This window comes from Staurois parvus, unplaced genomic scaffold (assembly GCF_062004578.1).
Source record: "Staurois parvus isolate SC_StPar_1 unplaced genomic scaffold, SC_StPar_1.0 ptg000440l, whole genome shotgun sequence".
Classification (NCBI taxonomy): Eukaryota; Metazoa; Chordata; class Amphibia; order Anura; family Ranidae; genus Staurois; species Staurois parvus.
The window spans coordinates 3,047,976-3,192,154 of NW_028318236.1; the positions used below are offsets into that span (position 1 = coordinate 3,047,976).

A 144,179-nucleotide genomic window follows, 5' to 3' on the forward strand; every position below is an offset into this window, starting at 1 on the left:
GTGTTTTTGTATGCCTTGTCTTTTGTAGTGACAGCAGTGAAACCATCTGTGAGTCTTATGAAGGATCTTGGACACATGAAGCACACTTTAGAATTTAGTTTAGTAATGAAAAGTTCGATGTGATTGTAGCTGTATTAGTGCACTCGCGACAGAAACAATCGAGTACTGTCCGTGATCATTTTTTCATTTGCACTAACATACAGTTTTCAGGACAAGCTTTTGGGGTATGTTCCCCTTTTGAAAGTCTGAGTAGTACTGCTTGGACCTTGAAGAAATGGGACATACCCCGAAAGCTTGTCCTGAAAACTGTGTGTTAGTGCAAATAAAAAATGTGTCATAGACAGTACTCAATTGTCTCTGATGAAAGGTTCATATTGCTTAAAAGTGAGACTATATATGTATATAATATGTAAGTATGCTGTGTATACGTGCACATTTTTGGCAAGATCCCCCACCCAGCTGGAGTAAAGTTTTTCCTTTACACGTTTGTAAGTTAAAAAACCTATTCCGTTATTCCTGTATTGTTTTGAATTCACAGAATTAAACCTTTTTGGGGCCACCAAGCATTAATGCTGAACTCCAGGGAAAGGACTAAATCCAGATGAAAAACCTGTACCTCAAAAAGATTTGTATTTCTGTCCTTGCATTATTTATTTGCATTAGAAAAAGGACAGATCTAAATCTTAGGAATTAAACTAGGGTTTGTTACTGTTACCAACCTGTGACTGGACTGCGAAAGAGAAGTAGTAGACTGATGAGCTCACCTGTCACTCTGCTCTCTCCTTATATCAGCATGTCACTTGCTACTACATGAGCACTGTAGATCAGCTGATTGGCTCCTTGTGCCACTTCTCCCTCACTGTGCTGTTGTGTAAGAGATTTCAAAAGGCTGATTCAGATACATTCACTAGTCACTTTTAAAAATATACTTTTTTATGAACACAGACCTAAATGCCTTGGTGTTTTCTTCTGCCTGGAGTTCAGCTTCATCTTTCATTGTTAGAATACCCAAATGTGTGCGAATTCACAGTCTTTACAGCTGCTTAAAAGACAAAAATGTAATAGGCTTTTCACCATGCTAGAGAACACTGAGGGTTTATGTAATATGTTTTGAGACAAAGTGATCCTTTCCTCTGAACTAACCCATCTTCCCCTGATACAGAAGCATATATACTTGGATCCAGTTGTTGGTGTGTGAATACATCCTGGCCACACCTGCATGTTACTGTCCCATAAACGTCCTCAGGGCTGTCTCCTTCCATCTCCCTTCATCTCTGGCCTCAGGACACAGTCCTATAGAATTCAATGGGACTGTAATGTGAGGCCAGGGCTCTGAAGACTTGCAGCGTTGGTTTAAATCAGTGGTCTCCAAACTGCAGCTGTGCGCCAGATGTGGCCCTTTTCTTGCCTTTATTTGACCTTTAGGGCACTATTTATCCTACTAACACCATAGATGGGGCACTATTCCTTCCACTGACTCCATAGATGGGGCACTATTTCCTCCAATGACACCATAGATGAGGCAGTATTCCCTCCAATTATACCATAGATGAGGCACTCTTCTTTTCACTGACACCATAGATGGGGCACTATTTGTTCAACTAACACCATAGATGAGGCACTATTCCTTCTACTGACACCATAGATGGGATACTATTCCCTCCAATTACACCATAGATGGGGCACTCTTCCTTCCACTGACACCGTAGATGGGGCATTATTCGTTCCACTGATACCAACGATGTGGCACTATTCCTACTACTAACACCAATGATGGGGCACCATTCCTCCCACTGACACCAACAATGGAAATTATTTTTTCCACTAATACCAATACTGCCTACAGGCATTATATAATTATTTTACCCCTGCTGACCACTAAGTCTGAGGCATTTTCTACTCCCACTGGCCACAATCCGGCTCTCCTACAATCTGAAAAACAGTAACCTGGCCCTTTTGCTTAGAAAGTTTGGAGACCCCTGGTTTAAACAAACAGCAGACCTATGGCCAGGTAAGCGTGTATCTTTGGATGTGGAGGATGGGTTAGTTTTGGTCAGGAAAACAAGGATAAATGCACTTTGTATTAACATGTACTTATCCTTTACTGTTCGATGTCCTATAATTGGCAGTATGTACATCAGTATGGTGTGTATGAAATGAGTACCCTTTATAGGCCTTATCAGTGTATAAAAGAATATCTCTTAGTGTTGGGCTAAACAACAAATACGATTCCGTTCACATCTACATTTGTCAGAAAAGTTGGAAGCTGATTTGTTGTTTAGGGGCTTAACAGCTCTTTTAGAATGTAAATGCCGTATAGGAAGTATGAGCTGTGTTCCGTTCCTGCTCACACTTCACTGTCAGAGGGTGGTGGGACGTTCTTCAAAACTGATTAAAAGAAAATATAGAAGCTGCATGTTTTTGTTTTTTCTTTTTGCCCTATGTGCCTTACACTGCAGGAAACATAACGGTTATAATAGGGATGGAACAGGGAAGTGTTGACCCTCTGTCGGGTCTTTATTGCTGTGTGCCCCCATTGTGACTGGAACTAAACATGATGGAAAATTCAGAATATTGAGTGTCACATAAGGGGGAACATTTCCAAAGCAGACAGTTTGTTCGAGTACAACTGTCTGACATTTGTCACACACCGCAATAAAAGAAAAATGGGTTTACAACCCTTCCCTACTCTATCCAAAACTTAAAAACAGTTTGTCTATAAATACGCCTAAATTCCCTATTGAACACCTATGATTTATCACTGTAATGCAGCCAACATGCATGTACAGTCATTTTTCACCTTTTTGTTATTGTCTTTTTTTTTTTAACTCTTCATTTAATTGGTAAGTGCAGCTATGTGGAGAGTCAGAGAGTCATGCCATGGTGCTCTCACACAAAGCAGCAGCCTGGCTTTCCTGCAATCTGTGGTTACCACCGCAATAAACCTCTCTGGGTTACCTGAGAGTGCTGTTATAGTGCAATGTTCAAGAAGGGAAGGGGGTCCACACTAGACAAGAGAGCCGGCCAGCAGCTTTGTATGAGACTTGCACAGTCTGACTCTCCAGATTCCTGCAGCACTTACCCATTAAGAGGCCGTATTTGCAGCCTGCCTGTATTACAGTAATAAATCTTGGGAGTTTAATGAGACTTTAAGGCAAGTGTTCTGTATTTACAAAAGCACTAAAATGAATATTTTGAGGTAACACTGTACAAACTAGTAATTATATTAACTGAAATACTGTGATTACTGTTATGATGTACACAATAATTAATAATCTGTTGATTTCTAAAATGGAAAAACAACAAGAATAAAACCATTCATAATTGACTATTATAAGTGTATTCTTACTGTGTTGGCGGGTCATTCTTACGTGTCGGTTTACAAAAATAATCATCATGAAACTAGCGCTTCCCCAGGAAGCAATGCAGTGCAATCTGTGAACCTGGCAATACACTTATTTTTGATTTTGTTTTTCTTTTGGGGGTTTGGGTTGTTCGTCAGCCAAAAACTTCTCCATCCGCACAAATGAGGTGGATGGAGAAATCTCCCCCCACTGAGGCATTGTATTCTGATAGCTGCAGAATCCGAATTGACATGGCTGGGACTGAAGGCAGGGGGATGCACGGAACACAACACCTGTGCATCCCCGAGCAGGCAAACACGGCCCTCGCACACGTGTGTATACCTGTGTGAAGGAGGCCTTACTGGTTTTCTCTAAAAATGATCCATATAATTTAGTGAATTAATCAAATCTTTAACAGACTGTCCCACAAAATTCTCATGTCGTCACTTTCACACCTGCAAATCATGTAGTGCTTCCATTCTTTTGTCTAACCCGGTTGTACTATATAGGTCTCTCAACATAGTATCAGTGAATGACACAATTAAAAAAAAAAAATGAAATTTTACTTAACCACTTCCAGTCCGAAAACACTTTTACCCTCTTCCTGTCCAGGCCAATTTTCAGCTTTCAGTGCTATCACACTTTGAATGCCAATTGCGGGCATGCAACACTGTACCCATATGAATTTTTTAAAAAAATTTTGGGACAGATAAAGCTTTATTTTGGTGGTATTTATTCACTGCTGGGATTTTTATTTTTTTTGCTATGTAAATTAAAATGTCCAAAATTTTTTTTAAAAAAAGTGTTTTTCTTATAAACTTTTGCAAATAAATAGTATTTCATCATAAATCTTGGCCAAATTTTATTCCATTATATTTTTAGTAAAAAAAACAAATAACGCAAATTAGTTTATAACCAAAAATTATCATTTTTAAACATTTTGTTTAAATTTTTTTATATTTTATCTTTATTATTTTTTCTACATACTGTCACCCTAGCAGTACAGTGTCACCATGGTGACACTGTACTACTTGTGGGGGGTGATGAAGATTTTTTTTTTTTTTTTTTTTTTTTTTTACACTGATTGCTTTTACATTCTTTATGGGTGTAAAAGCAATAATTTCTCCTTCTCTCTAGCTGCATTCTTGCAGCCATTGAGAACTACTGAGTGAGCTGTGATTGGTCACAGCTTGTCACATGGTACAAGGCTGTTGTGAATAGCCTTGTACCATGTGACCTCTGTGATCATTCACAGACTTCACACGTAGTAAGCAATGATGTCACAAGTGACATCTTGCTTACTACTCTGCATGTGATCACTAATTGGCCAATCAGTGATCACATGATCGGACCTCGCACAGAGTTCCCACCGACAATCGGTGTTCCACTGTGGCCGAAGGCACAGTGGGCACCAGATCGCGGTGCTGCGCACTAGCAGGGTGCGGGGAGGCCATTTATAAACGCCCACCCGACCCTGCACTGCCACCGTCCGGCCGTTGTATGTTGGTTAAAGTGGAACTGAATACAAAGAATAAAAAAAAAATGTACAGTCAGGTTCTTTAATTGCAGAAGAGACATGCAGTGTTTTTTCAGCAATAAAATACATTTACCTGTCTGTTCGCAATCTTCCCCAGAATGTAAGCGGAGCTACACGTGCATGGGTCTGTTTTCGTTCCTGGTACAGTACCAGTGTGCCAGGATAAATGACTTTGGACACATGCATGGGAGTGATACCATCACACACCGGCCAATCAAAACAGTGGAAGACCGGCATCCAGAAGTTGGGGGAGAACCTCATGGGCGGCGGACCATTGGCGCATAGGTGAGTAGTTGTCACTTTACTTCCACTTTAACAGATAAAATATTACAGAAAATAGCCTTCTCCGGCCTTGTCCATTCACCAGCGGGAGCCCTGACTTGCGTACATCTTGCTCTGCAGGCTGCTGAGTTTAGATGGCCTTAATAGCATTTCTCTCATAAAAGAGCCCCTAACCAGGCAGAGTGGGAATTGCTTATTTAGGCCTCATGCACATGGACACTCACTTTTGGGCATACAACAGAAACTGTGGACACATTTTTGCACCTGGGATACAGTTACTGTGTATAGCCCGTACAGGCATACAATTTGTGTCCATGGGTTTATGGGTTTACACGTGTATGGGTTTACTAAGTAACAGCATAAACCCAAACGCAGCCATTCATTACTATGGGTGGCTGTACACAGCAGCTGTGTATACCAAACATGGAAATATGCCTGCCTGTGATACACTGTATTCCCAAAAGTGCTCATGTACTTGCCTCATGTTACACAGCAAGCATTCAGTGTGCTGTACTTCCACTTTTGGGCCTCCAGCAGCAGCTCCTCCAGAAGATTCATAACACTGAGCACTTACTGTTACTTTTGCTTCTGTTTAGTAGGCAAGATTTCACTAAACCCAGGAACAGAATTCACAGAGCAACAATCCAAATTGAGGCACAATAGCATTTTTTTTTTTTTAACTCAAAAAGCGCTGGCAGTGGGTTTTTTTTTTTATAGAAGCGTTAGCATTTTATTAGTGTTTTTACAGTACATGGGGGGGGGGGGGGACTGTTAGGAGCGTTTTACAACACTTAGCAGGTTTTTCTTTCTGCCAGAAAAACAATCCAAAAACAATTTTTTTTTCTGCTCCTAAATGCTGAAGCTTGAAAAACGCTACTAGCCTAAAATAGTGTGCATAGACACATAGGATATCACTATTTGCTTGTAGGAACAGACAAAAAAAGCTTACAAATGACTGTGCATGGAGCCTGAAGAGTAGATATTTATCTAGAATTACACCATCACTTACGTCTCCCTGAAAATACTAGTTACCTGGCTACCATTCTAATTCCGAATTACTTCAGAACAACTTTCTAATGTGGAAGCCTTTACTCCTATTTATTTATTAGATTTATAAAATGAGTTGAGAATATTTGCAAAATGAATTGTGTGAGTACTCTACTTATTTCATCTGTACATGATTAGATAGAAATTAGCTTTTTGCCTGACTGGATAATTAAGATGAATATTCATATAATTTTTGTGATGGTTCTCAACTTTTTTTAATGTAATGTTTATTTCAAGATGGGTTTTCCATACAAAAAAAATAAAATGAACCATAACAAACAATGACATTAGTAAACATGTCTGCAGTCTCTGACGTCACCATGTGCAAGCCTAGTACAATACAAGTGTTGAGAAATCCAAGAAGTGTAACAGTGAGCTGCAGCATCCTACGGTACAGCAAAATGTACTAAAACAAGAAAAGGGCCCATCTGCTGGTGAACGCCAACGCCCTCCAGTGAGGGTGTAACATTATAGAGGCCTAGGGCAGCAAAACTGCGAGCCCTAGGATCAAATAAAGTGCTGAAAAACCCCTCCACAAAACCAGGGAGAGGGGATGGTTCTCAACTCTTTAAAGTGTTCATCTTTACGGAAGAACAAACACCATACATGCTTCTTGCCCCTGTGGTTGTGTATTTACCTCCAGAAATGATGAGCTATCAGGGCCCACCCAGCCAGTCCAGCAATTTGAAATCCCTGCTCTTCTCCCTCTTATTTTATTTATTTATTACAGGTACTTATATAGCGCTGTCAATTACACAGTGCTTTACATATATTGTGCTCATTGTACATTCACATCAGTCCCTGCCCTCAAGGAGCTTAGTCTAAGGTTCCTAACTCACATTCATACATATACATACTAGGGCCAATTTAGACAGGAACCAATTCACCTCCCAGCATGCCTTTGGAGTACCTTTTCTGGTTCTTCCTGAAAGTGCAGCACAGAGAAGAGGGAGAACAGCAGGGATTTCAAATCCTTGGAGAGGAACTGACAGCTCATCACCCACAGAGGTAAGTACAACAGGGAATGGGGAGGTAATATGGTGTTAGTTCACGGTTTCATTTGACCTGAAAAGGTGAACTAACACTTTAAGTAAATCAGCCTCCACATCGGTATAGTTGTTCCAGTCCAACGTAACTGCCAGAACACTAGCATTTTTTTTAAAAGAGGGATCAACAATTAAAGTCTCTATATATTAATGCCAGGTTTCTTTTAAAACTCTTTAACACGTAGTTTAGCACTAAATGGAGAAAATCATGAACATTTATTAGGAAAGTAAGATGGGGGTAAGAATAGGGATCTAATGTCTATAAAATAGGAGTCATCTTTACACAATAGGTGCCAGCAAAAAGTATAACTTTTTACATTTTATAACCAAGCAACTTGCACAATAGAAGCAAAAGACCTAAATAAATAAATAGCAATATATTAACAATGTCTGTTAAACAGTGAGAAAATATATCTCATATACACAAAGACTTTAACAATGTACAGAGCAAGAAACTGCAGTAACCCAATAATGGTGACTAAATATACATTATATTCATTTTACTCTGTCTTACTATTGTACAAATTCATTCATTTCATTGCTAAAATAAGAGTTGCTCTTCACAACGTATACATGATATATCTCATAAGACTGGAAGGCATATAAATATGTAAACCTTAACACAGGAAAATGCAGCAATATCACAGAATATCTGAATAAGGCAAAAATTGGACTTGTGTGCCCAGGTAGGTGTACGTTGATATGTATCTGAATGACAATCCTTAAGTCATCCGTCTAATGATGCCCCGTCTTTTGAGATGCATTCATTTTTACATCACCGTGGATGTCCTTTTCAGCAGTGTTCCAAGGTTTCTGCACATACCTGCTATGCTTCATTACAAAATTGCTTCTGTGTCTCCAGTGAGCTTGGAATGTGGGGAAGAATTACATATAAATCCTGGTTTTCAGTGTAAAGCACTCTATCTTGCTCCCACTGTTGAAAGACCATTCCTTTCGAAGCACTTTAAATTGCACGTGCAGGCACCCTGCTGAGCTCATTTGTGAAACTGAAAAGATTAGTAATGGATAGAAGGCAACAAATAGCACCTATGCACACCATTTGTTGAGTTCTAGGATCCCCAAATATTAGGAGACCTGTTCCTGAAAGTAATTCCAAAGCCTAAATATTTTTTACCTTAATGCATTCCTTGCATTGAGTTAAAAAAAATATTTAGACATTGGCCCCTTATACTTACCTGAGCCCTCATTAAATCCAGCGCTGTGCACGTCTGCAGCTCTTCTCTCCCCTCACTTCCAAGTCTCACTGACTTTCCTGAGGCAGCATAAATAAGGATAGACATGTTTGCTAATTTTTTTTTTTCCATTTCCTTTACAACCATTTCAAGTCAACTCTGTCCAGCTGCCTCCTGTTCCTCATTGTTGGCCCTATACTGTTACTAGAGGCATTACTAACTAATGCTATGATATAGGAGGTGGGTCAGAGCCACCGAGTACAGGAGCTGATCATCATTTGTATATCAGGGTACTCTGCTGTGAAGAAACTGAAAGTAGCAATACCAGCAATAAATAAATAAAAAAAACATTATCCACTTGACCCCTGGAAGGTTTGACCCCCTTCACAACTAGGGCATTTCTATTCAGAACTGTGCTATTTTAACTGGTAATTGAGTAGTCATGCAATGCTGTAAAGTGTGGTGCTTTTATTCACAGTAGGTCTGATTTTTCCCAAAAAGGGCTCCAGAAGAGAAGATTGCATCATTTCCAATGTTCTACCAAATCACAGATCAGCCTGTGTTTACAGAACCAATCAACAGATCCAGACCAAAAATCATTGACCTGGACCTGTTGACTGATCAGTGCTGTACTGAATCAAGGCACCGCCAGGCACACGGATCACATACTAGGTACATGATCCAGCAAAGGAGAGCCCCTCTGCTGCCGTATAACTATGTGGTACAGTCGGCAAGCGGTTATACCCAACCTTTCTAGTGGCCAGTGTGTTGAACCACCAGTGCAATGCTGCTCCTCATCTACTGCAAGTATTTGACCCATCAGGTGTGCCAAAAAACTGCTCCCCATACAAACCGGCACACACTTGGAAATGTGTAATATCCGCTGTGGTTGGGGGGAGAAGCTGCAGCAGTTCAACACAGGCCCCCAGAGAGGTCAATATATTGCCTCTTCTTTTACAGGCATTGCTACTTTCAATTTTAACCCCTTAGTGACAGGTTTAAATCTTGAGCCCAGTCACATGGACAGGCTGCCAGCAGAGAAACCATTCCCATGCACACAGTATGGACCAAGGTAATTATGTATAAAATATCCATACCTTTAATGATGTATTGATGATACAGAGCTGCATTAGTTCAGCTTTAAAGAATAACTTTACTAAAATAGTATGTTAACAGCAATACTGGGATGGATAAAAAGTAAATCGAAGAATCAAAATTAATACTTTTATTGGGGAAAATGCTGCTCCTTGTTCCCTTAGGTGTTGAATCAAAGGATCACTGTGTTTAGACACAGCTTACACAAGGTTTGGACTCCCAGGTAAGGGAAGAGTATCCTCCCAAGGAAACGAGTATAAATTATTATAATACAGGATTTATATAGTGCCAACAGTTTGCTCAGCGCTTTACAATATAACAGGAGACAATACAGTAACAATACAGTTCAATACAAGAGGGATAGGAGGGCCTGATCCTGGGAGCTTACAATCTAGGAGATGAAGAGATCTTTCCAACACTATTTTTGAAACCTATATTGAGGTGCCTACATAAACTGCCACTGCTGACCTTTCCCCAGAAAATGCCCCTTTCTTTCCGATCATCCTGATTCTCTGGAATCAGTTCTTTTAGAGTCACTGACTTAGAACAAGTATGCACATTAGGTGGTCTGAATTCACTTGCTACATGCTCGTCTTGGGTCAGTGACTGAAAATGTTGAAATCCGAGAGCAAAGCAGCTTGTATTTTCAGAAGGAGGTCAGGATTAGCAGCTAATATACTTTACTTTCTACAGGTGTCCTTTAAAGCAACCATAAAGAACCTTATTTAAAAAAAAAAAGATGCTAAATACATAAAGTATAACTAAAGGAATTTTTTAAAGGATTTCTATAGTGCCAAGGGGACATGACTACTGTCAAGTGCTTACTGCCATCTATGTCCCCTTTAGGCATGGGCTACCCTAACAATAATGCACCCCAATGCGCACCATTAAATGCAACACAAGTGTGTGACCCCAGACTACTTCTCCTGATCACCAATGTCACAAGGAGTGAATGTGATGGTCGATCCAAAATTCAGAGTTGCCACCAGAACAGGAATAGAGAGAAAATCTTCTAAGAGGGCACCTGCTCTAAGAAAGGGTTTCCCGCACATTAGAAAGATATCCTCACTTCCTGCCTTCAGTGCAGGAAATGAAGGCAAATCTCCGTAATCAGACACGTAAAAAAAAAGTTATATATATATATATATACACATACATACATATATATATATATATATATATATACATACATATATATATATATACACACACACACACACACATATACATACATACACACATTAAATGTTTTGTCTACTCCCTTTAAATTTAAGTTTTAGCTGAGGATACACTTTTAGGACTTATGCACCCATGATGCCCAATAGACACAGTTGCAGGCTATATTGTAAAGTGCTGAGCAAACTGTTGGCCCTATATAAATCCTGTATAATAATAATAATAATAATAATAATAATAATACAGCCATCCACAGGTTCAAAAAAAAAAAAAAGAAACAAACAACAACAAGCCAGAAGAGCCCTATAAAAGATCATAAAAATGAAATCTTCACTGCGGAGAGCATCTGCTATGCGATGTTTCCAGGTGTGTCGGTGAGCATATCTACCAGTGCTGTGGTTCCTGTACATGGACACATAAGGCCATAAAACATAAAATGCGGGCGTATTTCCAAGCCTTGGACATGATCACTTATAGTAATCAATGACTATACATTAGCTGTAGGTAGGTATGCACTGCACAAGAGTAAAACCCACGCATGGGCGTAAATCCCTTGTGTGCAATTATGGCATATACCTGCATACAGCTAGTGTACAGCCATTCATTACTATGGGCATTGATATGCTACAAGTGTATCTCTCAGGTGCAGAGATACGTCCGTTGTTTGGCCTCGCATGCCCATGTGTATGAGGTACATGTCATAGAAGCGACATAGCGGCCAGCAAGAGCAACCACAGCACCAAATGGCAGATATGCTCATTGACACACCAGGAAACACTGGAACAGTGAAGAGTTCCCTTTTACAGGGCTCTGGCGGATTTTGTTTTTCCTTAGAAGCACAAGGCACCACAATTTGCCACCCAAATCTTTGCATTTAGTCTCCATAGTCCCTCTGTTGTTGCAGGATATGGCTGTATCACAAGCCATGTGTTAGATTGAATTCACTGCACAGTAGTATTATAAACAGAATTGCTGAATTGTGTCAGCACACGCATTGATTTTCCGCCCCCCTCCCAATTGTTGAGTTATGCTTCTTCTTCCTCCAGACACTAATTTATGGACACTTTCAGTCTCCAATACTTCTCAAATGATGGGCAGATAAAGTACTATATAATGAATTCTGTATTTGTATGCAAAAGTAACAATACATTCATAGATATCTGTGCTTGGTGGTTGTCTCCCTAAAACTCAGACAAAATGGCCAAGCAGGCGCTTGGTGAGCTGCGCCCTCACATCCATCAGCCATATGTGGTATAGCAAGGGGCATATTATGGAAGAAAACGGTCCCTGAGATGTACCAGGCTGGCAGTAAGTCTGTTAGCTCCAGTGCAGGTCCTCCCGTTGCAGGGAACTCTGTAAAGTCTGCATGTCTCGTAATAACTGGAGGTTCTTCTTGCTCTTCTCTCCTGGGCTGCCTCTGCCCTGACGGAACTTTGCTGGAGGTTTATCCTTCCCCCGTTGGTGGGACTTCAAGGCCTGAGTCGAGGGCTCCTTTTTCCATCTTGATTCCCTCAGTAATTTTGCAAGCTGTGTAGAGGTAAGGTTGTATGAGTGAACAGAGTTTCCAATGACTAATATTTGTTTTGTAATGAGGTGACAGCTGATTCCAATTCCACATTATAAATCCCCCAAATGCTCCAGACGGGTGAGAGATCGTTGGGGAGCACACAGAATGTAAAGGCTGCTATCTGACAACCATTTTCCAATTTCTCTAGCAGGATTTTGTACGTGGCCTTAACCACTTGTCTACCGGGCACTTTTACCCCCTTCCTGCCCAGGACAATTTTCAGCTTTCAGTGCTGTTGCACTTTGAATGAAAACTGTGCGATCATGCAACACTGTACCCAGATTAAATTTTTATCATTTTTTTCACACAAATAGAGCTTTCTTTTGGTGCTATTTAATCACCACTGGGTGTTTTATTATTTGCAATATAAACACAAATAAAAAAAAAGCAAAATAAAAAAATTTTAAAAAAAAAGTTTTTCTTTGTTTCTAATATAAAATTTTGCAAACAGATAATTTTTCTCCTTCCTTGATGTGCGTTGAGGCAGCACTGATAGGTAGCACTGATAAGGAGGTACTGATGATGCTGCACTGATGGGCACTAATGGCGGGCACTAATGGGTGACACTGCTGGGCGGCACTTAATCAGTGCCCTGATTATCAGTGCAGATCTCCTCTGTCACATTTGCCAATTATCGGCAGTTCTTTCCTTATGCAGTGACAGTGTGAGGAAAGTATATATAGCAATAGTGGTGTGAACCTCCTGCGCTCACAATAATATTAAACAATAATATTAAAAGCAAAAAGCTGCCAACATTAAATCATATATCCAATGATCCTCAAAACTAAAATGTGAAAAAAATGTAGCGCTAATCACTAAAAGAAAAATCAAAATAAAGCAATGTGCAAATAGGTCCCCCCAATTATAAGTGAATAAACGTGTCTACTAAAATAGCCTCGTGCTTATAAACACACAAAAAACAAACTCCTATAGTGATGGTGGAAGAAACAGTCCTATTGACTGATAACAGTGCGTGTTTTAACAAATATACATAGACACACAAAGTGCACTTAATATATATATATATATATATATATATATATATATATATATATATATATATATATATATATACATACACACACACCTACACAGATCTCATAAAGTGAATAAAAACAACCTCATGTGCAAATGTGAACTCAGATTAGTGCAATAATATACACACAATCTATTTTCATGCGTTTTTTAAAGTCCAGCTTTCAATAATCATACTCCAGTGAACAAAATAACTCGTGCTGATATCCGTGTGAAAACGTGGGTTGATAGCTGTATAAAAAATCATCCGATCACCGGCTGAATTAGCCTCTCACCTTACAGACTCGACCCTTGCGAGTCAAAGCGTTTTTATAGGATCCCTCTCACAGATCCTCCAGGTTAGTATCACTCCAAACGACAGCTCCCAATATGTGCAGATCTCCCTCTAGGGATCAGGACTCCAATAATAGCTCCTTCTCCAGGCAGGAGCTTTTGTCAAAACTTAATTAAACAAGCTGAAGTTAGAAACTTCTAACTTCAGCTTTTTTAATTAAGCTTTGACAAAAAAGTGCTGCTGATAACCAGCAACTGTATTTACTTTGTGATGTGCTGTGTCATTGGACACAACTGATCACGTGGTAAAAGGCCGCTGTGATTGGCCTTTTACCTTGTCATGTGATCAGCTGTGTTCATAGGACACAGCAGTCACTGACAGCGCCGGGTGTGCGCTGCTGGGGGCACGTTCTGGGAGGACGTCCATGTACGCCCTCCCAGAACTGGAGTACCGCATTGTAGCTGTCTTTCGCTTACAGTGCGGTTGGCAAGCCGTTAAAGTAGTGAACCTGTGATGTGCCCATGTAAAAGAAAACAAAAGGGTCCTTTCACACAGGCGTTCCGTATGTCCATTTTTCATCTGTCCGTTTAGGGATGAAAAACGGACCCCCATGTATTTCTATGGACTAGCGGATGTAAACAGATTATCATCTGTTTACTTCCGTCAATGTCCGTATCCGTTAACATCCGTTTTTTTAAACGGAATAAAACCCTATTTTTCTTCTATAAAAAAAAAAACAGAACGGACGAAAAACAGATGTAAATGAACATACGGGCCATTTTTGCATTGGTAAAGGCTGTATAAAAGTGATGTAAAAACTGACAAGAAACTGATCTAAACTGATCAAGAAAAAATGTGACTGAACTGATGAAAAAACAGAATGCCCGTGTGAAAGGACCCAAAAAATTCACTCTAATACTGGCCATACATGGGTCGAATTCTGAAGGAATTTTCTTTAGAAAATCAGAAATTTTGTGCGTTTTGTAACGTGGGCCACCATTGATTTTGAAATTCGACCTACTAAGTCTTTAATTTCACCTCATGTTGCTACAGAAAAGAATATTCGTGGCCAAGAATTTTTTCTTTTCAGGTCACAGCTCATGCTTGTTTATTTTTCAATTACATTTCCTGCACGATTCTTCCATCATTGATTAGAAATTTGTTTTCGTTTTTCAGAACATTTCCAACATGCCCAATCACTCAAATTTGATGTTCGTTTGTAAATCGGCCGTTGCTGTGGCCCCACTAATCGTGCAAAATTTTGAACCCAACTTCTTAGAAAAGATTTTCAAAAGAAAATTATTATTTCGGAATTCAACCCGTGTATGGCGGGCTTAACGTTCTTCCTCTCACCTTTTCCTTCCTCCACCGCTGCTTTATTTAGAGCAGTATTAAACCCAAACAAAGACATAAAATGAATGCGGCCACCACATTTAAGGATTAGTAAGCTGTCATATATCACATTTTTGTTTTTTTTCCCTTATCTTTAACTTGTAATACGGCCAGTAACACACTGTCTTAGCTGTCTTCGCTGATCCCCTGCTGATTGGAGCAGAATGCGCGGATGACAGGTTCGTGTCCGCTCAGTTTATGTAGAGTGGACACAGAGTCCACTCTACATCCATCTAGTCCACAAGCCTGCTCTGCTCTATGGGTGGTTGGAAGTAAATGGACTCTGCTGTTCATCTACAGCCAGCAGCCTCCAATCCAGTCCACCCAAATAGAAAAGGACGCAGTCCTCCTAAATTGTTTTAGTGAGCCTGATCAGACCTGGAGGTAGGCGGGTGTAAACAGACAAGTCCAGTCACACCCGCCAGTCCATAGGAATGCATGGACCTTCTGACTGGGTCCGCCTCAAAAACTGAAAAGCAGACCATGTGAAAGAGCCATAAGGCTTTAAAGCACACATCAGTGTTTTGCAACTTTGGTGCTGTTGGACAGCTCTAGTAAAGTGCAGGAGCCATTCAGTTCAGCGGTCATTTCAGATTGCCCTAGTGCAGTGATGGCGAACCTTTTTGAGCCCGAGTGCCCAAACTGCAACCCAAAACCAACTTATTTCTTTCAAAGTGCCAACACTGCAATGAAACCTGAATATCGAGCTTTTGGTTTAGAAAAAACAACTCGTACAGTAGTGCAAACTAATTAACAGTACAGGGATGACCAGAGACTGCGGACACAGTACAGGGATGACCAGAGACTGCGGACACAGTACAGGGGATGACCAGAGACTGCGGACACAGTACAGGGGATGACCAGAGACTGCGGACACAGTACAGGGAATGACCAGAGACTGCGGACACAGTACAGGAGATGACCAGAGACTGCGGACACAGTACAGGAGATGACCAGAGACTGCGGACACAGTACAGGAGATGACCAGAGACTGCGGACACAGTACAGGAGATGACCAGAGACTGCAGACAGTACAGGGATGACCAGAGACTGCGGACACAGTACAGGGATGACCAGAGACTGCAGACACAGTACAGGGATGACCAGAGACTGCGGACACAGTACAGGGATGACCAGAGACTGCAGACACAGTACAGGGATGACCAGAGACTGCGGACAGCACAGGGATGACCAGAGACTGCGGACACAGTACAGGAGATGACCAGAGACTGCGGACACAGTACAGGGATGACCAGAGACTGCGGACACAGTACAGGGGATGACCAGAGACTGCGGACACAGTACAGGGAATGACCAGAGACTGCGGACACAGTACAGGGAATGACCAGAGACTGCGGACACAGTACAGGAGATGACCAGAGACTGCGGACACAGTACAGGAGATGACCAGAGACTGCGGACACAGTACAGGAGATGACCAGAGACTGCGGACACAGTACAGGAGATGACCAGAGACTGCAGACAGTACAGGGATGACCAGAGACTGCAGACAGTACAGGAGATGACCAGAGACTGCAGACACAGTACAGGGATGACCAGAGACTGCAGACACAGTACAGGGATGACCAGAGACTGCAGACACAGTACAGGGATGACCAGAGACTGCAGACACAGTACAGGGATGACCAGAGACTGCAGACACAGTACAGGGATGACCAGAGACTGCAGACACAGTACAGGGATGACCAGAGACTGCAGACACAGTACAGGAGATGACCAGAGACTGCGAACAGTACAGAAGATGACCAGAGACTGCGAACAGTACAGAAGATGACCAGAGACTGCGGACAGTACAGGAGATGACCAGAGACTGCAGACACAGTACAGGGATGACCAGAGACTGCGGACACAGTACAGGGATGACCAGAGACTGCGGACAGTACAGGAGATGACCAGAGACTGCAGACACAGTACAGGAGATGACCAGAGACTGCGGACAGTACAGGAGATGACCAGAGACTGCGGACAGTACAGGAGATGACCAGAGACTGCGGACAGTACAGGAGATGACCAGAGACTGCGGACAGTACAGGAGATGACCAGAGACTGCGGACAGTACAGGAGATGACCAGAGACTGCGGACAGTACAGGAGATGACCAGAGACTGCGGACAGTACAGGAGATGACCAGAGACTGCGGACAGTACAGGAGATGACCAGAGACTGCGGACAGTACAGGAGATGACCAGAGACTGCGGACAGTACAGGAGATGACCAGAGACTGCGGACAGTACAGGAGATGACCAGAGACTGCGGACAGTACAGGAGATGACCAGAGACTGCGGACAGTACAGGAGATGACCAGAGACTGCGGACAGTACAGGAGATGACCAGAGACTGCGGACAGTACAGGAGATGACCAGAGACTGCGGACAGTACAGGAGATGACCAGAGACTGCGGACACAGTACAGGAGATGACCAGAGACTGCGGACACAGCACAGGAGATGACCAGAGACTGCAGACAGCACAGGAGATGACCAGAGACTGCAGACAGCACAGGGATGACCAGAGACTGCGGACAGCACAGGGATGACCAGAGACTGCGGACAGCACAGGGATGACCAGAGACTGCGGACAGCACAGGGATGACCAGAGACTGCGGACAGCACAGGGATGACCAGAGACTGCGGACAGCACAGGGATGACCAGAGACTGCGGACAGCACAGGGATGACCAGAGACTGCGGACAGCACAGGGATGACCAGAGACTGCGGACAGCACAGGGATGACCAGAGACTGCGGACAGCACAGGGATGACTGCTGACCTTTGGGGAGGGAGGGGGAGCGGGTACCTGAATTTGACAGGTACCCGCTCTTACTTCCGCAGAGTTTTTTTTTTTATCTTACCTGTTCCTTTATCCAGCCGCGCGTTGTCTTCCCGGCTTCTGTAGTGTGGGCGGACAGCCGGATGCCCAGTGCGCATGCGCGAGAAGCGCTGCGCTTTGTGATTGGTCCGGCGGCTTCTGGGATCTTTCATGTGTCCCAGGTACCGCCTTACCATTCACAAAGAGCACTGCTTCTTGTGCATGCGCACTTGGGACCCGGCTGTCACGCACACTACAGCCGGGAAGACAGTGCGCCGCTGGATTCTCCTGGCGTGCCCACAGATAAGGCTCGGCGTGCCGGCTGTGGCACGCGTGCCATGGGTTCGCCATCACTGCCCTAGTGAATCATACACAGAATGCACTCTAGGGAAGGAATCAGCCACTTTAAAATTCTCCTTGAAACGTTTTTTAAAATCAGCTTATTTACATATGCAGACCATAGACAAGTCGAAAACCAAACTAAATTCACGTTGATCGTCAAATCGTTTGTTTTTCGCATCATTAGTGTGCCAGTTGCAACATTTTCGTGCTGCAATTGAAAGCGCCTGATCCAACATGCTGGGTTTTTCTTTTAGAATAACAAAACAACTGATAGCACAACAGTATGTTTTCCGATCGACAGAACTTTCAGTTTTCGATGGACCTTAGGCCCATCCTGAACAGGTATGATTATACTTGGTTACTGTACAAAGTGTGTGACCCACCCTTGCTTGGTGTTTGCGTACTTTGGTTATCTGATCAGCTTTGGCTTCCATTCTCCTCACTAGAGCTGCCAATTCATATTCAAGATCCATTTTCAGGCGGTCGGAATGTGCTTTGTGAACCTGCTTCAGCAGCTCCTGATGATCGCTAGGAGAAAAAAAAAAAAGTAAAAACAAATGCCATTTGTGTTCTAGAACAGAGCTGGTTCTTATATGCTACATTTACTCAAAGAATAAAAACAATCCTAATGTAAATAACCAGCAGCACATCAACACTATAAAAATGGACACAGCAAAAAAAAAAAAAAAAAAGACCAAACAACAAAAAAAAACACACAATGAAAAAACACAACGAAAAAAATCACACAACGACAAAAAACACACACGCACACACACACTGAGATGAACAGCAGAAACCTAGAAGTGCACATAAAACGTGGAACCTGCGGGCAGGTATCAATAATCTTAATGACACCCTGCCCCCACTGGAAATCACACCCGCACTGGGAAGCACACTGTAGTGTGGTTCCCAGTGTGGGCTGCTATTTCTGGAAAGGTGCAGGGACCTTTTCCCTGTCTTTTGTGAGGCACGGCTGCCCTGGGATTCCCTCTCCTCATTAGCTGAGACATAAAAGGAAGCCATTGGCTCTCACTGCTGTCAATAAAAGCCAGTGAGCCAATGAGGAGAGCAAAGGGCAGGGCCAAGCAGTGGCTCTGTCTTATGGAGGTGTAGAGTCAGGCTCGAGAGCGAGCATGCACCAGTGCCCCCATAGCAACCAGATTGCTATTGGGGGCACTGGTCAAGGGGGAGGAGCCAGGAGTGCCAGCGGTGGACTCGAGAAGAAGAGGATCAGGGCTGCTCTGTGCACAACCACTGCACGGAGCAGGTAAGCATGACATTTCATTGTTTAAATCCGAACAAGTGTGTTATATGGAGTGGTAAAGAGTTAAAAACCCATGTCAAATTTTTATTTCTGTTAGAATCTCTGCTGGGGGAATTCACTATTCTGCAGAGAGTGCGATGAAAAAGGGGAAGCACGTGTTGAAGCACAAGTTGTTTTTTTTTTTTTTCTCATCACTCACAGCGCACTGAAGCACAAGAAATGTGCCCTCTGGGCTAAATTTGTTTTACACACGGATAATTTAACTGGACATTATTATTGTATATTGTTTATTAATCACTTGCATTTGTGCACACTAACATATCTTTTGGGGGAGGTGCACTATAGTACCATATTTAGGTACGCGTACTCAGGCGGGAGGTAATAGTTATTCACTTCTCATTTTGTAAAGGAGGAACGTGGTTTGATTTCACTTTCATTCTCATTGTGGAATAAGTTGAGGAGGTTTCTGTAGTTCCCGCTTGACTCACTTGGTCCATCTCTAAATACAGGAAGGTGCTCCGTAGGATGGAGGGATTCTCCACAACATTTTATTTTAGCACGCATTATCATATTTCCTCTAATTGACACGTTATGAGAATAGGAAGGGGGGAGGTGTCTTGTAGCAAGGAGTGGATTTCCAATGTCAAAAAAATTTAGATTCATCCCATTGAGCACTTATATCAACTTCCATGGGGGGGGGGGCATCTTTTTCAAATTTTTTACATGTTATGAGCAGTGCTACACCCTTATGTTTACATTTACTTTACACATTTTAGTTAAAGTATGGTAGGTGTTAGTAGCATCCTACACCACTGCGCAGTATCAATCCATATATTTTTCACATCTATATTGTTACCTTTTTTTTTTCAGTGGACACCATTCCTTTATGTATCAATAGAACAATACCATTCTTTTAAATGCCTAACGAGGCAGGGAGACCATGGATGGGTCTTTATATGTGCCTCCGGGGATTCACACAAAAATTTATAAATAACTCATTTTTTTTTTTTAAATGTCTGCCTGGATTCAGTTGTTAATCAGAAACATCTATAATCCAATCTATAATGAATATCAACTTTAACTCACAAGCTCATCTGGCCAAACTCATCTTCTAGAGTGTGTAAAAGTTCAGAAAGGTCCTGATAGGTTTTAGAATCTGTATCGTTCTTCCATCTTACTCCGTACATTTTCCTGTCTATAGGCTGGTCACTGACCACACGATCATTACACAGGACCTTATTGTGCTGTTTCATGAGATGTAGAACATGTTGCACATTGGCCCCCACTGAATGGCTTGGAGCTGTTGACTGAAAAAACACAAAAACACACAAAATGAACAAACATAAGCCTTTACGTTTTGGAAATAGGTGGTCAAGTTTTCATTGTTGTCCCTATTGAACCCCTCACATCTTGTGTGTGTCAATGATGCAGGCAGTGAGGGGAAATCTAAGCTAAGCTAACATTTTTACTTTGCATAACACATCCTCTGCCAAGATAACAATTTTACCTGACCATTACCCTTACTGTATATAGGAGATTGTTGGAACATCCCAATCCAAAACTTTGGGCAATTATAAGGAGCTGGCTCTACCAATGTTGGATGAAAGACCTGACTTGCAACCAGCATTTCAATTCAGCCCAAAGCTGTTCAGTAGGGTTGAGGTCTGGGCTTTGTGTAGGCCACTCCAGTTCCTCCACAACAATCTCATCATCACATGTCTTTATAGATTTGGCACTGTGCACAGGTTCACAGTCATGCTAGAACAAATAATAACCTTCCCCAAACTGTTGTTGGAAGGATGGCTTTGTATGCTGTAACATTACCAGGAGAGGGAGAGGGAGAGGGAGAGGGAGAGGGAGAGGGAGAGGGAGAGGGAGAGGGAGAGGGAGAGGGAGAGGGAGAGGGAGAGGGAGAGGGAGAGGGAGAGGGAGAGGGAGAGGGAGAGGGAGAGAGAGAGAGAGAGAGAGAGAGAGAGAGAGAGAGAGAGAGAGAGAGAGAGAGAGAGAGGGAGAGAGGGAGAGAGGGAGAGAGGGAGAGAGGGAGAGAGGGAGAGAGAGAGAGAGAGAGAGAGAGAGAGAGAGAGAGAGAGAGAGAGAGAGAACACATACACTTGTTCCCCAATTTACAATGGAACCTATTCTGGAGTTACAGCTTACCTTGCCTGCCACAAATGGAACATCTCCAAGGCTTAGCCTGTAGTGGGGTTGTGTCTGTCTGCTATGGCTTAATGAGCTGGCCTTCTATAATAAAAGACAAAGTGACAGCACTTATTACCACTAGCAGTCATAACAGATCTATCAATACATACTGAACTTTTGCCAGATTTTCTAACCTTCACATCATGGCCATTTACACTGTTATATGCTGAAAACCCAGAAGTTGCTGTGTGCACTTCTAAAGTGTACCTATTAAGAGCACCAGAAAAATAAAAAAAGAGAACTGTAGGTGTGATTAAGGCCCAGTTCACACAAGTGCAGGCCATGCGGCCTGAATGGGCTGCTGTGCCCATGTTTCATGCAAGGAAAAGGTGCATGCACCTTTTCCAAAACACAGCCGCACAGAAACCGCATGGTCTTTTTGATCACGCTGCAGGAGGAGGTGCGTGGGGGAGCCATTCAGAATGAATGACACATCCGTGCATCTGGGAAGAGAAACGCGTTGCGGCTGCAAGAATCTCATCCATTCCCGCACCCACAACATGTGGGCTAGTGTGAAGCCAAGTGATGCTAGTGAGTGTATACAGCAAGATTAAGAGTGTATATAAAAAGGCTTCTGCAGGCATTTTTTAAAAAATGATTTTGCATTTAATGTTTGACGGCTGGAATAAGCATTGCCCAGAGAGAGGCTTTTATCACCTCGTACAATCAGCTTAATTTAAGGGAAAGTGGTTCCAAAGTTCCACTTGTCACTCCCCTCGTATAGTAAGTATTAGATTGTACAGGATTTCCTAAATATTCTCTACTGTTTAAAAGAAAACAACCTCTTGCAGCGTGGATATATGTATATTACCTGCTCAGTATAAGATGTGGGCTTTGCGCTCTTTGCATCTTTTGTGACGGAGGTTAAAGATTTGAAAAGAATTCTGTTGGTTTCCAGACTTGACTGCAACTGCAAAATACACAAATAGGCCACTTTAATGAGTCAATACAAAAAGAATGATGATCAAAAAAGTGTGATAGCCAATACCAACAAATCAGATTTTACTTTATTATATTCGCATCAGCTGGAGTTAAGCTCCATTTCTACTGAACGTAAAAGACCTTCCTAAATCAGACAAGAGGACTTCCATTGCCTCTGCTCCTCTTTGATTTAATTTCCTAATATTACTGCAGCGTGGATTTCCCTGACTAGATGGTGAAACCTCCGTCCCCTTCCAATATAATATGGCTTTGTTGACATTAAAGTGATATTAGAGGCAATAAAAAAAAAAAAAAAAACATGTTATTACTTACATGCTCTGTGCAATGGTTTTGCATAGAGCAGCCCCGATCCTCCTCTTCTCAGGTCCCCTGTTGGCACCCCTGACCTGTCCCTCCTGCCACGTACCCCTTGAGCGAGCAGCTTGCTACGGGGGCACCCAAGCAGACTCACTTGCAAGCCGCAGCTCTGTGTGTCCATTCACACACAGAGGTGTGACTTGGCCCTGCACCCTCTTTCTCATTGGCTCAATGGGTGTGATTAACAGCAGCGGGAGCCAATGGCTCCCACTGCTGTCTCAGCCAATGGGAAGGGAAAGACTTGGGAGAGCCGAGATTCTTATGCATATGGCTGGATTGCGATGGTGCGACAGGGTTATGACAGTTTGGAAATACAGGGGTAGACAAAAATATGGAAACACTACATGATTTGTAAGTGTGAAAGTGACCACCAACATGTTTCGTGTTGAAAGGTGAAGTGATGTAACAGTCTTTTGCTTCCACTGCGTGATAAGACACCTAATTAACAGGTGGGAAGTCTCACATTTGTCATTCATTGCATGCGCTGCAAATAATACAGAGTCATGTCAGAGCTTACTGAGCACCAATGAGGGCAAATTGTTGGTGCCACTTACCTGGTGCCTGTGTGATTGAAGTTGACAATTTATTTGCAAGGTACAGTACCAAAGGTTATGACGGCATATACAGTTTCCGGAAAAAACGTCGTCTGCATAAGCACGGTCATCATGGTCAATTGACCAAGAGACAAAAAGGACATTGTGCAGGATTGTGACCGGAAATAAGAAAACAACTGCTGCAAAAGTGACTGCAGGGCTCAATCTCAGTCTTCCAAAGCCAGTGTCCACAAAAACTGTGCAAAGGGAACTCCATAAGAAAAACATTCATGGGCGAGCTGCAATTGCCAAACCAAAAGTGACCCATATTAATGCTCTGCAAAGGAGAGAGTGGTGCAACACCCATACATCATGGACTGTTAATCAATGGAAGACTAATATGGTCCAATGATTCGAGTTTCACACTGTTCCCAACCACCTGACGTGTTTATGTGTGGCAAGCACTGTCCCAAGCTTGTGACCAGGACTGCCAACACTAAAAGCATGGAGGCGGTGCAATCATGGTTTGGACAGCCAAATCTTGGCATTCTGCAGGCCCCATCATCACCTTGAGAGGTAGAGTCACTGCCAGCAACTATGTACAAATATTGGCTGACCATGTGCACCTCATGGTGCAGACATTGTTTCCCGAAGAAAGTGCCATTTACCAAGACGACAAAGCTCTGATTAACACAGCTGGTGTCAAATCGTGGTTTGATGAGCATGCAGATGAAGTCTTGCACCTTACTGTCTTGCTGCAGTCGCCGGACCTCAATATCATAGAGCCACTATGGTCAATTTGGGATTCAAGGTTTGGGCTCATTTTCCGCCTCTGGCATCTCTGCGAGAACTGGCACAATTTTTGCATAAAGAGTGGTATCAGATTCCATTATCTACCATCCAAGACTTACAGTATATTTGTCAATTCCCAGGAGAATTCAGGCCATCCTGGATGCCAAAAGGTGGTCCAACACCATATTAGGTAACGATTTTGTTCTTTCACCTGGTGTTTCCATAATGTTATATATATATATAGGCAAACTGCAGTAACCAAGAACCAACTATTTATAATCTTATTTATACCCACATTAGGCTGGTGAAAGCATGTTATGGTTGCCACGGGTTACTGCAAATCACCGAGCTTTGTGCGGTTCTTAAAACAACAGCCCACAAATCCAGAGAGGGGTCAAATGACAAGATCATGACACAACAGAACATTGCAATCATTTGGCAGATCTGTAGGTTTTGCTGAACATACCTGAGTTGCTTTCTCTTCAATCCGTTTCCGGTGTCGTTCTTCTTCCCTTAGCTTCTGTTCAATGTCCCGGATTTTATTCTTGGGGAAAATAAGTGCATTATATTTTTATTTTCTTTATTAAAACAACGTAGAACTATATAGTGTTTTGTGATGCCCCCGACACTGCACATATTGTGTATACCAGTACATCACTATTATCATGACCAATGTCATGTCCAAGTAACACATAAAAAGATGATGTTCTCAAATCAGAAAAATGTATTGAGCTAGCTCAAGTGTCCTATATACCGGGACAGCTGTACCAGATGACACTGCTCTTTGAATACCAGCTCTCAGGACTTCTACTGCAAATCATGTACATCCTGTATTCCACAAATTGAGTATCTAATTAAGACATTACTCTCTACAAAATAGCCCGACAACATGGAAGCAGAAATGTATGATCCTTATTTACACTATCTATCTTACTGTTGCTAATGGTTGAAAAAAATGTTCAAGTGAGAATTTTAGTTAAGTGAGAACAGCTAACCTGAAGTACTTTCTGCAGGGTCATGTGGTATCCGAAAATATAGAAGATGAGATGGAATGGGAAGCTCGGACAATAGACCCTCATCCTCTGGGAGAAAGAATGTGGGCATTCCCAAAGCACAGGTCATGTACAATGAATACTCAGAGCACTTTCAAACCCTAGCGTGGGGCTGAAACAACTAATCGACAGAGATGCTATCCTATGGCTGACCAGAGAGAAAGGCAATATCCCCTTACAGCAACATAATAATATCGGTGTTTCCCAACTACTCGTCCGAAGTCGAAAAGCAACGATCCCGTTTCATGGATGTCAAGCAGCACCTTCACACTAAACACCTGAAGTATGCCATGCTTTTCCCTGCCTGCCTTCGGGTGGTGGGCGAAGATCAGGTGCATTATTTCAAAGATCCGGAGACAGCTTTGACCTGGCTCGACCAACATGATGGGCATCATAGCCGCCTTGCTTGAACCAGTCACCACCTCACGGGGGTTGTGGATATCTTTTTCCCCACGCCAAGGGGCCGGAAGGAGACTCTGATTCTCCCCCTTAAAGCTGGATATAAATTTTCCTCCCCGGACCTTCTTCCCAGCATCCTTCTGAATCTTTTACAGCCCCCCCCCCCCATTTATTTAATTTTATTTCTACCTGCCTCCCCCCATTATCTTCCTTGTCCTTCCCCTCCCCCCCTTTCTTCTTTCTGTGTCTCCCATTTTGGCCCCGGTATTATTATATCCTGCTCCACTGACAACCCAGCATTTTTTGCCCCCTCCACCATTTTCTTATTTCCACCTCAAGCTATCCGAGACTGGAAGACAGGGGGAGAACCTCCTTTTTCTCCATGTGGGGGGCCTGCCACACTGGAACTTTCACCATTGAGCAGATGTTCCCAGATCCAGCCAGATTATCTATAACCCACTTTAAGCTGACAGTTGCACCTTGTGCTCTACCGTCCAATCATCCCTCCAGCAAGTGTTTGTCCCCTTAGGACTGTGTTTTATGATTATATGTTATGGGATATATGCTCCCACCAGGTTGGGGAGGTGGAGGGCAAGGTGGGGGTTTGGGGAAATGCTCAGGCTTTTCTACATGTTTGTTATAGTTGGTATTTATCAGAACCATTGGTACATTGTTTTGTGCCACACATTTGCACTATTTATACTCACTTATGCTCAGGATGTTCTCTATAATGTCTCTGCCATGGGGGCTCTGCCAAGTTCTGAGTAGCACCAACACCAGAGCAAAAATTTTTGTAAAAACTCTGAAAGTCGTGGCCAACCCAAATAATAGTGCTATGAACTAGAAATGCTGAGCGCCTACTGAAAACCTCAGAAATATTTGGTGAGGAATGAATATCGGTACATGCAGATATGCGTCCTTGATGTCTATGGATGCCAAAAAAATCTCACAAAACAACTGTCAATCTCCCTAGGTCTGGTGCACCATGCAAGATCTCACGTCGTGAAGTGTCAATGATCATGAGAACAGTGAGGAATCATCCCAGAACTACACGTGAGGATCTTGTCAATGATCTCCAGGCAGCTGGGACCACAGTCACCAAGAAAACAATTGGTAACACACTATGCTGACAAGGATTGAAATCCTGCAGTGCCCGCAAGGTCCCTCTGCTCAAGAAAGCACATGTCCAGGCCCATCTGAAGTTTGGCACTGAACATCTGAATGATGCAGAGGAGGACTGGTTGAAAGTGTTGTGGTCAGATGAGACCAAAATCGAGCTCTTTGGCATCAACTCAACTGGCCGTGTTTGGAGGAGGAGGAATGCTGCCTATGACCCCAAGAACACCATCCCAACTGTCAAACATGATGGTGGAAACATTCTGCTTTGGGGGTGTTTTTCTGCTAAGGGGACAGGACAACTGCACTGCATCAAAGGGACGATGGACGGGCAATGTACCGTCAATTCTTGGGTGAGAACCTTTTTCCCTCAGCCATGGTATTGAAAATGGGTCGTGGATGGGTGTTCCTGCATGACAATGACCCAAAACACACGGCCAAGGCAACAAAGGAGTGGCTCAAGAAGCACATTAAGGTCCAGGAGTGGCCTAGCCAGTCTCCAGACCTAATTCGATTGAAAATCTGTGGAGGGAGCTGAAAGTTCGAATTGCCAAATGTCAGCCACCAAACCTTAATGACTTGGAGAGGATCTGCCAAGAGGAGTGGGCCAAAATCCCTCCAGAGCTGTGTGCAAACCTGGTGGCCAACTACAGGAAATGTCTGACCTCTGTGATTGCCAACAAGGGATTTGCCGCCAAGTACTAAGTCATGTGAAGGGGATTAAATACTTTTTTCCCTCATGACCATGCAAATCAGTGCATCATTTGTTAGACATGCATTTCTTTTGATTTTTTTGTTGCTATTCTGTCTCTCAGTGATACAATACACCTACCATTCGATTTTTAGACTGATCATTTCTGAGTGAGTGGGCAAACATTAAAAATCAGCAGGGGGTCAAATACTTATTTCCTTCACTGTAAGTGATTTTGCAGTTTCAGGTAGGACCACCATTCGTGGCCTTGGCTGTCAATCACCGGGTCCCGTCCGGTGATAACTCGCAGGCACCTGGTGATTGCCGAGTACTACCAATGAGGGAGAAAACTGTATGTAAACAATAACAGAGCTCTGCATAACAGAGCCATACAAAGCAGTGTGCTTACAGTTGAAAGCACACACAGTACATAATGTGAAACAACACACAGTTAACCCTTTGATCGCCCCATGTTAATCCCTTCCTGCCCAGTGCCATTAGTACAGTGTCAGTGCTTTTCATTAGCACTGATCACTGTATTGGTGTCACTGGGGATGTCAGTGACACCAAGTCAGTTCCCCCAGTGTCAGAATGCCTGTCACAGTCCCGCTAGATGTCGCTGATCACCGCCATTACTAGTAAAAAAAAATTAAAAAATTCCAGTATATATACCGCCATTTGTAAACGCTATAACATTCACGAAAAACAATTAATTTACACATATTGGGATTTTTTTTAGCAAAGACATGTAGCAGCATACATTTTGGCCTAAATTTATGAAATTTAATTTTTTAAACTTTTTTATTGGACGTTTAATAGCAAAAAGTCAAAAATATTGTTTTTTACTCAAAATTATCCGTCTTTTTTTGTTTATAGCACAAAAAATAAAAAACGTTGAGGCGATCAAATACCACCGAAAGAAAGCTCTATTTATGGGAAAAAAAGAACGTAAATTTAATTTGGGTTCAGCGTTGCATGATTGCGCAACTGTCAGTTAAAATAACACAGCACCGTAACACAAAAAATGGCCTGGCCAGGAAGGAGGGTAAATCCTCTGGAGGGCAAGTGGTTAAAGTAGCACAATGCCTTATAGAAAAAAATGGCCTGGTCATGATGGGGGTTAAACCTTAAAGAGATTATGTGGGCAACAATTTAAAATATTTCCACTAGCAAGATCTAATAAGTTGCCATGGACAACATACTTTTCTTACTTCCAGGTTTCATAGCCAACAGTGTTCAGACACGACTTACCTCTGATACAACTTGTATTGTAGTTAGTTTTAAGTATTCTTGTTCCAGTTTATCTAGCTTCTCTTGCAAATTAATTTTCTCTAGTGCTTTGTCACTTTCAAGGGTCACCTGCAGAAAGAACAATGACAACCATATTGTAGGTTAACATTATGAAGCTAAGAAATATTGTATGCAGGGGCGGACTGACAACTCATGGGGCCCCAAGGCAATAGGGGATCATGGGGCCCCTGTGTCCTTGCCCAAACTCAAAAAAGCCTATGAAAATGGTACCAGGGGCATCTCATGGGGCCCCCTACTGACCCCGGGCCCTCGGGCAGTGCCTGAGTTTTCAAATGGTCAGTCTGCCCCTGATTGTATGTTGAAGGTTCTTTTGGATGGAAATGGAATAATCAGTATACTGTGTTTGAACAGTTGGATCGAACATAAGCAATTGGAAAAAACCCAGCCAAGCATGGAGAAACAAACAAATCACATGCAAAAAGTGTCCCATATTTACAACACACATTTTGAAAGCTATTCAAAAAGATATTTAAAGATTGCAAATTAGAGGTAAGAAGAAGTAAAAGCTATCAGAGTTGTCTTTATGCTATTCAGGATTCAGGTAGGGAAGGAGGAGGAACAGGGATATTTATTACTTTGATACCTGTGTCTGCAGCACAGATTTCCTTTCACTCTCTGCATTCTGTACCGTCTTTTTCATGTATTCCAGCTGTCTTTCCAAAAGGCTGCATCGGGACTGAGCTGCCAACAGCTGTCTAGTGAGGTCTATGAGGAGCAAAAACAAAAAACAGAGAAATCACTATCATGTATAGAACCAGACAACAAAGCATGAAAACTAGAGGATTCTGGGGGAGCTTTGCTTGGCCAAGGTAATCTGTTATATTACAGTAATTGTGTATACAAACTGCAGAGCTTACACAGCATTTACTGGTTTAACCAGTTGCCGCCAGGCCTATGGCCATGTGACGTCCTTTCCGGAACGCGCATTGCGCATGCCCTCAGAGGCCACGCTGTGGCGAGATCTGTTACCGGCCGTGTACCTCGGACACGGCCGATGACAGATCTGTGTACCATCCCCGTTGCCAGTACCATGTGACCTGCTGTGAGCAATCACAGCAGGTCACATGACAGTTATATACAATGAATGGCTTCTTTTCATGCCATCCATTGCATGTTTCTAGCTGTGAATGGTCACAGAGATCATATGCACAGGCTTGGCCAATCACAGCCCATCTGTGTCATGTGATTAGCTGTGGTCAATCACAGCTAATCACAACAAAAAAACCCTGAATGAATCGATGTAATTCAATTAAATGCTTGCTTATAGCAAAGAAATTCTTTGCTATAATCAGAAATTGTGTAAAAAAAAAAATACTGATCACTTCCCCAAAGTAGTACAATGTTACTATGGTAACATTATACTACTTTGGTAATAGTGCAATATGAAAAAAATGTAATAAAAGATAATTGAAAAAACTGAAAAAAAATGATTTATTTATTTTGTACGGTCACCCGTCAGTGTCCCTGATCATCGCCACACCACTTATATACTGACGCTGTACTGCTCTGGTGACAGCATGTAAAAAAAAAAAAAAAATTTGTGAAATTTTTTTATTTTCTTCATTTTCCGAAAAATTATGACAAAAAAATTACAACTTCAAAAAACTCGCCATGCCTCTTATGAAATACGTCGGACTGTCTACTTTGCAAAAAGGGGTCATTTGGGGAATATCTGTACTGTTCTGACATTTGGGGGATATCTGTACTGTTCTGACATTTGGGGGATATCTGTACTGTTCTGACATTTTTGCGCCTCAGGAAATTAGATTGGCTGTCAGTACTTCAGGATTGATCAATTTTCAGATCTATACCATAGTTTGTGAACTCTAAAACTTTCCTACAGACTAAATAATAAATACTGACATGGGTTATTTTCACCAAAGACATGTAGCAGAGTACATCTCGGCCTAAATTTATGAAGAACAATTATATATTTGTAAACTTTTATAACAGAAACAAAGAAAAGAAACGTGGGTTTTTTTTCAAAATTTTCGGTCTTTTTTTGTTAATTTAGCAATAAATAAAAACCCCAGTGGTGATTAAATACCACCAAAAGAAAGCTCTAGTTGTGTGAAGAAAATGATAAAAAAAATTTAGTTTGGGTACAGTGTTGCATGACCGCGCAATTGTCATTCAAAGTGTGAGAGCACTGAAACCTGAAAATTGGCCTGGGCAGGAAGGGGGTAAAAGTGCCCGGTATTGAAGTGGTTAGTAAGTTAAAAAGTATAGAATAAGAAAAGGTAACGGTATTAAATTATAATATGAGCCTATAAAATTACATTTTATCCAGGACCGAAACCTTTTTATTAAATTTTGGGTAGAGTAAGGAAAGGTTGAAACCCGTCAGATTTTTTCACAGTCTGTGTCCCATTGGGAACATTTCCCTTTAAAGCGAAACTAGAAAGGTAAAAATACCTGTTACCAAGTCGCTCACCGGCATCTTCTCCCTGGCTTCTTATGGGTGTTGGTCTCCAGCTATCTGGATTAGTCAGCATGGGATGACGCATGATGCATGTGCAGCAGTGCAGTCACACCACAACTCAGGCAGTATGTCAAAATATAAACTGAGCTGCACATGAGCAGCTCAATGTACATTCACAAGGGGAATGCAAACAGGCAGGTCAGTGTGTTTTATTGCAGAAGAGACATTTACTAGAGTGTGCGCTATGCTCTCCTTTTCCCCACAACTTCATGAGTGTGCTGAAGCTTCAACCGGTATTAAACCCAAAACCAACAATATAATATATTGCAGCTTACCAATCCTTAGAGGTGGTGGCTGCATTAGGATTTTTCAGGCTTCTTTTCCCCTCTGTTTTCACCAGGTGATCTGCCTAGTAACACACCTCCTGTATTAGAGTGCCCCCACTCTGGATTAAGGAGCACAGGGGGAACATATGGACATCAGCATAGTCAGTCTGGGGGAAGGGACGTGTTAGGTGCACTAGAAGATTTAGATACACTAACAAATTGAAGCCAAACTCAAGCTCACACTGAAGTTACTCAAGCAGTTACAGCAAACAGCTTTATTCATTTTGGGGATAAAGGTTTTATACGAATAAACTAAAGCTGATCCTTCTAAGCACCCCTGCCAGTAGTAAATGGTTTGTCGCAAGCCTCTAACTACAGGGTAGCTTGTTCTGTTGAGAAACAACACACTTACTAGCAGGATCCCCAGGTGAAAATAAAGGGAAAAAAGCATAAAAAAGAAAAATAATGTAGCCATCACATCTAAGAATTGGTAAACTGCATTATAATAAATGTTTGCTTTTGGGTTTAAAACTGTTTTCACCAATCAGGTGCAAGGAAAGACCAGCATTTGTGCTTGCACATGATTGGATGAAGGAAATTAGCAGAGCTTCACCACATTCACCAAGCTCTGGGGAAAATGATTGCAACTGCACATACAAAGTACACAGGGTTGTTTTTTTACTAAAGCTGAAAAGTGCAAAATCAGTCTTACTTATCCATAGAAACCAATCTGCCTCAGTTCAATTAAGCTTTGGTGATACAACCTGCAAGCTGATTGGTTTCTATGCAAACCTGAGCCTGATTTTGCACTCTCCAGCTTTAGTAAATAAACCCCCCAGTCTATTTTATTCTCCTTTAATAAATAAACCCCACTGAATGCCTCTGGGGGAGAAAATCCCCCAAACTGAGGGGAGGATTCACTTCACAGACTGTTATCTTCATTGAAAAACATCTTTTTATTCCCGTTGTAATGACAATTTAGAATTTTCCCCTCACGTTCAGGTCCAAAGATCACTAAAACTGATCAAGAGAGTGATCCTCCTTAACAGGGACAATCAATGTGCAATTAAATGACCTACCTATATATTATTATTAAAGCATTATTATTATTATACAGGATTTATATGGCGCCAACAGTTTGCTCAGCGCTTTACAATATAAAGGGAGACAATACAGCAACAATACAGTTCAATACAAGAGGGTTAGGAGGGCCCTGCTCCTTGGAGCTTACAATCTAGGACCATCATCCAACTAACTTATTCTACCTGCCCAAGAAGGAACCTAAAGGGAATTGGGTATACAGGGGGAATGTACAGTGCCTTGAGAAAGTATTCATACCCCTTCAAATTTTCCACATTTTGTCATGTTACAACCAAAACCGTAAATGTATTTTATTAGGATTCTGTGATGGACCAACAAGAAGTGGCACATAATTGGGAAATGGAAGAACAATGATAAATGGTTTTCAAGATTTTGTACAAATAAACTGAAAAGTGTGGCGGCATTTGTATTCAGTGCCCTGAGTCAATACTTTGTAGGACCACCTGTAATTACAGCTGCAAGACTTTTTGGGGATGTCTCCACCAGCTTTGCACATCTAGAGAGTGAAATTTTTGCCCATTCCCCTTTGCAAAATAGCTCAAGATCTGTCAGACTGGATGGAGAACATCTGTGAACAGCAATTATCAAGTCTTGCCACAGATTCTCAATTGGATTTAGGTCTGGCCTTTGACTGGGCCATTCTAACACATGAATATGCTTTGACCTAAACCATTCCATTGTAGCTCTGGCTGTATGTTTAGAGTTGTTGTCCTGCTGGAAGGTGAATGTCCACCCCAGTCTCATGTCTTTTGCAGACTCTAACAGGTTTTCTTCTAAGATTGCCCTGTATTTGGCTCCATCCATCTTCCCATCAACTCTGACCAGCTTCCCTGTCCCTGCTGATGAAAAGCATCCCCAACATGATACTGCCACCACCAAGTTTTACGGTGTGTTCAGGGTGATGTGCAGGGTTACTTTTCCGCCACACATAGCATTTTGCTTTTAGGCCAAGAAGTTAAATTTTGGTCTCACCTGACCAGAGCTCCTTCTTCCACATGTCTGCTGTGTCCCCCACATGGCTTCTCACAAACTGTAAACTGGACTTAAGGCTTTCTTTCAACAATGGCTTTCTTCTCGCCACACTTCCATAAAGGCCGGATTTGTGGAGTGCACGACTAATAGTTGTCCTGTGGACAGATTCTCCCACCTGGGCTGTCCAGAGCTTGTCCAGAGTTACCATGGGCCTCTTAGCTGCTTCTCTGATGAATGCTCTCCTTGCCCAGCTGGTCAGTTTAGGTGGACGGCCATGTCTTGGTAGGTTTGCAGTTGTGTCATACTCTTCTCATTTTCGGATGATGGATTGAACAGCGCTCAAAGAGATGTTCAAAGCTTGGGATATTTTTTTTATAACCTAACCCTGCTTTAAACTTTTCCACAACTTTATCCCTGACCTGTCTGGTGTGTTCCTTGGCCTTTATGATGCTGTTTGTTCTCTAACAAACCTCTGAGGGTTTCACATAACAGCTGCATTTATACCGAGATTAAATTACACAGGTGGACTATTTACCTATTAGGTAACTTCTGAAGGCAATTGGTTCCACTAGATTTTAGTTAGGGGTATCAGATTAAAGTGTGCTGAATACAAATGCACGCCACACTTTTCTGATATATTAATTGTAAAAAAAATTGAAAACCAAATTATCATTTTTCTTCCACTTCACAGATATGTGCCACTTTGTGTTGGTCTATCACATAAAATCCCAATAAAATACATTTATGTTTTTGGCAGTAACATGACAAAATGTGGAACATGTGGAAGCTGCTGTGCAGAGAGAAGAGTGCTTTGATATCCTCAGGCAGCCTTTCAGAAAGCCTTGACGACGCAATGTGTGAGGCTAGCGGTGAGGCCATCATGGTGAGCGGAGTCCGGATGCCATATTGGAATATGGATGTGACATGCCATGTTTTATCTACTCAAATGTGAGCGTTGTTTTTACCATTTTCAATAAAAACTGTGAGAACAATCTGCACCATCAGAGAGGAGTTATGTTTGTACATAAACTGCGGTTGGCCTCCTTTTATCAGTGGGGGTCCAAAAATTAAGGAGAGCTGATACCCATAAGGTGGGGTGAAGGACACTCTGGTGTGTATCGTGTGGAAACTGGAGCTTCCTTGCACTATCTGAAAATCGATTTAATTGTAATAGGAGATTGCACGAAAATTGAATGGTGCATGAGACTCACTTTATGTACGATTTTTTTTTTCTACCACTATTGCACTTTATATCGACTTTGGGATAGATATATTTAACATCTGGGGTGATCAAAGGGTTAAACAGTGTGCTGGGTATGTTTTACATGCGTGTAAACATGTGTGTGTAAACATGCTGCTTGTATTGCTCTGCTGTGCAAAGCAATACAAAGCAGCATACTCGTGCTGACAGGGGAGACATCTGTGTTTACACACAGATGTCTCCCCTGTCCGCTCGGCCACGATCACCAAGTGCCTGGCCAAGAATCGGTGGACGGGACACGGTGATATGCCGTGGAGAAAATAGCGGTGTGGGTAGAAGCACGCGCACGCCCCCTACCTGGAAATGCAAATCACGCATATATACACACTTGATTTTGAACATTCCTGCCACTCAATAATTTATCACATCTTAACAGATTTTTATATTAAAAAGAAAAAAAAAAAGGAGTACACACAAACACACACACCCTTCAGAAAAAGTGAAGAAACACTTTTTAATCAGAGTATAGCATCAAGTCAATTAAACTCCTGGGATATTGATCTGTTCTGTTACGTAGCAGAGGGGGTTGTTCATTTCATTAACACCAAAGCAGCTGAAACTAATTCAACAACAGGTGCACTAGATGGGCAACAATGAGATGACCCCCAAAACAGGAATGGTTTTACAGGTGGAAGCCACTGACATTTTTCCCTACTCATCTTTTCTGACTGTTTTCACTAGTCTTGCATTTGGCTAGGGTCAGTGTCACTACTGGTAGCATGAGGCGATACCTGGATCCTCCAGAGATTGCAAAGGCAGTCCAACTCCTCCAGGATGGCACATCAATACGTGCCATTGCCAGAAGGTTTGCTATGTCTCCCAGCACAGTCTCAAGAGCATGGAGGAGATTCCAGGAGACAGCCAGTTACTCTAGGAGAGCTGGACAGGGCCGTAGAAGGTCCTTAACCCATTAGCAGGACCAGTGTCTGCTGCTTTGTGCAAGGAGGAACAGGATGAACACTGCCAGAGCCCTACAAAATGACCTCCAGCAGGCCACTGGTGTGAATGTCTCTGACCAATCAGAAACAGACTTCATGAGGGTGGCCTGAGGGCCCTCTAGTGGGCCCTGTACTCACTGCCCAGCACCATAGAGCTCGATTTTCATTTGCCATTGAACACTAGAATTGGTAGGTCCACCACTGGCGCCCTGTGCTTTTCACAGATGAGAGCAGGTTCACCCTGAGCACATGTGACAGACGTGAAAGGGTCTGGAGAACCCGTAGAGAACATTGTGCTGCCTGTCACATGGTTCAGCATGACCGTTTTGGTGGTGGGTCAGTGATGGTCTGGGGAGGCATATCCATGGAAGGACGCACAGACCTCTACAGGATAGACAATGGCACCCTGACTACCATTAGGTATCAGGATTAAATCCTTGGACCCTACACTGGTGCAGTGGGTCCTAGGTTGCTCCAGGTGCATGACAATGCCCGGCCTCATGTAGTGAGAGTATGCAGGCAGTTCTTGGAGGATGAAGGAAATGATACCAGTGAATGGTCCCCACGCTCACCTGATTTAAATACAAGAGAACACCTCTAGGATATCATGTTTTGGTCCATCCGACGCCGCCAGGTTGCACCTCAGACTGTCCAGGAGCTCAGCGATGCCCTGGTCCAGATCTGGGAGGAAATCCCCCAGGACACCATCCGTCGTCTCATTAGGAGCATGCCCCGATGTTGTCAGGCATGTGTACAAACACGTTGGGGTCATACAAACTACTGAGGACCATTTTAAGTTGCTGCCATAACATTTCAGCAAATTGGACTAGCCTGCTGCATAATTTTATCACTTTGATTTTTGGGGTGTCTTTGAATTAAGTCCTCTGTAGGTTGATAATTTTCATTTCCATCAAACGATGGGACATCCTTACTTACCCTAACACATTAACAAGTCCATATCAGTATAGATATCCATCATGAGATTTTTCCCCATTGAGATCTGATGTGTTTTCACTGTAAGCTAAAATAGAAGAGCATAACTGGGAACTGACTGATTGTTATGTGTCCATGGCAGAAGAACCTGTACTCTACCTTTATTCTTTCTAGACACATCATCCACCATGTTGTCCTTAGACTGTCTTTGCTCATCCAGCTGCTCCCTATAATCCAAAGACTCCTTTGCCAGCCGCTTTATGTTCTCCTCGGCCTTCTGCCGATCCAGTTCCAGCTGGCGGAGCTTTTCCTGAAGATTCTTTAAAGCTGAGATTATTGCTGTAGAAATGAAAAAAAAAAAAAAAAAAGAAAGAAAAAAAAACACATAAGAAAAAGGGAAGGTCTTGGATAATAGAATAACACTGGATAACCCTCACTGAAAAAGATTTGCAGATGTTTTACTTTTTTTTTTTTTTTTACATTATGACCATACAGGACCAGAGGACTAAAGCAATTAAATAGCCCTCCAGCCAAATCAGTGTGCAGCGCAGTAAAGTCATCCTAGAAAAGAAGAAAGTCACATGTCTCATTCCATCACATATCCCAAAAATAGGATTATTCCTCATTTCAGGATAGTGGGTGGAGTCATGCAAATGCTTTCTGCCCCTTTGACCTGATTAACAACTCCTGGATTATAGTACAAATATAGCCTAATATTATAGAGCCATTACAGTTTGGAATAAAAAGCTTTATAATATTAGGCATTATTTGTTCTGGATGCGCATCTGGCCAATGGGGCGCAAAGCAATAATTTACTTGGCTCCACCCACTGTCCCAAAAATGAGGAATAATCCTCCTATTTTTGGGATGTGTGTTAAAATGAGACACATATCACAGTTATTGAACGCTTTTTTCTTTTTTTTTTTTAAAGGTCTTTTTTTACACCATACAGCGTATAATGCGTAGCACATAGTGCTTGTACCATGGTTTGCAATGTTAACACATGCTGCAATTTGTTGTTAAAATGTATTGCAGCTAAATACAAAGTTAACTGTGTCCCACAGCACATTATGATGTGTTAGGTCTCATTCCCATGGCCAGTACACATCCATAAAAACTTTACTGATCATTAGGCAAGGAACAAAAGTTCTTGCATAGCGTTCAGTAAATAGATTTGTTTTTTAACCTCCCTGGCGGTATGATTATTTCACATTTTTGGTGCTGAAAGCGGTACCATTTTTTTGCATGGAAATATGTATTTTTTTATTGTAGGCCTGTAATTTAGGAATAACTCACTGAAATTTGTCTGAACAAGAGTCTAGTAAACATCCCGGATATGATAAAACTTGAAACACGAAATCATAAATTATAATTTAATAAATACTCATAAAAAATAATAATATAATAATAATAAATTTAATTCAATAATATAATCAAACCAAAAACACTGAAATTTGAAATAGCGCCAAGTTTGCACATCACTGAGCAAAGTCGCAAAATCGTTTTCAGTGTCTGATGACGAATTTCCCCCACAAATCATTATCACTCAATTCTGCAAGTGGTTCTGATTTACTATCGCTGTTCTCTAACCGGTCTAAAACCAATTTTGACCTAAAGGGACGCTTTTTGGAAGTTTCCAGGCAGAAAGAACAGTCAAAATGCAGGCAGAGCACAGGACAAAGCAGTAGGGCCAAAATGTATGTGAAATGCTTTGATACAGGAATGTTTTGCTATGAAATAATCATTTTAAAAAAAATTAAATTTTTTTTAAATTTTCAAATTTGCTGCCGGTTCCGGCGCCCGTACGTCCCGACGTCACAGGGACCGGACCACGGAAGCCAGATGCCGGCATCGGCCGGAGGAGATGGCCGGGGACGCTGCAGGGGACGCATCGCAGGAGCGAAGGACAAGGTAAGCGCTGTAGGGAATCCCTATGCAACGCCGCATGGTAAGCCTGAGTGTAGCTCGGGGTTACCGCTTTTGGTGCTAAAACTTTACCCCGAGCTACACTCGGGAATACCACCAGGGAGGTTAATGTGCAAAATTTGTCCTGTTCCTTTTTTGCAATGACATACATGTATACGCATGTGCTCAGATGCAAATGTTTGGATTTTGTGTTCCGGATACGCAGTACTGAAAACAATGCAGCTGTATTCAGATCTGTAAATAAAAACGGTTGTAAATGCGTTTTACGGCCAAAGAATGAGACTTTAGGCTGCATTCACACACATGAAGTGCGAGAACACGTGCAAAATTGGATGATTTTTCTGGATTTCACGAAACATGCATCATGCCTGGGCTGCCATTAACAATGGGCAAGCAAGGCGCACAGTTTTCCATGTGAAAAGTGCATGGATCATGCGGCAAATGACGCAAAGCTCACATATCTAAGCTGCCAAGTTTGTTGCGTGTAGGGCAGGCCACTGAAGTGAACTGACGCATCCCTGTTGAGTTAGTGCAATAGTTCTTAAATAGGCAAGGAGAGTGAGCTTTGCTGATTGCAGAGTTATAGGTCTTACTCAGACAAGGGCATGATGGACCTCGGCATTGAGGCCACTGCTTCCACAGCAGAGCAAGGCTCCCACTCTGTAACATGCTTTCCTACTCATCCTGTGACTGCTTCCCAAAGACAGTGAACTGTAAGACTTTAAAAGCCTTTTGTTTTGATGCATGTGAAATGTATTTATTATGGCTTTAACAACTTCCCGTCTGGCCCATGTATATAAATGGCCGGATGGGAGCATTGCAGGAGCGGGTGGCCGTTTATAAACATCCTCCCCGTGCTCCCTGGGAGTGCGCGGCACCGCGATACGGAGGACACAGTGGAACACCGATTGCTGTACGGGACCTCTGTGTTGGCCAATCGGTAATCACATGAATAGTAGTAAGCAAGATGTCACTTCTGACATCATTTCTTACTACTAGTAAAATCTGTGAATGATCACAGAGGTCACATGGTACAAGGTTATTCACAACAGCCTTGTACCATGTGACAAGCTGTGACCAATCACAACTCACACAGTATTTCTCAATGGCTGCAAGAATGCAGCCAGAGAGAAGGAGAAATGATTGCTTTTACAGCCTTTATGGGTGTAAATGCAATCAGTGTAAAAAAAATCATCACCTCCCACAAGTAGTACAGTGTCATTATGGTGACACTGTACTGCTAGGGTGACAGTATGTTAACCACTTCCAGTCCGGACACTTTCACCCCCTTCCTGTCCAGGCCAATTTTCAGCTTTCAGCGCTATCACACTTTGAATGACGATTGCTTGGTCATGCAACACTGTACCCATATGAATTTTTTAGCATTTTTTAAAACAGATAAAGCTTTATTTTGGTGGTATTTATTCACCGCTAGGATTTTAATTTTTTTTTTGCTATGTAAATGAAAGTCCAAAAATTTTGAAAAAAAGTGTTTTTCTTATAAAATTTTGCAAATAAATAGTATTTCATCAGAAATCTTGGCCAAAATTTATTCTGTTATCTTTTTAGTAAAAAAAAAAAAAATAACCCAATTAGTTTATAACCAAAAATTATAATTTCTAAACATTTTTTTTTATATTATGTTTTTTTTTTTTTTTACATACTGTCACCCTAGCAGTACAGTGTCCCCATTGTGACACTGTACTACTTGTGGGGGGTGATGAAGGTTTTTTTTTTTTACACTGATTGCTTTTACACCCATAAAGGCTGTAAAAGCAATCATTTCTCCTTCTCTCTAGCTGCATTCTTGCAGCCACTGAGAACTATTGTGTGAGCTGTGATTGGTCACAGCTTGTCACACGGTACAAGGCTGTTGTGAATAGTCTTGTACCATGTGACCTCAGTGATCATTCACAGATTTCACAAGTAGTAAGCAATGATGTCAGAAGTGACATCTTGCTTACTACTCTGCATGTGATCACTGATTGGCCAATCAGTGATCACATGATCGGGACCTCGCACAGAGGTCCCGTCCAATGATCGGTGTTCCACTGTGTCCGGAGGACACAGCGGGCACCGAATCGCGGTGCTGCTCGCTCAAGCAGGGTGCAGGGAGGCCTTTATAAACAGCCACCCGACCCTGCACTGCCACCGTTCCTGCCGTTTATATACTTGGGCCGGACGTGAAGTGGTTAAAGGAAAAACAAACAAACAAATAATATAAAAAAATAAAATAAAAATGTCAACAAAACGTTTTGGTTATAAACTAATTTGGATTATTTTTCTAAAAAGATAGATGAATACATTTTGGCTAAGATTTATGAAGAAAGATTATTTGCAAAATGTTATAAGAAAAACACTTTTTTTCAAAATGTTTGGACTTTTTCAATTATATAGCAAAAAAATTAAAATCCCAGTGGTGAATAAATACCACCAAAAAATAAGTTTTATCTGTCTCAAAAAAATGCTAAAAAATCATATAGGTACAGTGTTGCATGACTGCGCAATTGTCATTCAAAGTGTGACAGCACTGAAAGCTGAAAATTGGCCTGGGCAGGAAGGGGGTGAAAGTGTCCGGACTTGAAGTGGTTAACAATCAAACAATTGAAAACGACAACGTAATGTGCATGCTGTAAATTATCTGAGCAATTGGGTAATGCCCTTAGTGAAAATTTAATTTAAAAAATAAAGCACGGCTCAGAAAATACTGCCTCTGTTATGCTTTAGGGAAGTGAGGCTAAGCTTGTATTCCTATAAATAGTTTGTAATTCTCTATGTACACCCAGGCAGACAGATTTGCATACATCTTTTATGCATTATAGCTCCTTCTCACATATCTCTGATTGTGCCAACCCACTGAATAAAAAAAAAAAAAAATCATTACCCATGAGGGCAATTGTAGCAGTGGATGGAATAGAAGTTTATGGTGTAGGTAATCATGAACATTTAATTCATTGCTTTGTGTGCGCTAATTGCATAGGTCTCGGTGGTTGAGAATTACATCTATGGAAACCTTGACAGGATCTCCCAATAATCCTTACATATTCTACAGCTCACCGATGTAGGACAGTAGGCAGGCCAGGGATATCCGTTTCAATAAACACAGGTTACTTCTGACACCGCACAGATGTTACCAACAAGGCAACTCATACATAATTCAATCAGTACTATCAATATCCACCCTCTGAAATTATTTATACTCTTCAAGATCAAATGTAAAGTTGACTAATAATTATTAGTCAATCTAATGGTATATAAAAACTGGGAGCAAACCAGATGCATAAAAAAACTTTATTATTTAAAAGGATCATAATATGCTCGAAAGAGCAGGGCCCTCGAACCCCTCGTGTATTGTATTGTTACTGTATTGTCTCATGTTCTGTCCCCCCACTTTAATGTACAGCGCTGAGCAAACCCTTTGGCGCTATATTATTATTATTATACAGTGTTTATATAGCACCAATGGGTTTGCTCAGCGCTGTACATTAGCGAGGGGGACAGAACATGAGACAATACAGTACAATACACGAGGGGTTCAAGGGCCCTGCTCTTTCAAGCTTACAATCTAGGAGGGAGGGGATAGTGGTACAGGAGAAAGTAGCTGGAGTGGTACGAGGAGATCGGTTGTTAGGTGAGGGTGGGGTAGGCTTTCCTGAAGAGATGGGTTTCCAGGGTGCGCCTGAAGGTGAGGAGGGTAGGTGACAGTCTGATGGATTGGGGTAGGGAGTTCCAGAGGATGGGGGAAGTCCTGGAGAAGTCCTGCAGTCGGGCGTGGGAGGAGGAGACCAGGGAGCTAGAGAGTAGGAAGTCTTGTGAGGAGCGAAGGGCACGGGTAGGGTGCTATTTGGGTATCAGGTCAGTGAGGTAGTTAGGGGCAGTGTTGTGAATGGCTTTGTATGTCAGAGTTAGTAATTTGAATTTGATGCGCTGGGCAATCGGGAGCCAGTGAAGAGATTGGAAGAGGAGGGTGGCAGATGTGGAGCGGTTGGTGAGGTGGATGAGTGTAGCCGCTGAGTTCAGGATAGACTGGAGTGGGGATAGCGTTTGTTTGGGTAGGCCAGTGAGAATTGAGTTGCAGTAGTCCAGACGTGAGATGATGAGGGAGTGTACGAGTTGTTTAGTAGTGTCTGGGGTGAGGAACGTACGTATCTTGGAGATGTTGCAGAGGTGGAGCCTGCATGACTTTGATAGTGATTGGACATGAGGTTGGAAGGAAAGGTTTGATTCCAGGGTGCCACCCAGGACTTTGGCGTGTGGGGTGGGATTGATGGTGGCGTTGCTAGTCGTGATGGAGAGGATGGGGGCACGGGCTAGGGGGAAAACTAGGAGCTCGGTTTTGGACAGTTTTAACTTGAGGAAATGGAGCGACATCCAGTCTGATATGTCGTTCAGGAGGTGGGCGATGCGGGCGGAGAGAGAGTGGGTGAGAGGTAAATTTGTGTGTCGTCGGCATAGAGCTGATAGTTGAAGCCGTGGGAGTGTATCAGTATACAAGGGAGGAGGTGTAGATGGAGAAGAGGAGGGGTCCGAGGACAGAGCCTTGGGGGACTCCAACAGAGAGGGGTAGGTGGCAGCGTTATAGGTAACGCTGAAGGAGCGTTGGGATAGGTAGGAGAGCCAGGAGAGAGCAGCGTCCCTGATGCCAAAGGAGTGCAGTTTAGTAAGGAGGAGGGGGTGATCGACGGTGTCGAAGGCTGCGGAGAGGTCGGGGAGCAGGAGGACTGAGTAGTGGCCATTAGCTTTGGCGGTTAGCAGGTCGTTAGTGATTTTAAGTAGGGCGGTTTTGGTGGAGTGTAGGGGACGGAAGCCAGACTGTAGTGGATCAAGGAGGTTGTTATCAGTGAGGTGGGCGCTTAGGCGATTGTAGGCTAAGCGCTCAAGGAGCTTGGAAGCGAGTGGCAGCAGGGAGATGGGTCTAAGGTTGTTTAGGTCAGTGAGGTCAAGGGAGGGTTCTTTGAGTATGGGGGTGATGTGTGCGTGCTTTAGGGGGGAGGGGAATGCGCCAGTAGAGAGGGAGAGATTGAAGATGTGGGTGAGGGAGAGAATGATGGAGGAGGGGGGTGACTGGAGGAGTTGTGAGGGAATAGGGTCCAGGGGGCAAGTGGTGAGGCGGGCTACAGTGAAGACCTTAGTGACCTCCTCAGTGGTAGCAGGGCTGAAGGAGCGGAGTGTTGGGGAGGTTATAGTGTGCGAGGCGTTAGGTATGGTGGGGGGTAGTGCAGTTGCGAGGTCAGAGGAGGGGAGAGTTGAGGGGGTGATGGAGGGAGGGAGGCTAGGTGGAGAGGTAGATTGCGAATTGACAATGTCCTTACGGCTTGCGTCAGTCTTGTTTTGGAAATGGTTGGCAATCTCGTGGGCGGTGAGTGAGGTACTGAGCGGAGGTGGGGGGGAGAGAGCAGGGATTTGAAAGTGGAGAAGAGCCGGCGAGGACAGGTGGAGAGGGTGTAGATGAGGGTTACGAAATATGCTTGCTTGGTGGCGTGGAGGGAGGTGGTGTAGTTGAGGAAGGCGGATTTGTAGAGGGAGAACACTCGAGGGGATCTGGTTTTGCGCCATAATCGCTCCAGCGCGCGACTGCGTCGTTTGAGTAATTTTGTATGTTCGTTCTGCCAGGGTTGACGCAGTCGGGGTCTGATGTTACGTGTGGTTAGGGGTGCCAGGGAGTCTAGGGCAGCTGACAGTGAGTCGTTGTACGCAGTAGTGGCCAGGTCAGGGCATGTCAGTGGAAGGATACTGTCGTACAGACGGTCAGCTGCCGAGTGGAGATGGGCCGGGTTCAGGTTGCGGAGGTTACGGCTGGTGATGGTTTGACGCTTTGGGGGGGGGGGAGTTAGGGGAGGGGGAGATGGAAAACGTGAGGAGGTGGCGGTCAGAGAGGGGGAAGGGTGTGTTAGTGAAGTTGTGGAGGGTGCAGGGGTGGGAGAAAATGAGGTCCAGGGTGTTCTCATCGGTGTGGGTAGAGGACTGTGTGCACTGTGTGAGCGCGAAAGAGGACGTTAGGAGGAGGAGTTGGGAAGTAGCCGGGTTGTTAAAGTTGATGGGGATATTGCAATCCCCGAGGATGATGGTCGGTAGCTCAGAGGAGAGGAAGAAGGGAAGCCAGGCGGCAAAGTCGTCCAGGAAGAGGGATACGGATCCAGAAGGCCAATAGATTACTGCAATCCTCAGGGGGGTGGGAGAGAAGAGCCGGATCCAGTGGGCCTCGAAGGAGGAGAAGGATAGGGGGGGGGGGGGTTAGGGAGGACCTGGAAGGTGCTCAGCGGAGACAGGAGCATGCCGACCCCACTGCCTCTGCGACCACTCGGTCTGGGTGAGTGGGTCCAGACGAGGCCTCCATAGGCGAGTGCTGCAGGGGAGGTGGAGTCAGTGGCTTGGATCCAGGTTTCGGTGACCGCTAGGAGGTTGAGGGAGTGGGAGACAAAGAGGTCACGGATCGCGGCGAGCTTGTTGCAAACCGAACGGGCGTTCAGGAGTGCAACCGAGAGAGGAGGGGTGGATGCGGGGAGGAGGGGGACGGGTATGAGGTTGAGGGGATTGTGGCGGCGGGAGCAGGAGGGTGCCTAGAGGGGGAGTGGGGGGGTCAGGGTTCGGGGAGATGTCACCGGCGGTTAGGAGAAGGGTGAGGAAGGTGGCATGGGAACGGGATGTGCAGGAGCGTTTGGATCTGTTAGTGGTGGCGTGTGGGTCGGCGGGAGAGTGGAGTATTAGGAGGAGGTGGTGAGAGCCATAGTGGGGAGAAGGAAGAAGTGAAGGAGCAATGTTGAGCTGTTTTGGGGGAGTAGGGGGGTAGAGGGAGGCGATTTTGGGAATGGAGGAGAGGAATACGAGGAGGAGGAGTGCAGGTGGCATGTTAAGATGAGCAGAATGCTGGTCAGATTGGGGAGGTAAGAGGTTTCATATCAGGGCGTGATGATGCGGAGAGTCTGTCACGTCGTGGTGGAGTTCATGTGTGTCCATCTGAAGGAGGAGAGTGCGAGTGGTGGGCGGCTGGGTCAGCAGTTGGCTAGTTGCAGTCTGTGGGTGCTGTAGGCCAGCGTCTGTGGGTGCTGTGGCACGGCGTCGGTGGGTACAGTGGCTTGGTGACTGGACGAGCTGTAGGGCGCGGCGTCTGGGGAGCGGGGTGTCTCGGTCGGCCGCGGTCCTCCACGGATCGCGGCCCTCCGCGGCCGGCAGGAAAGGCCGTGGCTTCAGGGGCCGTGGTAGGCCGCGAGTCGCCGGGGCTCCGCCGAAGGGACAGAGCACCCAGCACCCATTCTGGGTGTTGGGAGGACCTCCGGGGGATGCACCGGACCCCTCTACCGCCCGGATGGCAGTGGATTCGGTGGGGGCGCCGGAGCTGGCAGTTATGCAGCCGCTCCGGACGCCATCTTGGAATAATAAATACTATATAAATACTGTATAATAATAATAATCTCCAAGGATTGTGAGGAATTCGTCCACCTTCAGACTGGTGATAGAGAGTACATTTTTTTTTTTTTTTTAAACTCTTTATTTAGAAGACAGCTGTAGATGCAAACCTTAAAGTGGTAGTAAAGCCTAATACTAACTGTTCATAAAAATGTTCTCTTCCAACTCCTACCTATCTATCCTGCATACCCTATGTAAAAAAAAAAAAAAGAACATTCAGCAACAGTTTTGGATGCCAGCAGCTATGATTGTGCTCTCTCCCGTGCAGCAGCAGCTCACTGACGCAGGGGAACAGGAACCGAACGTCACGTGAATGGACCAGAGCAGATGAAAAATAGGTACACACACCTTTTTTTTTCATACAGAATAAGTAGGAAAAGGGAGGAGGAAATGTTTTTTTAAAAAAATGGAATTAGGCTTTTCTTTTACTTTAAAAGATAAGTTCACCTTTGGGAACATGTTACATGGATATTCTCTCTGCATCCACAGTCACAATTTGAAAAGAAAGTGGCTGTGCAGTGCTTCGCCCACACATCTGGGTTATCCATTCACAGAATAAATGAATGAACGAACTACAAGTACCGACAGCCTTTGCGGCTGACAGCTTGTAGTTCTCAATGAACTACCAAGGTGCTAGTGAGCACTTCAGCTAGTTCATGGAGTCTTCCTGTCAATGTGTAACTGCCTGCCTGTACGATGTATGAGCAGACAGATACACTGACAGTCTGCATAAGCCCAACATTGCACTTGTGATCTGCGGATTGTGGGTGCAATGCTTTACAGGCTCCTAAAAAATAAATATAAAAAATAAATACATAAATAATAAATAAATGTGCATTTATGATTTATTTTTGTAGAAAGGTGAACTTATCCTTTAAGGATTTGCCAGTTATTGCACACAAAAATGAGATGTGAATACAGCAAGTGAAAGGGTTTGAATAAAGAGTACCAGTAATGCAGGCCATAGATGGGTCGAAAATCGGCCGATTTGTCGGCCGAAAATAAAATCGGCCGATTTTCGGATCGTTAGTGGGCGATTTGGTCGGCCGTTTTTCGGGATTTTGGCCGTTTTTTTTTTTTGGTAAAGTTGGAAAAAAATCGGCCGATCGGCCGATTTTCGCGGCATTAATGGGCCAATCGGCCGATTTTTTACCAATAAAAAATCTGCGCATGAGCAGTGACCTGCAAGAGGAAGACAAAAAGAAGAAAAAGAAGAAGAGGAAGAGGATGAAGAAGAGGATGAAAAAGAGGATGAAGAAGATGAAGAAGAGGATGAGGATGAAGAAGAGGATGAGGATGAAGAAGATGATGAGGATGAAGAAGATGATGAGGATGAAGAAGATGATGAGGATGAAGAAGATGATGAGGATGAAGAAGATGAGGATGAAGAAGATGAGGATGAAGAAGAAGAAGAAGAAGAAGAAGAAGAAGAGGAAGAGGATGAAGAAGAAGAAGAGGATGAGGATGAAGAAGAAGAAGAGGAAGAAGAAGAAGAAGAAGAAGAAGAAGAGGAAGAAGAAGAGGAAGAGGAAGAAGAAGAGGAAGAGGAAGAGGAAGAAGAGGATGAGGATGAGGAAGAAGAAGAGGATGAGGATGAAGAAGAAGAAGAGGATGAGGATGAAGAAGAAGAGGATGAGGAAAAAGAAGAAGAGGATGAGGATGAAGAAGAGGATGAGGAAGAAGAAGAGGATGAGGATGAGGAAGAAGAAGAAGAAGAAGAAGAAGAGGATGAGGATGAAGAAGAAGATGAAGAAGAAGAAGAAGAGGATGAGGATGAAGAAGAAGATGAAGAAGAAGAAGAAGAGGATGAGGATGAAGAAGAAGAAGATGAGGATGAAGAAGAAGAAGAGGATGAGGATGATGAAGAAGAAGAGGATGAGGATGAAGAAGAAGAAGTAGGATGAAAATAAGAAGAATTCCAGTCCAGCAAAAAGTATCTCTGCAGAGAGCTCCGCTATTTCTGACAGTTCCGTCACATTTACAGCGGTTGAAACATTGTATCTATTTGTTTCCGAATAAAAACATCTGTATCCTAAATGGAAACAAATAGATACAATGTTTCAACCGCTGTAAATGTGAAGGAACTGTCAGAGAACTGTCAGAAATAGCGGAGCTCTCTGCAGGGACACTTTTTGCCAGCTGTAGAAGGGATGAAAATCGGCCGATTTTTTTTACCATTGATGGTAACGTCGGCCGCTTGAACGACCGAATTTTCGTTTTTTAAAAGAAAAATCTGCGGTTTTTTCTCCCCATCTATGGCCTGCATTACACTTACTGGTAACAGTATTTCTGAGAAATCTTCCAGGAGATAACTAGCTCCACCTGACAGGAAACACAATCAACAATTGACAGAGTGTAAAATTCCCCGCCCTTCCCTCCACTCCTTAGTTATATAAGAGTATTTCCACACCCTGGGCAATCTGTCTTGAAATAACCAACACCAGACACAGGTGGTAAGCAGGCCTGCCATCCTGGAAGATTTTCCAGAAATACCGGTAAGTGCAACTGGTAATTTTCTCTAGTCATCTTCCAGGACAGCACACCAGAGACGATAAGCAAGGAACTCAGGCCTACCTTAGGGCGGGACTACTGCCTGTAATACTTTCTTGCTGAACGCCAGGTCTTGAGGTGACAACTCTACTCTGTAGTGTCTCACGAATGTGTCCTGTGGCTGCTCGGCAGATCTGCTCAAATCGATGCTCCAGCCCTCTCAGCCCAAGAGGTCGCTAGCACTCTAGTCAAGTTGGCCTTCAGGTAATAGGGCACTGAATCTCCTGATTGGTCATAAGCTAAGGAGATGGCTTGTCTGATCCATCTAGCTATTGATAGCTTAGATGCTTGCTGTCCCTTCCTTGGACCATTGAATAAAATTAGGAGACTTGACTTCCTGACGTCACTTAAACTATTCAAATGTCAGTAAACACCACCTGACATCTAAAAAATTAAAAATCTTTTCCCCTTCATTCCTAGGGTTTTGCCAGAAAGACAGTAGGACAATCTCCTGTGTCCTATGAAACCTTGAGGCCACTTGGGATAAATAAAGAGGGTCCTGTCTAAGTACTACCCTGTCCTCTAATACCACCAGGAAGGGTTCCTCTCCGTGCACGCCCTTTTTCTAAGGATCTTCCTTTCGAGAGCCAAGCCATTAGCCGAAAAAACTCCATATTGGGGTGCTGAGTTGGCTTCTGTAAGAGAAGATCGCACCTCATTGGGAGACTACGGCGGAGCCACGGCCCACCTCTTTAAGATGGCGAACCAGGCTTTTCTTGGCCACCACGGGACCAGCAAGGTCAGTCTGCAGCCTGATCGGGCCAGTTTCTGGAGTACCCGCAGAATAAGTGGCAGAAGAAAAGCATATGGAAATCCCATTCCTGTGCTAAAGCATCCAGGCCTTCGTATCCCTGTTCCCGAGCCAAGGAGAAATACAGTTTCACCTTCCTGTTTCTCCCGCAGGCAAAAATGTCTATCTCCGGGCAGTCAAAGACCTGACTTATCTGAAAAAAGACCTCAGGAAAGAGTCCCCACTCTCCCTAGTGCGCTAACGGTCAGTTGAGAAAGTCTGATTTCGTGTTGACCGACCCCTTTATGTGGACCGCTGACACCGAAAGCACTCTGCTCTCTGACCATCCTAGAATCTCCTGAGCTAGGTCCAGGAGATTCCGGGATCTGGTGCCCCCTGATGATTCAGGTGTGCCACTGTTGACATTGTCTGACAGAATTTGGACTTCTTTTCCTTCAATCCTGTCTGCAAAGGCCTTCAAGGCCTGACTTTCTGCCAACAGCAGTCTGCAGTTGGAGGAGGTCCCCTTTTTGCTTGGCTCCCACGGGCCTTTGGCTTGTTGGTCCTCTAGATGAGCCCCCCAGCCCTATTCGCTTGAGTCTGTGGTTACACGAACTGGGTCCCACTGCGCCCAGTCTCCCTTCTCCCAAATTCTGGGGCCTGAACCACCTAGAGAGGTCTTTATACTCTCCGGGAGGGAAACCCACTTGTCCAGCGACTCCTCTTTCCTGTTCCTGGAGGATAGAAGGAAGAATTGAAGCTCTCTGGAATGTAGTTGTGCCCACTCCATGGCCGGAATGCAGGCTGTCATGAGACCTAGCACTCTCATGATATGCCTGCGGAAGCAATCTGAAACCGCTATCAGAGCAGAGACCACCCTTGCTACCTTTTTAGTCTTCTCTTGGGGAAAAAATAGTTTCTGGACTCTGGAGTCCACTAAGTAACCAAGAACACCTTGGTTTGGAGTCAACGAGGACTTCTCCCTATTGATGATACACCCCAAAGATTTTAAGGTTAAGAACACCTTTTCCAGGTCTCTCAGGACTTGGTGCCATGAGACTCCATGGATCATCAGATCGTTTAGGTAAGAAATAAGGAAATTTCCTGAAGGTGTAAAAAGGCTACTACCTTGGTCAAAGACCTTGGTAAATATTCTCGGACTGGCTGCTAGTCTGAAAGGGAGAGCTGGGAACTGCCAGTGACTGACGCCCTGCTCCGTGAAGATGGCAAAGCATAAGAAGGCTTTGCACTCTGGGAAGATGGGAACATGAAAGTATGCGTCCCTGAGATCCACAGTGGCCATAAAGACTCCTTTGAGCAGATGCTTCCCTACACTGTAGATAGTTTCCATACGGAACTTCTTGTACAGTAGGAAACCATTCAACCTTCTCAGGTTTATGATCAAGTGGAATTTCCCTAAAGGCTTTGGGACCACAAACACGTGGGAATAAGATCCCTGAAACAATTGGTCCACTGGCACGGGGACAATTACCTCCTGTTCCTCTAAATCCCTTATCCCTCCCAAGAGACCCTCAAACTTTTTCCCGTCTCTGGGGGGATAAGTCAGCACAAAAGTATAAGGGGGGACAGAGGAGAATTCCAACTGGTACCCCTCCCTTATCAACTGCAGGATGTACGGGCTCTCCATAATCTTCCCCCACTGCTGAATGATTCTGGACAGCCTTCTGCCCACCCTGAAGTCTATGTCATTTGGAGTCCTTACTGGTGGGTTTGGAGCCAGAAAAAAGGAAACTTCATTTTTCTCCCCCTTTATTGGCCCATTTTTTAGGGGAGTCTTTGCTAAACCTTTGTTGGCCCTGATTAAGGAGAGGCATGAAAAATCCTCTTCCTCTTATAATTTTTGGCCTTGGTAGGGAACTTCTTCCCTTTTCCAGTGGACCTAGATAACACCTGGTCCAGCCCTGGGCCAAATAAAAAAGAACCCTCAGAGGGTAAACCACAGAGACGGGCTCTTGACGTTTGAACACCTTCCCCGTTTGATTGCCCTCTGCCACTGCCTTACCAACCACCTCCAGGGAATCAAAGACCTCTTCTGACTGGGTTTCCCCTTTTTTTTCTTCGTACGTCACGAGACATGGTCAATTACTCTGTGCATCCAAGCTTCAGCATTTCTAGAGATGCAGGAGGATGCCAGGGCTGGGTCATAGTAGCGGCACTGGCATCCCAGCCTCTACGCAACAATGTCTCTGACCTACGGTCCATCTGGTCTCTGATGTTACCTGAATCCTCAAAGGACAGGTCAGACTTTTTAGATACTTGTGACAATGCTCCATCCAATTTAGGGCTTTTGAGGAACTTCTCCTCCTCTTCGTCCTCAAAGGGGTACCGCCTCTTCCAGGTCTTCAATTTTGGGAGCTTTCTCTCCGGCTCCTTCCATTCTCTTAAGACAATATCTTTGAGAGTCTGGTGTATGGGTAGCACCCTAGCTTGCGGCCTCACAAACCCCCTATACATCTTGTCTTGGGCTGAGACCTGCATTGGTGGTTCTGGAATGTCTTCCGAGGCATAGATAGCCCTAGGGAGCCCTTCCATGTCTTCCACAGCAAAGAGTTGTCTACCTGGTCTAGATTCCGCACTAGCCACACTAGCACCTTCCAAATCTTCCGCTTCTTCCAAGGAGCTTTGGCCAGAAACCTCTGCCTCCTTCAAGTCTTCTTCCTCCGTGACCTGAGAGGACGAGGGACCTAAACCCTCCCACTGCTTCCCCATCCAAGCTCCCTCCTGGTAAGACGATTCTTCCCTAGAGGATCAGGCATCCGCCTCCCTAGCTGTCAGGGTTGTCTTGGAGGATTGTAAGGTGGATAACATTTACGTCTGCACCGACAAAAAATCCTTCATAACCGCCGAGGTTTCTTACCAGCAACTTGTGGATACACTTATAACAAAAATGGTCTGGCGTGGTCTTGCGGGACCTTATCGTTACAATAACCACACCACTTAGAGCAGGTGAGGGCTTTAGCTTTAGGTGTTTTGGGGCACTCTCCTAGGGAGTTCCACGCGGCTCTAAGGAGAGATAAACAGGGGCCCAGGTTAGAATACTCCTTTCCCCCCCCACCGGGTTAGAATATTCCCTTCTAATCACACCTATAGGGAAGTGGGTAAGGTCTCTACCCCCATCAGCCGTGTCCCACTCACCACCCGTGATCTTCTCACTGGCTGCAGCTACTGCTTTGCCTTCTATCTTGCAGGTCCCTTCAGGACTGCGCTGGCTTTGCCAGGCGCCAGGACTTCCAGTTCTGAGCCCTGGGCTCTCACTGGAGAAACCAGCAACAGACCTCACGACGGCTGCCCCAACACGCGATCTAGCTGGCCGGTCTCAGCATACCTGTGAGAAGCGTCTCGCGGCCCGGTCCTCACCAGACATGCCTCCCTGCTGCCTTGGAAGTAGGAGGAAGGCGCTTGTCCCTGGAATGCTGGGACACCTCCTTAGTGCCCGGGAAGCTCCGCACCAATGGGACCCCTGGAGTGGCTTGGCTACTACCCCCCAGGGGGGACCTTCAGCCCCCAACCTTAGCTTCACAAAAAAAACCCCAAAAAAACCCAAACACAAAAGTTTAACTGCCAGGGAAACACAATCAAAAACTGAGGAGTATATGGAAGGGCGGGGTATTTAAACACTTTCATTTGTGGATTGTGTTTCCTATCAGGTGGAGCTAGTCATCTCAGGTGTGCCGTCCTGGAAGATGACTAGGGAAAGTCAGCTAAACCTATTAAAGGCTCATTCACATGAGTTTTATACGCAGCAGTACAGAAGGTTACGGGCACATTTGCATAGCTTCTTTGGGCAGCATAATGTTGTGCTGCATTGAACATATAATATAAAATATTATTCTGTACGTATGTGAACGTTTGTGCGGTGTGTAACATAGTCATACGTAGAGTGTACATTTTTTGGTGATACATAGAGTGACCTCAGCCTTCAAGCATTCAGAATCAGCCAGTCTTTCTGCACATGCCATGCATGATCTATTCAAGGGGAGAAGCAGAAATCAATAGTGTGTATTCATGGATCAGCAGCAGCAGCAATGTGACTGGCTACACATTGTTGATATTTACATGTCAGCCCTGAGCAGTGGCCTTGGCCAATGTAGTATGTAAATATTAGTACAAATGTTACATACATATTAGCTTCTTTTTATGCAGATACTGCTGGCAGAAAGATCCTGCATGAATCAATAGAAGTTCATGAATATGTGCCTGTTCAAGTTGTTTTTTCCATCTACCATTGTGTGCACTGACTTATGAACCCCTACTGCTAAGCAAACTAAACTAATGCAATTTGCATTTGCCTTGACACATCCCATGGTGATTAGATTAGGGTGGTTGTATTTTACATTTCCAAAAGCTTTTATTAGACCACAAACAACATACATGACATCTCCACAGAGGCACCCTATTCACCAATGCCTTTGAACTGTGAGCATGAACAAGCTCTTTGTGCTGACACCTGGTTAGCCGCAGTGGAGAAGAGGTGCAGGTCTGGAGCAGTGCCATTTGCTTTGGATGTGCTGCCTATGTGGATATAAATGCTGGGGTATTCGCTCTACACTCATTAGAACTGAAGAAGCAGCTTCAACATTACAGAACATGTCCAGCAAAATATTACTACCTACTATTAGCACATTACAGATGACTTGTACATCAAATGTTACCTCTGCCATTGCTCTCTGGATAGGCGTGACCTGGTCTGTCTGGAGACCTCTGGAAATCAGAATTTATGAATGGCCTTCCATTGGGGTAAGAGATATACGAAGTGCCGGACTCTGCACCTTTAGAAGATCCAGGCAAGGGACTGTTCAGCTAAAAAGAGAGTAAAACAAACTGTAAGAATAACATAGCTTACTGGTGAAAAACAACAGGAGTGGAAAGATTTGTGTGTCTCTATAGCCTCTTTTTTATTTTGAAAAACAGATATTGTTTAGACACCTGTCAGGTTTATAATTTTGCCATATACATCCTATTCAAGAGATTTTTCTTCACTTCCTGTCCTATAGAGACAACAGGGAAGTAAGTGGAAAACTTTCCCAAGTGAGGTAAGTCCTACTGTAAGTGGTTGTCTCCGGAAGAAGTATCCCCATTGGGAGTTATCGTCAGAAAAGGAATAGAGGAGGGAACCTAAAAAGCTGCATTCTTCCTCACTTCCACAGTCACTGGGACAAGCAGAGTGAATCTCACTAATGAGGATGCAGAGCAATAAAAAAAACCTGACAGGGACTCTAAACCCTCGCTGCTATATCTAAAAATATTATAAAAAAAAAAACAACACCACATGAATGTAGATTTTAGCAGTAAGTATTGGGAGGCAGAATATAAATGACCAACAGAAAAGACAAAGAAAATTGGCACCATTGGCTCCATGTGCATAAGGCAGTAAAGAGTACAGGAAGTCAAATCAAACAATTACATGTACAGTAAATCAGGTAAATTCTTCATGTCGGAGCTTACACAGGGTTAACACTTGGTTCACCAACTTTTGGAAAAAGAGGAAGGTATATTGGCCCAAACCACAACCAGTCCTTTTTTTTTTTGGAATGCATCGCAGGTGCCATTCAAAATGAACTGCACAGTAACACTTTAACGCATGTATGATGCAGCAATGCATGTTATCTCTATGCAGAGGTGTGTTCCCAATCTATTACAGTTAAAAAAACAAGAACCAAAAACACACAGTAAAAACTACTTAGAAAAGCTTTGAGTCTGATGTTTCAATGTGAAGAAACAAAAACTACTGCCCCATAACCTCCAGACAGTTACAATCCGATCTGATAAGTGTGAATATGAGGTGTGTCCAGAACATAACGACACTAAAGAAGGGCTCTGCGAAGGGAGAAGCTGGCCAAGGTCACTTGAGGTGAGGTGCCAGGTATACCTTAGAACACTAATCAGTTGCATTCCAGTCCTGTCAGAGTGGAGACATTCTTTTTTGTGACCCCTTTTAAATTGTCTAGTATTAGGAAAAATGCGAGTTTGGAAGAACAGTACGAGATAAAATTTTGTGTGAAATTGGGTAAAAGCGCATCAGAAACTTTGGAAGTGGTGAGGAAAGCGTATGAAGATGCTGCACTATCATCTGTACAACTGTTCAGATGGCACAAGGCCTTCAAGGAAGGTTGAAAATGTGTTGAAGACGAACAACAATCAGAACGACCCTCTTCATCAAAAACAGAACAGAATGTGAATGCAGTGATTGAGTACGATCCTGAGAGGAAGAAACAAAAGTTCAGAATGGCGCACACCCACATCACCTCGCCCCAAGAAAGCTCGATAAGCAAATCAAAAGTCATTGTTTTGTTTTCTTATTTACATGGAACAGTCCATAAGGGAATCAAAGATTTTACCTGGAAGTTCTTGGTTACTTGAGACAGAGTTTTTTGTGTTTGCGTCCTGAGATCAGCTCAACTTGGATCCCTCATCACGATAACGCACCAAGTCACAGTGCTTTGGCTGTCAGAGAGTTTTTGGCTGAAGAACACATCACGTTGTTTCCCAATCCACACTACAGCCTCAACTTGGCTCCTTGAGACTTTTTCATTTACCAAAGATGAAGAATGATTTGAAAGGACACCATTTTGGTAGTGTGGATAACGTCCAAAAAGCCACTACCAGGAATGTTCAATTTATATCTCCCAATGCCCAGAAAATGTAGTTCTGGGTGTCAGGCAGGTAGTGTTTTTTTTTTAATGTTTAGTCCTGCTGCGAGCAAGGAGCATGGCTCACCTGTCAGGTGGAAACATTTCTTCCACACAGCCCATTACAGTGCCAGCCTCCACCCCCCTGCCCACTATGTCTCTTCGGGCCCTGCTTGCCCATCTGTGGGCCCGAGACAGGTTCAGTGGGTGCAGGAGGGTACAGGGGAGAGAGGAGAGCGGACACGTCCACTCCCCTGGTCCTGACCCGGACGAGATGTTATGACGTCACTTCCGGATCCCCATTGACATATTTCCCAGCCATCAATGCCAGGAAAGAATGTAATATAGTGCAATGTGCACTGCATTACATCCAGTGAGGTACAGGGGAGACATTCAGGGTCTTTTAGACCCTGGATGACTTAATAAAGAGAACCTGTCACCAAAAATCATCATAGGGGGCTTTTTGTCCCCTATGTGAAGAGAAAAAAAAAGGGTAAAGTTACACCCAAGCACACAACTCCCCCTCAAAGCACATGGTGGGGCGCCTACGCGTCGATTGCGATACACGTTACATATCGCTGCGCACGCCAGAATAAGAGCAATAATTCTAGCACAAGACCTCTTCCGTAATGTTAAATTGATGACCTATAAGGGGCTTTAAAAACATTGCCTATAGAAAATATAGGGTACTAAAGTTTGTTGCCATTTCACAAGTGCACGCAAATTTAAGGTTTGACATGTTGGATATCTATTTACTGGGTGCAACCTCATCTTTTACATTTTACACAAAAAATGGGTAATTTATTCCTTTTGTGTGCCCTAAAATTAATGTAAAATTTATTTTTTACTGAAATTTTGAGTTTCCTAGACTTTTGTGGTAATAACATGTGACATAATAAATTGGAACTGACCCTATTTTATTCTCTAGGGTCTCTGCTTTCAGAAAATATATCATGTTTGGGGGTCTTGTGTAATCTTCAGGCCTAAAATTATTTAAACGTGTGCTAAAAACGCAAAAACAGCCCTGGAAGCGAAAGGGATAAACTCGACACTCCCTTTCCTGACAAGCACCCAATCGGTGCTCATTACACTGCATTGTCTCTCCCTTCCCTGCTAGTCCCCAGGTGCGGTGCTGGAGACAGACAGGGAGGCGAGGAGGAGATAAACAGTGGAATATTAAAAATATTAAATGTTTGAGTCGCAATGAAGCCCCTTTCGGACTTAAAAGCCCAGACATTCCTAAAAGCACCTCAGATTTAAATACGGATTTAGTTCAAATATATATATTTTTTTCATCTGGACAAGTAGATTGCCATGGGGACAAGTGGATTGGGACTCTAAATTTAGTCCCTGGCCAAGTAATTTTTTTCAAAAAATTTTCCACACCCCTACACTAAGCAGGCTCTGAACATCATCCCACTTGAAGACTTCCAGGGATGCATGAAGTATGGAAAAATTGCTGGGAGCGTTGTGTACACTCACAAGGTGCATACTTTGAATTGTAAAAAATTTTCAATAAAATAATATTTCAAATATAATTCTCATCACGTTCTGGACACACTTCGTATGTCTGGTCTCTGTGGTCGAATGACTTCAAATCTTACATGCAGTATGTGGGCTGCCACTATGGGCTTGATTGGAAAAGCACAAGCTCCTAGGCTGCCATGCTCTTCCTGGCTTTACTGCTTCAGCTCTATTGCTAGGTATCACGTGCTGCCTGTAGGGAATGCTTGCCTGTATGACTGCCTGTGCGGACAATCATAGCTCTGTTGCAGGTCTAAGCTTGCTGAAAAAAATCTTCTACAGCGGGCATGTACATGAGAGTTGGGTGCCCAGTCCCCTGACAGGTGCTGTGGTTTCATCCACCATCCCTTAGGCCCCTTTCACACGGGCGTTCTGTATGTCCATTTTTCATTTGTCCATTTACCGATGAAAACCGGACACCCATGTATTTCTATGGACTAGCGGATGATCATCTGTTTACATCCAATAACCCCTTGCCCTCCAGAGGATTTACCTCCCTTCCTGAACAGGCCATTTATTGCGTTACGGTGCTGTGTTACATTAACTGACAATTGCACGGTCATGCAACGCTGCACCCAAATGAAATGCAAGTCCTTTTTTTCCACACAAATAGAGCTTACTTTCAGTGGTATTTGATCGCCTGTGCATTTATTATTTTCGCTATATAAAAAAAAAAAAGACTGAGAAATGTAATGGATGAAAAACGGATGTAAATGGACAAAAACAGATGTAAATGGATGTAAACAGACAAAAAAACGGATATAAAAAGGACGAAGAACAGATATAAACTGATGAAAAACAGATGCGAACTGATGAAAAACAGATGCGAACTGATGAAAAACAGATGCGAACTGATGAAAAACAGATGCGAACTGATGAAAAACAGATGCGAACTGATGAAAAACAGATGCGAACTGATGAAAAACAGATGCGAACTGATGAAAAACAGATGCGAACTGATGAAAAACAGATGCGAACTGATGAAAAACAGATGCGAACTGATGAAAAACAGATGCGAACTGATGAAAAACAGATGCGAACTGATCAAATACTGAGGTGAACTGATCAAATACTGAGGTGAACTGATCAAATACTGAGGTGAACTGATCAAATACTGAGGTGAACTGATCAAATACTGAGGTGAACTGATCAAATACTGAGGTGAACTGATCAAATACTGAGGTGAACTGATCCGGTTTTTCTTGGAAAAAATGTGACTGAACTGATGAAAAAAATGGACCGCCCGTGTGAAAAGGACCCTTATGTCACTAGTAGCAGCTAGTATTTAGCAGCCAGCAGTAGAAACCGCATTTCACAGAGGGGGGTGTCAGACGCAGAAGATTCTTCAGACATTGTATCTCTGCAAAAGAAGGAAGATCTGGTCATGATAGGTAAGCCAAAGTGCTTACATTGATGGCTAACCAGACTTCCACTTTAGGCCTAGATCATGCAGCACATGCCTTAAAATGCACAACACCTACATGCAGTGGCATGCATTTCTTAACACACTCTTTTTTAATGTATGTGTCAGTGCATTTATTATGACCCCCCTTTTTAACGCTATGCTTTACCCATGCACTGTGATGCATTGTATTGTATCGGAATGCACAGTGCAAGAATGATACATGTCCATTAGTGTCAACTGAACCTATAGGACAGAAGACTAATTGCTTTGTGCTAGGACTATTAACAAATGCATCTCAACCCTGATAGTGTGACTGAGCCCTCAGGGCCTACTGACAATTTGCCATTTTTGTGCATTGTGTTAGCATACCTTATGTCATGTGTTAAGGCCACCTATTCATTTTAGCTGGGCTAACAAGGAACTAGAATGGACAAAAAAAAACAAAAAACAACAGCACATACAGAGCACCTTAATGCACTAAAACATGCATTCTTTCAGTGCAAAGGTGTGGATCCAGCCTCAATTAAACTATTTTACACATGCGTTGTAGCGCACCTCAACATGAAGTAATGTGCTACCATGCATCGTGGTGCACTGGCAGAAGCATTTTTGGGTCTTAAGCTGGATTCACACCTTTGCACTGCAGGAATGGCACAATGAGGTCCTGAATTGCCATTCATACTTAAAGCAGAACATGACTCCAAAAAAAAAAAAAAAAAAAAAAAAAAAAAAGTTAGTTCCACTTTTACAACCCCCCCTCCCCAAGCAGCCGGGTCCTGCAGCCTACTGTGATACTTACATCACCTCACATTGAAGATCAAGATGGTGTCCGGGGCCCACTGTGTTGCGCCCGAATAGTGAATGGCAGCGGACAATGCTGGATTCCCTATGTGGGTATGTGTTTTAAAGAAAAAAACTTTTGGGGGGGGGGGGGGGGAGGGGAGGCGAGTACCAATTTAATGGCACCCCAATGCATATACATTTAGCACACTACAGTGCATTGTGATGTGCTTCCTATTAAAAAAAAAAAAAAAAAGTGTACCTGCCCCTTTTTGGTGTGTTTTACTGCAGCAGAAAGACATAGGCAACCTTACACAATGCATGAAGTACTGCACATCAGCCTCTTTTGTGTGAACATGCTGCAAAGGTGTGAACCAGCCTCAAAATGAATGGCACCACAACTTGCATAAACGCAATACACTGATGTCTAAGTCCCCTTGCACACTGGGTTGCTAGCCACTATGACCACTCGATTTGTGTTTAGGCCCCATTCACATACTGTAAAGAGTAACAGTGTTTGATGTGCTGCTAAAGTCCCACCCAATTCCTTGATTTGAAATAACATAAAGGAAAATATCAAAAATTAAAAAATAACTAACCTGATCAATCACTGCTTTTGGTAGAAATGATATTTCTACATGGCAAATAATTTACTAGCAGGTGTAGTAGAGTAACAGAAATCCAACAGACCCAACAGTCATGACATGCATGCTGCTGATTCTGTGTCATTGAATCACTCATTGAAAGGGCATGTTCAAAATAATAGCAGTGTGGAGTTCTATTAGTGAGGTCATTCATTCTTTGAAAAACAGGTGGCAATTATTGCCCTCATTTAAGGAAGGAAGGAAGGAAGGCAGCAAATGTTGTTCATGCTGGTTACAGTGCATTTCTCTCTGAAATTCTGAGGAAAATGGGTAGTTCCAGACATTGTTCAGAAGAACAGCGTACCTTGATTAAAAAGTTGATTGGAGAGGGGAAAACATATAAAGAAGTGCAGAAAATGATAGGCTGCTCAGCTAAAATGATCGCAAATGCTTTAAAATGGCAACCAAAACCTGAAAGACGTGGAAGAAAGTGAAAAACTACCATTCGAATGGATAGAAGAATAGCCAAAATGGCAAGGACTCAGCCAACAATCAGCTCCAGGAAGATGAAAGAAGGTGTAAAGTTCCCTGTGAGTACTGTTACAATTAGAAGACGCCTATGTGAAGCCAAGCTATCTGCAAGAAGCCCCCGCAAAGTCCCACTGTTGAAAAAAAGACGTGCTGAAGAGGTTACAATTTGCCAAAGAGCACATTGACTGGTCTAAAGAGAAATGGCGCAACATTTTGTGGACTGATGAAAGTAAGATTGTTCTTTTTGGGTCTAGTGGCTGGAGACAGTTTGTCAGACAACCCCCAAACACTGAATTCAAGCCACAGTACACTGTGAAGACAGTGAAGCATGGTGGTGCAAGCATCATGATATGGGGATGTTTCTCATACTACGGTGTTGGGCCTATTTATCGCATACCAGGGATCATAGATCAGTTTGAATACATCAGAATACTTGAAGAGGTCATGCTGCCTTATGCTGAAGAGGAAATGCCCTTGAAATGGGTATTCCAACAAGACAACGACCCTAAACACACCAGTAAACGACCAACATCTTGGTTCCAGACCAACAAGATTGACGTTATGAAGTGGCCAGCCCAATCCCCGGGTCTTAATCCAACAGAAAACTTGTGGGGTGACATCAAAAATGCAGTTTGAGGCAAAACCAAGAAATAGAGAAGAACTGTGGAATGTAGTCCAATACCTGTTCACAGGTTCCAGACGTTGGTTGACTCCATGCAACACAGATGTACAGCAGTTCTCAGAAACAGTGATTATACAATGAAATATTCATTAAGTGATTCAAAGGAAAGCAAAATCTTCAAACATTTTTCAGTTTATATAGTGAATGTTTGAGTTTTAAAGAATACAAACACTGCTATTTTTTTGAACAGTCTAATCACTTTTCTTCAATTTCTTTAGAGGAACAACACAAGTTTGATATATTTTTCTTCATGTTTTGTTTTGGAATAGAATGTGTCGTGTTCCCAATGCATTTGTGTGTATGGAAATAAAAGCTATTAGAAGGATTTTGAGCTTTATTCACAACACACAGTCATTAATGTCTCTGCTGGCAACAAAACTGAGTACACCCCTAAGTGAAAATGTCCAAATTGGGCCCAAAGTGTCGACCATGTGTGGCCACCATTATTTTCCAGCACTGCCTTAACCCTCTTGGGCATGGAGTTCACCAGAGCTTCACAGGTTGCCACTGGAGTCCTCTTTCACTCCTCCATGACTACATTACGGAGCTGGTGGATATTAGAGTCCTTGCGCTCCTCTACCTTCCGTTTGAGGATGCCCCATAGATGCTCAATAGGGTTTAGGTCTGGAGACATGCTTGGCCAGTCCATCACCTTTACCCTCAGCTTCTTTAGCAAGGCAGTGGTCATCTAGGAGGTGTGTTTGGGGTCATTATGTTGGAATACTGCCCTGCGGCCCAGTCTCCGAAGGGAAGGAAATCATTCTCGGTTTCAGTATGTCACAGTACATGTTGGCATTCATGGTTCCCTCAATGAACTGTAGCTCCCCAGTGCCGGCAGCACTCATGCAGCCCCAGAACATGACACTCCCACCACGATTGAATGTAGGCAAGACACACTTGTCTTTGTACTCCTCACCTTGTTGCCACCACACACACTTGACAACATCTGAACCAAATAAGTTTATCTTTGTTTCATCAGACCACAGGACATGGTTCCAGTAATCCATGCCTGTAGTCTGCTTGTCTTCAGCAAACTGTTTGCGGGCTTCCTTGTGCATCATCTTTAGAAGAGGCTTCTCTCTGTGAAGACAGCCATGCAGACCAATTTGATGCAGTGTGCGGAGTATGGTCTAAGCACTTACAGGCTGACCCCCCACCCCTTCAACCTCTGCAACAATGCTGGCAGCACTCATACGTCTATTTCACAAAGACAACCTCTGGATATGACGCTGAGCACGTGCACTCAACTTCTTTGGTTGACCATGGCGAGGCTTGTTCTGAGTTGAACCTGCCCTGTTAAACCGCTGTATGGTCTTGGCCACCGCGCTGCAGCTCAGTTTCAGGGTCTTGGCAATCTTCTTATAGCCTAAGCCATCTTTATGTAGAGCAACAATTCTTTTTTTCAGATCCTCAGAGTTCTTTGCCATGATGTGCCATGTTGAACTTCCAGTGACCAGTATGAGAGTGAGAGCGATAACACCAAAATTAACACACCTGCTGCCCATTCACACCTGAGACCTTGTAACACTAACGAGTCACATGACATCAGGGAGGGGAAATGGCTAATTGGGCCCAATTTGGACATTTTCACTTAGGGGTGGACTCACTTTTGTTGCCAGAGGTTTAGACATCAATGGCTGTGTGTTGAGTTATTTTAAGGGGACAGCAAATTTACACTGTTATACAAGCTGTACACTCACTACGTCACATTGTAGCAAAGTGTAATTTCTTCAGTGTTAATAAAATAAGCAACAAAATAAATGAATAAATAAAATATAAATATAAAGTCCCATAAACCTAAAGTCCAAAGTAAAGTCCAAAATTTAAAAGTCAAAAAAGATCCTTTCACGTGATTTCCAATAGCTCTTTTCTTCCTGAATCAAAGTAACAATGTGCTTCAGAAGATCTTCAAATACCTCAAAGAAAAAATCTCAACATAGTGTATTACCCCAATTAATAAAATAAGGTGCCACACGTGTCACATGCAAATGCAAAAAGTGCCACAGCAAACGTGAAAAAAAGAAAATAAGCTCTGGACTCTAATATTTAAATTAGTAAATCCACTGCACACAATATAACAAGTGCATATTTACCCCCACACGCGGTTGTTCTAACCCTGGATACTTCCATTTGTGCCTGGCTCTCCTTCAAAGTGTTATGAGGATTGAAAAGAGTTACCGCTAAGGAGGGGGGTCTCTTCTTCTGGATTATTTCACTATATGGAAGCTGATCGCATCAAATTTATATGTAAGTTGCTACAATAAAATTTGCCTGTCTTTTAAAACACATACTGATCCCTGGTCTGTTTGAGGTCTATGGGAAAAGGTTGGAGAAGATGTGAGAACAATTTTTGGAGACTTTCCTATCTGTATTATGGATCCTATGCTGATTATATTTATGTGGGGGTAATTATGCACTTTTTATATTGTGTGCAGTGGAATTACTAATTTAAATATTAGAGTCCAGAGCTTATTTTCTTTTTTTCACGTTTGCTGTGGCACTTTTTGCATTTGCATGTGACACGTGTGGCACTTTATTTTATTAATTGGGGTAATACACTATGTTGAGATTTTTTCTTTGAGGTATTTGAAGATCTTCTGAAGCACATTGTTAATTTGATTCAGGAAGAAAAGAGCTATTGGAAATCACGTGAAAGGATCTTTTTTGACTTTTGGACTTTACTTTGGACTTTAGGTGTATGGGACTTTATATTTATATTTTATTTATTCATTTATTTTGTTGCTTATTTTAATTTTATTATTTTTGTACTTCAGGGGAAGGAATGCTAAGTAACATATTGGGTTTTGTTTGAGGATTTGAGTGCTAATTTTTGTATTTCTTCAGTGTTGCCACATGAAAAGATATTATTATTATACAGGATTTATATAGCGCCAACAGTTTGCTCAGCACTTTACAATATAATGGGAGACAATACAGCAACAATACAGTTCCATTCAAGAGGGTTAGGAGGGCCCTACTCCTTGGAGCTTACAATCTAAGAGACAGAATAAAATAAATACAAAAATTTGAGGGATGTACTCACTTCTGTGAGATACTGTAAGTATAGGCTCAAAGGAAGAAAGGATAATTCATAGTGCAACCCCGTATAGACATTAAATAATTTATTTAAAGTCAAGATTTCACACTCACAGAGTAGACAACTAGAAAATCTACAATTTCTGAGGAAATTGTGTGAAGTGTTCTTTCCTCCACCAGTAGTCTACAACTGGAGTGGGCGGAGTAACTGGGTGGAGTGGCTTGAGTAACTGTTGTGTGGTTGGAGTGGCTGGAGTAACTGTGAAAAGGTCAATGGGTGGCGTGAGTTGCAAACAAATGGTCATATTGTGAAAACTATCAGGACTATGGCTTAGCCGTGAACATTTTTTAGTGGCAGCAGGGATAGCTGAACATTTTGATATAAGATTTGTGTAGGTGGGCTTGAAAATGAGGGAGTGATGGCAGTTTACAAATCATGTTCTGATTTTTCAGCTCACACTCTAGCTTTTGAACATTCCGCCATTAATTCCTATGGGGCCAATTTCGCCACAAAAACGCCGATATTTTGTGAACCATTCGGCGAAACAGTCCACAAAGTAATAGCACACCAATCAGGAACAATTCGCACATTTCAGTATATTACTGTCTATGTAGTGTAAAAATTGTGGGAGGAGTTAGGGTGGTAAATTTGGCTATAAGAAGAATATATATGTGAGATAACAGTAAGTGGTCTTGCCATGCAAGAACACTTAAAAAGAATGCTGATTCCCTTTACAAAACTGGCTCCTGCAGTCGCAGGAATCAGCCTTCTTTTTGTCTTTACTCTGAGTGTGCAATCTTGACTTAACATTAAAAAAAAAAACTTTATTGTTATGAACAACAGGTAAAAGAAAATCATGGTACATCAATATCATGTTGCACAGTAGAAAATTACATGGTTTGTAGCGGGGAACCTTTCCAAGGGTCTTTTGAGATGACAAAGGAGACTACATTGGACATATATTTCAAACATAAAGTGCACAAATATTTTATGCCTGGGGGTAGAGTAATATGTGGTTCACATCATGTAACTATTCACCCTGAGGTCATCACAGAGGACAAGGGGGCACTCTTTACGTCTGGAGGAAAAGAAATTTAATCTCCAAATATGGAAAGGTTTCTTCACAGTGAGAGCTGTGAAAATGTAGAATAGACTCCCTCAAGAGTTCTGGCCAGCTGAGTGGATTGCTTTAAAAAAAGGCCTGGATTCTTTCTTAGATACACAGAATATAACTGGATACTAACATTTATAGGTAAAGTTGATCCAGGGAATATCAAATTGCCTTTTGGGGGATCAGGAAGGAATTTTTTTCCTTGCAGGAGCAAATTCGATCGTGCTTTGCAGTTTTTTTTGCCATCATCTGGATCAACTGTGGGTGTAGGATTATTCCTTTTTTTTTTTAAATGGTTGAACTGGATGAACTTTTGTCTTTTTTCACCAACAGCTGGAGGGCCACAGTTGCCCACCCCTGCCCTAGAGGACCAAATCTCAGGGTTAAGGACAGTGAGGATTTCAGATAGCCTAGAGTTAAGCCAGAGGGGAACGTGAGTGATAAGAGGGGGCATTTACACGACGAAGAGCAAGCACCCAAATATGTTTGTGTTGGTGCGCTATTGTGTCGTGAGCCACATGGGCACTGGGATGTCCACTGTCCCGCAACACCACCTGTAGGGGGGGAAAACAAAATACATCCAGGTTGCCTACACACCAGAGCCTGGTATCCATTGGCCTCTGATTTAACTAGGTGGAAAAAAATGGGATACCTGCTCCGCCAGATAGTAAAAATGAAAATCTGGAAGGGCCACCCCCCCATCGTAGTGGGGTTCTTGAGTTCCAGGAGAGCTTGTCTACCCGATCCCCAGATGAATGAGTTAAGGATTCAATCAAGTGTTTTGAAGGTTTTTAGGGGTAGCAATATCGGGGATTGCCAGAATATATAGAGGAATTTAGGCAGGAGGATCATTTTAAATAGGTTAATTCTTCCCTTATGGGAGCCTTACCCATGATTGGGTGTGTGCATTAAGGATTTTAAATAGTGGCTCGATATTGAGTGTAGGGTAATCTCAGAGCTCCCTGGTAACAGAAACCCACAAATATTGGATTGTAGAAACTCTGTGTAGAGGCAGGGAACCAGAAATGTATCACGGAGGACAGGCGTCTAAGGGAAGGATATGCGACTTACTCCAATTGAAACGCAGCCCAGAGTGTATTCCAAACTCCTCAATGACCTGTAAAGCGGTCTGTAAAGAAGGGCCTATATCAGCCAGGTAAAGAAGCATATCGTCTGCATACATACCAATGGTTTCCACCAATGAGCCAATCTGGAGGTGCCTAATATCAGGATAACGTCTGAGCAAAGTGGCTAGGGGTTCTGCCGCAAGCGCATACAATAAGGGGGACAGAGGACAACCTTGACAGGTTCCTCGGCCCAAGGGAAAAATGTCTGACACCCACCCACTGACAGCCACCCTGGCAATAGGGGAGCGATACAGCAACTGCACCCATTTAATGAAATTGGGACCAAAACCAAATCCGTTCAGACACTCCAAGAAGTAGCCCCACTCCATGTCGAACGTTTTCACAGCATCGAGCGTCACCACTGCCCTAGTACTGAATTCACCATGGGATGCTTGAATATTTATATATAAAATTAGGGATGCACCGAAATTCCGGTGGCCAAAAACACCCCTATCGACCGTCATGAAAAAAATAGCATCAAAACAGGTGCTGGAAAAACCCCACCCCTTGGTAGTTCTCTGCCTTACCTGAGAAACCATCGAATAATCCTGGCGCTGGGCACAGAGATTAGTGAAGGAAAGATGGCCTCCACTCATCTCTATGCCCTCGGAGGACCGGAGTGATGTCACTTCCGGTCTTTTTTTTCTTTCTTTTTAAAGCACTAGATCAATGCTTTTTTGATCTAATGCTTTACATTGCAGAGGAGAGATGTGGGGTCTTATTGACCCCATATCTCTCCATAAAGAGGACCTGTCACTAATCATTTCTATCACAAGTGATGCATGCATTCTTTGTGATAAGAATAATATTTTCTTTTAAAGGGACAGTACAAACAAAAACCCATTAAATAATAAGAAAAAAAAGTTTAAAGTGCCCCCGTCCTCGCACGTAGTGGTGAACGCATATGTAGGCCATGCCCACATATGTAAACGGTGTTCAAACCACACACGTGAGGTATCGACACGAACGTCAGAGCAAGAGCAATAATTTTCACACTAGACCTCCTCTGTAACTTTACACTACTAACTGTAAAAACTTTTAAAGCATCAGCCATGGAGATTTTTAAGTACGCAGCTTCACGCCATGCCACGAGTGTGCACAATTTTAAAGAGTGACATGCTGGGTATCTATTTACTCGCCGTAACATCCTCTTTCATATTTTACAAACAAATTGGGATATATATTGCGTTTTTTTATTTTTTTAATCAAAGTGTATTTTTTTCCAAAAAATGTATTCATTTTTAAAAACTGCACATTTCGGTTTCTGTTTTCGTTCAAGTGCATTTTGAATGTTTGTTTTCGGTACATGAATTTTAATTTCGGTGCACCACTAATATAAATGATGAATATTCATAGCAGTGTTTTTTCCCGGCATAATTCCCATTTGGTCAGAGTGTATTAAAGATAGGATACCCTGACTGAGACGCAGGTGAAATCTTGACTAATAAATTATTGAATGTCTATATGTGGTTGCACTATGAATTATCCTTTTCCCCCTTTGAGCCTATTCTTATCTGGGTGGATACAGTAAGATACCAGTCCTTTAAAGGGACAGGAGGAGTGAAGTATCTGCTAAGAGGTGGAAGCTAATATACCGAGTTGGATGAACATCAAGCATTTGTGATCTATGATTATATGGGTCTAATGAGAAGGTGAGAGTGTATTACACCTAGTGGTGATGGGGAATTGAGCACATTTGGAGGTGTTTGAGAATCGGCACCATCTATAAGAAAGGATAATTTGGTTGAACGAGCACAGTTTTAACAAGACTTATGTGAGTGCATTTATTGAGGTTACTCACAATATAATATATTTCATAGTGCAACACTGTATGACTATGTGTTTTGTTTGAGTGCATTTTCCACATCTCTGGAGCCATCAAGGAGAGTCCAGAGGGACGAGTTGGTTTGAAACAATATCACTGATTAACACAATGCACTTGGCCTATATTGATTTGTAGATCTAATCTCAAGATGAGCATGTTTTCCAGTCAAAGGAGAGACAGCACGTTTTTACTTTGCACAGCACCAAATTTCTGGGTATGGACTATACACACTATTATGGACTTATATAGTATCTACAAATAGACATATCAATCACTAAGGGTTTATTTTTGTATTGAGAGATTTAAAGGGATAGGTCACCACATGGTTGGTATTTACCCATTCACTTATTGTGCATCGATATTTTCTCAGCAATTTTGAAGCTATTTCGCTTGCTGTACATAGAGCATTGCATTCACTTCAATGGGCTGCACTCTATGTGTATATGTCATCTAAAAGAAGCTCCTGTTCCTTTTTTGCAACTTTTAAACACGCATTTTGTCAGGATTGCGGCGTGATTCTGTCACACAATTACAGCAAGATTGCACCACATTTGGGGAGCTATTCAAAATAATGGCACCCCAAACACGCATCACTCTTCTTGACGAGCTTTGGAATTGTGGCGATTTTGCCAGTGGTTCCAAATTGCCAAGCGTGAATGTAGCCTACCTGCGCCGTGCCCAACACCCCGTTAAAGTCTATGGCAGGCTGAAATATGCTGCAGCTGAATGCTGTACTGAGTGGTACTCTGAGGTTCTGCTGTGTTCAGGGATGTAGAACACCTGCATTACAAGCTTACATCCCTTAATATGGAGTACAGCATTCAGCCCCATTGTATTTCAGTCTGTCATAGACTTTGACAGGCTGCAAGCACTGAGCATGGATGCAGTAAAAAAAAGTTAAAAAAAAAAAAGACAATCCTGGATTGGATGCACAGGGGCTAAACAGACAGTGCATTGTGCACTGGCTACATGCATTCCTGCAACATGATGCCAAATGGCACCACAATGCACTTTGCCCACAGATGTGCACTACTACACACGCAAGGTATGTTAAAGGATAAGTTCAGCTTTCCATATTCCGGGTGTAACATGTAATGAATAGACCGGCCCCTGCTCCCCCACTTTGACAGCTAGTGGGGGATCTTCTCCTCCTGCTAGCTGTCAAAATTTTAAAAATGATGAATTGTGAATGATAAACCTACAAGTCCTGACAGCCTTAGCAGCTGTCGGCTTGTAGTTCTCAATGAACTGCCACGGTGCTGGGGTAGTTCATTTATTTATTTCAGGTACTTATATAGCACCATCAATTTACACAGCGCTTTACATATATATTATACATTCACATAAGTTCCTAACCCTCAAGGGGTGTACAATCTAAGGTTCATGGATTCTTCTTCCTGTCAGTATTATCTGCTTGCCTGTACATCGCATACAGCAAGCAGATATACTGACAGTGTACAGGAGACCTGCATGGCACCAGCGATCTGCTGATCACCAGTACAATGCTTTACAGGCTCCTGCAACCAAAAATAATAAATGCACATTTTTTACCTGCAAATAAATGTGCACTTTTTTTTGTCAAAAGGTGAACTTCTCTTTTAAAATGGTTGTAGATCTCAGATGTGAAATATGAACAAAGCATATCCCTCTATAGTGTGTACTTGTCTCAATTCGAAGTATCAGGACAAGTTTTCCTAACACCAAGAGGAAAAAGGTGACAGGGGAGGGACCTCCAGCAGATTGACAACCTCAGCTCTGTTCCTGAGTGGAGAGGGTGTGTCTCACCCCTCCAATCAGCTCCCAGAGCTCTCCTCACTGAGCTCTGCAGTGTGTAATTTCAGCTCTGTGCCCCCCTCCACCCTTTTTTTTTTAACTCTTGGACAAACTTTATAAATTCAGTACTTTAATTGGCTGTAAAGAGAAGACTGTATATAAACAGGTACAACTTATGTACAAGGATTTGTTCATCTCTGTGTATCACCTGAGGCCAGTCACTTCACTGGGTATATGGAAGGATTTATAACCAATTTAAAGCAGAGTTCTGGCCCCACCACAAAAAAAAAAAGTAGCTGCTGACATTTAATATTAGGGCACTTACCTGCCCAAGGATCCAGCAGCGTCCTCACCCTAGGCCAATTCTTTAATCAGCTGTCGGGTGCTGGTGCCACCATCTTGACCTAGGAAAACCAGCAGTGAAGCCTTGCGACTTCAGAGCCGGCTTCCTACTGCACATGTGCGAAGAGCGCTGTGTTTTGTGAATGGGCTGCACTCCTCTGGGAACTGTGAACTGCCCCAAAGGGCTGCAGGAGAGAAACCAACTTCCAGCTCAGTTCATCACGGTGAACTGTGACAGAAGTGGAAGCAGGTACCTGTCAAAACCATGCACCCCAGGTGCCAAATGTGGTGGTGGGGGGGCAGGTGTTGGCAAATAAGCAGAGCCTCCTTCCACTTTTGGGTGGAAGTCCACTGTAATGCATTAGGAAGCTCATTCAAATGAATGAGAATTTAAAAAAAGAAAGAATGCCAGCTAGTTGTCTTAGGAGACAACATTCATTTGTTTGCTGATAAATAAAGAGTGTATGAATCCTTACCCCATGTGATGGCCGTATTTACCCACATGGAGACGCACGGGTGTCTCATGCACCCCCATTGTTGTCCCCTGGGACGCATCACATGCATGGACACAGCTGCTGCTCCCAATGCAACATCCATGTAGGTGCACCACCCTGAACACACACAGGGTGCCCTTGAGGCACTTCACCCACATGGATGCTACATTGGGAGCAGCAGCTGTGTCCATGCAGGCAATGCGTCCCAGGGGACAGCAATGGGGGTGGATGGAACATCCTTGCATCTCCTGGCAGGTACACACTGCCCACACACAGGCTGCAGATTCATTTATCACGTGTAGATAAGGTCTAAATCAAAAGAAAAAGAAGGTACCAGCCGACACGTTTCAGGGGCTTGCCCCCTTCATCAGGGCTCCTACTGGACAAGGCTTCCTATAGGATTCCTGAGGCGCACTCTGTCATAGAATGGAGCCATACATGTCACAATGGAGGGGAGACAACTCAATGGGGTAAGGGGGCCATTGATCTGCGTGTATGTAGAGGGATGCAGTAGGGAGCTTTGTACAGAATACACATCAACCAGAGCCAGCAAAGCCCCCATAGTCACAGCCCGCCCTATGACAGCCCCTCACTCACAGCACACATCTCACCATCCTAGGCTGTAGCGCCGCACTTCTCATCTCTTCCTGTAAGCACACAGAGCCCCGCCCCCCTCAGCTCACATAGGCCCAGCCCAGAGCTTAGGTGATGTCATCAAAACACAGCTATCAGCCCGTTATTGACGTTCACGTCGACCAATCAGAAAACGTTTCTTTGGGAAGACATTTGTGGCTCCCAGCTCGCCTCCTTTGGGGTCTTAGACGACAGCCTGGGACAATACTGCTCCTACGTGGTCCGGGAACAACCACACACCAGTCATTCCGCCTCCACATTGCTGCTGACCAATAATAACCCCACTCGGGCGTGGCCTAGAACGGCCCGCCCCCGTCGGCCTTTCCATTGGCTTCAAAATCAGCCAACTGCCATCAAAGCTGCAGTCCTTTTTATGTCGCGTTCGCTGATTGGCCGTAGGTCTTCATTCCCGTTCAGCCATTGGCCGGCCGTATTCAAACGGGTGATTCCCGCTCCGAAACTGGGAGATCCCATTGGCCGCCGCTGCCCTTCCTTTGTGGTGATGCAAGACTGACCAGCATCCGGTTCTAGCGCTCCGTGTTTTTTTTCTTTTCCTCAAAAAATTGTCTTATTGTGGAGTGGTGAAGCGGCGCCGGCTCAGTGTGTATAGCGAGGACGGGAGGATACGGAAAGAGCTAACCCGAAAGCCGGAAACCGCCGCCGCGCCTCAGCCTCTCTCCGGGGCGGATTGTGTAACACGAAGGAGAAAGGAGACGGGCGGGCGCCAGACACAAAAAAGAGAAATAAAGGTCTCAGGCGGGCGGAGGACGCTAAAAATAAGAGACGTTCTGTGGTGGACGAGAGAGCGCCGGGCTAGATACGCGCGAAGGCCGCACGTCCCCCGGAAAATCTTGTGGTTGACCCCGCGAGCGGTCGTCCGGATTCTCTTCCTCGCCGATTGATCCTGTGGTGTGACCCGGAGCGGTCGGGCAGCTTCTCGTCTCTTCCCTTTTGAGTGAAGCCAGCGCCTTCGGAGGATGGCCTCGGCTCTGTACGCCTGCACCAAGTGTCACCAGCGGTACCCGTTCGAGGAACTTTCCCAGGGCCAGCAGCTGTGTAAGGTGAGTCTGCCGGACCGGGGGCCTTGTGCGGCTGCGCCATCCTCCACCTCCCCTGTGGGGCCTGCTGTGGGAGTCGCAGCGCCGAGGCCTCTGGGTCACCAAGGACACTACTACTCCCATCACCAAGGGGGCATACACGGCGCTGTTGCCTATAGCAACCAGTCAGCCTGTGTTCTTAAAGGCATAGTTCACCTTTACTAAAAGCTGTCCATGCAGGTAAGGGGTGACTGTACATAAAAACAATCTGTACAGCTCTGGCTGAAGTTGAAGAATACCCTTGCTATAGGTGTAGGCCATTTACGTGCTGTATGAAGCCTGGCCTGTAAACTCCCAGGACGTTGCTAAGGAGGTTGCTAAGAGAGGTCTAGCTGTTACTGTTCACCATTAATATACAGAATTTATAGCGCCGACAGTTTGCGCAGTGCTTTACAATATAAAGGGGGTAAGTACGGTCTCAGTGCAATAAAATACAAGAAGGCCCTGATCATAAGAGCTTACAACCTAATAGGGAGGTGCAAGTAGTACAACAGGTTATAACTGGGGGGGATGAGCTGATGGAAGTGATAAAAGTTCAATTATTTGGAGGTGGGATAGGCTTTCCCCAAATCAAACTCCCTCACATGTGCTTTCTCCCTCCTGGCGCCGTAGCTTGATTACCCCAATGATGGTGAACAGGCCTCTCTTAGCAACATCCTAGAAGTTTGTTGGTGAGGCTGCATGAAGTGTGTAAATGGCCTAGACCTATATAGCATGAGCTTTATTTAACCCCCCTGGAGGTATTCCCGACTGTAGCTCGGGATTAACTTTCAGTACCAAAAGCGGTAATCCCCGAGCAACACTTGGGAATACCCTGCAGGGTTGCTCTGGGATCCCTCTTGCACTTACCTTGTCCTGCGCTCCCGCGATGTCCCTCCTGCAGCATCCCCGGAAATCTCCTCCGGCCAATGCTGGCATCTGGCTTCCCAGTTCCGTTCCCTGTGAGCTGCGGGACGTACAGGGGACAGAACCGGCGGGAAATTTAAAAATGTTAAAAGTGACATTCACTAAAATCACATAGTAAAACATTACTGTATCAAACCATTTCACATACATTTTGTCCCGAGTGCTTTGTCCTGTGCCCTGCCTGCATGTTTACTGTTCTTTCTGCCTGGAAACTGAGAAGCGTCCAAAAAGCGTCCCTTTAGACCAGCTAGAGAACAGCGATAGTAAATTAGAACCACTTGCAGAATTGAGTGATAATGATTCGTGGGGAAATTCCTCATCAGACACTGAAAACCATGTTGTGCCTAAGCTCAGTGATGTGCGAACTTGGCGCTATATTTCAAATTTCAGTGTTTTTGGTTTGATTATATTATTGAATTACATTTAATATTATATTATTATTTATTATATTATAATTTATGATTTCGTGTTTCAAATTTTAAGATACCCGGGATGTTTACTAGACTCTTGTTCGGACAGATTTCAGTGAGTTATTCCTAAGAATTACAGGTCTACAATAAAAAAGCAACATATTTCCATGCAAAAAAAAGTACCGCTTTGAGCACAGAAATACTGACACAATCAGGCTGCTAGGGAGGTTAACTTCAGTCAGAGCTGCACAGTTTATCTGCATAGGCAGTTTTTTGGTAAAGGTGAACTAACCCTTCATAGCCAAATTTCATCTTTCTGGTAGAAGGTGTTTTAGGAGGCAGGTCCATTTTTATTCATAATATGTTGGCTTCTTGACCAACTTAAGCTGGCCATAGACAGTGCGAATCTGCTAAACTGGCTGAGATTCGAACCATGTGTGGGCAGCCTGAATGTACTCAAGTTGATTGGTCAACTTGGGTACAACCAGCCTATCGGATTTTACATGCAATTATTGGTATCGGCTATTAGGCTTGGTTCACACCTATGTAGTTTGCATTTGACCCGTTTCTGCATTGCATACTGAATACAAAATCAGTGTCCAAAAAACAATAATAAAATGTGAATAAAATTAATACCCTATACTTTGAAACTTAAAAGTCACACTTTCACCCTTGAAAGACCAAAAATATAAATCATGAATCCTCTTTAGTGTCAGTGAATCCTTCCAAATATATTCTTCAGTGTAATAATCCCAAAATATGATCCAATATCGCCGTGTATCTTCAAAAAATAAAAACTGGATAGTGTATAATCCTCAATACATCAGTGATCAAAACCATATGTACATATGTGAAAACACAATATAAAAACACAACGTGAAATAGTGAGGCACTCCGTGTACACTCCAATATAAACGCTTCTCCGTGGCTAGAGTGAATACTCTTACCCTAAATATGTGATCAAACCGCTTTCTAAGATAAATAATTCGATTGGCCACAATCCTTAGGTTATCCCACAAACGCTATACCAGATGCTGGGTTATATCCCATACTTCCAAGCGTGACATATTGCTTCCCAGAGCCATCCATAGGCAATCACTCATAGAAGAAAGATAACCATATAGTGTAGTATGTCACATAAATTAAATCCAGGCTTTATTAGTTGTGCTTACATTAAATAGTATAAAATCGCATTGTGAACTTGTGGATTAGTTGTTGGTGATTTAACGTGTTATGTTGTGACATTAATTTTTATGTTCATTTTTAGGAGTGCCGAATTGCTCATCCAATTGTAAAATGCACCTACTGTCGATCAGAGTTTCAACAAGAAAGGTAAGTAGTTTCAGAGGTTGTGATGGCACAACCCACCCAAAGTCTTGTTTTTGTGATTTATTTATCCTTTTCCATTGGGAGCTCTCTTGCTTCTCATTGACTCAGATACAGCATCAGGAGCCATTGGCTTCTGCTGCTGCCAGTCAGAGCCAGTGAGAAGGGAGGGCAGGGCCAATTGGTGTGTCTTATGGACACACAGAGCAGGATTCAGGAGTGAGCACGCTCCAGTGCCCCATAACAAGAAAAATTTGTCCCTTTGGATGTTGTCACATGAACTGTTGTGATAGGCTCTCAAAAGTTGTGTGCTAATAATCAGATTATCAGACGATCGCTCCGAAAGCGATATTTTTTGTCTGATTTTCTTAGTGTGTATGGACCTTAAGGCTTTACTTGCAGATTAGATGAAAGTACTAGGTAAGGGGGGCTAAACAAACAGATGGTCTGCAAAACAAAACTTTAGGTCAACTTTTTTTCTTTATTTGTACATGCTTGAAAATGCACTAAAATTATGAACTCCGCTTATGAAAACCCTTATTCAATAATAGGTTGCTAAGGGCCTTGTCAGTAGGCATTGTTTTCCTGAATTTGAGGTTTTGAATGCAGATCAGCAACCTCCCAACTTTAAGTGAGCAGTACATATGATAGTTCAGACTTTCTTTTGACTTCCTTTGTATTGCTTTGAATTTCCTTGGGTGCAGCAGGTCTTATTGAGATGTATTTGAACTCCAGACAAAACAGATCAAGCTTTGCATTTGCCATTCAAACACATGCATTTGCATTTAAAAAGTAAAGGTAGTGTTTTGAAGGAACGCCTCTCCACATGAGCACTAAAGGAGATTATTCAGTGACCTTTTTTTTCTCTTTATCAGCTTTGTATATGAAAGCTGAACAACACCCAAACTAGAGTGGCTGAAATGTGCTCTAGTCAATCGCATGTAACACCTAATCAAAGTGTTATTTCAGTTTTCAACTCCCATTGTGTTCTTGTGAATCTATTTATTATCCTATACATGCTTACCCAGGATTTCTTGTATTTTCTTGCTTTCCCAGTAAAACCAACACTATATGCAAGAAATGTGCGCAAAATGTTAAGCAGTTTGGAACGGTAAGTATGGATTTTTGTTATCAATATTCACTTTTAGGTTGGAGACTTATCCGCAGCTTAGTGTTTCTTTGCTCATAAATCCAACACAACCTGGAGACTAAGATTTATTCAGATCTTAACTTAATTAAAGCAGTAGAAAACTCAGTCCATAATTTTGTTCATTATAATCGTTGTGCTTTAACTTCCTGGCCCATGTTCAATACACCTTCCTCACTGCAGCCTGTTAGTAGATGTAGTGACATCAACGATGCATGCGCAATTAGTCCTCCACAGCATGCTTTGTGTGCCGTCAGTTAAGATGGCTTCCTGCCATTCCATCCTCATCAGCGCACTCTGCATTGCTGTGCAGAATCGCGAGAATGCTGATCCTCAGCCAAGTTCCGGAAACACACGTGTTTAGCCACATCACAGCAGGTGTTAACTAAGGCAATCATCCATAGACACAGGGTTGGAAGCATTAGCAGGCTAGATATGGAAGGAGACCCAATATGGTGCTGGCTTCTCCCGATATACAATGAAAATACAGTAAGCAGAAAACACTTGAATTGTTTGGGCAATAATATAGCGATCAGCATGGTGATGACTGCCCTCATATTTAAATTACTGGCTGCTGTGTTTACTAATGCTTTAAAGCCTAACTCTGGACACAGTAAGCTTACTGGGGCTATATTAGTTGAACACCCCATTTCTTCTAAATCCACCTGCCATAGGGTATATTTTCTTCACCCTGCAAATTGTTCTGTTTACTTGCTGGTGAAAGTACACCTCTCAATGTTCTTCTGTGCCTGCTTGGCTGTAAGCGTTATAGGTCTCAGAGACCCCTGCTCTGCATCCAGGGCATTCACAAAACAAAGCGTGAGGCTTTTTTATTGTGAAACATAAAGAGGAGGAGATGCAGCTATAGCGCTGGGGTCTTGTGCTTTTAGCCAGAGTAGTCAGGAAGTACAATAGGAGCTGGGCTTTCACTAGCAGATGACCAAGAATATTGGTGAGGTGAGGAAATACTACCCTATGGCAGGGGGCTTCGGAGAAAATTGGGCGTTCAACTAATTTAACTCTGTGTAGCGTATTGTGGCCAGAGTTGGAATTTAAACACTGCAGCACCACATCTGGCAAGTAAGCTGACCGTGAACCAAACAGAACTTGATGCACTGCGCCTTTTCAAAAACCATAATATAGCTGAGGTGTGTGTGATGTAACAAATCGGGGTTTATGGAGTTCTTGTTTCTTCCATATTGTTATCAGAAAACCTTAACATTTTTGGTGCGGGCCACACTGCTGTCTTTTAACCTTTTGTATGCTTTTTTTGCAAAATAATTGAATAAAAGGGTCAAAGGCAATTAGAACTAGGTAACAATAGTTTCCCTCACCAGTAGATTTCTTTTCCTGGCTGAGGTTCTACTATTGTGCAGTACTTCTTATCTTTTTCTTTCCTGTCTTTTGTCATGTGGGCAACAGCATCAAGATGGGCGCAAGGATATTTTATTCTCTGAGCACTTAATAGTGTAACCTTTTCTTACAGAAGTGGATCATTTTGTTGCATACTTGTTTTGGGCAGGTCTGGGATATGTCATTTTGATCAGTCTCTGGGCTTCTTCATATAGCTGTCCCCTCCTATGTCCATTTTTTATGTGGGCAACAAATTTAATGTTGGTGTACCATCATCCATTGTTTTATTGCACATATCTTCAGCAACAATCTGGATTGGTATCCAGCTTTGTTTGGGGGAGTGGACTAGTCTGAGGCAGTATTTTCTGTGGTTAAGCAAATGTACACCTCTTGTATATCTTCTTACATAGCTGCAAATATCACTGCAGATAAAACCATTGAACATGAAAGTTTTCATACAGTCTGAAAGTCTAGTGTTCTGGTGATGTCATTGTCTGCCTCTCCACTTCAGCCAATCAAAACGTGTTTTGCATTCAGATAATGATCATTCTCTGAAAGGCACCCATGCTAAGCCGTCAACCTCCTGTGTTCACAATGCATTAGGCTGGCTGTTCAGCACGGGACCCGGAAGAAAGTGGAGATCAGTGGAGTAGCAGTGTCTGCTTCAGTGATTTTCAGCTTCCAGAGGCACTGGCCAGGTATGGTATGTACATGGTTACATTTGTCCAAGCAGGACCAATGTAACTGTTTGAAAGATACCATACCTGGAATTCTTCTTTAATGGATAGAGCTGCATTTATTTTTCTTCCCATGTTTTTGTTCTTTTTATATCTGCTTGGAGTTTGACTTTAACAAACAAGGTGTTGGAGAGTGACCATTGAGTGGACTAAAAATGAGTGGTGAGCTCTCGTTTAGATTAGGTACCTACACTTGTGTTAAGCAAATAACCAAATATGTGGACTTGAGTCATCTTGCTTTGCTTTGTGTGCAACATTTTAAATGTAAAATGAAGATCTAAGTTGCACACCATTTCTTTTTTAATTCTAGTGTACAATATTTTTCTTGCAGCCCAAACCTTGTCAGTACTGTAACATCATAGCAGCATTTATTGGCACAAAGTGCCAGCGTTGTACCAACTCAGAGAAGAAATATGGACCTCCGCAGACCTGTGAGCAATGCAAGCAGCAATGTGCTTTTGATCGGAAGGAGGAAGGGAGAAGAAAGGTATTTCAGAATCATGAACCGTGTGTTGTGACTGTATCCCTATAATATTGGTGTTTTAACTGGCTTTAGTAAAATTTCCACCTTTAATTGCCTTTTTTTGTTTTCAATAAAAAGAGAGTGTCGGGGCTATTTCTGACCATGTTCTAAAAATGGTAGCTGCCATTATTTCATATTCTGGATTTGTTGCTTTTACTGGATTGCAGCAAGTAAGGCTCCATGCACACGGGGCGCTTTAATAATGCTAGTAACGTTAGCTGTGTAAAGTCATGTTAAAAAACATGGGTTTTTTTTAGCGTTTTTGTTTTCGCATTTAGCAGCTTTTTTTTTGCATCTGCGCTTAGCCTTTTTTTACAGGGTTTTTTTTTTTTCTGGTCAAAAGAAGTCCAAAAAACGCTGGTTTGCCGCGATGTACTGCATTTTTACAGCTAAAAAACGTCTCTAGAAACCCACTAGTTCTGAGTTGTTTTTCCAGCCAAAAACCGCCCCTGCCAATAAATGTTGATTAGTGTATGTGTGCATGGACACATAGGATAACATGCTGGGGGTTTACCAGCTATAGAAAATACTGTCAAAAGCCAAAAACAGCAGCTGTAAAAATGTCCCGTGTGCATGAGGAAATAAGGCCGAAATACCAATCTGCATACTACTTCTGATTCAGTGATTTGAAAGTATTGACGCCAACATGGCAGCCAAATTACATAAGCAGGTGCGTAAGATCAAAACTGGCAGCTTAAGGGCCTATTCACACCAGTTGTGGTGGGACTGCATTAGGGTGCTATTCAAGAGCGGTCTCGCTGCAAGACAAGTTAAAATGCCTTGTCTTCTATGTGGCTGTTCACACCACCATGATGCAGTGGTGTGCGCTGAAAAAAAAGTATGGCAGGCCACATTTTTTTCCAGCACAGAGCATTGCTGTCCTCCACCTTGTACTGTGCAGCTCCGAGAACTTAAGGAAATCTCACTGTGTGACTTTTCAAGAAACTTTGTTAAAAAAAAACAAATCAAAGGTAAACTGTGCGATTCTCTGTGGTCAGCGCATTGGCACTTCAGTTGTTCCACTGCACACAGATGCAGTGTTCTAACAGCAGCCGGTGTGAATAGCCCCTTAGTGGGTTTCCCGTGTGTGTGTGGCCAAGAATTTGGAGTCAAAGCCCACATAAAGTGATTTCTTCTTTCTGTGGCCCTTTTGCGGAAACTTATCAAGGTGCCTGTCCTGATGACAATGTGGTCATGAGTACAGGAAGGTAAGGGAAATCTCCAACAGGAATATAGTTGAGCCTTGAATTTTTAATTTACAGAACTGCATTTAACACTTAGTTTTCCCTTCTATTCTCTGTGTGGCCTGGTACAGCATTTTATTGTAAGGAAAACTGCATTAAGTGACTTGATTTTTTTTCCCATTTGTGCCTGTGCTGCAGTATAGTAATGTGAATGGGGCCCATAAAAAACAATTGCCTTTTACACATTCAATAAACTTTGTGTGTCAAATGTATAGAATTTTGATACTAATAGTGTGTAAACTAGGAGTTGGAGTTGTGAACCGTCCTGATGGATTTGTGATCTAAGAAGATTCATTTGGTTGTCCTTCAATATCCATAAGCATATGACTTTATTGAGGAATGTGGTCTTTGGCAAAGGAAATAAGATTCCATCCAGTATAAATTTGTGCAGCATTTTGAGTTTTAAAGTGACTGCCTTCTCTGAAGTTTGGTGTATCAGCTGCAGCCAGGGGCGGACTGACCATTTGGAAACTGCCCGAGGGCCCGGGGTGAGTAGGGGGCCCCATGAGATGCCCCTGGTACCTTTTTCATAGGCTTTTTTGAGTTTGGGCAAGGACACAGGGGCCCCATGATCCCCTATTGCCCGGGGGCCCCATGAGTTGTCAGTCTGCCCCTGCCTGCAGCCTTATTGGCGGAGTGACATATGGTTCTTTTGTGATCTTTCTGCTGTTATCAGCTGGACCAGTCACTTGAAGCTGTATATTTCATTCTATAGGTTGATGGGAAGCTCCTCTGTTGGCTTTGCACGCTGTCCTACAAGAGAGTTCTTCAGAAGACTAAGGAGCAGCGTAAAAGTTTGGGCTCCACCCATTCCAACTCCTCCACCTCTTCCCTTACTGAGAAAGACCAATCTAAACATCACCATCATCATCACCACCACCATCATCACCGGCACAGTGGCAGCCACCACAAGTAAGAAGCTTTCCTGTTTGTATTCTGGTTTGCATGTGCTTTTGGCAAGTTACTTGTAGTACTTCTGTTCAGTTAAAAGTTGAAACATACAAGTGTCAGTGTGGCTCCTAAGGATGCCTTTACCATTATTGGACATACATGGACCTGAAGTCTGACTGTCTGAAGTCTGTTAGCTGGCCGCCTACTCTTGGATGAGGCATAACAGAGTAGGCAATCATCTGACGGATTGCAGGTTGTGCATGAACATGCCAGATAGTTTAATTACATTTTGGCATGCATGCTTATTCTTCCTGGCATTAGGATCTGCTGTATACTTGAACTGATGTCAATACAGAGCAGGTGCCTGGACAGTTTGCTCAGCCTAGAGCGTCTGTCTGCCTAATGCAGTGTGATTTAGCCAAGGAGCAAGTTGTCTGAGCCCTGGTTATCAGGCTTGTAGGTTGATTAATGGCTTTAGAAACTGGTTGTATTCTATAGCCACAGGCAAACCAAAGCAAAAATTTCCAGCTTTTAAAAAGCTTTAATGTAGTTCTGTCGGTTAAGCCGAACTTCACCCAAGAGGGGAAGTTCTGATACCCATCCCACCCCCCACAATCCCATATGTGGAATGTGTTTTTTTTTTTTTTTTGGCACGGGGTGGGTATCTGAATTTGCCAGAAACCCACTCCCAATTCCAAGCCAACCGCCTAGGCATCGAACCAGGAGTTGCCCACCTCCTTCCCCCCCCTCAGCCTCTTGGGACATGTCAGAGGTCCCAGGAAACTGTGGGACCGTTCACAGGGCGCAGCACGGCTCATGCTTGTGCAGTGGGAGTCCGGCTGTGAAGCCACAAGGGCGAAGAGCCTGTCGGGTGAAGAAATCACTGGATCCTGGAACAGGTAAGTGCGTGTGCGGTTTTTTTTTTTTTTTTTTTTTTTTTTAAGTCAGCAGCTACAGTATTTGTAGCTGAAGACTTTTAATAATCAAATGTGCTCACCCTCCTACCTCTCAGTGCTTAGTGCTGGAGTGACCTATAGAGAGAGGCAATTACTGTCATGGGGGAGGAATTGGACATATACCAGTTTTGTAAATGTAGGTATTTACAAACCATTTGAGAGGGTTAGTTTGAACAGTCTGAAGGTAATGTGGCACTGGAGGGTGCCTTTTATTGTAACTTCCAGACTGTTTGGTTATTGTCTCATATGAGTTTACTATGGGAATGCTAAGGAATTACAGGACATTTCACATCATATAATGTTCTGCAAAACAGCATATGCAAACTGAGAAGTCAAAAGATCTATTATCTGTCGCCTGTAGAAGCATGCTGAGAACTGGGGATCGATATTTGATAGATATGGCCACCTAAAACTAATATCTTAGTGTGCTGGTGGACTGTATTATCTTTTGCTGCTTCTCATCTTGCTGCTAGTGTCCCACCAATGCTGTGGAGTATTAATCCATACTACTTATAATGTAAAGATATAAATCCCAATAAGGAGTATGGCAAATAGTGATGGCTGTGACAAATGGGATACAGAGAGGGCCATGATGTGAAAGGAGGGAGGGGGCTTTGCTAGTCAGAATTCAGAGACACCATGCATGTACCATTTTACCCTAGGTTCACACCTCAGCGTTTTCTGCAGTGTTTTGCAGGAACGTAGTACAGTCCATTTAACATGATTTCCTATGAGACATGTTCACATCTGCACTTTTTCACCCGGTGCGTTTTTTGGAACGTGTCAGGGACTTTTTTGAACGCAAAAAGTTGTGTTTTTGATTCTAAAGACTTCAATGGAAATGCTGCAGAAAAGCATGAAGGGGGAAGAAACGCAAAACACAATGCAGAAACGGCTCAAACGCAAGCTGCATAGGTGTGAACCTAGCATTAAGAAACAGTAAGGTCGTTTTGAAATTGATGGCAGCAACTTGTCTCAAAAGAATGTTGGTACAGGGCCATGTCTACCATGGTATAGCATCCCCTCTTCTTTTAACACCACTCTGTAAGGCTTTATGCTTTACTGAGGTATTTATAAACTTTTTTTGGTTTTCTTTTTTTCCTGGCAGGAGAAAAGCTGCATCAAAAGTGTGCGTGTGTGGGGGGGGGGGGTTTCCTGCCTCTAAGCGCCCCTGCTTCAACTCCTGTAAACACCTATGTGTGCATACAGGCTAACAGAGGGGCAGGGGAAAATATGTCAAACGCCTACAAAACCGGCATTTTGAGCTCAAGTGTGAATGGGGCCTTAATGTCTGCGAACTAGGGAGACCAGTTGCTGGAGTTTTGGGAGAAGAATGTTTTCCCATTCCTGCTTGATGTAGAATTCTAATTTCTCAGCAGACCTGGACCTTCTTTATCTTGTTTCCTTTTCAAGGTGCACCAAATATTTTCATTTGGTGGGAGCTGGGATTGTAGTTTGACTTGAAAATAACTTGCTTAGCAGTGTAGTAATTGCCAGCACATGTTTTTAGTTGTTTTACTCTGAAATCTATCCAGGTAAATATTTTTTTCCCAGCAACATAATTATGTTTTTCTTTCATTTTTAGAGTTAGCAGTCTAAGCCCGGAATCAGAGCAGGGAATTTGGAAACAAAGGTAAGTTTATTGAACAATATGCCTTTTTTTTCTTTTTTATATCCTCTACAAGTGTACAAATAAAGGTACAGACATTATCTGTGTACAAGTAATGGCAATAATACTTGGCATGTTTTTTACTGTGGGTATTTAGTTTCTAATGTTTTTGAATTCACGTGTGATTTTTATGTAAATAGATAAAGTCTTTCTAAAGGTTTAAAATGACACTAAAGCTTAATTTAAAATAAACATGTCTATATTTACCTGCTCTGTGCAGTGGTTCTGCACAGAGCAGTCCTGATCCTCTTCTTTTCGGGTTCTCTTCAGCGTTCCTGGCTCCTCCCTCTCGAGCAGTGACCCCAGGGAAAGCTGCTCGCCCTGGGGGCGCCGCTGCATTCTCTTTCTCAAGCCGCTGATCTGTGCATCCATAAGACACAGTCATGGCTAGGGACTAGAATGCATGAAGGTAAAAGAAAAAACACTTTTACCTTAAAGTGTTACTAAACCCAGGACCCTGCATTTACTGTATCTGGTCTCCCACAGTACACAGAACATGGAAGTGCAATTATTTTAGTAAATATAAACTGCTAAATACCTTTTCTCATCAGCAATTAGAGCAGTCTTGTGACTTCAGCAGACCACTGGTTAAAGCTAGTAGGAGGAATTTTCTTTCTGCTCTAGGAGGATGCAGAACCCCTGACCTTAGGACAGTGCTGAATGGCCCTGTGCTGATCACATGCACTCTCCCAAGAAAGAAAACCTCTCCAGCAATACACACCAAACTGAGCATGTGCATGTGGCTATGGATGAACATTCGAACAGTGCAGTGCTCGATGCAGCGGCACTGCTCTCTCTTCTCACTGTACATGGAAGCAGCAGCTGGAGCCATTGGTTGCTGTTGTCGCTCAAATCCAGTGACGAGGAGGGTCTGAGTCGTGTGTGTGTCAATTGACACAAACAGCCCGGCACAGGAGCTGAGCCCACATGCTGGCCACCATAGGAAGCAGTTTACTGTGCTGTAACATAGAGAACAGTAGTAGAGAGCACAGGCAGGGGACCCGAGAAAAGGAGGATCAGAGAAACCACTGCACAGAGCAGGAAAGTATGATCTGGCATTTAAAAAAACAATCACTTTAAAGAGACTAGGTGCCCTGCCAGAACTAAAGTCTTTTTTTTTAATTTTTTCTTCACGTTTTTACAATGCATTTTTGCTGGAGTGCGCTGTAGACCAACTCAGAATGAACATCGTAATCTTGTTCTATATCTTCTGAGCTCAGCTTGCTTGCTTTACTGCTCTCTGTCACTTGTTTCTCTTAATGAACTACAGTGGCCGCCAGTTCACAGCCTCTCTTTTTTTTATTCTGCCATACTGCTATTAAAATGTCATCATTCTGCATCTTTAAATCTGCTGGATTTATGTCTGGTCAGCCTTTTCAAAGCATATGTAAACCCAAAAACAAAAAAGTTAGTTTGCCTGTGCTTAGATTGTGTGGCTGCATTTTTTTTCTTCCTTATTTTTTCCCTCCAATTTTCACCTGTAATCCTGTACATAACACACTTCCTGTCCACCTTGGTGCAGCGTTTACTCTTTCCCTGTATCTATAGATGGAGCCAGGGTTGTTACTCAGCCTGGACTTTAAATATGTCTGCCTTTTGTTGACCTCCATTAAGTAAGTGTTGGTTGGATGAGAAGTTTACAAAAGAAAGATGTTTTGATGAATCCGGTTCAGCTCACAGAAAGTGACACGGACAATGTATTATGGATTTAATACATTATTTAAGAACAGACCCCCCCACCACAAAATGTTCCTGTTCTGGTGAAAACTTGAAATTTTATATTTTTCCCTACATTATAGAATATTCAAAGCAGTGAAATTGTCATTCTCCCGTCATTCCCTGGAGATGAATCAGTTACTGTAATTTAAACTAATGTACTAGAAAGATTCATCTGCAGTAAAAGTGTGGTGAATGGTCACATTCCCTGCTTTATAAATATACTTTTGAGATCCAGTGATGGTGGTTTCCAGGATAAATGTTGTGAAACACTTAAACAGGTACACAGGTCTGAATAGGGAACCTAACGGGTTCAAGAAAAAAAAATTACATCTCAGTAATTCTGGGGTTCAGATTTTGCCTATACATAAACCTATTTTTTTTTCCAGTCATAAATCCACTACAGCAATTCAGAATGAAACTCCAAAGAAAAAGCCCAAATTGGAATCAAAGCCATCTAACGGAGACAGGTATGCTTAGTCACCTTTTGTTCAGAGGGGCATTGGGGGAGGGGGAAAGGTGGATTTAGTATACATAATTATCAAGCTGTTATATAGCACTTCTACAAATATAACTTTACTGGAGGTCCAATGCTGCCCTCTGCTTCCAATTGTCAGCTCTTTGCAGCATATGTGCCAGAAATTGAGAGCCAACCATCTTAATTTGTTATACGGGATCATTTATATCTCTAGAAATTACTCCGCTCCAAAATATGTAAAAAAATTCAAATGACAAGGCAGAATGGCTACAAGGCAGAAAGCAGAGCCTGCATATTTAAATAAATAAATGCCCACAACTACTTTTAGGCCTCTGTTAGGAAGGGAGGGGGAGGGCAATAAAAATGTGTGGTTGAGCTGCAGTTTTGCTCACCTCCAATCAATCCAGTGTATATGGCTTTGCCGTGAGTCAAGGCTTGTGGTTGTGCCATGATATTTCCATGAATAAAAACCCCCTTCAGCTAAAAAAAAAAAAAAAAAAAGGTATTCAGAAGGTAGAAGTATCGCCTCCCAAACATTTAGCAGCTGCTGCTCTACCACCCTCTAAAAAGCAATCCAACGTGGATTCCTTTTTTAGGAAAAGTAGTAACGAGTGCCATTCATGTAAACAAGCCCTATAGCTACAATCTATATACAGAAGTATGGTTTGTAATGTTAATACTTAATTTTAAAGCGGAACTTTACACATAACAATTGATAAAAAAATGTTCTTTAGCAAGGGGCATACATTCCACATTAATCATTTATGCTACCAAAATTATTGTGTGCTGCTGTTCTGGTTTCTTCCCAGAGCCCTGAGCAGCAGTTAAAGCAGAACTAAACCCTCCGATCTTTTATATCCAAGAAGCTGCCATCTGTTTGATCTGCAACTGCCATGGTACTGCACATGTGATCAGTTGTGACACCAGCCATTGGATGGTTTGACAGCTTGGTTTTGAACACAAGCAAATGTGGCATTCCTGGCATGCTGGGAATGCTGTTTTTTATTATTATTTTTAACTGTTAAATCGATCAGTTTGGTTCCGCTTTAGTGTTTAGACTGTCGGCAGATCGGCCTCTACAAATTCAGCACAGTGCCTAAAAATAAGGAGCAACTGAGCATGTGCAGACAATATATTACTATTAAACCGTATAGGCACTTATGTGTAATGTTTTACATAACTTTATACCTGCAGAAGGGGCCAGCATGAAGTGATCTAGCAGGACATCATTTTCTGACTAAATTCCACTTTAAGAATTGATTTTAAAGTTAACATTTGCTGTGCCCACACAGAGCAAAGCATTAGATTCTTAGTTTCCTTTTCCCCTAAGCACATACTTTATTTGATCTCCTACCCCTCTGTTCAGCCACCTGTAGTGAAGAAAATTGATACTTCTGGATTTCAGTTCCACTTTTAAGTCAGACTTGCAATAGGAATGCTGTGAATTAGTTTGGAATCTTTAGGTGTTCCTGGTTAGCAACTTAAGCAGCCAACACACCAGAGTTCAGAAATGGCAGACTGATTCCCTTTTAATTAAACCTTTAATATCGTCGTACTAATAAGACCTATAGATGAAATAAAGACCTGTGTGCTTTTAGTGATGTGTCCTTGTACGGTTTGTTTTTTGTGTGATAGCAAATGACTTTAATATTACTCTAGTTTTTTCCTAAAGTGTAAGGTTTTTAGCCAATTTCTATTTTGGTAGAATGGGGAAATATTAGGAACACTCAAACTATCATTGCTGTCTGTTGTCCTAGGGGGAGATTCCTCTTACCTCCTGTCTTAGTGACAGGTGATCAGAGGGACAGGAAGTAATGGAGATCCTCTTAGAAAATAGGTGCAATTAAAAACCTTTTATGCAGGGTAAAGTGATCAACATAGAAATTGCCATCTTTATTGCTGCCTCCATCCTCCTCTAGTCACCCTCCCTTTCCTCTTGTACCTTTATCACGGGGTCTGGGTCAATCTCATCAGTAGAGCCACAGACCGAAATAAAAACCTCCCAAAAAGTTTTGCCTGGTGTTGAGCTTTAGGAATTGATGTGAATATGAAAAACAAAGTAAATCTTTCAGCCATTTATAGAGTATTGGTTAATATTGTCAGAATGGAGGTACCTTCTCTTGTGCTTGTAAGTATATTTCGCAATCCTTTTTTATTGTGTGTAGAGCACCTGGATCTCAGGACCCACGCTATACATAAGACTATTTTTTTTAAAAAGCAGGATGGCTGTACTGCAGCCATATCACTGCTTTAACCACTTACCCTCCTGAGGATTTACCCCCCTTCCTGACCAGACCATTTTTTTGTGTTGCGGCACTGCATTGCTTTAACTGTCAACTGTGCGTTCATGCAATGCTGCAACCAAATGAAATTTACGTCCTTTTTTCCCCCCCCCCCATGAATTGAGCTTTCTTTCAGTGGTATTTGATCGCCTGTGCGGTTTTAATTTTTTTTTTTTTGCGCTATTAAAAAAAAAAAACTATTTTTTGAGAAAAAAACAATATTTGGACTTTTTGCTATTAAACATGTCCAGTAAAAAAAATTTAAAAAATCAAATTTCGTCATAAATTTAGGCCAAAATGTATTCTGGTATAAAAAAAAAAATACCAATGCACGTAAATTAATTGGTTTACGTGAAAGTTATAGCATTTACAAATGGAGGTATAGATACTGGGATTTTTTTTTTCTACTGTAATGGCGGCAATCAGCGGGACTGCTGTGGAAGTTCTGACACGGGGGGGGGGGTGGTGGGGACTGACTTGGTGTCGCTGACATCTGCAGTGACACCAATACAGTAATCAATGCTACAAAAAAGCACTGACACTGTACTAATGGCACTGGGCAGGAAAGGGTTAATATGAGCGATCAAAGGGTTAATTATGTGTAGGGAGTGTTTTACAAGGGGGCGAGAGGTGTGGGCTTCATTGTAAGCACACTGCTCTGGATGGCTGCGCTGTGCTCAGCCATCCAGAGCAGTGTGCCCGAACCGACAGGGAGGAAGACTGCTTGCAAACAAAATAGTCTTTCTCCCCGTTGGAGATACTTTGTAATCACTGGGAACCGGCGGGTAATTACCCCCTACCCAAAAATGCAAAATCACATATATATATTTATATATACACATGATTTTGCGCATCCCTGCTGCCTTGTAGCAGTATATCTGCTATAGGGTGGCGGGGAAGCAGTTAATAAGCAGCGCGATGTACCTTACAAAAGTCAGCTGTGTAGCATTGGCCTGGGACCTATATGCGCTCCCTAAGCACAAGGAAAAATAATTGTGGATTGTCAGACTTCGGACAGCAGGTGTTTAAATATATATATATATATATATATATATATATATATATATATATATATATATATATATATATATATATATATATATATATAATGTATATTAGATAAGTTTGCTTTAGTTGTAACAGTGATGATGTTAGGAGTAGTTGGTGGCATTGTTACTAGTTGTGTTGTACTGAAATGAAAAGTATAATAGTCTGTGCTGTGAGAAACACACAATTCTTCGGTATTACAATAAATATTCAAATTCCAGCATGTTTTATTTTAGTAGTTCAATCACTCAGTCGACTGACAGTGGTGGTACAGACAACTTTGTCCTAATCAGCCAACTGAAAGAGGAAGTCATGTCTCTGAAACGTCTCTTGCAACAAAGAGACCAAACCATTCTGGAGAAGGATAAAAAGGTATGTGTGAGTGCCGAGTCAGTTTTCATAATTTTCTTCCTTTTTGTAGACATTTACCTCCATGCAGCAATCTCATGCTTCCATTAGCTACTTTGATTTTATTTTCTTATATTGAAAGCAGGAAACTCAATGTGCTTGGATGCCTGTGTGTGTATATACAGTGTATATAATGGTGGCGCCGATACAGGTTTTGTATCAACGAGTACAGTGTATATAGGGGTTGCACTGATGCAGGTTTTTTTTATCAGCGAGTACGAGTCCCAATACTCGTGCTTAAGTATTTGCCTATACCAATTACTGGCCTTAAATCGCACAGCAAAGAATCGTGTGCGTTTTGATCAGGAATGCAGTGCAATTCCTGTCCAAATCACATGCGGTCTCCCTGCAGGTGTGAAGCTATTTGCAGTTCGATTAGAGCCATTTATTTCATATGGCTCCAATCGTACTGCACCCGCAGGGTAAACTGCATGTGATTCGGACGTGAATTGCATCGTGTTCCTGTTCAAATAATATGCGATTCTCTGCAGTGCAATTTTGATCCCATTAATTTTGTATAGGCTCAAATTGCACCGCAAAGGCATCGATTTTAGGTATTGGAGTATTTGCACAAGTACTCGTGTAAATGGTCAGTGTTGGTCCCTTTCTGTGCTTTGCTTTCATGTACATTGGGAAGCCCCAAAGAGCAAGGGAAATCACTCTGACTCATAATATGTCTTCTGGTTTTACTGTTATACATAAAGATTATCTAAACCCAAAGACCGAAATGTAATATATTTCAACTTGCTAGTCCTTAGATGTGGGGCTGCATTATTTTTTCACTTTTCAGGCAAAGCACATGTTCAGCAGGTATAGAACATACCCGGTGATCTTGCCAGAAATGCTGGCTCCTTTCCATTTGTGCTCAAAAGAAAGCACAAAGAAATCTTGTGTGGACTACTGGTCCCATCAATCCACCATATAATGGAGATGAGCAAAAGCAGACATGTTTGAAGCCCAGCCTGTGTGATAATTGTGCTTCCGATCTCTGGATACAGTGTGGAGGGAAAAAGTATAGAAATGAAGGGACGGGAAATGTTTTATATTCACTGGATCACCAGGTTAACAGGTTAAAATAAAGGGGTGGGGGACCTGAAAAAGGAACATTTAATGTACCCACCACATCTAAGACTGGTAAGCTGTAATATTGTTTTTTTGTTTTTTTTTTATGTGCTCTATTATGCTGGGTATTCATTTTGAATCAAGACACTTCTCAAAACAGAAATCAGGAGAATGTCACTGCACAGGGCTGTGCAAAATCGTGTGTGTACGTGTGTGTGTACGTGATTTGCTTTCCCGGGTATGGAGTGCTCATGCGCACCGTCATTGGTGGCTAGGCATGCCAATCACTGGGTCCCTGCTGGAGATTCCCTGCCAGCACTTGGCGATCACCGTGCATAGCTGACAGGGGAAGAGACCTGTGTGTAAACTGCCAGCAAGGACATGTTGTGTTGTATCAGTAAAACGGTTAACCCTTTGAGCCCAATAGTTAACTCCTTGCCTAGTGTCGTTAGTACAGTGTCAGTGCTTTTTATTAGCACTGATCACTGTATTAGTGTCACTGGGGATGTCAGTGGCAGTTAGTCAGTTCCCACCCAGTGTCAGAATGCCTGCCGCAGTCCCGCTATAAGTCACTGATTGATTGCCGCCATTACTAGTATAAAATAAAAATTCCAGTATAACGCCATTTGTACACGCTATAACTTTCACGTAAACCAATTAATTTACACATATTGGGATTTTTTTTTCTTTTAGCGAAGATGTCGCAGAATACATTTTGGCCAACATTTATGCTGAAATTTGATTTTTAAAAAAGAATGTTTTATTTGACATGTTTATTAGCAAAAAGTCAAATATCGTTTTGTTCTTTTTCAAAATTGTTGGTCTTTTTTTTGTTTATAGTGCAAAAAATAAACTCAAAAGTTTATTTTTAAAGAAAGCTCTATTTTTGGGGGGAAAAAAGGACATACATTTAATTTACAGTGTTGCATAACCGCGCAATTGGCAGTTAAAGTAACCCAGCACCGTATCGAAAAAAATGGCCTAGTCAGGAAGGGGGTAAATCCTCTGGAAGCAAGTGGTTAAAATAGTTTGTTAGATCCAACTTGGTCCAAACTATTTCCTTCATAAACCCGCTGTGAGCGTTGTATAAACTGTAGCCTCAGCTATGTTCTGGATACAGTGCTGTGTTTCGGCAGTGGTAGAGGGACTTCAAGTCCCACTTCTGGAAGAAAATCGATTCAGGCTGACAGCTACTCACCCATTCACAGGAAACTTTGTATTTTCTGAATGAGTACAAGGCTTCCTCTGATTGGCTGAGGTGTAAAGGCGGACAGATGATGTCACGATCGCCAACTCCGCCAATCAGAGGAGCGGGAAGGGAAGTGTAGAAGTGTATCGCCTTCCCCCCCGGCACCTGGAACACAGCATTGTATACTGTGTAGGTAGCTAGTGATACATAGTTTTATACAGTGCTCACAGATGGGGAGCACATTTGTTAGCGAACATAATAGTTTGTTGTAGCCAAGTTGGTCCAAAAAAACTATTTTAAAGTGATAGAAAGCTGGATTTAGACTTTAGCCACTAAAGTAATATGAAATGCAGCATTGCCTTTATAAAACAGTCTCGGCACCAAACCAGAAAAAATGAGCTCCATCTCTGCTTATGGGTAAGTAGGCAGAGTTATGCAAGCCATTGCTCCCCCCCCCCCCCCCCCCTCCTTTTAGCTATCAATGCAAAAACGCTGGTGTAAAGTACAGATATAGCCATAATTTTACAGAGCCAATATTGCCAACTTGCTCACGGCCATTTCATTTTTCTTAGCCCCTATCAATGCAAGATACAGTGGATACAAAAAGTGTACAAACCCCTGTTAAAATGTCAGGTTTCTGTAATGTAAAAAAATTTGATTATTATTATACAGTATTTATAAAGCGCCAACAGTTCTCTCAGCGCTGTACATTACAGTGTGAGACAATACATGCGACAGTACAATAATACAGTGCGATACATGAGGGGTTTGAGGGCCCTGCTCCTTGGAGCTTACAATCTAGGAGGGAGGGGATAGTGGTACAGGAGGAAATAGCTGTGGGGGATGGAGTGGTAGGAAGAGTGGAGGAGGTCAGCAATTAGCAGAGTGGGGTAGGCTTCCCTGAAGAGGTGGATTTTCAGGGTGCGCCTAAAGGAGAGGAGAGTAGGTGATAGTCTGATGGATTGGGGTAGGGAGTTCCAGAGGATGGGGGAAAGCCCTGGAGAAGTCCTGGAGGCGGGCATGGGAGGAAGAGACCAGGGAACTAGAGAGAAGGAGGTGTTGTGAGGAGCGAAGAGTGTGTTTTGGGTGGTATTTGGATATTAGGTCGGTGGTGTAGTTTGGGGCAGTATTATGGACAGCTTTGTACGTCAGTGTAAGCATTTTGAATTTGATCTGTTGGGCAATCGGAAGCCAGTGGAGGGATTGGCAGGGGGGAGTGGAGGAAACGGAGCGGTTGGTAAGGTGGATGAGTCTGGCCGCAGAGTTCAGGATAGACTGAAGTGGGGATAGCCTGTGGCGAGGCAGGCCAGTGAGGAGGGAGTTGCAGTAATCGAGTCGTGATTTGATGATCATCAGATAAATCATTTCAGAACTTTTTTCCACCTTTAATGTAACCTATAAACTGTACAACTCAGTTGAACAACAAACTGAAATCATTTAGGTGGAGGGAAGTAAAAATAAAAAACTAAAATAATATGGTTGCATAAGTGTGCACACCCTTAAACTAATACTTTGTTGAAGCACCTTTTGATGTGATCACTCAATCTTTTTGGGTATGAGTCTATCAGCATTTACAATATTTGCCCACTCTTCCGTGCAAAAACACTCCAAATCTGTCAGATTGCGAGGGCGTCTCCTGTGCACAGCCCTCTTCAGATCACCCCACAGATTTTCGATCGGATTCAGGTCGGGGCTCTGGTTGGGCCATTCCAAAACTTTAATCTTCTTCTGGTGAAGCCATTCCTTTGTTGATTTGGATGTATGCTTTGGGTGATTGTCATACTGAAAGATGAAGTTCCTCTTCATGTTCAGCTTTCTAGCAGAAGCCTGAAGGTTTTGTGCCAATATTGACTGGTATTTGGAAATGTTCATAATTCTTTGTACCTTGACTAAGGCCCCAGTTCCAGCTGAAGATAAACAGCCCCAAAGCATGATGCTGCCACCACCATGCTTCACTGTGGGTATGGTGGGTGATGTGCAGTGTTTTTGCGCCAAACATATCTTTTGGAATTATGGCCAAAATGTTCAGCCTTGGTTTCATCAGACCAGAACACATTTTCCAATGTGCTTTTGGGAGACTTCCGATGTGTTTTTGCAAAATTTAGCCAGGCTTGGATGTTTTTCTTCGTAAGAAAAGGCTTCCGTATTGCTACTCGGAATACGGGAGATTGTTGTCACATGTACCACACAGCCAGTACTTGCCAGATATTCCTGCAGCTTCTTTTAATGTTGCTGTAGGCCTCTTGGTAGCCTCCCAGACCAGTTTCTTCTCATCTTTTCATCAATTTTGGAGGGACATCCAGTTCTTGGTAATGTCACTGTTACGCCATATTTTCTCCACTTGATGATGACTGTCTTCACTGTTTTCCATGGTATATCTAATGCCTTGGAAATTCTTTTGCACCCTTCTCCTGACTGATACCTTTTTAACAATGAGATCCCTCTGATGCTTTGGAAGCTCTCTGCAGACCATGGCTTTTGCTGTAGGATGTGACTAAGAAAATGTCAGAAAAGACCTACTAGAACAGCTGAACTTTATTTGGGGATAATCAGAGGCACTTTAAATGATGGCAGGTGTGTAATGACTCCTATTTATTGTGATTGCTTAATTCTGAACACAGCTACATCCCCAGTTATAAGAGGGTGTGCATACTTATGCAACCACATTATTTGAAATCTTTTAGGAGGGGGAAGTAAACATAAAAAACAGTGTGTTTTTCAATTGAGTTGTACAGTTTATAGGTCATATTACAGGTGGAAAAAGTTCTGAAATGATTTATCTTTGTCTTTTTTTTTACATCACACAAACCTGACATTTTAACAGGGGTGTGTAGACTTTTTATATCCAGTGTATAGATTTACTGTATTACCATTTGTGTTGTTCATATTCTCCATATTCCATTTGCCTTGTCTGTTCTTCAGCAGTGTTAAGAGGTGATGAAGGGTTCCTGCCACCTGAAGGAAGTGATGTAACCAATCCCTCACAGGAAGTTTTCAGTAGAAACCATTTTAATTCGTTGATAGGAATTGGGCTTGTATTAGGGCAATTCTATCCCTTCCCAATCCTCCCCTTCTGCATTTTTTTTAGTCACGTATTTGTTTTACTAACCTGTCCCATCAGTTTAGTGTAATTAAAGTGAAAAAATAAGTGATTTTATTTTTTTCCCATGGTTTTCATTTGAAATTCTAGACCCCAGTAGATATTTACAGCATGGTGTTTTAAATACTTCTCTTTTTTTTTTTTTTTTTTTTCTCTTTCTCTCTCTTTAAGTTGACTGAACTGAAAGCAGACTTCCAGTACCAAGAGAATAACTTGAGGACAAAGATGAATGGCATGGAGAAGGCTCACAAGGAATCGGTTGAGCAGTTGCAGGTAAGCATTTCTTATGTTTTCTGCCTGTTGTATTAACCACTTGCCTACCGGGCACTTTTACCCCCTTCCTGCCCAGGCCAATTTTCAGCTTTTCGCATTGTTGCACTTGGACATTTGCGCGGTCATGCAACACTACCTATATTAAATGATTCATTTTTTTCACACAAATAGAGATTTTGGTGGTATTTAATCGCCACTGTGTTTTTTATTTTTTGCGCTATAAACAAAAAAAAATGCAAAATTTTAAACATCTGATGGGTGCCACTGCTGGGCACTTTTGGGGCTGCACTGATAATACGTGCCCTGATTATCAGTGCAGATGTGCTCTGTGACACTTTCCGGTTATCGGCAGTACTTTCCGCACGCTGTGACAGTCAGTGTCAGGAAAGTGCTGCCAATAACCGACAACTGTACTGGACACAGCTGATCACGTGGTAAAAGGGTGCTATGATCACAGACAGCACCCGGTGCGTGCTGCTGGGGCCCACAGGGGAAACGTTCTGGAAGGACGCCATATGACACCCCTCCCAGAACTGGACAACTGCGCTGTAGCCGTCAACTATAGCCTGGTTGTAAAGTGGTTATTAAGCCTAAACTTTTTTTCTTTTTTTTTTTTTTTATATATAGGATAAGTTCACCTTTGAGAACATGTTACATGTTCCAACCATTTTTACACTGAAGCATGCAACATGCTCCTGCAGTGGCATGGTACTCTGAGTCCTGTGTATGACAGCAGTACGGGGAGAAGATCCCCATGCCAGCTGTCAATCTGAAGAGTACCTGTGCGGGGCTCCGCCTACACAGCCGCGTCATTCATTCACAGAGTTTGGTGACTGAATCAACTCGATGAACTACCATGGCGCTGTTGTGCTCTGTTGTAGTTATTTGATTCTTCCTGTCAATGTGAAACTGCCTGCCCATACTTGCAAAATGATGTGCATTTGTTATTTTTATGTTTTTAATGGGAACTTATCCTATAATGCTTTCCAAGCATTAACCACTTCCTGACCAGGCCATTTTTTGCTTTACGGCACTGCATTACTTTAACTGACAATTGCATGGTCATGCAACGCTGCACCCAAATGAAATTTACATCCCTTTTTGCCACAAATTGAGCTTTCTTTCGGTGATATTTGATCGCCTGTGCGTTTTTTATTTTTTGCGCTATAAAAAAGACAATTTCGAGAACAATATTTTTTACTTTTTGCTATTAAACATGTCCAGTAAAAATAATTTTAAATCAAATTTTGTCATAAATTTAGGTCAAAATGTATATTGCTACATGTCTTTGCTAAAACAAAATCCCAATTCGTGTAAATTAATTGGTTTAAATGAAAGTTGTAGCGGGGGGTTTTTTTTTTTGTAATTTTTACTAGTAATGGCGGCGATCAACGACCTTATAGCGGTTCTGTGGCGGGCATTCTGACACTGGGGGGAACTAACTTGGTGTCACTGACATCCCCAGTGACATCAATACAGTGATCAGCGCTAATAAAAAGCACTGACACTGTACTAGTGGCACTGGGCAAGAAGGGGTTAACATCTGGGGCGATCAAAGGGTTAACTGTGTGCTGAGTGTGTTTTACTATGGGGCCGAGTCTGTGTGCTTCACTGTAAGCACACTGCTTTGCTTTGAATGACTGTGTACAGGACAGCCATGCAGTGTGAACGATCTGACAGGGAGAACCGTTTTCTTTACATACAGTTATCCTCCCCGTTGGAGATACTTGGCAATCACAGGGTGCTGGCGAGTAATCACCGGCCGGGATCCAGTGATTGACAGTTGCGGCCGAGAATGGCGGCATGGGTAGGGCTCGCACGCCCACTACCCGGATATGCAAAGTCACGTGTGTGTATATACGTGATTTTGCGCATCCGGCTGTGCCGCCCTGTAGCAGTATATCTGCTATAGGGTGGACTGGAAGCCGTTAAGGTAAAAAAATGCTTCCGTATGTGCACCGCCCCTTATACTTACCTGTGCCTGTCTGTAGGGGCTCTCTCCTCTTTTCTGCTCACAGGCTTTGCTGAACAACTGAAAATAAATGCATTTTTCAAGTTAGCAAGCAAAATATATGCTAAATGTATTAAGAACAGGTTCTGGTGTAATCACACAATGTCCAAGCCATAATGAGGTTCTAGAAAACCTTTGTTGTATGACCACCCTTAGACGTTAGTGGAGCTTATACTCTAGTTGAAAGTTTCCATATCACATTGGAAGTGTGTGGATGTATGTGGTGTCCTAACTTTTTTTTTTTTTTTTCTTTCTTTTTTTTTTTTATCTTTAGGGCAAAAACCGGGAATTACTGAAACAAGTCGCAGCTCTGTCAAAGGGTAAAAAATTTGATAAAAGTGGCAGCATCCTGACATCCCCCTGAGGACCTGTTTTACAGGAGGACACAGTGTTAGTCTGTGAAGCCCTTAAAATGGTTTTAGTCACAAGGGAATCTTCATTTTTAGCCTATTTTATAGTCTATACTGGACTCTTTTAATTATAAACCGCTCAGAAACAACCAACTTCAACTGGCTTGAAGACACCTCTGATCCACTTCAGCTGTGGAGGAAGAGCATCACTAAGAGTGTCAATTTCCCAAAAAAAAAAAAAGCAGAAGGCAATACAAAGAAAATAAAACTTAGATCAGCAGCTGGAGTTGTTTTATTGACGCTCACATTTTTGAGTTTTTTTTTTTTTTTTGTTTGTTTTAAAAACAGTGTTTTTAATATTGTGGCAGGGTTGATGATGGTGCTTATACCTTCTGCTGTCAGCAACAGGTAAAATGCTTTGGAAGATAGTGTGCTGCTGGTTTCCCTTCATCATAGAAGGGTTAAAGGGGACTCCACCCAAACCGTTTGGGCAGAAAGGGTTGGTGAGGCAAATATTTAAGACCACTCCTGCTTCTCCCTTGATTTATTTTGGGACAGAGCAGTAATAACCAATAATGTTTTCCTGGTGTTGAATTGCTTTTGAGGCATGGCCATTGAATGCAGCACTTTCAGTATAAGTCCTACTGGGCTTTAATGGTCAGGATGCAGTTCAGTCTGAGATTGAGATTCTGAGGGAGGAGTTTACCATACCAAGTAACTACATGGAGGAGCCTCAGTCAGTTTGATTTCCATTCTTTGGTAATCTATTCTGTAGTAAATGGAGGCTCATCCAGACTACACTCTTATCTGTCGCTTTTTAGATTTTAGTGCCATGCCTTAGATATGTGGCCAGCACTGGAAGAAACCTCAAGTAGTATTGTGTCTAGGACATTACTATATATTCTGATTTCTCAATCTTCGCTAGGTTAATATAGCTAATATGTTAATACCTGGGTAATTTCCTGTCCAAGCATGAACAATCCTGATTGATACTCGATTGTATCTGAAAAATTGACCAGCCTACGAGATTGTGTGACCACTCGAATAATGCTGATCATGTCTATAGGGCATTAAAGGAACGGATTATGGCTTTTAGATCAATTTTGTTTAAAGGTTTGCGAGTTTATATATTGCGAATTCATATAATTGTTGGCCTCATTACTTCTCATTTATATAATTTAAAAAGAAAAAAAATAGGTAACACTGTACTTGTACAATACAGTGTTTGTAAAATGTGATTTGCTCACTCCCTTTGCAGAAAATCTAGACAGGCATAGTGTCATTTTTGCCTCTGTCTAGTAAAAGTATTGGATAGTAAGGTCCTTTTTTTTCCCTAAATCAAATTTTAGCAAATTCAAAATTTGGCGAATCAAAAATGTTGTCTTTTTGTATTTGTACTTAGAAAACTGATATGACTGGGATGGGGTAAGGGGGGACGTTAATTACTAGACACTCTTAGCCTAAGCTTCTGGGTGGAGTTCTTCTTTAAAAGAAAACTACTGTGTAAATGGGTTCAAAGATTTATCTATTAAGTAATATGTAATTTTCCTAAGAGAAAGAAAACTGCTCATTTCTGTCTTGTACAGTGCCTGCAGGAGAATGAAAGGTGTGGGGGTTTTTTTTGGTTTTTTTTTGTAAGATCTGTTGTGGATTTTTACTTGCAAGTGCCTTTTGGTGTTATCTTTTAATTTATAGGAGTGTGGGGGAGCTGTGTATATATGATTATTTCTATGTATGGAAACCATAGCTTGATGTTTTGTTTTTTGACCATCAATAAATTAAACATCTAGTTCATATTTGATGTTAGATTTTCCTCATAAAGGAAGGTTGTTCAGTGATTTACAGCTTTAAGATGATTCATTTCTCTGCATGAAGTGTCAGCCCCTATCAAAATCGGCTGTGTGGAGATAGACTGGTTGTTGTAGGGGTTGGTGGCTATTCAGTTTTATGAATAGTTATGTCTTTACTGCTCCTAATTATCAGCATGCTTCAAAGATGCTTTCTTATATGTCCTCATTCTTCAGAAAACCCTTAGGCTTTTTTGGGGGGGACTTAAAAGACTAGGGGGTGTAGATCACTGATCAATTCCCCTTCATGAGAGGGTAGAGATTAGGGCCTCATTCACACTGCCTCCTAATGCCTTTTAGCTTTTCTAAATGCATGAGAAGTAATCTGGGGGAGAAAAATGTATCTTTATGCATCCCAGATCTATCCTCCCTGCTTTGAAACACCGTTTTCTGCTTTAAAGCAGATTTAGGCACATTTACATACATTTAGCCATTTTGTATGTCCAATCAGTTTCTGGATGCAGAAGTCCGTCTTTCCCCAACACAGCTACACTGACCTTAGCTGAATGCAGGTAAACACACAGTGTGAATGGCCCCATTGAGAAAGCATTACATGCTTGTATATGCATATAGAACTCTCCTCTAAGTAAAAATACAGGTTTGACAATGCCAGTGTGAATGAGGCCTTGGTTCTTGTTTTTGTGACCTTTTTTTTTTTTGTGTGCCAAAGGGCCAGGCAAACCATTGTTCATCTTTGGCTCTTTTCTATTGAGTGGTGAGGAGGTCTAGCTAATGGAAGTGATGACCTCACTGATGACTGAATTGGGTTCCCTTGGTGGTATAATATTTTCTTATGTCCTATTTCCTGTGTCTTTCTCTAGAGCTAACCGTGACCTCAATGGTTTCAAAACGCTAACAGTTGACCGCTGTTTGGCTATGGCTTCCAGTTTCTAGCACGTGATATCACATAAGCTTGAGTTAGGCCATGTTAACACCTTTGCACTTTAGGTGTGTTGTAAAAAAAAATTCACTTGCTGCATCTTTGGTGCACTTATATAATTCACCACACAGATGTGAACCTTAGCCTTTGCAGTGCTGTTGTATAGTTTAAGAACAGCTCCACAAAGCAATGACTGCATCTAAACCTTTTCAAACAATTCCCTTTGTATGCTGTGTTACCAGCAGGAGTGCTTGAAGGGTAACTCCACTTTTATGGGGGGGGGGGGGGGGAAGTATCCAGTTATGACTCAAGTCTTATTGTAATTGAATGTTATTAAAAATGACCTTTCCTTTTCAGTCTGCTGCTCTGTAATGTTATGTAAAATGCCATATGGCTACCTTGGCGGTGTACTGTACACAGTGTACAGAACGCCCCCTGAAAATGGCTGTCATTTCTTGCTTGTGTGATTGGCTCACTGATTTTCCCAGAATTCTGCAATAAGATACAAGTCAGATTTTTGGGCATCACTTGCAACAAAATAATTTTTGGTGAGATACTTCCAAAGGCAAATCATGTCTAAAAGAATACAGACCTTGTCAGTTTCCTCATTAAAGCCCTGCAAGTGCAGCAGCTGACATAATTATATATACAGATTCACTCTGCACATGGACACAGACAAACTGCTATTTCTTCAGAATAACAAGATCGGAATCTGGGACAAAGTTTGTTACAATCCCTGCAATGTGCATAGATCACCCAGAGGGGAATGCTTTGTTCTCAACAAAAGTAGAAATACCCTTTAAATTGTCACATTGCCCTGCCTCTTCTCCCCCCGCTTTCACAATTGAATATCATTTTTCTAAGGTCTAGGTTCACACTTGTGCAGTGGGGGTCACCGCATGTAATTCGTACAGGAATCGCACTGCATTCCTGTGAAAGTCCCATGCTGTGTCTGTGCAGTGCGATTTGAAGCATACATTTTGTACATCTCAAATCGCATTGCAGCCACATCTAATAGGTGCGGACCTTTTTTTTTTTTATTTCCCCACACGTGATTCGCATTGCATGGATGTCATCACCCATGTGATCTGATTTCTGGCAATCGCACTGCATTTTGCTATCTGTTTTGTGGGTGTCATTAATTTAGCATTGACACCTGTGCCAGATCACATGGGCGCTGTGTGATTGCAATGCAGCGTGGGAACCCCACAGGATGTGATGTGCTTCATGCACTGCATTAGTGTGAACCAGGTCTAAGATTTTTTTATATAATAAATATATATATATATATATATATATATATATATATATATATATATATATACACACACACACGTGTATATTTATATATATGTGTCTCTGTGTGTGTGTGTGTGTGTGTGTATATATATGTATGTGTGTATATGTATATATATATGTGTGTGTGTGTGTGTGTGTCTATGTATGTATATATAGATATATGTGTGTGTCTATGTATATATATATATATATATAATATCTTTGATATTCTGCAGAGCTGCACTTACACATTTCTCACCTAGGCGGGATGTAAATCCCTGCAATGTACAGAGGTCACCCGGAGGGGAATTTTTTTTTCTATCAACAGAAGTGGAGTTACTCTTCAAGAATTTAAAAGTTGGTAAACACCAAACCAGCTTACTGTGCTTTGCTAGGAAAGAAAGTTGATGTTTTTTTTAATGTATGGAGCAAGTTCAATAAAGTCTGGACACATAGGTAAATTGTTCAACAACATTTTATTGGAATGTTAATCAATACCATGTTCAATGTGATTTCCACCATTTGAGATGCAAAGTTCCATGTGGTTCGCATGAACCCGATGCAGTAGCTCCGCCTTTTCATCAATGATGCATTCCTTCAGGTGATTCTTATCTGTGATTTTCATTGAGTACACCACCTTCTTTAGCGTACCCCCACAAAAGTCAAGGGGTTTAAGGTCGGGTGAGCTTATATAGTGATGTATTATACACACATAGTGATATATCCTATGTGCCCAGACTTTAGGGACACCCTGTAGTATAGGCCATTGGCCTATTCGGTCTTGCTCACACAAGCAATTCTGTAGCCGCTGCAGGATAGTTCTTTAGCTTTTGAAGGGAAAGGGAGTCCTAAAAGTCGCACATCACATCAAAACCCTGTGAGGAAGTGTATGACAGTCTCAGCCTGGTCTCCAACTAGGCCACACCCCAAACATGTTTCACTCGCTTTGGGGGTGAAGTTAAACATATAAGGGATGTGGCCTGGTTGGAGCCCGGACTGAGGCTATCATACACTTCACAGGGTTTTGCTGTGATGTGTGACTTTTAGGACTCCCCTTCCCTACTAGATGTTTTGAGCCAGGATGAGCTCTGTCCTTGTCAGCACTCCTAGTGATTTTTCATGCAAGAGGACCTGGTGGAACATTAAGCGGCACCTGTCATTTTTGTTGGTTTTTAGCTTTTGTGATAATACTGCAACAAATTAGTTGCAGTCAATGAAAGGTCTGTCAATGAAGTACTTAGCAGTTTGTTTCTCTGATGCTGAGTGATTTTTTTTTTTTTTTTGTTTGTTTGTTTTCAGCATTTAAAGCTAGCTTCAGAATCGCCAGTTTCAGACTGAACTCTCTGCATAAAATTGTTCATAAATCTAATCCTTAATAGCCCCAAAAGATATATATAAATCTACTTTGGAAGCACTAAATGCCTTTGCAAGCCCAGTTATTAATTTGTAAAAGTAGCTGTGGCATAATCGCTATACTGTACATAGCCTATAAAAAGAGCAGTTGGCACCCACTGCAGACAACTCTATCGGGGAGGGGAGGGGGGTGAATACAAGACCAGTCACCCTGTTATACAAAGAGAGGGCAGCAGTGATATGTCTTTATTACAGGAAACTCTCACTCAGATGGCAACATTTCACACTTAATTACTGCACAGATGTAGAAATATACAACACCCCAAGAATCATGTATGGATACACGTCTCTTGTGTTTATATAATATCCGCTTATCTCAGCGTTCAGCTTTTAGTATTTCATAGCATTTTTGAGTGCAGATGCTGATGACCATGGCACACCAGGGATTATAGCTGCCACAGCAGCAAACCTCCAGAGAACAAGCAGAGAGCTGAGTAGCTGATACAGATCTCGGCTATAAAGTTGTACGTGTGATGTGACCCCTATTCCCTATTTACGACTTTTGCTAATAAAATGGTATACAGTATCATTGGGTTTTAGCTGTGCTTGAATATTTTTTTTTTTTGTTTTTTTTAATTTTCACTCCATGTGCTTGAGTTAATGCACAAAAGCATGATGCATGTGCGTTTTTTTTTTTTGGTGCTTTTATTATTTTTCCTAGGCCTGAAAGCATATGGTCTAACAGCAGCATGTACTGTTTACGATAATGCACTGCAACACAGTAAAGTGATCTACCTCCCGTGACCCCAGTGTTCTGCAGGTCACCCCTGGCGTGTTGAATTGCAGAGGTTGAACAGGCCCTTCGATCTGTCTTTTCAGTTATAAAACACAAATGCATTTTCTATGATCCTTCAGTGTTGTGCATTTTATTTGTGTTATTTCATGCTGTTTAGAATGAGGCAACATGTTATGTAATAGATTTCAGCATGAAGATTTGTGGTATATATCAACAATGTGAACGGTAGTTAGGTGTAATCATGTCTATCTTCAATGTGTTGCATGAAGGGAATGTCTTGATGATTCTTTTCATTTAGGGCTTGCTTGAGCTAATGAGAGATCACACTGGTTGGCGTAGTCTTTTTGTCTTGCCCTTGTACATTTCTTGCTTATAGGGGTGTCCTATCTTCTGTTCTAGATCTAACTGCAGTTGGTTGACTCCTAAAAGGGAAACTATAGTCTCAGGCTTTGTTTACACTTGCATTGCTTTCCTGCAGGGATCGAGAGCATTTGACGAGAGGCACAGAGGCATTGTATAGCCTCCTTGCCGCTTGTCACATGCATTCACTGAGCGTGTCACAACTGCATTCACTGAGCGTGATTGCAGCATGGCCCCATTCACTAGAATGGGTTGTGTTTGGAAGGTGATCATACCCACTAAATGTGACCGTGGGGGGGGGGGGTTAAATCCCTGTAGCGAAGCAAAGCACTGTGGCATGTTTGCCCCCAGCCGCTGTATTCCAGCAGAAGGGGGTTTGGTTAAGAGGCAGTGAACGCAGCTCAAACTTAATTTTAATGCGCCCCAGCCGCTAGTATAAAAAAGCCCTTAAGGGTTTTTTGTTTTTCTGCTTTATTTTTTAAATAAAAAAAATATATATATATAAAATTATATAATATGCTTACATGACCAAAGGTTTGAATGTCTGACCATCGCATCTATATGAGTTGGTGGGACGTCCCATGAGTATTTATTTGGTGTTTGGTAGAGCTGCACAATGATTTAACTTCACTGGTCCCTCATTGCAAGTCTACCATTTAAATGTGACTGAATGTGCTCTTTGGCTGCAGCTTTACTTCAGCAGTTAATACTTAACAGCAAGCATGTGCAAGAGTTACATCAAAATGACTAGATTAAATATTATGACAGCGCAAAATCTGTTTTCCTTGAAATACTGTAGTTTCCCTTTTTAAGGAGGCTCTCTAGACATTACAGAGCTTTCCCAATTCTAACTCCACTCCTTTCACTACTATTTTTTTTTTTTTAACTATTTGGTGGCCTGTTGAAGGTCCCACTTTGCAGTAGTTGCAGCTACTGAAGTATATGTATAAAGCAAATATCTAAATAAACTGAGCCTCCCTCCCTCTTTGGTGATTTTGTCAAATAAAAACTCTGGTACAACTGAGAGACTTTTTGGCATTAATTTATGCGACTTTTGTGTGGCAAAGTTGGTTGTATTTGAATATGGCGGCTTATCTGTTTAAAGTGACCCTGTCTCCACAGGGTCACACTTGCAGGATATCCCCCTTGTAAAAGAAGCCTGACTATACTTACCTGTCCAGAAGCTGCATCAAATCCTTGCTTTGGCTAGTGTGGTTCCTCGTGCTGCCACTACAAGAAGTATGAGCCAGTAGAAAGAACCACAAAGTTGGGGGGTCCAAAGACTTTACTGATCTGACGGTCAAATACTGCTAATGGCTGGGGAGCAGAGAAGAGGAAACTTTTTATTACACGTGCCACTGGGAAATTAAAGAAGTTCACCTTTGGTAATATGTTACACTCAAACTTAAGGTGTAACATGTTACCAAAGAGCACCTGCCAATGCCCTTCTGTGACCGTGGGCAGGGGATCTTCTACCTGCACCCGATGTCGCAATTTAAAAAGCGCACAGCCATGCGAGGTTCTGCCCACACAGTGCGCTGCATCATTCATTCAGAATTTTGTGAGTGAATGAACTACAACTACGTTTGGTCATTACAGCAGTCAGCTTGTAGTTCTCAGTGAACTCTGAAGTGCTGTTGAGCGCTCTCATAATGCATTGATCTTCCTGCTCTCCTGTACCTCTCATACAGGCAAACCGCTATAGTGAGATTCTGCAGGAGCCTGACATTGCATCCGCGATCTGTCAATTGCGAGTGCAATGCTCTGCAGGCTCATGAAAGGAAAAAAGAAGAAATGCACTTTTTTACTTGTAAAAATATGTGCATTTATTTATTTTTTTTCTTCAAAGGTGACCTTAGCCTTTGAGTAAATTTCATGTTAAAGGTGAGTTATTCTGTAAAAAGGACCCAGTTCAGGTTTGGAGTGGTTGCGAGTGCAATGAATTAGAGAAGTAATAGTGTGTCCAAAGTACACACCGGACTTTGAGAGCCCATTCTTTGGCTTATAAGTGGTGACTTTACCTCATTCAATGCCCTGGATCATGTTCTTTACTGCTTTAAGAAAACTACTATATGTCGCAGGTTCGCATTAGAAGAATGCAGATAACCCGGACCAGATCTGGCTGGGTGTGTAAGTCTGAATCAGGCTAGGTTTACATATGTACAGAAGGTGCCAATGCAGGACCTGCACAAATACTGGCAGCTGCAACCACCCCCACAGAGGAATGCGGACCCGCAGGTGGGTGCCATTAATCCTATAGCTGCCTGCACTGGATATCGCAGCTGTTCTGGGAAATTATTTTCCCGTGCAGCCTGCAATTTAAAAAATAGTGCTGGGACTTCTTTCCTGTGTGTTCCCTGGGCACAGCAGCCCATTCAAATGAATGGGCTCTTGTGTCCGCGCAAATCACGTCTCGCATGGCCACACAGGTGTGAACCTAGACTGAGAATTCTTTGTGTGTTTTTTTTTTTTCTTCTAGGGTAATAGCGTGGTGACTGACCCAACAAAGGTATTACCTGTTTACTGTTGCAGAATTTTTTATTTTTTTTTCATTTAGCATGGTGTTGATTATCCTATCACTATAGACAGCTTCTCACATGACGACATATGCAAATCATGAGAGACTGTTGAAAAGCTATAACCTGTGTTTGCTTCAACCATTCTAAGCTGTCACTGGACATGTACAGCAGGCAATCACAGGTAGCTGGATGATTAGTCACATAGTTTATAAGAGGGTTCCCAGAAATGCTAAAACAAGAGATGTACGAACCTTGCAGGAAATCTGTGGTCACGACATATACTTGCGTTGGGTATAACCTCAGCATTGTAATAGCAATACAAACAATAGGTATTTTGACAGTCCATCATAAGAAATTCTCTTTTCTTGCCTTGAGTGCTGCCTGTCTGCTGGTCATCTCTTTCCAAAACTGCTGGATTCTCTGTATGTTTTTCAGAAGCTTCTCTGTTCGTTCCTTTAGTTCACTTTCCACTTCTAAGGACTAGATATCCCAGGGTACCTTGTTGCTGCAGTCATTGGTTGGTTCTCTTTCCTGCATTGACTCTGCCTTCTGAAAGGTCTCAGAATCTCTGTAGTTGAAATGTGAGACACAGCAGTACAGATTCTCTGGGCATAGCGAACATGTGTCACTGTAAATGTGTGAATTTTCAGAAAATAGGTTTACAAACTTCAAGATATTTCAGATTGGTAAGAGGAGAAATAATTGAAGTTCAGTGTGGACATGAATATATGATTTTAAGTTTTGACCATGCATACACTTTTAACCAGCGTTTCTCAACCTTTTTAACAGAAGAACACTTGAAATTTCTTTCCCGTCTGATAATTCCTATATCTACAACTCATGATGCATTAGTTTTGATGGTCAGTGGGAAGAATGCTCCTTACACTTGTCGTTGGGAAGGATTGCCCCCTTACAGGTAGCTGTCTAACCCTGCCCTAGGGTTCCATAGAACCCTGGTTCAGAAACCCTGCTTTAAAGCAATGGGTGGAGATGACCAATGAAAAGTGGGAGCAGATGGTTCCTAGCTATCTATCTCAAAAGCTGGCTGAAACTTGCTCTTCAGAGAGTTCTTTGAGCGGTATACCTTCATGCAGGTTCCTCTGGGCCCCTCGTACATTTCTCATGACTGATCAGTACGGTTTACTTTGACAAAAACAGGGATATTTTTAGTTTTTTTTGCAGACAAGTTAGGTCAAATGTTTTAATGTTACGTAAAGAGCTTTTCTCCACTTGCCAAGATTAATGATGTTAGCAGCATTTTGTATTAATAACTCAACACTGGTAAATGTGTCCTGACATTTCTCATCTCCTTGGGACTTTCAGAAGGGTTATAAAAAAAAAAAAAAGATCCTACACTATATCTTTTGTACCGAGTAGAATTGGTCATAAAGCCATATATGAATATAAAGCTGACCATAGATGGAGGAATATCATTGACTTTCCAATAATCATTACCCTTGAACTTGTCATTCACTAAGCTTTCACGTCTGCTAGTTGAGAACACATTGGTGGTCTGTTCCCCTGTAGTAGGGTTCAGTGGTCCTGGCTTTCCTCTGAATCTTCTAGGAGCTATGCTTCCTCTTAGAAGATGTCAACCTGAGGGATCACTTCTGTAGGTGCCCCCCCTACAGTCCCTGATGCTTTTGATTGTGCCATATGTACAGTGATGATCACTGAAGAGATTCACAGAGTAGACAGTGAGGGTCTGAAAAAGACACTTTCCCCTCCTCCCCTGTATTTTAATGACGTTTATTTTATAGAACATCTTTTTAACCCCAACCTTTTCTGCAAAATCGTTCATGACGGAACAATATTCAAAACTTTTCCTCCGTTTGTTCTTGTTTCCTGCAAAGCAAACCTGTTACATTTGTATTGGGTAGAGGGTGATCGTTAAGTTGTGTATAAAATGATTTATCTTGAAAGCCCTGCTATTTATATCCAAAGCTATAAAGTACAAAGCTTTGTACTGTTTACGGTTGTTTTTTTTCCTTCCAACTTTATTGAAATGTCACAAAATGACTTTCAGCTCTGCTCCACAGCATGTTGCAGTATTTTGTGCTGCGTAAAATCCAACCTGTCCTTCTTCCTTGACTTGAATCGTTTGGAGTTGCATTCTTTAAATATTGAATCACTTGGCTTGAATCGATCTGATTATCCAGATGAAAACCTGCTATATTTTCATTGCAACACGCCCACCCAAATCAACTGCCAGCAGCCATTTCCATTTTAGCTTTTGTCTTTTTTTTTCTTTTCTTTTTTTTCTCTTCTAACTAATCCCTTTAATATTGCCTGATTTTAGCCTTTACTTCACATTTATGTTCGTAAAGCCAGAGTCAAAATCAAAGTATATTTTGATTGCAACCTTGGAAGCAAATCTGCCATTTTATGCGGTTATTAATCTTAGTGGTAAACTGGATTTGTCTGAATTATTATTATATTTAGCTTATTTAAGAGAATTCAAAACTGCAGTACATTTTAAATGTGTATATTCTATATACATATGTATATTTTATTGAAGACTAACTTAAGATGTTAGATTTTTTTTTTCTATGTGTTTCCTTTATCACTTGGTGGTTGGATAATGATCTGTAGGTCAAGAGGGTAAAGGAAGGTTTAAAAAAAAAAAAAAAAAAAAAAAAAAAAGACCTTTTCTAAATATATATTTTCATCAGGTATCTATTGATTTTATTGCATTACTCCATCTTTTTATGTCTTGATATTGGTAGATAGGAGAGTGAAACCAACGTAATAAATTGTGTTAGCTCACCTGGTTAATTCTGTCTGTATGGTGTCGGGAATTTTCCTTTTGTATACAGTGAGAATTGCTCAGTTTTGCTTGTTGTCATGGCACATAGGTCTACAACTGCCTCCATTTCTGCAAACAAAAAAAATTTTTTTTTGAACAGTAGAAAATACAAAAGCCAGTACAAACATAACTGACCAGGATAACTGATGTATGCTATTCACAAAGTTGATTTTGCTGTCCTGCTTTTACACTGTTTAATGTCCAAAAAAAAAGGTGGAGTAAGGCTTTAATATCTTGTTTGCTTTTGTTTTAGGGGCTTCACAGTATTAGTCCACATTAAATATGACTATATTAACCTCATTTTCTAACTTAAAAAATGTATAAAAAAAGAATGAAAAAAAACTATTTGAATGATATTCTTGGTCTTGGGTCTGTAGTGAAATGAATGAATTTTCTTTTCATGTGGCTCAGATAAGATGTACTGTATTGTGCTTACTCCCGGGATATTTTCAGATGTTTAGTGATATTACCCAGTGAGATCTGTTTGTGCATTCAGAGCTTGTGAATATGCTTTGTTCCTACCTACATTATGTATATTTGTCCAGATATGCAGTGTCAACATGACGCAGTCAGCTTTTTCACCTGTATAGATTATTGGGATACTATACTTGCACATCTTACTGTTGGCATTTTGTATATTTTTTTCTAAATCCAATATTTCACAATAAAATAAAACTTGATTAAAAATTTGTCCTGGTTTTATATTCTAACAATTATGATTTAACATGTTAACCTTTTATGATAGACATGACTGAAAACCTTTAGTCCTCATGCACACTGGATATTTTTACAGCGTCTGTTTTTGGCTTTTGATGATTTGTGGTGTTTTTTGTTTTGTTTTTAGTTTTTTTCTAAAGCCAGTAAACTCCCCAGCATGTTATACTATGTGTCCATGCACACACAGACTGTAATTGTTTTTCGGTTGAAAAAATATCCAGGACTAGTGTGTTTCTAAAGGAGTTTTTTAGCTGTAAAAACACTTTAATGCTGTTAAAATACCGCAAACCAGTGTTTTTGGACTTTTTTTGACCAACACTAGAAAACACTAATGCAAAAAAAGTTGAAAAACTCAATGCATTTAGACATCTAGACATTAAGACTACTTGCTGAAGTTCAAACTGAGCATCAGAATGGAGAAGAAAGGGGATTTAAGTGACTGAATGTGGCATGGTTGTTGGTGCCAGACAGGCTGGTCTGAGTATATAAATAACTGCTGAGATACTGGTATTTTCACACACAACCATCTCTAGGGTTTACTGAGAATTGTCTGAAAAAGAGAAAATATCCAGTGAGTGGCAGTTGTGTGGATAAAAATGCCTTTTTGATGTCAAAGGAGAATGGACAGACTGGTTCCAGATGATAGGCAACAGTAACTCAAATAACTACTTGTTACAACCAAGGTATGCAGAATACCATCTCTAAGTGCATAACACATCGAACCTTGAAGCAGATGGGCTACAGCAGCAGAAGAACACTCCGGGGCCACTCCTGTCAGCTAAGAACAGCTAACGGAGGTTACAAGTTGCATAGGCTCACCAAAATTGTCTCAATATCAGCTGCAACATTCAGATGGTAGGGTCAGAATTTGTCATAAACAAGAAAGCATGGATCCATCCTGCCTTGTATCAACAGTTCAGGCTGGTGGTGGTGTAATGGTGTGGGGGATATTTTCTTGGCACACTTTGGGCCCCTTGGTACCAATTGAGCATCATCTCACTTAGTTATGAGTTTCCTGGACCTGCTGGTCAGGCTGGCGTTTCAGAATAGGTGCTTTCCTCAGTCCTGTTCCCCTAGTGAGTTGGATGCTGTAAGTCTTGGTGTTCAAGATGAGTCTTGAAGTAAGGATTCCTGGATAGTTCGCCACTATTTGCTGAAAAGGAGGACTGGAGTTGTCGTCAGATACAGCTGGAATGCAGAAGGACTTGGTATGGATGGGAGGGGGGACCCCATGCTGTTTTTTATTTACTATGGTGCTGATTTTCAAATGCAAATGCCAGCCTTTTTTTTTTCTTCACTATAGTTCACAAGCTTAGAAGTCACTTTCCCCAAAATTACAGAAAACTTTGTATCTTTTAATAAACTCAAAGTAAACATTGTTTCCTTTAGGGATATAAATTCCAAGAAAACTTTTCTCTTTTAGCTGGGGGAAGTGACAACTGAATTTCTGAGCTATAGTGAAGAAAAAAAAAAAGAGAATTACGTTTAAAAACCAGCACCATAGTAAATACAAAACCGCATGGGGTCCCCCCTCCCATCCATACCAAGTCCTTCTGGTCTGGTATGTATCTTAAGGGGTAACCACACCAAAATGTAAAAAAAAAACGGCGTGGGGTCCCATCCACACCAATGCTGAAATTAAAGGAAAAAAATCCATACCAGACCCTTATCCGAGCATGTAACCCGACAGGTCGCCGTGATTGTCGTTGGAGCTACTTCGGGGGACATTGTTTTATTAAAGGACTTGTCAAAGACCCTGTACTGTTTTTTTTACACTACACTTTTGCTTTTTTGGTAAATTAGTATGCTTGTTAAAGGGGGCTTCCAGATTCTGATAAGCCCCCTGCCCGCAGACCCCCACAACCACCGGCCAGGGTTATGGGGAAGAGGTCCTTGTCCCCATCAACATGGGGACGAGGTGCTTTGGGGGGGGGAGCCCCCCTGCCCCAAAGCACCCCACCCTGTTGAGGGCATGTGGCCTGGTATGGTTCAAGAGGGGGGGGCGCTTGCTCGTCCCCCCCCCCCCCTTTCCTGACCTGCCGGGCTGCATGCTCGGATAAGGGTCTGGTATGGATTTTGGGGGGGACTCCACACTGTTTTGTTTTTTTTTTATTATTGCAGACCTTTATTTTTACATTCAGCTGTCAAAATAAATATTATCTAGACCTTTGAAATAAGTAAAATCATTACAGAAATAATTATAAAGGATAAGAAACAAAAATAGAATCAATAGAACTAAGGAAATCAAATTAGAATACATAAAGATATGCCTAGTGCTGTTTGTCAAACACGGTAGACACGACCGAGTGCCGTCTGTCAGAGGACTCCACACTGAGATTTACTATTGAAGAGCGGCTAAAAAGCAAGCGCCCACAGAGGACGTCTAAAATGTGTTCTGCACATGCGCATTTATATCGGCCAAATACGCTGCACAAGCGTCTAGTTCTTCACTGTGTCGACTTGCTTAAAAAAAAACTTTTTAACACATTTAAAATTTTTGGGAAAATGGCAGATATTGTTTAAAGTGAAGTCCTGATATTTGGCAAAGCAAATTTCAATGTGAACATGTTTCTGCAGTGATTTTTCATGGTGTTAGACGTGCCTCTTAGCAAGTCTGCTTTTTGAGTCTGATTCCTGGTCTGTGTCTCGTTAGTAAATTCGATTTGGCGTCTACTTGTTGACGCTTCTCTTTAGTAAATCTCTTAGCGGGGTAAAAGTAGACGGTCGCTAGTAAAAAGTAGACGTTCGCCCATGGAAATGTGCCTAGGCACAATAGTAAATCAGGGCCTATATGTCTAAACACTGCAGAATTCATCCGGTTGCTTCTGTCACGCTTGCCCATGCCATCACACTGCCTCCACCATGTTTTACAGATGACGTTGTGTGCTTTGGATCATGAGCTGTTCCAAGCCTTTTCCACACTTTTCTCCTCCCGTCATTCTGGTACAGATTAATCTTAGTTTCATCCATCCAAAGAATGCTTTTCCAGAACTGGTCTGGCTTTTTTAGATTTTTTTTGGCAAAGTCTAATCTGGCTTTTCTGTTCTTCAGGCTTATGAATGGTGTGTAGCTTGTGGTGAACCCCATGTATTTGCTCTCGTAAAGTCTTCTCTTGATTGTAGACTTTGATAATGATACGCCCACCTCCTAGAGAGTGTCCTTCACTTTATCATAGAGAGGATCCTGTGATCATCCACCAGTTTTGTCTCCTGTGGACGTCCATGTCTTTTTATGTTGCTGAGCTCACCAGTGCATTCTTCTTTCCTCAGAGTGTACCAAACTGTTGATTTGGTTACTCCTAATGTTGCTGCTATCTCTCTGATGGCTTGGTTTTGTTTTTGAAGCCTTACAATGGGCTGTTTCTCTTGCATAGACAGTTCCTTTGAACGCATGATGTAGGTTCACAGCAATAGATTCCAAATGCAAATACCACACTTAGAATCAATTCCAGATCTTTTACCTGCTTAATTGATGAAGAAATAATGGAGTAGTCCACACCTGGCCATGATTCAATTGTCCAATTACTTTTGGTCCCTTGAAAAAAAAAAAAGGGGGGGTGGCTACTCGTAAGAGCTATAATTCCTAAACCCTTCCTCCAATTTGGATGTACATACCCTCAAATTAAACCTGAGAGTGTGCAGGTTCAGCCCATATCCATTATATAAGTATAGCTTGAATATGTTTTGGTAAATACCTGAAAAATACTAAAATTGTGCCTGTGCCCAAATATATATATGGACCTAACTGTATATGACTGATTTTGTTGGCCCACCAAAATTTGTAAACTGTACAATGTGGTCAATGGTTGTTGAGACCCCTGCTTACTGCATAGTTACTGGCAATTTAAATCACGAGAGGCCTTGTTATAACTTTCTGGAGCACCATAGTAGAGATACCACCATCAAAATTTTTGGGGTCTATTCAAAGGTCGCACTGCAGTGCCCAGGCTGATTAGATTGCACTAATGGAAGAAGCGCCAGACCAAAGAACAAGAGTCCAGATTAATTTATTAGTTTATACTAAAAAAAACAAAAAATACAAAACAGTGTGTTTTCAGGGTCAATAAACTCCCATTTCATCAGGACATAAGTTAAAATAACCTTGAATGGACTCAACATAGAGCTTTCCTGTCTTTAATTCTGTGTACGGAAGCTAATTGCTGGATCAGGAAAGTTTCTGCCAGCAGTATCTGCATGAGCACTCAAGATAAGCCTGTTTAGGGGTTCAGCTGTATGACATGATACCCTCATTAAAAGGAAAAAAAAAATTATATCTATTTCCATCTCTATCTGAAGTTGGCAATTTATTTGTTGTGTCATGAGGTACAGTATCAAAGGTTATAACGACGGCATAAACATCGTCTGATGAGCATGAGCGTGGTCAACTGACTGAAAGAGACAAAAGGACATTGCACAGGATTGTGACCCGGAATAAGAAAACAAGTGCTGCAAAAGTAAAAGCAGAGCTCAATCTCAGTCTTTTTGGGACTGAAATTGGGCTCTGCAGTCACTTTTGCAGTAGTTGTTTTCCTTTTTTGGGTCCCAATTCTGCTGAGTGCCCTTTTGTCTCTTTCGGTCAGTTAAGCTTAAGCGTGGTCAACATGGTCATTAGATTGTTTGTTTTCTGGGCAACTATATGCCATCATAACCTTTGATATTGTACTTCTCAACATGGCAAATACATTGGCAACTTAATTCACAGAGGCACTAGCAATTTGCCCTCTTTGAAGCTCATTAAGCTCTGACACAACTCCGCATTACTAGCAGTGAAAGTGAGCCTTCTCACCTGTATGTATACATACATAATATATACTTTTGCATTATATAAACTATATAATGTGTAATAGAATTTTAAATCAGATGATGCAAGGGTCTCTAAACTGTATAAAAAGGGGCCTGTCCTTCAGATTTTAAGGGGGCCAGATTGTGTCCAGTGGGAGCAGAAAATGTATTGACATCAGTGGAAGCTGGTGGTCAATGACAGTAAATCAATTACATAGTATCCGTGGTATTGGAGGAATAGTGCCCCATCATTGGTGTCAGTAGCAGGAATTAGGCCCCACTGTTAGTGTCCAGTGGGAAGAATAGGGCCTTGTAGCACTGGGAGGAAGCATGCCCCAAGGACCACATAAAAGCAAACAATGGGACCTGGTTTGGAAATCACTGAAATAATGCATTAAAAACCATAAGGAATTTTCCTTAAGTAATGATTAGGACCCAACCCTTAGAGGGGATTTCAAGCACTAAAAATGCCTTCTGTGTACCCCCCCCCCCCCAAATACTTTCCTGAGCCCCATCATAAACCAGCAATGTGTACGTTGTCAATAACAACCAGTGAGCCAATAGGGAGGGGCCAAGCTGCAGGTCTGTGTGTGACTGGATATGCAGAGCAGTGGCTCAGGAGCTAGCCTGTTTGGGCGCCCCCATAGCAAGCTGCCTCTTATGGGGGCACACAGCAGAAGACGGCAGGGGATGTAAGAAGAGGAGGATCAAGGCTGCTCTGTGCAAAACTATTGCACAGAACAGGTAAATTTGGCATGTTTGTAATTAAAAAAAAAAACACAATATCACTAAGCCACACAACCAGAGATCACCCACAAATGAAGGCAGATATCCATGAAATAGGTTCTCAACCTGCTTATTTTGCTGTGAGTGCCCCATGATTAACTGCAATTGAGCATGCCTGCTTGCAGCATCGTGCAACTGTGAGCGATCAATCAAGAACAAGGAATGATCACAACAGTACTGACAGCAGGCGTTCAAAAAGGAACTGTAGTTGTTGTGGGCAACACGAAGAAAATAGAGTGGTTTACAAACTGGTCTTATACATTTCCTTGCGAGATTCTTGTTCCTGTTTAAGGAACTTTAGAAACCATAGCCATCAGCATATGTATAAAAGGACCCTGGAAGCTGTACCTAAAAAAAAAAAAAAAAAAGCAAGAGTGCTAAAGCCCAGTGCTTTACCTATAGGCTGCCTGCAGCTGATATTTCCCCCATTACTGACTTACAGTTCCTTGTTCTGCACTTTGTGTGATGGAGGCCATCTCAAGTGGCAGAATAGGGCTCTGCTTCCTCATATTACAGCTGTCCATTGATGCCTGGCGGGAGAATATTCAAGAAGCAGCAGAAGTGGTTCACAAAGCAAAGATCCAGTGACTGAATCAAACAGAAGCAATGAGATGCATGCAGTGCAGATTCCTCTCCAGCAAACCGTGCCTCACCAGAAGTCCTAACATCACCAATCCTCACTCCGATTTCCATTTGGTGGAACTAGCTCTCAGAGGCAGCAGTACCTAAGATCAGCAGTCTCCATTAGTTTTAGTACAAGGTCCACAACATATATTTGTGAGCCAAAAACAAAGCAGCTTTAAAAATGAATCATTTCTCCCATAACATCAAGGTCTCCATCAGTATCCCCCTTACACCCTTACATCTGTGTTCCCCTTTACATCAGGGTTCCCATTAGCATCCTCATTTACATCAGTCTCCCCATACATCAGGTCCCCGTTAGAGACCCACCCTATATCAGTGACCCCATCAGACTCCCTCTTTCTACGGTAAGACTTAAAGTGGTAGGAGTCCAGAGAACCAAAGTTCCATGCTTCTGTTAATGCTGAGGCAAGCACATCATTGGTTGTGAAGACATGATGGTCCTAGTAGTCAATTATGGGGAGGATGCAGTGGGGGAAACCTGTGCTTAAGATTGTTGGGAAATTTGAGGGGTCATAGGAAGCCTCTGCTTATCTGAATTCTCGATTTGTGCTCATTTAGCATATGTTATTGACACTAGCTGTCTGCCAGATAAAATCTTGTAGCAGTTCGGATGTGGCCCACAGGTCATAGTTTGCAGTCCCCTACCTTAGATGATCACTCTGTAGATATACAAATATGACGTTGTAGATCCCCCTACATTTCAAGAAACATTCAAGACAAAAGGGAGTACTACTTAAAGTGGAACTTCACTTTCTCAATCAACACTGACTATTTTAAATCCTTATGCTGCTAGTATTGGTAAATAGATGGAAAAGTATGTCATGTTTATTAGTTTTAACTTTTTTTTTTACTTTTCTTCAGTTACTTCCAGGTTTCCCTGCCTAGGCAAATTATGTCATACATCCCAGGAGTCTGCAGGAGGAGGGGAGGAGGAACTTTCTCAGCTAAGCACACTCTCCAGTTTGCATGTCTGAACTAAGGGCAGATGTATTCCAGGAAGTAAGTGCAAATGAATCATCTGCTCTTACGGAAGATGGCCACTGCCAGAAATGCTAAGGGTTGTTTTTTTTAAAGTGATTTCTTCACAAAATAAGGCATGGAAACATGAACGGATGGGGGAGTTTCAAATTAAAAATGAATTAAACAGAGTTTTTGGTTTGTGGTACTCAGATACAGTGTATTTCTGCTTTAATAGTTCTAGACGCTCCCTATAACATAGCATATTGTCACTTTCGGAGCTTTTGTCTACTTAGTTGAGATGAATACAAACTCTGCTGCTTCTAATCATCTTCTGAAAAAGTCTTGCAAAGCAAAAACTCTCTTACTATGAAGCTTACTGGCTTACTATGAAGAACACTGAAGTGCAGAACTATTTAGGCATCCTGATGGGGCCCTGTTATAATCCACCACTGGTCAGAAACAGAAGCCCTTCTGACAGATTTCAATACCGTGAGACCAAGCTTGCTATCCAAAAATGGTCTGTGTCCAGCCTTAACAGTCAAGAACATAACACTATATGGGGGAATATGGCTGAAAATGTTTTCTGTATTAAACAAAGTAAACATTCCTTACCTCTCAGGACCATTCCAGCCTGGCAGAACTTCCTGAGCCGACATGAAGGGCAATTCTTCCTTCTGATCTTATCAACAGTGCTGTAATTCCTTTCAGCACACAGGTAATTGAGCTGTCCTAGATTGGCAGACGAAGCATAGATCATTAGTTCTGTAACAGAAGTGTAAGGAAACGCGCACAAAAATATGCAGGGATAAGCTAAATGTCATTATTTTAGGATGGGAAGGCTCACAAATAAGCCAATAAAGTAAGTGAGAGATGGCCTCCTACCTATATGGAAACAGCCTAGACAGTCATACACTAACTGGGTGCAAACATTTAGCCAATTTAGTTCTTGCATGTCAAAGTTTATTATCCCAAACCTTTAAAGATGAAAAAAATGAATTGTGAAAACTGCTAATGTCTACAAGTGCTCCTAAAAGCAACTGCAACACAAGGTCCTCCATCCTGGTGTAATGCCTACATCATACACAGTGCTCAGCATAAATGAGTACACCCCTTTTGAAAAGTAAGATATTAATCAATATCTCAATGAACACAAGAACAATTTCTAAAATTTTGACTAAACTGAGTTTTATAGAACATTTGTTTAGCTCATTACATGAAAGTAAGGTTAATAACATAACTTACGGTATTTTTAGCACCATAAGAAAATGGGGGGAAATGTCTGTGCATCTTATGGAGCGAATATGGAGTGGCGGGCCCGGCATTCTAATACGGTAGCAGCAACGGGGGAAATATCGGGCCGGATGCTCCGTATTCGCTCCATAAGACGCTCAGCTCTTCTGTAGCAGCACCAGACAGGACCCAAAGCAGCTGCCCCTTAAAGCGGAGTTCCAGCTGAAAAACAAAAGCAGCTACAAAAGCTGTAGCTGCTGACTTTGAAAATAAAACCACTTACCTGTTCCTCGATCCAGCGGTGTCCTCACCACTGCTGGTTTCACTGGCTGTCTTCTCTCCCTGGCGCTAGCATCTTTAGTATGGGCACCCGGCTGTTACAGCTTGCGGCTTCACAGCCGGATGCCCACTGTGCATGCTCAAGAAGCGCTGCGCTTTGTGAATGGCCCGTAGTCTTCTGGGACCTGTCACGTGTCCCAGAAGACTACGGGGAGGGAGGACAACTTTCGCTTGCGATTGCAGCGGAAGTGGGAGCGGGTACCTGTCAAATTTGGGTACCAGCTCCCCAAAGGTCTGCAGTCTCTGGTCATCTGTACTATGTCTGCAGTCTCTGGTCATCTCCTGTAGTATGTCTGCAGTCTCTGGTCATCTCCTGTAGTACATCTGCAGTCTCTGGTCATTTCCTGTACTATGTCTGCAGTCCATTGGTTCAGAATATTTTTTTTCTTCCTCTAAAACCTAGGTGCGTCTTATGGTCAGGTGCATCTTATGAGCAAAAAATACAGTTGATTACAAAATCTTCAGGTTTACTCAGATTAGTTGATGTAAAAATGAATACACTCCACAACAAAAACTACTACATCAAGTATTTTGTATGACCTCCATGATTTGTAAGCACAGCACCAGGTGTAGGCATGGAATGAACAAGTTTGCAACATTTTAGAGCCTGGATGCTGGATGGAGAGTGATCAACTTGTCTCTTCAGAATTCCCCATAGGTGTTCGATTGGGTTCAGATCAGGAGACATACTTGGCCACTGAATCACTTTCATCCTGTTCTTCTTCAGAAATGCAACAGTGGCCTTAGATGTGTGTTGTGGATCATTGTCATGTTGGAAAAGTGCATGACGACCAAGGGCATGGAGTGATGGTAGCATCTTCTCTTTCAATATAGAGCAGTACATCTGTGAATTCATGATACCAACAATGAAATTCAGCTCCTCGACACCAGCAGCACTCATGCAGCCCCACAGAAGGACACTGCCATCAAAATGTTTCATGTAGGCACCATGCATTTTTCTTTGTACTTCTCACCTTTGTGACGCCAGTTTTGAAGGCATCGGTTCCAAAAACATTTATCTTGGTCTCATAACTCTACAGTATAGAGTCCCAGTAGTCTTCTTTTTCAGCCAGGGCCCTGGTAAATTCTAGGCAGGCTTTTTTGTGCATGGGCTTTAGGAGGGGCTTCCTTCGTGGACGACACCCATCTATACCATTCCTCTGCAGTGTACTCCATATTGTGTCATGGGAAACAATCACCCCAGTTTCGCTTTCTACTTCTTTAGCTAACTGCAATGAACTTGCATGCCAATTTTCTTCAACCTTTCTCATCAGAAGACGCTCCTGTCGATGCATTCACTTCCATGGATGTCTCTGTGACATGGTTGCAGTTCCATCTTTGTTAAATTTTTGTATCGCTTTTGCTACAGTATTCTGACTGATAAGTAAAGCTTTGCTGATCTTGTAGCCTTCACCTTTCTTGTGTAAAGAAATTATTTTCTTTCTCAGGCCTTGTGACATTTCTCTTCCATGTGATGCCTTTGCTGACAGCATGAAACAGGAAGGGTTTTTCTTTGTTAAGTAACGCCTTTTATAATCATCTGTCTGCTGGACACCTGTTTAATGAATAATTAGACTGATCTGTGGTTGAATTCTTGTTCATTAGGATTTTGTTGTCTAAAATTTAGCTTTGCTCCTAAGACTTTCATTGTATGTTGGTGTATTAATTTTTGCAACATGGTCTTGAATGAATTTGTTAGGAAAAAAACTTTTTTGTGTGTGCAAATTAACAAACCTTGTGTAAGGGACCGCCCGGCGGTACCACTAGCACTCCACTGGTCGGATGTTCCCAGCGCACGGAGTCTAAGCCCCAGGGTACTTGTTCACCAGGGCCCCTGATGGTGGGGATGGACTTGGAGTACCCTAGGACCAGGTCGTGACTACTGAGGACACCCGTCAGTGGTAGGGGTATTCGCCAGGGGCTCCCACGGGAGAGAGCCAGGTATGAGGAGGTCTGGAGACCCCATAGAGAGGGACGGATGGATGGATGGATGGATGGCTGAGCAGGAGCAGGGTCATACAAGCCGGGTCGGTAACTATGGGGACGGTGCGGTACAGAGCAGCGGGCAGAGAATAGTCGGGTCACACGCCAGGTCAGCAACAGCAGGTCAGATCCAATAGGGGGCATTCAGGAGAGAGGTCAGGCAAGCAAGGGTCAAAACAGGAGAAAACAGCAAGGTCAGGGCACAATCCGGGTCAGCAACTTACTTCAGACAGGTTCACAGGTTCACAGGATACAAAAGACCAAAAGGCACTGAATGACAGCTCAGGGCCGTTTAAATGTCCCGCCCTGCGCTGTCATTGGTGCCAGGCGCGCGCCCGCGGTCACTACTGCGCATGCGCGAACCTGATTGCCGCGGTCGGCCAAGTCCCGGCGCTCGCGTACAGGGAGGTGTACTGCGCCTGCGCCGGGACCAGCGGCGCGACGATCTCCGACATTGCCCCCCCCCTGCGGGCAACCTCCGGATGCCCACCCGATCTCTCCACCACGGGTGATCACGAAGAAACTCCCGGACTAGTCTAGGTGCGTGGACATTATGAGCCGGTTCCCAGGAATTGTCCTCAGGACCATAGCCCTTCCACTTAATTAGGAATTGGGTCTGGCCCCCCCTTCTTCGGCACTTAAGGATCGTTTCCACCTCAAATTCCTCTTGTCCTTCGACCGTTATGGCCTCAGGGGGTCTGGATTCTCGTTCTGGGAAGGCATCGGGGATCACTGGCTTCAGCAGAGATACATGGAAAACTGGATGAATTCTGAACGTGGCCGGAAGGATCAGCTCATATGCCACTTCGTTGACCATCCGCTTTACCTGAAAAGGCCCCACAAATTTAGGTCCCAATTTTTTCGAGGGACAAAGCATCTTTAAGTTGGTTGTGGCCAACCACACCTTCTGCCCAGGCCGCAACGCCAAATCCCCTCTTCGTTTCTTGTTAAACTCCTTCTTATTGTCCTCTTGGGCCCGAGCGATGGCTTCCTGGAGTAATTTGTTATTGACGGAGAAGAAGGTCAACGCATCCTGCGTGGCTGGAACTGGGCATTCAGAGACCAAGTCAGGGAGAAAGACAGGGTGAAACCCATAATTCGAAAAGAATGGGGACTGCCCCGTTGCCGAATGGCTTGCGTTGTTATAAGCGAACTCCGCCAGGGGTAAAAGAGACAGCCAATCATCCTGCAGGAAAGACGTGTAGCAACGCAAGTATTGCTCCAGGGTCTGGTTCGTCCTCTCGGTCTGACCGTTGGTCTGAGGGTGGAACGCGGAGGAGAGGGACAACTTGATGTCCAGGGCCTTGCACAGAGCCCTCCAAAACTTAGATGTAAACTGGACCCCTCGATCAGAGACGATGTCCTCGGGTACTCCATGAAGTCTAACGATCTCCCGGATAAATATTCGCGCCGTCTCAGTTGCTGACGGAGTCTTCCTTAGTGGCACGAAGTGAGCCATCTTGGATAGGCGATCAATAACCACCAGAATTGCTGTGTGGTCTTGTGACGGTGGGAGCTCGACTATGAAGTCCATCGCGATCTTCTGCCAAGGCCGTTCGGGAATCGGCAAAGGTCGCAACAGCCCCCAGGCTTTGCTCCTTGACGGTTTGCTCTTCTGGCAGATGGTACAGGATCTCACGTAGCGCTTGCAATCCTTAGCCATGTTTGGCCACCAAAACGAGCGCCGGAGAAGCTCCAGAGTCTTGACTGGGCCAAAGTGACCCGCCAGCGGGTGATCGTGGCAATGCCTCAAAACCAGGGTCCGGACTTCCTCAGGTACCACGATAGAATCCTCCTTCCACAGGAGTCCCCCTTTGTTCTGGAGGGATACCCCAACTGGGGTTGGTGTGGCCGTAGATGCTTCTATTAACTTGGAGCGAAGGTCCGTCTGGAGCGCCAAGAAGTTCCCTGAGGACAAGATAGTGTCGGGTACCAGTTCTTCTTCGGAGTCCTCAAACATACGAGATAGCGCGTCAGGCTTCGTATTTTTAGATCCGGGCCTGTAAGTAATATGAAAATTGAATCTGGAAAAGAACAGGGCCCATCTTGCCTGCCGTGGGCGTAGACGCTTGGCAGTCCTCAGATATTCCAGATTCTTGTGGTCTGTGAAAATCAATATAGGGTGTGAGGCACCTTCCAGCAGGTATCTCCATTCTTCTAGCGCTGCTTTGATAGCCAGCAGCTCTCGATCCCCGATATCGTAATTCTTCTCTGCTGGGGTGAGTTTCCTCGAGAAGAATGCTACGGGATGGAGTAACTCTTTGGTGCCTTTCCGCTGAGACAGGATGGATCCTACCGCATTCTCCGATGCATCTACCTCCAAGATGTAGGGCAGGGCCGCGTCCGGGTGGCCCAGGATGGGTGCCGAGGTAAACAGCTTTTTCAGAGCTTCGAAAGCTTTTTGAGCCTCTGGTGTCCATTTGAACCGGGTTCCAAGTTTGGTTAGTTGGGTAATGGGGGAGACCAGACCCGAGAAGTTTTTGATGAACTTCCGATAAAAGTTTGCGAACCCTATAAACCGTTGGACACCTTTTTTGTCCGTGGGTTCAGGCCAATCTAAAATTGCAGAGACCTTCTGGGGGTCCATCGCGACCCCCGCAGTGGAGATAATCAGGCCTAGAAACGTGATGCTAGTTTGCTCAAAGCAACATTTCTCCGCCTTAGCATATAACCCATGCTGCCGCAATCGCCCCAAAACTTTTGCCACATGTATCCTATGATCCTCTAGAGAGGGTGAAAAAATTAGTATGTCGTCCAAGTAGACGATAACGAAGACATCCAAAAAGTCCCTGAAGATGTCGTTCACAAAGTGTTGGAAGGTGGCTGGTGCGTTGCACAGCCCAAATGGCATGACCAAGTATTCAAAGTGGCCAAACCGGGTACGGAAAGCAGTTTTCCACTCGTCCCCCTCTCTTATGCGTACCAGGTTATAGGCCCCCCTTAAATCAAGCTTTGTGAAAATAGCCGCAGCCTTTAGGCTCTGAAACAGTTCTGGTACCAATGGCAATGGGTAACGATTTTTTATCGTGACCCTGTTCAGCTCCCGGTAGTCAATACAAGGTCTCAGGGTTTTGTCTTTTTTCTCCACGAAGAAGATTCCCGCTCCTGCTGGAGAAGTGGAGGGGCGGATGAATCCCTTCTGGAGGCTGTCCTCGATATATTCCTTCAGGGCCCCCAATTCAAGCTCAGATAGGGGGAAAATACGCCCAAAAGGGATTTCAGAGCCTGGTAACAGGTCGATTGGACAGTCATACGGGCGGTGGGGGGGCAGAGTGTCGGCTCCCCGCTTACTGAACACATCCAGGAACCCATGATAGGCTGCGGGAATAACCTGTTTCAAGTCGGAGTCTCCTTCGGAGCAAAGGAGAACTCGGGGCCCCGCGGGGCCCGAAGTGCGACAATGTTCCCGACAGTATGGGGAAGGGAACGAGATTGACCCGGTCTCCCAGTCAATCTGGGGGTTATGGGCCCGTAACCATGGGAGCCCCAGAATGACTGGGAAAAGAGGTGACGCAATAGCGTCCAGGCGGAGGAACTCCTGGTGCTGGTTGGCAATGATAGTGATGGCGGCGCCAAGACCAAGATGGCGGCGGGAGCAGACACGCTTTAGGAGCTCCTGCGCTCCTAGCCCCAATCCGCTGCCATCCGGGCCGCAGCGGAACCCAGCGGGGCCCCTAAGACACTCCCGGCCCAGCCTGACCACCAGGGACCACTTCTGGACCTTTTCCCGGAGCCCCGGAAATCGCGGCCTACCCGCGCACCCGAAGCCGCGGCCTCGATTTTGGCCGCGGCCGAGCCGCGATCGGACCGGATCGCCGGACATCTACCCGGACCGTCACCGCTCTGCCCACCGGGTCCCGCCGACCTGCCTGCCTGCCCAGGGCCCTCCCCATCAGCCCTGGGTCCTCGCTGATCACCCTGGACCACCAGGAACCGGCACGGCCTCACGGTCTCCCTGGAGCCCTCCCTAGCTCTGGGACCACTCCAGACCACCCGGCACCCAGCCGCCACCTCGGGGCACCCAGCTGCTCGCACCCGGCGACCCTGCCTGGGAACTGCTTCAGGCCTCCCAGCACCCTGCGGGCCACCCTGCACCATCCAGCCCCAGACCAGGAACCTTTCCAGGACAACGCCGCACCTCCGCTACTTGCATCGAGGGGATTCCGTAAAACCATGGGTCTTTAATGCCGTTCCAGATATTGCAATGCATTGTTGATGAGGATTCTCCCGTCCTTCCCATCTCTTGGCCTTTGCTTGGCAACTCGAAGTCTAAGCTCCCAGCTAACACCCCTGGACACCCAGCACCCAGCTACCGGGTACCCAGCTACCACCCCTGGACACCCAGCACCCAGCTACCGGGCACCCAGCTACCACCTCTGGTCACCCAACACCCGGACCACCCAGCGAATCGAGACGTCGCCCAGCGAATCTCCCAGACCCGGACCACCCAGCGAATCTCCAGTCACCGAGCCGCCAGCATCACCAGACACCTTGCCTGCCAACGCCCCCCAACATCGCACCCTACGTCCCCTCCACTCGCCGATCCACCAGACCCACTGATGCCCCCTCGGACGCCAGCATACTGCACCCGCAGATTGCAGCCAGCCAGCTGCTGGACTCTACTCCCACTCTCCCCCTACAGAAGGACTCTAGTGGACTCCTCCACGGTGATATAGACTCTCCACATCACCTCGCCCTGACCCGTATCCCTTCACCTCCCCTGTCCCGAACAGCACTGCACTCACCCCAGCATGCCACCTGCACTTCTCCTCCTCGTTTTCCTCTCCTCCATCCCAAAAATCACCTCCCTCTACCCGCCCACCCCCCCAAAACAGCTCTACATTGCCCCTTCACTTCTGCCCTCTCCCCACTACGGCACTCACCACCTCCTCCTGGTACTCCACTCCCCGGTCGACCCACGTGCCACCACTACCAGACCCACACGCTCCTGCACCTCCCATTCCCATGCCACCCTCCTCACCCTTCTCCTTCTCCTATCCGCTGGGGACATCTCCCCGAACCCTGGCCCCTCACCACCTCTCCCCCCCTCCAGGGACCCCCCTGCTCCCGCCAGCCGCCGCAACCCCCTCAACCTCATACCTGTGCACCTCCTCCCCACATCCATCCCCCCTCTCTCGGTTGCACTTCTGAACGCCCGCTCGGTTTGCAACAAACTAACTGCCATCCATGACCTCTTTATCTCCCGCTCCCTCAACCTCCTAGCCATCACCGAAACCTGGGTACAGGCCACCGACTCTACCTCCCCTGCGGCACTCTCTCATGGAGGTCTCATCTGGTCCCATTCACCAAGACTGGGTGGTCACAAAGGTGGTGGTGTCGGCCTGCTCCTATCACCGCTGAGCACCTTCCAGGTCCTCCCTAACCCCCCCTCCCTAACCTTCTCCTCCTTCGAGGCTCACTGCATCCGGCTCTTCTCACCCACCCCCTTAAGGATCGCAGTGATCTACAGGCCCCCCGGATCCATAGCCCGCTTCCTGGATGACTTCGCCGCCTGGCTTCCCTTCTTCCTCTCCTCTGAGCTACCGACCATCATCCTCGGAGACTTCAACATCCCCATCAACGACCACACCCCAGCTACCTCTCAACTCCTCCACCTAACCACCTCCTTCGCGCTCACACAACACACTCAATCCTCCACCCACATCAATGGGAACACCCTGGACCTCGTCTTCTCCCACCTCTGTACCCTTAACCACTTCACTAACACCCCCTTCCCTCTCTCCGACCACCATCTCCTCACGTTCTCCATCTCCCCTTCCCCTAACTCCCCCCCCCAGTGCGCCAAACCATCACCAGCCGCAACCTCCGCAACCTGCACCCGGCCCCCCTCCACTCGGCTGCCGACCGCTTGCACGACAGCATCCTTCCACTGTCATGTCCTGACCTAGCCACCACCGCGTACAACGACTCACTATCAGCCACCCTAGACTCTCTGGCACCCCTAACCACACGCAACATCAAACCCAGACCGCTCCAACCATGGCAGAATGACCACACTAAATGCCTCAAACGTCGCAGTCGTGCGCTGGAGAGACTATGGCGCAAAACCAGGTCCCCTCATGCATTCTCCCTCTACAAATCTGCCTTCCTCACCTACACCTCCTCCCTCCACGCCGCCAAGCAGGCCTACTTCGTTGACCTGATCAACACCCTCTCAAACTGCCCTCGCCGACTCTTCTCCACCTTCAACTCCCTGCTCTCTCCCCCCCCTCCTCCACTCAGTACCTCACTTACCGCCCACGAGATTGCCACTCATCTCCATAGCAAGATTGACGCAATCCGCAAGGACATAGTCAACTTGCAGTCTACCTCCCCATCTAGCCTCCCCCCTTCCATCACCCTCTCATCTCTCCCCTCCTCTGACCTTGCAACGGCACTGCCCCCCACCACACCCAAGGCCCTGCCTACCGTAACCCCCCCATCACTGCACTCCTTCAGCCCTACTACCACTGAGGAAGTCACCAGAGTCTTCTCAGAAGCCCGCCTCACTACCTGCCCCCTGGACCCTGTCCCCTCTCAACTCCTCCGGTCACCCCCCTCTTCCCTCATCCGCTCCCTTACCCACATCTTCAATCTCTCCCTCGCTACTGGCGTCTTCCCCTCCCCCCTAAAACATGCGCACATCACCCCCATACTCAAAAAGCCCTCCCTGGACCCCACTGACCTCAACAACCTCAGACCAATTTCCCTGCTGCCACTCATGTCCAAGCTCCTTGAGCGCTTGGTCTACGATCGCCTAAGCGCCCACCTAACTGACAACAACCTCCTTGACCCACTACAGTCCGGCTTCCGTCCCCTACACTCCACCGAAACTGCCCTCCTCAAAATCACCAACGATCTACTAACCGCCAAAGCCAAAGGCGACTACTCTGTCCTCCTCCTCCTAGACCTCTCTGCGGCTTTTGACACAGTCGACCACCCCCTCCTCCTTAATAAACTACTCTCCCTTGGCATCAGAGACACCGCTCTCTCTTGGTTCTCGTCCTATCTATCCCAACGCTCCTTCAGCGTTTCCTACAACGGCGCCACCTCCTCTTCCCTCCCCCTCTCTGTTGGGGTCCCCCAGGGCTCTGTCCTTGGACCCCTTCTCTTCTCCATCTACACCTCCTCCCTTGGCAAACTCATACACTCCCACGGCTTCAACTACCACCTCTATGCTGATGATACTCAAATCTACCTATCCACCCCTCACCTCACCCCCACATTCTCCGCCCGCATCACTCACCTCCTAAACGACATCTCTGACTGGATGTCGCTCCATTTCAAACTCAACCTCTCCAAAACCGAGCTTCTCGTCTTTCCCCCTTCCCGTGCCCCCCCCCCCATCCTTTCCATCACTACCAACAACACCACCATCAATCCCGCCCAGCAAGCCAAAATCCTTGGCGTCATTCTGGACTCAAACCTTTCCTTCCAACCTCATGTCAAATCTCTCACAAACACATGCAGGCTCCACCTTCGCAACATCGCCAAAATACGCTCCTTCCTTACCCCAGACACCACTAAACTACTCGTTCACTCCCTGATTATCTCACGCCTTGACTACTGCAACTCCCTCCTCATCGGCCTACCCCAGTGCAGGCTCTCCCCGCTTCAGACCATCCTGAACTCAGCTGCCAGACTCATCCACCTCACCAGCCGCTCCACCTCTGCCACCCCCCTCTGTCTCTCCCTCCACTGGCTCCCCATTGCCCAACGCATTAAATTCAAACTGCTCACTCTGACCTATAAAGCCATTCACAACACTGCCCCTAACTACCTCACCGACCTGATTCCCAAGTACCACCCTACCCGTACCCTTCGCTCTTCACAGGACCTCCTTCTATCTTGCTCCCTGGTCTCCTCCTCCCACGCACGACTGCAAGACTTCTCCAGGTCCTCCCCCATCCTCTGGAACTCACTACCCCAATCCATCAGACTGTCACCTTCCCTCCTCACCTTCAGGCGCTCCCTGAAAACCCACCTCTTCAGGGAAGCCTACCCCACCCTCACCTAACAGCCGCTGCCCTTCCCTCCTCCTACCACTCCATCCCCCACAGCCATTTCCTCCTGTACCTCTACCCCCTCCCTCCTAGATTGTAAGCTCGAAAGAGTAGGGCCCTCTTACCCCTTGTGTGCTGTTTGATGTTACTGTACTGTTTCATGTATTGTCCCCCCTCTATTGTACAGCGCTGAGCAAACCCTTTGGCGCTATATAAACTCGATAAATAAATAAATAAATAAATAAATAGTGGCAATGGGGGGAGTTTCCTGATTAACTACCCCCGATTTTATCTGGGAACCATCAGCCAAAAAGATGTTGAAGCCCTTCTGTCTGTGTTGGAGAGGGATACCCTGTTGGTGAGCAAACTCTAGATCCAGGAAACAGCTGCATGCCCCCGAATCAACTATGGCTGTCACCTCCACGATCTTTCCTGGAAGCTGAAAGGAGAGGGGCACTACTAAGTATTGCGAAGGACAGGTATTGCTAATAGACAAGGAAGAAAAACGGGTGCACTTACTCATTTTTTGAGGGCAGGATCGCACCATATGACCAGCTTCACCGCAGTAAAGGCAGAGGTTCTGGGCTCGTCTGCGCTGGCGTTCCTCCGGTGATAATTTAGGCCGTGCCAGACCTAGCTGCATAGGTTCCGGAACATCTCCTGGTGGTGGGTTCTGGATGCTTGGTCGGGTTGGTGGGCTGGGGCCTAGGAATGGACCCCAGGTATTTCCGCGACCCTGGCCGGACCTCTCAAGCCTGCGTTCCCGCAGTCTTCGGTCAATCTTAATTGTCAGGGCAATAAGGTCTTCTAGAGACTCGGGAACCTCCACCCGGGCCAGCTCATCTTTCAAGGGATCGGAGAGTCCCATACGGAACTGGTGCAATAGAGCGAACTCATTCCAGCGTGTGTCCCCCATCCACCGCCTGAAATCAGAGGCGTATTCCTCTGCCGCCCGCCGGCCCTATCGGAGCGCATATAAGGTCGCTTCGGCAGAGGCTGCCCGCTGTGGGTCATCATACAAGATGGCCATTGCTTCAAAGAAACTATTGACCAATCCCAGGTGAGGATCATTGTTTCCCCTTAGCCGGTGGGCCCAATCCTGGGGTTCACCCTGTAGTAGTGAAATAATGAATCCTACCTTCACGTTTTCGGTCAGGAAGGTACGGGGTTGTAGCTCAAAGAACAAGAGACAGGAGTCGCGGAATGACCGGAAGCGTGTGCGGTCCCCGTGAAAACGCTCCGGTAGGGGTACTCGGGGTTCTACCATAGGGAGCGGGGCGGAAGCCCCTGAGACTGGCTCCTGAGATACCAGGGCCGGGGGTGCAGAAACCGGGGCCTGTGGGGCAGGATCAGAAATAGAGCCAGTCTGGATGCGATTCTCCAGCTGCATGCATCTGTCCTGCAGGACCGTTACGGCCTGCGTCAAATTAGCTAGGTGCCTGCAAATTTCCTCTAACGGGGAGGGCCCTCCTCTAGGCTCAGTCATGGCCTTTTGGTACTGTAAGGGACCGCCCGGCGGTACCACTAGCACTCCACTGGTCGGATGTTCCCAGCGCACGGAGTCTAAGCCCCAGGGTACTTGTTCACCAGGGCCCCTGATGGTGGGGATGGACTTGGAGTACCCTAGGACCAGGTCGTGACTACTGAGGACACCCGTCAGTGGTAGGGGTATTCGCCAGGGGCTCCCACGGGAGAGAGCCAGGTATGAGGAGGTCTGGAGACCCCGTAGAGAGGGACGGATGGATGGATGGATGGCTGAGCAGGAGCAGGGTCATACAAGCCGGGTCGGTAACTATGGGGACGGTGCGGTACAGAGCAGCGGGCAGAGAATAGTCGGGTCACACGCCAGGTCAGCAACAGCAGGTCAGATCCAATAGGGGGCATTCAGGAGAGAGGTCAGGCAAGCAAGGGTCAAAACAGGAGAAAACAGCAAGGTCAGGTACAATCCGGGTCAGCAACTTACTTCAGACAGGTTCACAGGTTCACAGGATACAAAAGACCAAAAGGCACTGAATGACAGCTCAGGGCCGTTTAAATATCCCGCCCTGCGCTGTCATTGGTGCCAGGCGCGCGCCCGCGGTCACTACTGCGCATGCGCGAACCTGATTGCCGCGGTCGGCCAAGTCCCGGTGCTCGCGTACAGGGAGGTGTACTGCGCCTGCGCCGGGACCAGCGGCGCGACGATCTCCGACACCTTGCTTGCAAGCAATGGCCCGCATATATATATATGAATATGTTGTACAGTATTTTTTTTCCCATCAGGTGTTAAAGCGGTATGACCACATTTTTTTAATCAGAATTTTTATTAAACAAATTCAAACCTACAGATTCCAGAAATGTTAACTTTGCAGTAGAAAACTGATGTACATGAACAAATTGACAAATACAGTACATTATTCAGCAATACAAAGCTATGTGCAGGCAATAATCATCCAAAAAGAACATACAGCCCCATCTTCCTAGATTGTAAGCTTCAATCCTATTCCTCTTGTATTGAACTGTATTGTTGCCTTATTGTCTCCCATTATATTGTAAAGCGCTGAGCAAACTGTTGGCGCTATATAAATCCTGTAAAATAATAATAATATAATAATCTAGTGGTCAAAAATGTCAGTTATGGAAGAAGTTTGACCACATTTTAACACTAGAGATTCTGAAGGGATGCTCTGCACACTGCTATACACACTTTCTAGCAAACGGCATAAAAACAAGGAATTTTCATTCACATGCATTGCAAAACATGTTTAAACTGTCCAACTGCGTCAAAGTAATCCCTCTCTGGCCAATCCCTACTCTACTCTATGATCTCTCAGATACTTGTAATAGCTGGTTCTTGCTGTATTGTAGAGAGGCTGCCCACCTCTGCAAGCAGGCCTCAGGTCGGGCGGCCAGTGTGGTGTTAAGGCCAGCAGAGGCTGTGGATCCACACCACAAGGGATGGAAGGCACTGGCCCCTCTCAGCAAGCGGACCCTGGTCTTTCAGGCACCGGCTCCTCTTAGGAAGGCTTGGGGACTTTAGATTCCCTCTTTCTGATCCCTGGGGGTGTTTTTTCTCTTTTCCCAGTCTCTTAGCACAGCTGACGGTGGGGCACACTTCCGTATTTACTCCCCTAGCACAGTGATGTTTGGATGAGGACCGCTGGCTGATTATTTTCTGCATTGTGTTTTTGCTTGTTGTAGGTTAAAGCTCAGGACAAGACGCAGAGTCAGGCCCCCAAGGAGTGTGCAGTTTGTGCGGTGAAGTTGGGTTCAACTTGGGAAAAGCTGTTATGCCTCAATTGTGTGGATAGCCTTATTAACCACTTGAGCCTCAGAGGATTTACCCCCCTTAATGACCAGGCCTTTTTTTGCTGTTTGGCGCTGCACTAATTCAAATGATAATTGCGCGGTCATGCAATGCTGTACCCAAACAAAATTTACGTCCTTTTTTTCACACAAATAGAGCTTTCTTTTGGTGGTATTTGATCACCTGTGCGCTTTTTATTTTTTGCGCTATAAACAAAAAAACCACGAAAATTTTGAAAAAAAACAATATTTTCTACTTTCAGCTATAAAAAATATATAGTAAACTCAAAGTTAGTTATAAATTTAGGCCAAAATGTATTCTGCTACATGTTTTTGGTAAAAAAAATCCCAATAAGTGTATATTGATTGCTTTGTGTGAAAGTTATAGCGTCTACAAACTATGGTATAGATCAGCAATGGGCAAACTACGACCCGCGGGCCGTATACGGCCCTGCGGACCTTTCAATCCGGCCCGCGGAGCGTGATACATTGGCTGTCAGGATGTGTGTAGGCGGGGCAGCGTGACGAATGTGAGGGGAGCTAGGCTCCTCTCACAGTCCGCCCTGAAGACCGGAACGGCGCGGGAACACGGCGAGAGGAACGCGCGGAGCAAAGGTAAGTAAATTGACACAGGGGAATGAATTACTATAGGGGGGATGAATTATTATAGGGGGGATGAATTACTATAGGGGGGATGAATTACTATATGGGGGATGAATTACTATGGGGGATGAATTACTATATGGGGGATGAATTACTATGGGGGATGAATTACTATATGGGGGATGAATTACTATGGGGGATGAATTACTATATGGGGGATGAATTACTATGGGGGATGAATTACTATATGGGGGATGAATTACTATATGGGGGATGAATTACTATGGGGGATGAATTACTATATGGGGGATTAATTACTATGCTTACTATGGGGGAATATTACTATACTTACTATGGATGACACATACACATCATTCATCTACTCTTGGTCTGGCCCCCGGGTCCAATATATGAACCCATTGCGGCCCTCAAGTCAAAAAGTTTGCCCACCCCTGGTATAGATACTGTAATTTATGCCTTTTTTTGCTATACAGCGCTGCACTAATTCAAATGATAATTGCGCGGTCATGCAATGCTGTACCCAAACGAAATTTATGTCCTTTTTTTCACACAAATAGAGCTTTCTTTTGGTGGTATTTGATCACCTGTGCGCTTTTTATTTTTTGCGCTATAATCAAAACAATATTTTCTACTTTCAGCTATAAAAAATATATCGTAAACTCAAAGTTAGTAATAAATTTAAGCCAAAATGTATTCTGCTACATGTTTTTGGTAAAAAAAATCCTGTGCGTTAGCGGGCAAACTGGCGCTATCTAGGAGGGGCGCTAACACTATCGGAAGTCACCAGTGACACTAATACAGTGATCAGTAAAAATCTGTTCACTGTAATCAATGACACTGGTGACAGGGCAGTGAAGGGGTTAACTGGGGGGGAGGGGGGCGATCAAGGGGTTAAATGGGATTTCTGGTGCACTAGCGGGCAAACTGGCGCTATCTGGGAGGGGCGCTAACACTATCGGAAGTCGCCAGCGACACTGATACAGTGATCAGTAAAAATCTGTTCACTGATCAATGACACTGGTGACAGGGCAGTGAAGGGGTCAACTCGGGGGGGGGGGGGGCGATCAAGGGGTTAAGCTGGATTACTGGTGTACTGGCGGGCAATCTGGCGCTATCTGGGAGGGGCGCTAACACTATCGGAAGTCGCTAGCGACACTGATACAGTGATCAGTAAAAATTGGTTCACTGATCAGTGACACTGGTGACAGGGCAGTGAAGGGGTTAACTGGGGGGGGGGGGCGATCAAGGGGTTAAACGGGATTACTGGTGTACTGGCGGGCAAACTGGCGCTATCTGGGAGGGGCGCTAACACTATCAGAAGTCGCCAGCGACACTGATACAGTGATCAGTAAAACTTGGTTCACTGATCAGTGACACTGGTGACAGGGCAGTAAAGGGGTTAACTGGGGGGGCGATCAAGGGGTTAAACGGGATTACTGGTGTACTGACGGGCAATTTGGCGCTATCTGGGAGGGGCGCTAACACTATCGGAAGTCGCCAGCGACACTGATACAGTGATCAGTAAAAATTGGTTCACTGATCACTGACACTGGTGACAGGGCAGTGAAGGGATTAACTGGGGGGGGGAGATTAAGGGGTTAAATGGGATTACTGGTGTACTAGCGGGCAATCTGGCGCTATCTGGGAGGGGCGCTAACACTATCGGAAGTCGCCAGCGACACTGATACAGTGATCAGTAAAAATTGGTTCACTGATCAGTGACACTGGTGACAGGGCAGTGAAGGGGTTAACTGGGGGGCGATCAAGGGGTTAAACGGGATTACTGGTGTACTGGCGGGCAATCTGGCGCTATCTGGGAGGGGCGCTAACACTATCGGAAGTCGCCAGCGACACTGATACAGTGATCAGTAAAACTTGGTTCACTGATCAGTGACACTGGTGACAGGGCAGTGAAGGGGTTAACTGGGGGGGGGCGATCAAGGGGTTAGACGGGACTACTGGTGTATTAGCGGGCAAACTGGCGCTATCTGGGAGGGGCGCTAACTCTATCGGAAGTCGCCAGCGACACTGATCAGTAAAAATCGCTTCACTGATCAGTGACACTGGTGACAGGGCAGTGAAGGGGTTAACTAAGGGGGGGGGAGATTAAGGGGTTAAATGGGATTACTGGTGTACTAGCGGGCAATCTGGCGCTATCTGGGAGGGGCGCTAACACTATCGGAAGTCGCCAGCGACACTGATACAGTGATCAGTAAAAATTGGTTCACTGATCAGTGACACTGGTGACAGGGCAGTGAAGGGGTTAACTGGGGGGGCGATCAAGGGGTTAAACGGGATTACTGGTGTACTGGCGGGCAATCTGGCGCTATCTGGGAGGGGCGCTAACACTATCGGAAGTCGCCAGCGACACTGATACAGTGATCAGTAAAACTTGGTTCACTGATCAGTGACACTGGTGACAGGGCAGTGAAGGGGTTAACTGGGGGGGGCGATCAAGGGGTTAGACGGGACTACTGGTGTATTAGCGGGCAAACTGGCGCTATCTGGGAGGGGCGCTAACTCTATCGGAAGTCGCCAGCGACACTGATCAGTAAAAATCGCTTCACTGATCAGTGACACTGGTGACAGGGCAGTGAAGGGGTTAACTAAGGGGGGGGGGGGCGATCAGGGGGTTAAATGTGTCCTAGAGTGTTCTAACTGTCAGTGTGTAGTGTTTTACTCACTGTTTGGATGTCTTCTTCTCTGTCTGGAACGGAACGTGTCCAGGCAGAGAAGAATGACATCATATCCTGCCCTGTGTAAATGTCAACACAGGACAGGATAGGACAGGGACCGATCATGTGATTTCAGCCAGAAATCACTGGCTGAAATCTAATGATTGATCCCTCCTGGATCGAATCCTGTCACCCGCGGGTCGGCGGGAGCGCGCGCGCATGCCCCCTACCCGCGAATGTGTCGGGAGCGCTGAGCCCGTTTTAAAACGTGCTTTTGCGCTCCACTGCCGCCCTGCACACGTATATACACAGTGGCAGGGCGGCAAGCGGTTAAGGATGAGTTATTTACAGCCTGCCATAAGGTCCTCACCTCTATTAAGGATGGCATGTCATCTATTTTTCAGTCATTTAAATCACTACTGGATAGAATGCAGACATGCTGGTACGGTGGTATCAGAAGCAGTAAGAGGGGAGGAGGACTCGGATCCTAGTTCCCTTGCTTCCTCATGGGCAGGTTCAGGCTCAGAGGAGGACGGTGAGGTTTGCTCCTCCACAGGTTCCAGGTACAAATTGGCCCTTGATGATGTAGACGACCTTCTTAAGGCTATCTACGAAACCTTAGAGATCAAAGAGGAGGACGTATGCCTGTCTATACATGACCTCATGTATCAGGGTCTACATGCTAAAAAGACCAGGGTCTTTCCCGTCCATAGTTCCCTGGTGGATACCATTAAGCTGGAATGGGAAACCTCTGAAAGGAAACCCTTTTTTCTGGTAATCTTAAAAGGAGAACAAGAACAAGATGGCCGCTACCGCTGCTTTTGGTCAATCTGTACCGTCTGACGTCACGTCCCTTGACGCGTTTCATCACTTCCAACTTCCTCATATTCCTTATGAGGAAGTCGGAAGTGACGAAATAAATCAAGGGATGTGACGTCGGATGTTACAGATTGACCGGAAGTAGCGGAGCGGCCATATTTACTAAGGTGATATCAATACATGCGTTCCTGGAAGCTGCCTGGAAATCCTGTCATATGGGAATACAAGCAATTTTATTACTTTATTAATGTAAGCATATTTTATTAAAGCCTTGACTTATTTATTTTAAATACTACACTATATAGTCCTTTCTTTCTTTCTGAGTGGTATTCTATGGACATCCTTGAGAAGTGTATCCTTATATCATGCTTGAGGATATGGGATAGTCCGATATCTTGCACAACTATTATGGAATGATCCTGGAGGAATTTTGGAGATTGCGTATTGGGAAAATTATCCTAAAGGCTTTTGTTTATTTTATTTAGGGTAAGAGTATTTACTCTAGCCACATAGAAGTGCTCACGGGGTGTTTTCACTTTGTCACGTGTTTCACAGTTTTTTCACCTATTGGTAACTCATTTATATTTATATATGTTATGATCATTTGAATATTGAGGATAATACACTATCTAGTTTTTTATATATATTTTTTGAAGGTATACGACGGAAGTCGACCATATATTTGGATTATTATATCGAAAACATAAAGAATTGAGAAGATTCACTGACACTAAGAGGGTTTATTATTTATTTTGGACTTTCAAGGGTGAAAGTGTTACTTTATGAGTGTCAATTTTAGGGTTATTGTTTTTTTTTGGATATTTTTTTTCTTTTATTTGGACACCGGTTTTTTGATTTTGTATGCTGTAGGTTAGGTGGGGGATCATTATATTTACTATGCAAGATCAAAGGTAGACTATGGGGGGAGAAAAAGTTTTGATTCTAAGTCATTATTAGTATGGCTAGAGCTTCTGTTTAACCAATTGATACGAAACCTAAACACGCTAAATTATATGTTCTTATATTTAGTAACCCAGCTCCTCCTTCGCTTTTTGGGAGATCTAGTTTTGTTAAAGAGATTCTAGGTTTTTTGAATTTCCATAAAAAGGAATTTATAGCTCTATTTAGAGCATTGATATCATAATGTTTGAGCAGGAGTGGTATTGTTTGTAAACAATAGAGTAATTTAGCGAAAGATATAATTTTAATAATATGACATCTCCCAAAAAGTGACACAGGTAAGTTCATCCACGTATCCAGCTCTTTATAAATTTTTGTAAAAAGAGGAGGATAATTTAGGTAATATAGGGATGCAGAATCTTTAACAATGTTTATGCCCAAATAAGTAATATACAGTATTGTCTAGCCCAGTGGTGGGCAACCTTTTTTTTCAACTGAGCCAAATCTCGCCAAAACCACGATTGAAATTTATTTTGAGAGCCACATTTTTAAAACTGAAAATACATCCCCCATATAGTAATTCATCCCCCATAGTAATTCATCCCCCATAGTAATTCATCCCCCATATAGTAATTCATCCCCCATAGTAATTCATCCCCCATATAGTAATTCATCCCCCCTATAGTAATTCATCCCCCATAGTAATTCATCCCCCATATAGTAATTCATCCCCCATATAGTAATTCATCCCCCATAGTAATTCATCCCCCATAGTAATTCATCCCCCATATAGTAATTCATCCCCCATAGTAATTAATCCCCCATATAGTAATTCATCCCCCATAGTAATTCATCCCCCATAGTAATTAATCCCCCATATAGTAATTCATCCCCCATAGTAATTCATCCCCCATAGTAATTCATCCCCCATATAGTAATTCATCCCCCATATAGTAATTCATCCCCCCTATAGTAATTCATCCCCCATAGTAATTCATCCCCCATATAGTAATTCATCCCCCATATAGTAATTCATCCCCCATAGTAATTAATCCCCCATATAGTAATTCATCCCCCATAGTAATTAATCCCCCATATAGTAATTCATCTCCCATAGTAATTCATCCCCCATAGTAATTCATCCTCCATAGTAATTCATCCCCCATATAGTAATTCATCCCCCATAGTAATTCATCCCCCATATAGTAATTCATCCCCCTTATAGTAATTCATCCCCCCTATAGTAATTCATCCCCCATAGTAATTAATCCCCCATAGTAATTAATCCCCCATATAGTAATTCATCCCCCCTATAGTAATTCATCCCCCATAGTAATTCATCCCCCATAGTAATTAATCCCCCATATAGTAATTCATCCCCCATATAGTAATTCATCCCCCATAGTAATTCATCCCCCATAGTAATTAATCCCCCATATAGTAATTTATCCCCCCTATAGTAATTCATTCCCCATATTGTGTCAATTCACTTACCTTTGCTCCGCGCGTTCCTCTCGCCGTGTTCCCGCGCCGTTCCGTTCTTCAGGGCGGACTGTGAGGGAGAGGAGTTCGTCACGTGCCCCGCCTACATCCTGACAGCCAATGTTTGCCACGCTCCGCGGGCCGGATTAAAAGGTCCGCCGGGCCGTAGTTTGCCCATTGCTGGGCTAGCTGCAGAGTGCTGACTTTTGGGGCGGCCGCCCGAGAGGAGGGAGGGGAGCGGGCACCCGGCACACAGAAGAGCCACATTAAAGTGTGTAAAGAGCCGCGGCTTGCCGACCACTGAGCTACGGCAACCCTATTGCCTGTCACCTGGTGGGCAGTGTGCTCCGGAGCCGCACCAAAGGTGAAAAAGAGCCGCATGCGGCTCTGGAGCCACGGGTTGCCGACACCCGGTCTAGCCACATAGAAAAATGAGGTTGGTATCCAGCTTTTTGATTTTATTGAGTTTTTAAGGGTACATTTCACTTTTATAGAAATTCATGTTTAGTCCTGATATTATTCTAAATTAATTAAAAATTTCCTTGATGACTAATATATCCAATCCCAAGTTCGATGAGAAAATCAAAATGTCATCAGTGAACAAAGCCGCATGCATAGTTATATCACCTATCTTAATCCCTGATATGTTTGAATGGTTGTTTATGTATCTAGAAATTGGTTCTATGGCCACGTTTGAATAATAAAGGCAAGAGGGGACAACCTTGTCTAGTTTCTTTTGTGAGTTTTATATTTTCCCAGATATATCCTGAAGTACATAATCTTGCCTTAGGGGAGGAGTACATATTTTTAATAAGATTTATTATAGGACCTGTAAAGCCCATTTCCTGTAACACTTTAAATAGCCATTGTAAACTTATATTATCAAAGGCTTTTTCTGCATCCAGTAATATTATAGCTGTATCTGTTTCGGGATGTGATCTGGCAAATTCTAGTGCCATAATGGTTTTCCTAATATTTAGAGTAGCTGATCTACCCTTGACAAACCCCGCCTGTGCTGGATGTATAATCTTTGGGAGTAAAACAGCTAATCTAGTTGTAATTATCTTGGAGAGAATCTTCACATCCACATATATTAAAGAGATAGGTCTATATGAGGCCGGATCAGTTGGGTCTGTCCTTTTTTTTCAATCAGTTTAATATATGCTTGCAAAGCAGTGTGGAGGTAAGGACCTCCTTGCCAAATTGTTTGAAAAATCCTTAATAGTATCTGTTATGTAATTTTGTGAGATTTTAAAAAAATCAGCTGTATACCCATCTGGGCCAGGGGCTTTATTATTTGCTGAATGTCTAATAGCGTTTGTTATTTCTTCCAGCTCAATGGGTGCATTTAAAATCTGTAATTGTGAATTTGTCAATTTGAGAAGTTGAATGTGATTTAAGAAATTAGCTGTCAAATTGTAATCAATGGGGTCTTCCGCATATAGATTCTTATAATATTTAGTTAATATATAATTAATTTCCATAGGGGAATTAGTCAGGGAATATGCCACCCCTTATATAATTTAATAAACTATCAAATCCAAAACATTCAAAATCCAAAATTATTTCAGTCCAAATGATAAAGTCCAAAGCTGTAATAATAACCCCAGTGTTTATAGTTGTCATACAGGTGATTCCATACAGTAATCCCAATATTTGAAGCCTCCCACAGGCTTGCACCTCAAAGAAAAAGAAAAGAAAAATACATCTGGCATCTGTCATCTGGGTTCCGTCCTCTGCGAGCGTCGGGACGTATGGGGGACGGAACGGCGGGAAATTTGAAAATGACAAAAAGTGACATTCACTAAAATCACTAAAATCACATAGTGATTACTGTATCAAACCATTTCACATACATTTTGTCCCGAGTGCTTTGTCCTGTGCCCTGCCGGCATTTTTACTGTTCTTTCTATCTAGAAACTGAGAAATGTCCATGGCATCCAAAAAGCGTCCCTTTAGGTCAAAAGCGGTTTTAGACCGGCTAGAGAACAGCGATAGTAAATTAGAACTACTTGCAGAATTGAGTGATAATGATTCGTGGGGAAATTCGTCATCAGACACTGAAAACGATTTTGCAACTTTGCCCAGTGATGTGCGAACTTGGCGCTATATTTCAAATTTCAGTGTTTTTGGTTTGATTATATTATTGAATTAAATTTATTATTATTATTATTTGTTATGATTATTTATTAAATTATAATTTATGATTTTGTGTTTCAAGTTTTATCCTACCCGGGATGTTTACTAGACTCTTGTTCGGACAGATTTCAGTGAGTTATTCCTAAGAATTACAGGCCTACAATATAAAACGCCAAATTTCCATGCAAAATAATGGTACCGCTTTCAGCACCAAAAATCTGAAATAATCATACCGCCATGGAGGTTGAGGGGTCTCCAGACTTTCTGAACAAAGGGCCAGTTTACTGTTCTTCTGACTTTGAGGGGGCCAGACTGTGGCCAGTGTGAATAGAAAATGCCCCAGCATCAATGGGAATAAACAATGCCTCATTATTGGTATTAGTGGGAGGAATAGTGATCCACTGTTGGTATTAGGGTTAACAATAGTGCCATCATTGGGATTAGGGAAAAGAATAGTGTCCCACTGTTGGTATTGGGGAAAGGAATAGTGTCCCATAGTTGTATAATTGGTATCAATAGGAAGAATAGTTCCATACCATTGGTGTCAGTGAGAGGAATAGTTCATAACATTGGTGTCAGTGGTAGGAATAGTGCCCCTTCATTGGTGTCAGTTGTAGGCATAGTACCTTATTGTTAGTATCAGTAGCAGTAATTATGCTCCATTGTTGGTGTCAGTAGAAGGAATAGTGCCTGCAAGGGCCTGATAAGGACAAGCAAACGGCCACATCCGACACCCGGGCCACAGTTTGGAGACCACTGGCTTAAAGCATACTTCATTGGATACAGTGCCAATATGAGGCAAATAGATACAATTTGTAGGAGTTTTATTATATATATATATAAAATATATCTCATCAGGTGCTAAAGGGGTGTGACCACGTTAGCATTAAACATTCTGAATGAACCCGTTGTATACCCTTTCTAGAAATGTTTGCATACAAACAGGGTCCCCATCAAAGTTTCCCTTACATCAGGTCCCATCAGAGTCCCTCCCTGCTTCAGGGTCCCCATCAGAGACCACCTTACATTTGGATTCTTATAAGAGCCCCCCTTACATCAGGTTCCCTATCAGAGTACCTTTTAAGGGTATTCATGGTGATTGGCTAGCTATTATATTGTTTATGGCTGTATGAATATGTTTTGTTTAGTTAAGTGTTTGGTTTTTTTACAGTATATATATGGATATAATAATTTCTATATATAATGCAGTAGAGATATACTGGAGTCTTCATGTATAAAAATTATGTAAGATGTTGTTTAGATAATTATATATTTTTGGAAGGTTTGTAATTATATTGACAATTGACTGTAATTTTAAAGAAAGACTGGATTGCATGATTCTTGCTTCGTAAAAGATCACATCAGAGTCCCCCCTTACATCGGGGTCCTCATCAGAGTCCCCATTACATCACAGTCCCTATCAGCTCCAGTCCAGTCATGTGATCCTGCGGCTCTGGTGGGGAGCTGCAGGATCACGGACTGAATCAGACTAAAAAGAGGTAAGTATACACATCTTTTTGACACAGGTCAGTCAGCATAGATAGCAGGAGGGCGGTGGGGCCATGTTTAAACATAGAGTTAGAAAGGAATTTCATCTCAAACCTCTTTGAATGTATTGGCATCCCAACAGGCTTTCATTTCTTTTTCCTTTCTAATTTACAGAAAAGCAACTTGAGAACCCCAGTGTCCTTGTTACAGCATTTGGTAACATATTCGCTGCATTCATTCACAGAGGAGTATCCGTGAGAGTTCTTAGAGATCTGCTGGAAGAATCCTGTCAGTTCCCATCCACCATCTTCATAATATAGATCTTTGAAGCCACACACCAAAGGTATATAATAATTGACCCAAGGTACATATCCAGCAGTGTGGAACACTTACCAAGCAGGCTCCTGCACATCACATAAATGAGTGAGCAGATGCCACACCAGGTCGGTCCACCCTATGAGAGAGCGAGAGAGTTCAATAAGTGTGTGTATGTATATAAAATATTGTTTTTGCTGTCTCTCTCCTCTCTCTTGTTCTTTCTCTCTCCCTCCCTCTCTCACTCCTTCCCACCCTTCCTCCCTCTCTCCCACCCTTCCTCTCTCCCTCCCTTCCTCCCTCCCTCCCTTCCTCTCTCCCTCTCTGTCTCCTCTCTATCTCCCTCCCTCCCTCCCTCTCTTCCTCCCTCCCTCCCTCCCTCTCTTCCTCCCTCCCTCCCTCTCTTCCTCCCTCCCTTTTTCCTTGCTTTCCCTCGCTCTCTCTTTCCATCCCTCTCTTTCCCCCTCCCCCTCTCTCTCCCCTTCCCCCTGCCTCTCCCTCCCCCCCCTCTCTCCTTCCCTCTCTCTCTTCCTCTCTCTCTCTCCCCCTCCCTCTCTATTCCCCCGTTCCTCCTAGCAAATAACACCACCACCAACCCGCCCAAAAAAATCCCCATTACACTTCCTAGAAAAAGTGGAGAGGAAAGAGCCAGGAGGAGGTAATCTGTGTTGTGTTCTCTGGGCTCTCACTCCTGTCATACATGCAGCACATGAGACAGGATCACTGATAGATCGTATGGGATTGCCTGCACACACAGTATGATTACCACCCCCTACCTCCTCCAGGGGCTGCTGATCTCCAAGCAGCAGGAAATGTGGGTTGTCAGGAATCCCCGCTGCGACGGGCTCGGCGCAGGCGCAGTGCACCGCCCCGTGTCAGAATGCGGGCACTGAGACCTGGCCGTCCGCGGCGAGGGAGTTTGCGCATGCGCAGTAGGGACCGCGGGCGCGCGCGTGGCACCAATGGCAGCGCAGGGCAGGATATTTAAACGGCCCTGAGCTGTCATTCAGTGCCTTCTGGTCTTTCCTTGTATCCTGTATCTGCGAACCTGTTCTAAGTAAGTTATTGACCCGGATTGTACCTGACCTTGTTGCCTTCTCCTGCCCAGACCCTTGCTT

At 43.5% G+C, this 144,179-nt stretch overlaps 2 protein-coding genes and 1 pseudogene across 5 annotated transcripts; 1 reads left to right on the forward strand and 2 right to left on the reverse strand.

The window, feature by feature from the left end:
• Window positions 1–7,453: 7,453 nt before the first annotated feature.
• On the reverse strand, window positions 7,454–72,931 carry CEP57 (centrosomal protein 57). 3 transcript variants are annotated; one of them, XM_089687929.1, is made up of 11 exons: window positions 71,855–72,931; window positions 54,052–54,199; window positions 36,925–37,104; window positions 29,396–29,517; window positions 28,753–28,860; window positions 24,710–24,787; window positions 22,431–22,529; window positions 21,578–21,661; window positions 20,507–20,727; window positions 18,561–18,684; window positions 7,454–12,247 (listed from the first exon to the last, which is right to left on the reverse strand). In XM_089687929.1, the coding sequence occupies exons 1-11, from the start codon at window positions 71,882–71,884 to the stop codon at window positions 12,038–12,040; spliced, it is 1,404 nt and encodes a 467-aa protein (XP_089544055.1). In that variant the 5' UTR covers window positions 71,885–72,931; the 3' UTR covers window positions 7,454–12,037. The 3 variants fall into 3 exon arrangements, with proteins under 3 accessions (XP_089544055.1, XP_089544053.1, XP_089544054.1); XM_089687927.1 differs by having other exon boundaries at window positions 18,540–18,684; window positions 71,855–72,930; XM_089687928.1 differs by having other exon boundaries at window positions 18,540–18,684; window positions 71,841–72,930.
• LOC149454015 (uncharacterized) lies at window positions 51,200–52,108 on the reverse strand (annotated as a pseudogene).
• Window positions 72,363–98,331, forward strand: FAM76B (family with sequence similarity 76 member B). 2 transcript variants are annotated; one of them, XM_089687930.1, is made up of 10 exons: window positions 72,363–72,937; window positions 75,557–75,621; window positions 76,672–76,726; window positions 79,184–79,339; window positions 81,335–81,531; window positions 84,052–84,099; window positions 86,241–86,321; window positions 89,880–90,030; window positions 95,589–95,690; window positions 97,976–98,331. In XM_089687930.1, the coding sequence occupies exons 1-10, from the start codon at window positions 72,854–72,856 to the stop codon at window positions 98,063–98,065; spliced, it is 1,029 nt and encodes a 342-aa protein (XP_089544056.1). In that variant the 5' UTR covers window positions 72,363–72,853; the 3' UTR covers window positions 98,066–98,331. The 2 variants fall into 2 exon arrangements, with proteins under 2 accessions (XP_089544056.1, XP_089544057.1); XM_089687931.1 differs by having other exon boundaries at window positions 72,364–72,937; window positions 89,895–90,030.
• The last annotated feature ends 45,848 nt before the right edge of the window (window positions 98,332–144,179 follow it).

What these genes read in the sequence shown, in the direction of transcription:
- CEP57 (XM_089687927.1), bottom strand. Translation starts at nt 71,884, where the DNA reads ATGAGAAGTGCGGCGCTACAGCCTAGGATG. An exon ending in AATCTGTGCTGCAGACACAG is followed by an intron (nt 28,861 to 29,395) that starts GTATCAAAGTAA and finishes TTCTTTCTGCAG; the next exon opens with GTGACCCTTGAAAGTGACAA. An exon ending in CAATACAAGTTGTATCAGAG is followed by an intron (nt 24,788 to 28,752) that starts GTAAGTCGTGTC and finishes ATTTTCCCCAAG; the next exon opens with AATAAAATCCGGGACATTGA.
- FAM76B (XM_089687930.1), top strand. Translation starts at nt 72,854, where the DNA reads ATGGCCTCGGCTCTGTACGCCTGCACCAAGTGTCACCAGCGGTACCCG. An exon ending in ATGTTAAGCAGTTTGGAACG is followed by an intron (nt 76,727 to 79,183) that starts GTAAGTATGGAT and finishes TTTTTCTTGCAG; the next exon opens with CCCAAACCTTGTCAGTACTG. An exon ending in AAGCCATCTAACGGAGACAG is followed by an intron (nt 86,322 to 89,879) that starts GTATGCTTAGTC and finishes TTCAAATTCCAG; the next exon opens with CATGTTTTATTTTAGTAGTT.